This window comes from Saccostrea echinata, unplaced genomic scaffold (assembly GCF_033153115.1).
Source record: "Saccostrea echinata isolate AGI-Se365-2 ecotype Australia unplaced genomic scaffold, CSIRO_AGI_Sech_v1 ptg000029l, whole genome shotgun sequence".
Lineage (NCBI taxonomy): Eukaryota > Metazoa > Mollusca > Bivalvia > Ostreida > Ostreidae > Saccostrea > Saccostrea echinata.
Window position 1 is genome coordinate 33,509,288 of NW_026889778.1, and position 144,179 is coordinate 33,653,466.

Below are 144,179 nucleotides of genomic sequence, written 5' to 3' on the forward strand. Positions count from 1 at the left end.
CTTACATTTTGGTGTAAAATTGGTACCCCTATTGTCAAGTAACCTTTTTGTGGCCTGACCTTGACATGAGATTTGCAGTTTAAAATCTCCACAATACGGGGATACTTGCAATTCAATTTGAGAAAATAAAGTTTTGCTGTTTTTTTTTTTAATTTATTTAACAAAATATTTTGTGAAATAATCTTTCATAAAACTTCTATATTAAAGTTTGAACCACATACATCCATTCTAGCCCTAGGGAATAAGTAGTGAATAGACATATGAAAATTATTGCACATTAATTACCTGGGGTAATCTGATAATCCTTATAATGAAAAAAAAAATTCACAAGTTTTTTTTTTTACCCTTAGCACTGCTATACATTCTTGATATATTCTTGCTATAAAAGTTACTGCATGCCCAACATTTTTTTAAAGAGAAAAATTTCATTTAATTCTTTCAGACTTCTTAAATTTAGAGAAATAGTACACAAAAAAGTTTGATTCATGTGAAATTTGAGCAAAGGATATAAATGATTGGACTTCCTTTCATGGTCGCTACTTCATCTGTAACCCCAGTACAGTTACAACCCTGATTTTCAACAGCCACCAGCATCATATTAGTGTCCTTAATCCAGACCACTGCATAACTCCTGTCAAAATGAACAAATAGAATGCTAGCTGCTGAAAAACAACAAGTATTAACTTCTTAAGAACACCATACATCTAAACTTAAGTTCTGGGTCGGATAAAATGCAGCCTTTGATTATGCAAGACTTTATAGTGTACAGATCATAACTAATGCACCTCAAATAGTGAATGTAAGATTGGGGGCTGAATTAAACAAGTTTAAGGTCAACTTGATGCTTTCAGACCTGGCTTGTTTATCTCTTTTGTGGTTTCTCAGCATTTCAGATGAACTTTGCCAGTAAGAGTTAAATTCTCAGATCTGTCATTTGTCAGTAAGCTGAAGTTTGACTTTTCTCAGTGAGATTTATATGACTGACAATGTCCAAAAAAAGTAAAGAGCAAACAATAAAAATTAATAGCTTTCACTACTATAAATAATCTGCCATTAAGTAGATCCTGAATTTAGCTATCATTAAAGTGTTTGCTAGACAATAAGAACAATTAATCTTTATATTTTAATTGAAGCTAGAACAGCTGACGATGAGAACATTAACATATGAATTAAGTATAAGGATTCCAATGTTTGCCATTACCATATTTTTGTCAACTAAAAAAGTAAAAGCATTTTTCACATTTATCCATAAAATATACCAGTATAGAGAAACCATAAAAGTAAATAGGTTTGGGCTTCTAACTCATTTTCCTTTGAATTAATATCGCTCATCTCACCTGGTACAGTTGGAGGGAGAACAACCTCTGATGACGCCATCAAGGACAAACCCTTCACCTGTTCTTTTATTACGCTTCCTGAACACTCTGAAGTTGGCTCGATAAGCTCTTTTAGTCATATGACAAGGCACTAACTGGATATCTTGAGGTTCTTTGCGACAATAAAACTTCAGAGCAAATTCCTTAAAATTTGGGTCCATGCTTTCGAATGTTATATTCGGCCCCAGAAACATGCACGTATTATCAGCAACCGGGGCAGCTGGACAGAGATAATAGAGAATCATTTCACACAAAATCATATTAACAATTTTATATGTGAAGTATTCATAATGTCCTGTTATTTTTACTTAAATAAAATGCATTATGCAAACCATGTATTATGCTCAGATTAATCACATTATGTTTCAGGGAAGTCACACTGCTTTTAATCATTGATACATGTACACATAGGAGTAGACAATTTAAACTGATATACATGCTTATCTATAGTCCGAAATATCTGACGTTTTCCTGGCTTTTTTTTTTTTTTTTTTTTTTTTTTTTACAATTTTGATATTTTACATGCCAGGAAAACGTCAGAACCGGCGCCATTACAAAAACTGGAAATTTCGCCTTCTCCAACCGAAGTTGATTTTCAATACTTGCAAATTGAATTAAATGCCAAACTCACAATTTATCGATAGCACAATGCTTCCAGTACTCACCAATATCAATGAAAAGAAAACATAACTCCGCATTTCGATACAGGACTTGCAAGATTTTAAAATGCACAAAATGAAAACAAATCTCGACAGTCAGATAAAATGTTTTCATCTGATTGTATATTTAATAAATGAACCATAAAAACGATGTTGGTGAGTACTAAAAGTATTGTACCATTCATTTAATAAGTTGCGAGTTTGACATTTAGTTCAGTTCGCAAGTATCGAAAATCAACCCGAGAATGCTGCCTCCGGTTGGAGCCGGCGAATTCCCAGTTTTCGTAATGGCACTGGTTCTGACGTTTTCCTGGCACATAAAATATCAAAATCAGAAAAAAACCAGGAAAACGTCAGATATTTCGGACTAGCTTATCTATTACAGATGTTTTGGATATATCTGATTATCACATAGTACTTATACATGTAATTACCAAATGTTTTGGATATATCACATAGTACTTATCAATACCTGATGTTTTGGATATATATTGCACAGTACTTATAATTATCGTATGTTTTGGATATTTATCACATAATACTTATAATTACCTGATGCTTTTTCAGAATAAAACCAGCCACTCAGTCCAATCTGGGACACAGTCCTGTAAGAGCATAGTATTAGTACCTCATTCTTTTAAACTTAGAAATAACATTCTTGCTTAATTTAAATTAATAAATCAAACTGCATTTCTTAAAAGAAAATTTGATATAGTAATTTGACATAGTTTTTAGCTCACCTGAGCCAAAGGCTCAAGTGAGGTTTTCTGATTACTTTTTGTCCGGCGTCCGTCTGTAAACTTTTAACATTTTCGACTTCTTCTCAAGAACCAATGGGCCAATTTCAACCAAACTTGCCACAAAGTATCCTTGGGTGAAGAGGATTCAAGTATATTCAAATGAAGGGCCACGCCCTCTTTCAAGGGGAGATAATAAAGAATTAGTGAAAAATTAATAGCATCTTTTAAAAATCTTCTTCTCAAGAACCACAGGGCCCAGAAAGATGAAACTCATGTGAAAGCATCCTCAGGTAGTGTAAATTCAAGTTTGTTCAAATCATGACCCCCAAAGGTAGGGCGGGGCCACAATGGAGGATCAAAGTTTCACATAGAAATATATAGGAAAAATCTTTTAAAAATCTTCTGATGAAGAACAGCAAAGCCATGATGAGTCATATTTATATGGAAGCATCCTCAGGTAGTGTAGATTCAAGTTTGTTCAAATCATGATCCCCGGGGGTAGGGTGGGGCCACAATGGACGATCAAAGTTTCACATAGAAATATATAGGAAAAATCTTTAAAAAAATCTTCTTCTGAAGAACAGCAAAGCCATGATGAGTCATATTTATATGGAAGCATCCTCAGATAGTGTAGATTCAAGTTTGTTCAAATCATGACCCCCGGGGTAGGGTGGGGCCACAATGGAGGATCTAAGTTTCACATAGAAATATATAGGAAAAATCTTTAAAAATCTTCTTCTGAAGAATAGCAAAGCCATGATGAGTCATATTTATATGGAAGCATTCTCAGGTAGTGTAGATTCTATTTTTATCAAATCATGACCCCCGGGTTCTGAAGAATAGCAAAAGCCATGATGAGTCATATTTATATGGAAGCATTCTCAGGTAGTAAAGATTCTATTTTTATCAAATCATGACTCCCGGGGGTTGGGTGGGGCCACAATGGACGATCAAAATTTTACATAGGAAAAATTTAAAAAGTCAGGAACAGCAAAACCCTGATTGATCATATTTATGTGGAAGCATCCTCAGGTAGTGTATATTCTATTTTGTTCAAATCATGACCCCTGGGGGTAGGGTGGGCCACAATGGAGAATCAAAGTCTTAAATAGAAATATATAGGAAAATATCTTCTTCTGAAGAACTGCAAAGCCATGATTAGACATTTCGATATGGAAGCTTCCTAAGGTAGTGTAGATTCAAGTTTGTTAAAATAATGACCCCCAGGAATAGGGTTGGGCCACAATGGGGGATTGAAAATTTTACATAAGAACATATTGGAAAATATCTTCTTCTCAAGAACTGAAAATCATGTTTAGTCATTTTGATATGGAAGCATCCTCAGGTAGTTTAAATTCAATTTTGTTCAAATGATGACCCTTGGGGGTAGGGTGGGGCGCAATGGCGAATCAAAAGTTTTACATAAGAATATATAGAAAAAATATTTCTTCTGAAGAACAGAAAAGCTATGTTTAGTCATATTGATATGGAAGCATCCTCAGGTAGTGTAGATTCAAGTTTGTTCAAATGATGACCCCTGGGATAGGGCAGGGCCACAATGGGGGATCAGATTTTTACAAAGGAATATATGGGCATTTTTTTTTTTTTTTTAAAATCTTCTCAAGTACAACAAAGCCATTTGTTATATTGACATGGAAGCATCATCAGGTAGTTTAAAATTCAAGCCCCCCCTGTAATCTTTTCAATACTAAACTGATTTGTGCTTTTGCCTAGCCAATGTGCTCTGGTGAGCGATGTGGCCCATGGGCCTCTTGTTCATTATCATCATCAATGCACTGGTATGCAGGTGGAGTATCTTAATATCTATATTTTTTGTACTTACATTATAATTTCCATAAATGACCAAAGTAGAATATTCACAAGTTTCTTTAATGGCTGAAAAATTCAAAGTAATGTACATAATTAACCTTTCTCATCAGAAACACGAATTAAACTACATGCATACATATCTGAAACTATGTAGGTTTTTTTTTGCAACTAGTTCTTTAATAATAAGTCCTGCAAGACATTGTATTCAAGGACAAATTTGCCCTCCCTCAATCTGACTTATAATTAATTTATTGTAAAATTCATTTGCTTGATAAACTAGAATTAAATTCTGAAAAGAATTCTGATTCAAAATAATTGATTTCATTTGAATATACAAGGTCAAAAGAACACAAATTTTAAAGAATAAATTTATTTCCCATATTTCTTTTTTTTTTTCACTATATAAATTCAAGAAATATCCATAATATTTTCCTTTGTAAAACTTACAGTGCAAGTTAGCTTATTTTGGACACTAAACCAGGATAATACTGATTAAAATACAGTAAAACTTGTTTAGTACAAACATGGATATATAGCGAATTTATGACAATTAAGTGAAGTTTTTGCAATCCCCTGCAAAATTCTTAACAATTCCTTGTAAAATTTTATGGATATAACGATCGAACTCGGATATAGCAAATTTTCGGATATAGCGAACTGATTTTGAGTCTCCTAGAAAGTTAAAAATAACGAAATTTACATCTTTTATAAGGAAATTTTCAAAGATCTAAATTTTCAAAATATTGAACTGACATTAATTTTGTTAGTATTTATATCTGAAACTCAATTCATTTGAAAACTACTGAACAAGGTAAATTTTTGTTTTTTATACTTCCTTTGATAATTTGGTAGTCATATTTGAATGAAAAAATCTATATTGGGAATTCCCTATATGCATATTTTATGGAATTCATTATATGGATATAACGAATTACAGATATAGCAAAGTAAATTTGCAGGTTCCCAGAACACTGCTTAAATCGAGTTTTACTGTACAGGAATTAAGCTGATATGCTACCTTACAATCCATGTTTATTGAGGAAAATATCAGTTTAGATGAAAGTCTGAAAGGTGTATGCTGTATGCTTATGACTTCCACACTCTGTTCTATTACAAGTAACAGCATTTTATGTTTAAAACATAGGTGAGCAGCATATTGAAATAAATTGAACAGTGTGGGGCAAATGACTGAGCATCAGCCTTGCATGTTCACCTTCAAATTCAGACTCACTGTTATGTTGACCTTGTTTTATCATGAAGCATCTCACTTTCAGTGAAGGGCAGAGGAGGGAAGCCCTGTCTGTAGACCATACTATTTCAAAGAAGTTAAACATTTTCCTTTTAGCACTATAAAAATCAGAATAGCTGAGCTTTTGCATACTTTGAAAGGTTTATCATATTTCATGAGTGTAGCAGAACTAGACTGGTCCTCAGTTTGTTCTTAAAATGAATATGAGTGTAGCAGAACTAAACTGGTCCTCAGTTGTACTTACACTGAATATGAGTGTAGCAGAACTAGACTCGTCCTCAGTTTCTTCATCATAATTTTCCTTACACTCTGCTTGAAAATCTGTGTAGCTCTCCCTGAAGAAAGCATGGCATTAGTAAATGGTAAAATAAAATTAAAAAAAAAAATTATACTACAAAAAAATGTGTCTGATGTGTCAAAAATTGACCCAGATAAAAAAAAGTAGGTCAAGGTCAAATATTTTAGTGCAGTGCACCTCTTCTTAATTTCATTTTCCATGTTCCAAGATTGAAATCCTTATGTCAAAGGGTTTTCAAAATATGGCCTGGGTAATATGAAGAGGATTGATCTTAACAAAATGGATGAAAAAAATGGCAGAGTGCACCCTGTCTCACCTTATCATTTTCAAAGATTTGAAGTCTCAATGTCAAAGGGTTCTCTTGTTATGGCCTCAACAATATTTGGATAAAGAAGAAAGCAAAAAAAAAAAAAAAAAAACAATGTCCCCCCCTCCCCCAATCCAAAGTGGGAAACATAAAAATCCTGGCAGAATGAAATGTATATACTTTAAAACCTAGACATTGCTCAATCTTATCCCATCTTTTCTTTGAATACAAGTGAAGACATATTGCAATTGTTTGATCAACTTTCCATGAAATAAATTCAAAACAAATTATCATTCTTTTTAAGATTATATATCACAATATTTATATTCCCTCACCTGATAAAAACTCCATCTGCAATTAGCTTAGCCATTAACCCCATATCATTTGTTGTATCTCCAAGAAACTTTGAAACCTGAAACAAGCAGAATTAAAAAAAGAACCCATTATGTGTTCTATTTCCATAGCTACTCTTTGTTTAAGTTGAAAGCCCTAATGCATCTTCCCTTAAATCATAGGGCAATAATTTAGACAATCTTTAATTTTAAGTAATCTTGGATATTTTAAAATCTTTTTGCTTTTTTTCCTGCCCCAGCACTGGTATTTAAGCAAATATGCATACTAGAAAGAACACATATCCCAAGATGGCAAAACGCTTGACAGATTTCAAATTCAATATATATATACATATATATATATATATATATATTTAAGGAATGAATTTTATAGCTACCCATTTTATACTGTATAAACTGGGTTGGGGCAGTTTATGCTTTATAAACCGCGAAGCTATTTATAAAAAAGATTAAACTGTTCCAACCCAGTTTATACCGTATAAATTGGGTAGCTATAAAATTCATTCCTTATAATTCAACTTTCATTCATTTGGTGTAAGAAAAAAAGATGATTGTCCTTAAAAAATGACTTCAATTTGTACAAAATTTGAATGTAACGTCAGGCGGATCGATATATTTTGACGCAAGTCATTGTGACGTAGGCAACCCATTTCATACAATATAAAGTAAATTTTTTATCCAATCAAATACAGCGTCACAACCAGAATCAAATTATATTAGGGATGTCAAATATGTCAATAGTTGATAATCGGTTACTTGGACAATTTTCCAATCGAGTGCCTGGGGTACCCAGGTACTCAGTAAAAATGTAAATACAAGTGTATTAATTTTCGTTTTTTGATAAATATATGTACTTAAAGAATGAATTTAATAGCTACCCAATATATACGGTATAAAGCGGGTTGGGGCAGTTTACAATTTATAAACCACGAAGCGGTTTATAAAAAAGTGTAAACTGTTCCAACCCACTTTATACTGAATAAATTTGGTAGCTATTAATTTCATTCCTTATAATTTAATTTCATTCATTTAGTGTAAGAAAAAAGACGATTGCCCTAAAAAAAAGACTTCAAATTGTACAAAATTGAAATGTAACGTCAGGCGGATCGATACTTTTTGATGTAATTCATTGTGACGTAGGCAACCCAATTTATACGATATAAAGTAAATTTTTTATCCAATCAAATACCGCGTTATAACCAGAATTAAATTATTTTGAAATAAGAAAAAAATATTCATCCAAGTAACCAAGTGCCAGTTTTAGTATTCCATACTTGGATGTTCGATCCAGTACCCGGTTAACTGAGTACTCCTTGACATCCCTAATATATTTGTTTGACAAATTGTATGGAAACTTATATAATTTAATTGGGACACAATTTCCCTAAAAAATCATTAAACAATGAACTGAGAGCAGATATAATGACATTCTTACCCCATCCATTCCATACAAAATATATCCATTTTCATCCAAAAGGTAGCAGGTTAATGGCTACAACATAAAATACAAGAGGATAATAGTCCAAAAAGCTCAACAGTCACGTTGTTTTTCTGATTGATGTATATGTAGGTGAAAGAAGACCCTTGAAGTATTTACCAAAATTTTGATTCTACTGACCCAGTGGTTCTAGAGAAGATTTTTAAAGACCCCACTCTATAAATTTCATAATTTTTAAAAATTAATTTACATGATAAGGGGGCCTTGCTTTTTCCCCTTCATTTGTACAAATGAACTTGAATCCCAAGCTTTACTAAGGATGCTCAGTAGCAAGTTTGATTTGAATTAGCTCCATGGTTCAATAAAATTAAATCTGTGAAAAGTTTACACAGACAGGACAAACAATCAAACTCCAATCAGTAAAGCTCAGCCACTTACACCTTTGCTCAGGTGAGTTAATAATCATACAAGTCAACTGTATACTTAACACCAGGAAACCCTATTTTGAACATTTTTACTCATTTTCAATCAAAGAGTGAATTAAAAATTGCTCCAATTCATCAGAGTGCCTATAACTTATGTACAGTAAATGTGAATATTTATACACGAGTTGTTAATTACTTTGTACATTTTCGCTACAGAATCTATCCAGGCTAACAAGATGAAGAAGAAAGCATACCCATAGATATTCACATGAAAAACACTCTGGACTTCGGCAGTCATTAAAAAAGAGATGTTTTTTAAGGATGTCTGTGAAGGAAGTGAAATTCTGCAGCATTCCAGCCACAGCAACATTAGCATCATTTACATACACTGGTATGGTGGACAGAATTGTCAGGTCAGATTCACCTTCACCTACAATGTTAAGGATTCATTACATTAGATTTACCCTCGACTACAACATTCCATGGATTAAAAATCCACTGCAATCTTAACCAGGTGTGTTTGTTACCAAAGATGGAGTCAATATGATATATACATGTACATACTGTACTCTTCATTGAGGGGTATGGAGAATGTAAAGTCTATTTTCTTTTCCTCTTTATTCATGATGGCCTGTCTGTAATATAGCTCCTGTACTGTTTCTGTTCTGTTCCCCATCCAATATCTAATATATAATATATCATTATCTAATATCCAATATATAATATATCAATATCTAACATCCAATATTTAATATATAATATATCAATATCTAACATCCAATATCTAATATATAATATATCAATACCTAATATCCAATATCTAATATATAATATATCAATATCTCATATCCAATATCTAATATATCAATATCTAATATCCAATATCTAATGACAAACAACAATCAAATCACTTAGCAACTTAACAAGAGATGCATGGGCCACAACACTCACCTGACTCAGTGTCAGCTTTACACATTGTGAATATCTCCTTTGGTACAGGTAAATGTCAATATATTTTAAGAAAAGACTTTATTCCAAGGTTGTGGCCTCACCCTAGACCCAGCATCATGGTTTGAACAAACTCTACGTTCATAAGGTTTTTTGCAAATCAAAATGATTGATTATGGTCCTGCTGTTCTTAAGAGGTGATTTTCCTTATAAATTTCCAAATAAAACTTCTGACCCTTTATTGTGATTTAGTCCTAGTCTCAGGGGCAATATTAGTTATCCAGGCCCAATCAAGGGTGTATGGGGATTTACCCCAGGTTGTATTCCATACACCCTGAGGAATACAATCCGGGGTAAATCCCCATACACCCTTGATTGGAGCTGGATAACGAATTTATTTCCTATGTAAAAAACAAATTCTTTGTAAACAAGTCCTATCAACTGTGTTTCAAGCTATCAATAAGATTTACTATGTCCTACAACGCATCATGACTTCATGTTATTTGCTTTTTATCAAAGAGAGAAAATGCATTGTGACTTCATGTTTTTTACCCCCGGCTCAAGTTGGGTGTACGGAAATTTACACCCGACTTTTTAACCAATCAAAGCTCGTGTTATAAGCTACATAGGAAATAATGATTTCAATATTATAAAAGAAAGCTTTTACACATTTGGCCCCGTTTTTCTTGAAATTTTTTTTTTTAAAGATCACAACAAATGATCTCTTAAATAGCTCTCCTTGAAAGAAGGTGTGGCTCTTCATTTGAGGAAATTTAAATCCCCTTCATTGCTTTGTGAAAAACTCTGTTCCCTTTCCCATCCAGCATCTCATCTTCTGAAATCAATATCGTATTTTTAGATCCTTCAAAATATTCCCTATATATTTCAATGTTCAATATTTGACCCCCAAATATAACCTTGTCCTAGCCCAAGGAGCCAAGATTTCAACTAATTTGAATCTATATCCACTAAAAAAGCTTTCCTCTAAGCTCCATCTTTGCTGCCAATGACATACTTGAAAAGGATTTTCACTATTTTCTAATTAACTCTCTATAAAATTTGAATAAAATTGCATCCCCTTCATCCAAGAATGCTTTGTGTCATGTTTTGATTCAAATTGGTTCAATGGCTCTTGGATAAGAAGTAAAAAGATCTGCAAATATTACAGACAACATATGACAGATAAACTTTGATCAGAAAAGTTAACTTGAGCCTTTGGTTCAGGTTAGCTACTGTACAACAATTTTTTCTGTGTTCCTTTATTAATACCACTGGATATATACAGTCTGAACTATTTATCATGCATTAAACACAGTCTTTTTTCACAGTCTACAATAAAATGCTTACGGGCTAATTTGGGGTGACTTAGTTACCACAAAGTCAGTTAAACCACCTCTGGTTGCAAAAAACAGTAATTCGACACCCATTCTGAAATCAAACATTGCAATGACATCAACAAAGTCAAAAAGTAATTCAAGAACTAATAATGATATTCATTATAAATCCAAATAAAAAATGATCTCAACAAACTTGGGTAAATGATCCAAGACTTCGAATTGGTTGCACAAAATTTGTTGCTATGTCTTGTAAAGAGTCTAAAACTAGTAATAGTTCACTTTTCCTCTTGAGAGATAGAAAAGTTGTGCAAGGTGCACAGTCTTGCAAAATATTGTGCTAATTAATGGTTGTGTGTACTTCCTTACACTGCTTTCAACTCCAGCAGTAATGCAGTGTTGGAAGAAATTTGTGGTGAAATACAGTACAGCTCACGAGTATCTTCCGGAAAACACCGGCCACGGTGGACCCTTGGTCCACGCTTTTGCGTGGACTTTGAAAAATGTCGGTGTCTTTGATGTTTCGTTTTCAGCGCTAAGCTGGCACACGGTGCGACACGGTGGGACACAGTGCGTGTGCTCCGTGGAACATCGTGCTGGTTAATCAACGTTAAGTGGTTTGAAATGACTTTAAAATAATTCACTGATGATTTTAGAATAAAAATCATTGAAATGCATATCATCCGCAGCGTGCATTTTCCTACTTTCGATATTATACTGACATGTCAATGAATTTAACGAAGATGGAATTTTACCATGCAGTCAGCAATCTTGTGTTATTTGGAAGATATCTTCTTAAAGATTATTTTGTTTGTAAAACAAAAGCTAAATCTAAATTTAAAAAAACAAGAGGCCCAAGGGCCTTAATGGTCACCTGAGTACAATACAACAATTTAGAGGATCCATAGAGTATTAAAATGAAATGAAAGGTGAAGCTTTGTTGCCCAAAAGCAAGAAAAATAGGGTGATCAGGATCAACAAAATAATTAGTCTACTATTCATTAACAGTTCATAAATTAGGTTCAAATCTGTTCCCCATTTATCACTATCACCATACAGTATATTAACAAGCTATCAGTGCTTTTGTACTATTTTAATTCCTTGTTGTAATCTCTTACATTGGCCTCTCTTGGTCTTTGATGAACATTTAATAAGACAAGTTATTTTTGTCTCATTTTCATTTATCTATTACTTACAAGTCCACATGATCATTAAAACTATGAAAATACTTTTTGTATTATACAATAAAAATTCTTGCATAATTCTCTTATTCTATTAATTTTTCAAGTACATTATTTACAATGATTAATTATCAAAAGTAAATGGCAAAGGGGAATAACTCCTCTCAGTAGAATGCAAATTAATTGAGCCCTGGCTAGGACCAGAACACTTGACCAAATGGTCCAGATGTTCAAAAATCTGGTAAAAATACCCTTCCTTATTACAACTTTTACACTTTTTGCCTCTGATATGCCCAAGTGCAGAGAAGATTTTTAAAGAAATAATGCATTTTCACTACAGATTCACTATATTATCAATAGAGCCCCTCCCCCCCCCCCCCCCTTCACCACCGAGAAACACCAGAGCCTTTCACCCTGGGACCAGAAGTTTCAAGTTTGCTCATCATAAGTAATCACTTTGTTTAACTGCTTAACATTAAGGAGCAGACAGGATTATTTAATAGAATTAATGCATTTTCACTACATTATCAACAGCCCCACCCTTATACCAGCACATCTGACCCAGGGGTCATGCAATTCACTACTCTGGAAGAAGCACTCTTGCTCATCATAACTATATACTTAGCTTCTTTGCTTTTTAACCAGAAGCAGAAAAGAATATTTTCAAAGAAATTTTGATTTTTCACTATATAATCAATAGAGCCCCCCCCCCCCCCCCCACCTTTTGACCAGAACCCTTGACCCTGGGGCCATGAAATTCACAATTTTAGAAGAGGCATCCTTGCATATCATAACAATGTACTTAGATTGTTTAAATAGTACCCAGGGGCAGAGAAGAAGATTTTCAAAGAAATAATTCACCTTCACTGTAGGAGCTATATAGCCCCACCCTAGCACAAGAACCCCTGTCCCTGGGGCCATGAATTTCACAATTTTGGAAGAGGTGTCCTTGCTTATCATAACAATGTACTTAGTTTGTTTAAATAATACCCAGAAGCAGAGAAGAAGATTTTTAAAGCATTAATGCACTTTCACTATATAATAAATAGAGCCCCACCCTAGCATCAGAACCAGGGACCATGAAATTCACAATTTTGGCAGAGTTACTCTTGCTTATCATAACTATGTATTTAATTTGTTTCAATAATACCCAGGAGTAGAGAAGAAGATTTTCAAAGAAATAATGCACTTTCACTATATGATCTATATAGCCCCCCCCCCCCCCAACCACCAGAACCCCTTACCCTGGGGCTATGAATTTCACAATTTTGGTAGAGTCACTCTTGCTTATCATAACTATGTATTTCATTTGTTTCAATAATACCAAGGAGTAGAGAAGAAGATTTTTAAAGAAATAATGCACTTTCACTATATGATCTACATAACCCCCCCCCCCCCCCCCCCAGCACCAGAACCCCTTACCCTGGGGCTATGAATTTCACAATTTTGGTAGAGTCACTCTTGCTTATCATAACTATGTATTTAATTTGTTTCAATAATACCCAGGAGTAGAGAAGAAGGTTTTTAAAGAAATAATGCACTTTCACTATATGATCTATATAGCCCCGCCCTAGCACCAGAACCCCTGACCCTGGGGCCATGAATTTCACAATTTTGGTAGAGGGCTCAATGCTTATTACAATCATGTCAACAGTTTGACTGCTTGATGTCCAGGAGTAAAGAAGAAGATTTTTAAAGATTGCATTAATTTTGATGGTTTTAGCCCCACCCCTCAGGCCCCAGGGGGGCAGGGACCATGAAATTCACAAATTTTGTTCTCCTTCACACATAGATGCCATATGCAAAAATTGGCTGAAATTGGTTCAGCGGTTTCAGAGAAGAAGCTGAAAATGTTCAAATGTTAACACACGACGGACGACGACGGACGAAAACAGATAGCAATAGGTCACCTGAGTGACTCAGGTGACCTAAAAATAGGAAAGAAATATTCTGCATTTGTACTATGCTCAGGAAATCCATGTGGAATTGTCAATTGATTATCTTATCCATCGTACTTTTTTAAAATTATAAATTACTGTAGAAACTGGTGTGTATATGTAAATAATTACTATATCAAAATACAACACAGAAAATATATTGTTTAATTTAATTTAAATTGGATGAAAAAAAATAGTTATGAAAAGATTGACTGAAATTTCCGTCCTGTAATGGAACCCATATTGAGATGAGACCCGATGTAGTCTCTGTGTAATGAGTAAATCTCTGCCCAGCCCATCAAAAAATATGAAATGTTGATATTCAGGTATTGAAGATGCCCATTTTTTCATCTGTGTCTGTTTGTAATTGTTCAGAATTATGTGTAAAATATAAACCTTAATATTTAACTTGCATTTTGTGTACAGATCGAAGCATTATGGGCACAACATTTTTCATAAAACTTGTCGCCAAGAATAATCACAATATGTAAACGATAAGATGTAAAACGTTATAATTATGCTCAACAATTGTCAATCACGTCGATAATGGAAAAAATTTCCAATGATACTATTCAATGAAAACGATATTTCTGCAAAATGTTTTATGTTAAACAATGATGTAAAAAGCCAAACAGTTTTCTTCCGTAACGTGTATGAAAAAAAAGTCTGCTATAATTGTTAATAGGTTCACTGCCCAACTAAGCATATGCATAGGAGATATGAAAATCTAGATTGAAGATTTTATATTTTACTAGTACCTAGCGGAGATTTTTCAAAGCATTAAATAAAAGGAAGCATACTGTATATGTGCTCTCCCTACATGTAATAACAGCCCCCCCCCCTTTCCATAATGAGTTTTATGGATAATTTCTACATGGACATGTTAAAAAAAAAAGAACAATATTTACATATGCCTATTTATTGTGCTTTTTTAAGGATTTATTCTAATCCTTTTCAAAAATAGCATTTTAATGATAAATAAAATCAACGAAAGAGAGACAATTTTACGACATGGAGAGTTATTTCTTTTTTCTTCATTTCACCAGTAAGTTATGTTACAGTATATAACGACTTTATATAATCTAGATACAGTTGAATAATATTCGAATAATGTTCGTTTGTAACTGTAACTTTTTTTTTTAAAAAAATATGTTGCTGTACTAAAAATTCTATAAACAATTAAATAAATTAATAGTTGTTTATTTTTCAAGTTCCAATTAACTTCCTGACATGTGTAAGTTTCGAAGCCCGTTGAGGTGTATAGTATACACTCGTCTAGAGTTTCAACATGTGAATAATGTCCCAAGGGCCACAGCAACTGAATGTCCCAATATATTTTTCTTCTGAACAGGTGTGAAATATATTAGCCAAGGAGCGACTCCATACATACACGAGAAGATTCTGCAATTCGTCGATATCCGGTATTTGATTGACAGGTAGAGCACGTGGATTCCGTGTGTGATGCGTTGAACTTGTACCTAAATTGCACCGATTCTATTTTGTTTCGATTAATAAAAACTGGAGGTGAACTATAATTTCTTTAAAAAAAATAAGAGAGATACATTATATGTATATGAGAAGAAAAAAAAAGAACAGAAGGATGAACCTGAAAGTAAAATCTCTCTCTCTCTCTCTTGTATCTTAACATTATAAAATATGGAATTCAAATAATTTTTAATTATTACGTAAAAAGTGAATAGTATATAATTTGTAAAAGAATTTTTAGAATGCTGCATTGGCTGTTCAAGCGATTTTTTTTACTTTTCGTACTGATCGTAGAAGATTAAGTAGTAATAAAAAAAAAATACCCAGATAGAAATACTGACACTTTACATATTCGACAGAAATAAACGTTCAAACATTGAATTTTTTACATTTATGTCTCTTAATTCAAGTTTAATCAATGGATGCATACAACTGCTTTATTTTCATGTGAATTAGCCGATTGTACGACTACCAAACTGCGTATAAGATTTTTTACTGAATGCTATGTGTTTTGCTTTAAATTTTTTTCTTGCATGTACATGTACTTTTTCTTCCTCACATGTAGCAACTTAGTATCTTCATTGATCATGATTGATAAGTGGTCTACACTTTTTATTTTATTTCTGCAAAATAAGACTTTATTCATATACCATATGAATATCATAATATACTGACTCAACATTTTTTTTTTCACTATTATTATTTACGATGTAGTGATCAGATGATGCTTAATTAGTTATCCGACATCATAGGTACTATTTGTAAATGCCTTTACTGTCAATACCTTTAATACCATATTATTTCACAGAGAAAAAAACAACTAAAATTATCGATCTGTATCTATGTCTGGCATTGAATAATTATTAAGTTCAAAGACAATGTACTTGTACTTGGATTTGTACCTGCGCACTTATAGCTTACGTCAGAAATATATTAATTTGCACAATCGACATGTAGTTGTTTTGGTTTTCAAATGAATATGAAATATGAATTCAACAGAAATTAAAATAAATTTATTCAATTGATATATACATGTATACCGTCAACGGTGAACAAAAGTCTACACTGAACGCCGCAGTTATGTCACGACCTTACATGTATGATAGTGAGCTGTTTGAATTAAATAATTTTTCATTTACTTTTTCTTTCTAGCAATTAAACCAACATACCTATGATTTCAATTCTAAAATTAATTTTATAAACAAACCATTTTTTTCCGAAATTTTCTTGCACGGTGGAACACGGAGGGCCACCCGATGAAACGATGAAAAGGTAATGTCCACGGTGCGTCTTTGGTGTAATCGCAATATACGCACACGGTGGAACTCCATGTACACAGGGTATTTTCCACCGTGTGTTTTCCACGGTGGGGTGGAAAAAACTCGTGAGCTGTACTGTATGCTATTGCTTGCAATGGTAAGAATTCTAGTTTTAGTCTACTTTTGTATCGTGTTTTATTGAAATCAGATCAAAGCTGTGGAAGGAGAGGCCTTTTAAAAGATTTTCACAAATCATTATATTTATAGCCATAACCATGGCAACACCATTCAAAGAAATTAAAAACAGATAAAAAGAATAGCATGTCTTGTAGTCTACTTTTTTAATATTGGATCAAAACATCAGAAGTAACATTTCAAAAAATCGTTTATAGAATATATAGAATAACAGAGAGTAAGAAGAACATATCAAAGACACTTTTCTTCAGGTCTACCACAAGCAGAGCTCAAACTTGTATTTTTACAGCAATCTGGATAACAATTTAACACTTAGTAAAGACATATTGATTTCATGAAATTTTTCTCCTATTTCTGTAAATTTCAGAAAGTACTTGATAAATATTTGTCTTACTTGTCATAGAACTTCTTATAATCATGTCCATAGGAGTACTCACTGTAAAAATAAAACAGATTCATATAGGACTCAAGGGAAGTAACTGATAAAAGTGCATGATACCTTATAACAGTGAAGATTTTGACTGATGGTACAGCATTGTATCTACATTGTTTGTCTAGTCTATATCATGGTCTTATCACCGCTTACCCTTCAGTCTGATTTTTCCAACACCCAACCCCCTGGAAAAACAAATTCCAGGGGGTTCATACCCCCCTCCCCCTGACTCCACCTACCCCCTCTATAGCTCTATGCATGCTTTCAATATTGAGTGGTAAAATTTTCATTCACTGAAATATTCAAAATTTAGTGATAAAACTATTACTGTTTTAGCCATAAACCATCCTTTATAATGGCAAAACTGAAACTCTTTAAATACTTTGTGATATTATAAGTGTTAATGAACTTATTTTTTAGCTGCAATTCACCTTTTTTTACAGGTGTACCAACTGGCAATATCTTGATTGTATATCTTAAATCTAAATGAATTCAAAATGACTAAGTCTGAGAAAATGAAAAAAAACTCTGTAAAATAAAAAATAAATGTCCAATCATGATGAAAATATCAGGTGCACATCCTTATATAGAGAGTAATGAGTGTACAAATTTTCAGACAAATCCATGCAGTAGTCTCCAAGAAAATATCCGGACAAAATCATGTCTACAGACAGACAGACATGCCGATTCCAACATACCCCCCCCCCCCCAAACTTTGTTTGCAGGGTGTATAAATATCACTGTTGGTGAAAGCATTTAAATTCCTCTATCATCAAATTCTGTTGGCATAATATCATTTAATTATGACCTGAAGAGATGAGGTATGTTCTGACCATTGTTATAAATCTATAATCACAGTCAAACATATTTACTGTCACGGATAATACAGATTTTGAGATATGATTATATGTTTCCTGTGAATACACTTTTTCTTGTCTGTCTTACCTCCCTGTCTGCAGGGCATTAGCGATTTTAAATCTGTAGTCCGATTGATCAGCGATTTTATACTTCATCATATCATGGTGAATCAGAAGGTCACTGTATAAAATGCTGTCCTGGTCTTGACCTACAATTATTGAATAAACATGCAAGGGATTTACTAAACACAGCTGTAATTAACCAAGTATTTTCATACAGCATATGTCAAGAATTTTTGCTGATTGGTTCAATTATAGCAGGCTGTGTACTGTCAAGACATGCTCACACATCTGGGAAAACTTTGTGTAAAATAGAAATATATCCAAAAACAATAGAAGATACAAGTTTACAACTTGAGCCTTTGCAATGCAAGAATTTAGAACTTGATCTTTATATCAATTTGTTTTGACTTCGAAAATAACGCATATTAGTGCATGTGCACTGAACTTATTTAAAGACTGAAACAGCATTGTCCACACTATAGTTGAACTTTGGTATCTAAAATCATCAAGATTATGAGATTTGGCTGTATTTGATAAAAAAAAAAAATCTCTTTCTCTTTATGAATAGTGATTTTTTTTTCAATGTGCATCTGGTCTTTCACTGAAATGATAGTAACTAAATATTACCTAGTATTTTTTCTTTTACCCAGCCCCTTAAATTGCCTTTCTTTGGGCCTAGCTCATAAAATAGATAAACATGCAGGTACCTTTTACACATTTGAATATTTCATATTACAAACAGAAGTCTACACTTTACCTTGACAAATATATGATGTCTTCATCTCATGTAATTCTAGCTACAACTGAAAACCAAAATTTTAACACCCCCCCCCCCCCCCCCCCAAAAAAAAACATCCTTTCCAACAAATTTTTCATCTGCCTAGACATAGAGATTTCAACATACAGCACATAACAATGTCTAACTGATGAATTAAGCCCTATTCTTACATTTGCCTTTCCCGTCCACACATTTATAGAGGTCAAGTATCTTCAGTTTTCTGTCCAGACCTGTAGCTTGTAAACTCTCATTGTTCCCACAGTAACGCCTGGAACCAAAAAAAAAATTTTGTGATGCTGATTTCTTTTGTATTAAATCTTTACTGTGGAATTAAATTCTTGATAAAACATCAAGTATGCATATTGTACAAGTGGGTTGGTCAGTTTATGTAACTGTAATAGTTATTTAATACTTTAATTTCCAAAAATTGCAATTTAAAAAAACATTATTCCAATCCCTTCATTCAAACTAAAAAATATTTTGAATAAAAAAAAATTCCCCATTACACAGTACATTTCAAATGAATTAACAATTTACATTAACTTACCAAGGTGCAAATTCATATTCTTTTTGTTTATTTCCAACTGCAATTACAAATTATTATTTTTATTAGATGACATTAGTGACAGAATCTCAAGTCAGCAAAGCTGAGTCCAAACTTTGCTAACGTGACTTACGTCTATACAATCAGTGTCAAGTTTTCATCAAATATTTATCTCCCTTATCACTGACAGAGAGTGGATATGTCTGAGGAATTCTTCTTGTGATTCGAAATACTCAGATGTGACAAATTTCTGGATTCTTAAAAACATGGAAATGCATGCATTCACGCTTGGAATCAAATTTTTGTTGTAGAAGACTGTCATTATGCCTTGACTCATTATAATGAACATTTACAACTCTCTCTTTGAAGATGGTTTATAAAATTTACACATTTCTATGTTCATTTTATGCTTTCTTTAGTTTTAAAAACAATTATTCCAGCTGCCAAAAATCTCATGTCTGAGCAATTCTTCAAAGCCAAATTGATTAAACTTGAAGACCTTTTCACAAAATAAATTTGTGATCCAATATTTTCTTTGAGGTACATCTTGTTTTAGATTTTGAGAGGTCCAACTCTTAGTTTGAAAATATCATGGGAGAAGGGAAATCATTTAAAGTTTTGTTTTGTGTCAGATGAGCTCGATAATAAATAATTATTCAAGATCTTTGTCACTATTTATACACTAGACTTGCATGATAAAAATGTATATCTACTCACCTTTAGCACAGACACTGTCAAATTTCTTAAGCATGAGTTTGGTACTATATGATGGCAAGGCAAGGGCGATTCTGTTGGGGGAAAAACACAAAAAAATTAGATAGCCTAGGCATTGTATTCCATATAAAATATGGCAATTTAACAACCTGACCATGAATTGACATATCTAAACTCAGGATTTGGATTTATGACAATAAAGCTAAGGTCCATTTTTACATCAGCACCTCCTATGACACCAACACTTTACTAATAACATCTGACTTCTGTATAGACACAGCAGTACTTACTTGAAAGGAGTTCCCTTTATGGAGGCAGTATAATATAAATGATCAACAACTTCCACTCTGTTCTACAATGACAAAATACACCATAGTGTCAAGTTTTATCTCAATAATCTACAATTTTCATGTATTACCAATTATGACACATCAGAATTTTTGTCTCCAACACAGTTAATCTAAACACATTCCATTAAGATCACATTAATCTGGTAATTTAAGAACATCAAATGCATATATATTAAATCAGTTAAGTACTAAATTGAATGCAGTTGGCACACACATAAATTACTTTGATTTGCCTGAAGCATATTGAAATAATGAATAACAGAATGCTTCTTTCTGCTCAGTAACCACTCTGTCATAAAGTGTGTGAGTACCACTTACCATTCTGTCATAAAGTATGTGAGTACCACTTACCATTCTGTCATAAGGTGTGTGAGCACCACTTACCATTCTGTCATAAGTTGTGTGAGCACCACTTACCATTCTGTCATAAGTTGTGTGAGTACCACTTACCATTCTGTCATAAAGTGTGTGAGTACAACTTACCATTCTGTCATAAAGTGTTCGAGTACAACTTACCATTCTGTCATAAAGTGTGCGAGTACAACTTACCATTCTGTCATAAAGTGTGTGAGTACAACTTACCATTCTGCCATAAGGTGTGTGAGTATCATTTACCATTCTGTCATAAGGTGTGTGAGTACCACTTACCATTCTGTCATTGGGTGTGTTAGTACCACTTACCATTCTGTCATAAGGTGTGCGAGTGCCACTTACCATTTTGTCATTGGTGTGAGTACCACTTACCATTCTGTCATAAGGTGTGTGAGTACCACTTACCATTCTGTCATAAGGTGTACAAGTGCCACTTACCATTCTGTCATTGGGTGTGTTAGTACAACTTACCATCCTGTCATAAGGCACTTTCACTTTAAGGCGGATAGGTTTCCTTCTGTTTGAGGCACTTAGTAGTTTTTGTCGAAACTGAAACCATTTTAAAGAACACTTAAAATAGGCAATTTGAAAGATCTTTAACATTGTTTGATAAAAAGTTAATCCTTTAAGGAAACTTACAGATATGACTGTAAAAATTTGAAACATGCACATGTATTGAGATGTCATTTGGTATTTGTTGTGGTTATATGATTGCTTAAATGATCTCATAATCCTATGTGTACAATAAACCACAAAAAAGTCTTTTTGACCCCAGAAGGACATCCATATTGGGGCTATAAGGGACTTCATTGATAAATTTGTATAGAGCTAGGTCAGGGTCTGATATATTTAATCAGCAATCCTAATATCCCTTTTGGTGACTGGCTTATGGCCAGATATGTTGTCAAAGAAGATTTTTATTCCTTATATGGTATTGGATAATAAATGGTCTATTATATATTGGTCCACCCTATTCGAAACATGATTATGCATGACACTGACTTGTAACAAAGAAATTTTGGCTCTTTTGGCATTTATAAATAAGACACACAGAACTCTTTGACCAGACTTATTTCTATGCACATTTTGAGAAATTACTTTCAACTTTTATAACCGAAAACAAATTACTGCCATTGGCAAAAAACATAATTCTGAATTTCTTTACCCAAGTACAATCTAACAGCCATGGCCCATGAGACAATTTTCAAAAGATATATGGAACTGATGTCTTGTCAGCAGGTTAGGTGGAGGGTGATATGAACTAAATCATGTACACTAGTAGTATATGGTTTTATATAGTATTCCTCTCGACCAATGAGATTTCAAGATGTTTATCAGAGACAGGATAAACTATGATGACAATCTTTCTAGGTGGAGGCAATTCTGGTTTCTTATGAAAAAAAATAGGGGACAGATTTATTTAGCAAAACTTTCACCAAGATTTAATCATTCTTGTAAGATATGGATAAAAGGGCTGAGGAATTTGTGTGATTATAATTCTGTAGTATTGTCCATTGTACTCCTAGCATTATAAATATTTTCAATTTTCATAGCAAGGACCCTTTTATCACATAAATTCACCAAAAAAATGTGTTACTAGATCGCATTAAAAAACATTTAAACATATCTTATGAATGCATATGATGGTGTTGGTCTAAATGAACACAACACATAGGATTATGAGTCATCATCATTTTTTATATACATCAAAAAGAAAAAAAAAACTGTTTGACATCACAACAAAATTGTATCAAACAATTATGAATATTTCAATTGTCACATAAGTTGTGAAAATGAAAAGAAAAGATATTTCACAAATATACATTTATCTATCAACACTATTTAGTTCACCATTAGACTAGTTTAAAAAAAAAAGATACTAACACAAAAGATTACGTACAGTCAATAAAAAATTTACAGTAAACATCTATTCTATAGTCCTTCATAAAATTTCATTAATATCAATTTTAGCTTTTCAGTACTGAAAACAAAATTGAATGATCATTTGTATAAATAACTATAAATCTGAGATACAGCTCCATAGATAGGGTAAAAATTAAATTCATAAAACAAACAATTATCACGTAAATACTATAATTATCTAATACTTTACACTTTCCACATAATACAGAGTGAGGGATCTTGATGAGGCATTTACCATAAAAAGAGAAAACACAGACCTTTATTTAGAAGTCTAAATGAACCTTAAGATTCTGCATCCCTCTGCTCATTCATATAAAATTTTGCTTTAATGCTTATGATTTTTTCAGAAAGAAATCTAATTTATAATTAAAATGCACACAATTTCAGCACACTTTGCATGGCATAATTTGACAGAAATGGTCTGTTAATTTGACAATTTAATAAAGGAATAAAAGTCATTTATACCTGTAGAGTTATCTCTCTTATCAGAGTATCAATGAACCTTAAGTGTTTCCAAAAGTCTTTAACTTAGACTATCTGCTGATCTCTGCCATCAGCTCATACATTCACCTCTGTCATTGGCTCGCATAAATCACAGTGATAAACACGAGAAATAGTGCATTTGTTTTAACTCAATATAATTAAAGGCTTGTTCTAATGTTTGTCTTTTAAGGTAGATATTTACGAAGTAGATCTGAATTTAAATTAATTCTTAGAATATCATTTCTTTACTTTCTGTCAAAATTACTAGTAATTTAATTTGAATTAATCCTTAGAATACAATTTTTTGTTACTCTCTGTCAAAATTTTGATGCAAACCCATTGCAGTGTCTAAAGAGGAACAAAAGACAACTGCAATGGAGAGTGCATGACTATCTGCTAGCATCATCAAAGTTTCTTTCTGTTGTCCAGATGTGGGAATTAAAATCTTGGCTTTAAAGTCACTAATACATTTCAGGAAGCCACTAGAGACAGCACTGCAAGACACCATATCTAACCCCCACCTGCAACTTACCTTCATATACTAGGTATAAGCATGCATAAAGTGTTTTTTTTCATTAAAATTTTTAGATTGATAATGTACTTTTTAAATTGGTTACTTTCTCTCGACAACCCCCCTTATTCTGTAATGTTATTCTAGAAATGTACAAGTGTAAAATAAGGGCACCTACTTTATGTAAATCAGTGTGATTGACAGCATACTCCATCTCTGTTATATCAATGGTGTTGTAAAAGGGACGAAACTCTTTTTTATGTTCTGATGTTTCATTCTGTACAGTAGAGAGAATAACATTACGTACAATCTTTAATTTTAATTAAGTATATTATTTTAAACCTCATAAAAAAAAAAAAACAAAAAAAAAAACAAAAAAAAATGTAGCAAAGGAGGATTTGTGTTATGTTTGTTTGAAATTAGTCTAGTAGTTTTGGTGAAGTTAACATATTAACGTGAAAAGTTTACAGATGCCACACTCCAAAGTTAAGAACATACAGTACACTTCAATCACAAAGCTCAGTTTGAGCCTTTGGCTCAGATGAGCTTAAAATCAGATACACTGATCTTAATAAGTCCTTGACCAAAGCAAGCTTGAAATTAATTAAAAAAACACAGCTAAAACTTTGATAGCAAATATTGCAAAAATATAGAAACTTGAACCTTTACCACAGGTTAAAATTAATCTTCAGTAGGAAGTTCTCAAAAATTCATATACAGTCAAATCTGTTTTAGTGACCAATTATATTTAGTGACTTCCTGTCAAATGCGATCATTAAATTTCCTCCCAAGAATTTTCCATAATATTTTACCTGCATTCAGTAACTCTCTGCCTAATGCGACATGCAACCGTTATTTTCCAACCTAAAGCAGTTCAAGACCCTAAATTAAGCAACTTTCAGGTCTGCTTTCAATAACAAAAGTTATAAAGTGCTTAGTATTTGTACCATCCCTCCAATTTGCAGAGAGATACTTTAAATGGAATATTTCACAATGTGGGACTTAGTTTCAAATAGAATGTATTACAATAATAAACATATTAAAAGTAGTAATATTACAGATTATAACTTTGAAATGCTTTGGAAAACAAGAGGCCCAGTGGCCACATCGCTCACCTGATTGATATATCCTTTGTATTCCTTTGTATGACCCCCTGTTATGGCCCCTCTATTTTCCTGGGGATCATGATTTGTACAAATTTGAATCTACATTACCTGAAGATGCTTCCATTTAAATATGACTAATCATGGCTTTGCCGTTCTTGAGAAGAAGATTTTTAAAGATGTTCCCTATATATTCTTATGTAAAAATTTGACCGCCCATTGTGGCCCCACCCGACCCCCGGGGGTCATGATTGGAACAGACTTAAATCTACACTACCTGAGGATGCTTCCATATAAGTATGACCCATCATGGGTTTGCTGTTCTTAAGAAGAAGATTTTTAAAGATTTTTCCTATGTATTACTATGTAAAACTTTGATCGCCTTCTTCACCCGGGGGTCATGATTTGAACAAACTTGAATCTACACTACCTGAGGATGCTTCCATGTAAGTTTCATATTTTCAAGCACAGTGGTTTTTGAGAAGAAGATTTTTAAATGATGTCATTAATTTTTCATGAATTCATAATTATTTCCCCTTGGAAGAAGGCGTGGCCCTTCATTTGAAAAAACTTAAATCCCCTTTACCCAAGAATACTTTGTGGCAAGTTTAGTTGAAATAGGCCCAGTGGTTCTTGAGAAGAAGATGAAAATGTGAAAAGTTTACAACAACGACGATGACAACGATGACTACAACAGACAATGGACAAATTTCAATCAGAAAAGCTCACTTGAGCCTTTGGCTCAGGTGAGCTAAAAATGTAAATTTGTGAACATTGTGCATTAAAAAAACTAGAAATATGTCCATAGGACATGAATGCCCCGCCGAGGGTATATTAGTAATGCAACATGAAAATTTGTATTAGTGTATGAAATTTGATGAGAATATCTTGAATAGTTTCTTTAAAATTGAAATTGAAACTAAAAAGTTGGATATAGATGATAAATTCTCGTCAAATTATGTATAAGTGCATAAACTTACATAAATATATCTTAAATGGTTTCTTTAAAATTAAGCAAAATGCAAATCTAAGAAAAGTGAAGTCATGGTCACAGGAAAGTTCAAGGTCAAATGTTTTTGATGCAGTTGAATTCTTCTCACAAATACGTATCAGCATATTTAAGTTTGATAAAAAATATTTTGAATGGTTTATTTAAAACTGAGCTAAACATTAATTTAAAATAAATGAAGTTAAGGTCAAAAGAAAGGTCAAGGTCAAAAAATGTTGGTGCAGTCGAAAAGGTTACATCAGTATGTATTAGCATATGAAGTTTCATAAAAATATTATGAATGTTTTCATATTTCAGCTCAGGTGAGCTAAAAATGATTCAAAACTATGATAGAGAACAAAGAACAGAAAAATGAGTACATGTTAGTTAGCATTTCTATTTAGTATTTAATATGCATGTACTTTGAACATAAGTAGAATATGGTTCCCTGCAATAAGAGACCCCTGTCATATGTGATCATTTTATAATTTTATAATTTTCCTTGATATGTTGCTTGATGCAGGTTTGACTGTAAATACATAGTTAAGTATACATAAATATCTACCTTTTTATGTTCCTCCCTATGGCCATATTTTATCTGAAATGACATTGACCATATCAATACAAATACATGTACTATACTAAAATATATAATTATACAGAGTAATCAAGATACTGACAGAACTGGCAGGAAAAATTAGCCTGTTCAGTACATAATTTTTGGATTTTTACTTACATCAGACAGTAAATGTAATTACTTATTTACAGTTTTAAATGTCTTTGTCTGAGATAAACCTACAAATAAGGAAATAGCTTTATATCTTCGTAAAGTCATTTGCTGATGTGACAGAACTGCCTTCTCGCTGTGTCTAGTAATATACTGGGCAGGGCTTGCAGAATTAAATTTCAAGTAATTGAACAAAAATGTTGTTGTATATATCTTTTTTTTTTTAATCGAACCAAGGATCAAGTTAAAATGAAAATAGATAAATATTGCATATACATGCAGCTGAGGGTAACATTGAAAGTTTTCACCCCAAGTAAACTATTGTCAACCAAGGCTGTACATCATTAAACCTAGGTTTTCTTGGGGTGAAAATTTTCCACGTTATCCTCAACTACACAGAGTATTCATTATAATTATAATACTAAATGTTTAATACAAATAAAGGTGAAGCATGCGTACATAGATTCCTTGCAGTTAATAATTTATTAGAATATCAGTAATCACTCATCGTCAAGCAATGTTGACTGTTGCTAATTAAGTTCTATTGCACTGGAGGGCCTGGTTTCATCATTCAGAGGTTAAGCAGGGCTCGAAATAATTGATGGCCCACTGGTCTGGGGCCAGTAAATTTTCAATCTGGGCTAGTACATTGTAGAGGGCAAGTGTCCTTTGGGCCAGTGTTTTTTTTATGCATAACAAGATTCATTCATGGTTGGGCTAGTTAACTTGACAGGGTTATGCTTCCAAGTTCTGTCATTTCTTGTTGTTAAGTTGTACTATTAAGTAACACAATATAAACAAACTATTACTATTATTATTATGGTTTTGGGTCCGTCTTTTTAAATCTGCTGGCCCAGTGGACAGTGAAAGTACTGAGTTGACCAGTAAAAATTTAAGGTGATAGCCCGAGTGACCAGTGAAAAAAAAAAATTATTTCTAACCCTGGGTTAAGTGTTTTTTTTTAAACAAATTATGTTTTTCAAAGAAACAAAAAACTATGCATGGTATCTCCCGATTCCCGCCTACATTTCACATTCAACCATTTAATTCAATATTGATGACAATTTGGCCATAAAATCTTTGTTTAATACAAAGAACAGTTCAATGGTAATTGATTAATTATTTTAATTCCAGTGCTAAATAGTAAAATATCCCTAATTCTAGCTCTTGAAATAAGGGGGGTAGACAATATTTTCCACTGAAATCGGGCTATAAAACATCACCATATTCTGAAATAGTCTTGGATATGAATAAATGTTTCTTAAATCTTTTTCTTATGTTTTATGCATATAAAATTAAGCATATATATTAGTAAAATATAATGTTTCAGTTGTAAAGCACGTACTTGGAAATTGCTGAAAAAATAAGCATTTTTGTCAATTTTTGTATATAAACATATGTTCCCCCCGTGAAACACAAAAAGCTTTGGTATGAATTTGTGAAATGACAGTCCATATTACCTGTAAAAAGGAATTTTTGTTTCACCGGGGGGGGGGGGGGGGGGGGGGGGGGGGGGGGGGGGAAGATGTTTTAAAAATATTTTCCGTTGATTTCTATAGTGAAAAACACGAGTTTTACCAAAATTTTAGAGTTATCTCTCGATGTTTTCCCGAAGAAGTAATGTTTTATGAAAATCAATATAAATATCAATATAAATATTCAAAATCATTCGAATATCTTAACTTTTGAAAATTGACTTGGAGGTAGGCGGGAGAACAATACTATCGTTCGCAGTTCTTCATTTAATTGACATGAAAGTATAATACGAGGAATAACTGTCTGGATTATTTCTTTTTTTGATGTAACAGTTTGTTCAGGTTGTAATTTTAATTAACACATGAGCAAACTGTTTGATCACATCACAAAACCAAACAAGAGGCCCATGGGCCACATGGCTCACCTGAGCACTTCGGCTAGAGAAAAGGAGAAATCAGTTCAGTATTGAAAAGTTTAAATACCTATACAAGTGGCCCCTTAGGGGGGCAGGGGAGGGGTCATAATTTAAACAAACTTGAATCTACACTACTTGAGGATGCTTCCATGACTGCTGATCATGGCTTTGCTGTTCTTGAGAGGATTTTAAAAGATGCATTCCTTTGTAAAACTTTGATCGCCCACTGTAGTCCCACCCTACCTCATGATTTGAACAAACTTGAATCTACACTACCTGAGGACGCTTCAGATCCATATAAATATGACTAATCAATGGCTTTGCTTTTCTTGAGAAGAAGCTTTTTAAAGATTTTTCTGATATAATCTGGAGAAAAAATTTGATCAGCTATTTTAGCCTTGCCCTTCCCCCGGTGGATCATGACTTGAACAAATTGAATACGTATTTGCTATTTAATAAAGCTTTCACATAAGTTTCATCTTTTCTGGCCCTGTTATTATTGAGAAGATTTTTAAAAGATGTCATTAAATTTTCACTCTTATTTATCTCCCCTTGAAAGAGAATGTGGCCCTTCATTTGAACAAACTTAAATACCCTTCACCCAAGGATGCTTTTTGCCAAGTTTGGTTGAAATTGGCCCAGTGGTTCCTGAGAAGAAGTAGAAAATGTGAAAAGTTTACAGATGGTAGACGACAGACTGACACCTGACACTCTTTGATCAGAAAAGCTCACTTGGCTCAGGTGAGCTAAAAACTTTGTATGTAATTATCTGTAACAATGTCTTTATCTGTAGTAATACTATATATGCAACTCAATCAATGTAAGACTTATATACTTAGGAATTGTTCTACTAGAAGCTTGAACTTGTTCATCCTAAAAATACAGGTCACATGCTGCATCCAAATCAGGATTGATACCTTAGTGTCATCCTCTTCAATATTTTTTAAATTATAGCTACTGGAGAATACATTTTCTAAAAGATAAGCCTAAGTGTTTTACTTACATCATTCTTACTACATTGTACTTCTGCAATCTTAGCATAAATATTCCATAATAGTATTTTTAAAATTAAAATTCTTGACCCAAACTTTCTTGCTGCAATCTCTTATAAAGAACCATACCCTTCTTCATCCTTAAGAAGCTATTAGTTGATCAAAATTCCAAATCCTTCTTGTAACCTCAATGAAGATTGAGGCTATGCATACACTAATGAAATTTTTGCCTACCACTTAAAAAGTAAGAGGAGTCTCAATGATTTTCAAAAGATATCTCACCATATTTTTGCTATTTTTTTTAAAATTATCTCCGCTTGACCAGCATAAAGGCAGATTGACTCAACTAAGATCAGAGAATGAGCTAAAATATATCTTATGAGATGAAGCTGATCAAATCAAGAAGTAAAACATTACTGTTTTCTGGTACATGGGTTTCATATTGGGATGAAACAGCACATATCCATGGTGGGTATACATAAAGGCATAAGCATTTGCTCCCAGTTTGTCTTTAGGCACTAGGTCTTTGATTTCTTGGATTGGTACATCTGTCCCCATCACACCAAGCAAACTTCCTTTACTTGTCTGAGGAAATGATACATAGTCATTATTTTAGGTTGACAACAGAGTTTACTTTATCACTGCGCTTTGTAGGTTATACTACATAAATGTACCTCAATTTCACAAGCCAAAAAAAAATGAATACACTGAAAAACTGTTATCAAATTACAAATTTTCACTATCATCTTTTGGAGAAATAAGAATGTTACTGTTATACTATTTTTCAGACATTCTGCAGAACACAAATACCATTTCCTACTTGATTTACAAAATTTATACAACAAGAGGCCCACAGGTCTTATAGGTCACCTGAGTATCATGCAACAACTTTGCCACAATTAAAATGGATTCGTGTTTTAAACCAGAGGCCATGAAATTCACTATTTCGAAAGAGGCACATTGCTCATCATAACTTTGCATTTAGTAAGCTTACTTAATACCCAGAAAGAGAGCAGAGGATTATCAAAAAATTAATGCATTTTCACTATGTAATCATTAGAGCCCTGCCCTAACACCAGAACCCTGACCCAGGGGCCATAAAATTCACAATTTTGGAAGAGACACCCTTACATATCATAACTATACTCTTAGTTCATCGGCTTAATACCCAGGAGAAAAGGAGAAGGTTGTCAAAGAATTATTGCTTTTTTGCTATGTAATCATTAAAGCCCCGCCCTAAAATCAGAACCCCTGACCAGGAGCCATGAAATTCACAATATAGGAAGAGGCACCCTTACTCATCATAGCTATGCATTCAGTCTGTTTGCCCTGGATCAGAGAAGATTTTTAAAGAAATAATGCATTTTCACTATATATTCAACAGAGCCCTGCCCTAACACCAGAACCCCTGACCCTTCGGGCCATGAAATTCACAATTTTGGAAGAGGCACCTTTCATCATCATAACTATGTATTTATTTTGTTTTCATGATATCCAAGAGCAGAAAAGAAGCTTTTTATAAAGAAATAATGCATTATCACAACATATTCAACAGCCCTGCCCTAGCACCAGAACCCCGACCCTGGGGTCATGAATTTCACAATTTAGGTAGAGGGCTCAATGCTTATTACATTCATGCCAACATTTTGCCTGCTTAACGTCCAGGAGTAAAGAAGAAGATTTTTAAAGATTGCATAAATTTTGATGGTTTTAGTCCCATCCCTCAGGTCCCAGGGGGGTAGGGGTCATGGATTTCACAATTTTTACTCCCCTTCACACATAGATGCTATATGCCAAATTTGTTTTAAATTGGTTCAGTGGTTCCAGAGAAGAAGCTGAAAATGTTCAAATGTTAACACACAACAGATGACGAATGACAAACGCCGACGGATGAAAACAGACAGCAATAGGTCACCTGAGTAAACTCAGGTGGCCTAAAAATACTGATCAAACATCCTTCATCAACCCCAGATATATATATGTATCAGCAAATTTGACAATCCAAAAACATTAAATTTACATGTGGGTGAAACATGTCTGAACTCTGTTCTTCTAATGGACAGACTGGAATTAAGATTTTTTTTTAAAATTGTATATGGTCAATGTGAAACCTTTTTCCAAATATTGTAAAGTTTTCACTGTTATTTGAAATTTTCCTGAAAATTCCTTAAATGGGTCATCCTTGAAAAACCTTGAGCTATAATGATGACAATCCATCACAGACAAATTAACTTCAAATCATTCAATACCCCAAGGTCAAGGTGTTATTTTATCTTTAATATGTACCAAAACAAGGTTAACGACCAGTCTCATCAGGTGTGGTAATTAATTCCAAAAGACGCAAGATTGATCATGTTTAATCAAAAGACAGACAGAAGATGCAGGCGGAGTGTACAGCCAAGACTTCAAGTTATAATTACTACTATACAACAACATTTTACAGAAAGTGATTTTCTCTGCTAGTTCATTTAACTGCATGATCAGGGAAAAAAATTGTGTAAATATTGCGGAGTGTCATAGAGACAAATTTTTCCTGTCATTTTTTTTTTTTTTTTTTTACAGATGGTCTAGCTTTTACTTACTGATGTATTGCTGGTGTCAAACACTGGCATAGACACAGAAGTGACCAATCCAACTCCCTGTAAGAATTAAAAACTTACAATATATTGCAGGAAGAATGATAGTAAACACAAAAAACAATAGATCCTATATGAACTAAATGAATAATATACAAACATATATATAAATTTACTTTAAACATTTAACTTCATAATTTACATTGCTGATATACAGTTACATAGATGTACAAAAAATTACCAGGGTTTATAATAGTCTGTCCCAAATGAGCGCTTTAACCATATTTCAAAAGAAATTAATTTTGATTTGTTTTCAAATAAAATTTCATTAAACATTAAAGTTTCATCATTTCCAAATCATCTTTAGCCAGACTGCATATCTACTACTTGAAAGAAACACATATGACACAATTTTCCAAAGTTTATTGAAACGTAGGCTACACTGTAAATTTTGGTCATTGACAGCATGAAAGAAAGTTGTCATTATTTCCAGAGATTATCCGAGTATGACGTACATGCACTGCATCATTTATACATAATTGACAGCAATTAAGCAATAGAAAATCATGAATAATGTTGGATCCCTATATTCGAAGTGGCAACCATTTTTTCAATGTTAAATCGCCATTGAAATTTGAATTCCTTACCATGTTAATATACTAGTTGAGCTCAAGGGTTCCTATTTAAACAGACGGTTTTAATCCAACCTGACAAGTTTAAGAACCCAGATATTTATAAGTATTTTGAGATACATGTGTAATGCAAGTGATGACTTTGGTATCATTGGACAGACTATAAATACTTACTAATATGCATGTAATATGTGCTATTATAATATAACATGATAATAGAAATTAGTAATTAATCAGTAATTATAGGTAAATAGTTGAAGTTTAATTAAATATAATACCTAATGCAAAGTATACATAAATGTGACCTATTGGTATGTGTGACATTTTTCATGATATACCTTTCTTAAATTCTGAGACACCTCCGTAGAATAATCAGCATATACTGGGGTCCACTTAGGGATTCTGGGAAGACTTCCCTCCTTACTGGCTATCCCCATTGGCCGACTCAACACACGTAGATAATACTGAAACAGTATAGCCACAGTTAAGGCACATTAAAAACAAAATTTCCATGATGGATTACATGTACTTTATGGTATTACATTTTGGCTGTGTATTCTCTTTAGCACCTTTCATGGAAAGCAGCTTCTGCTAAATGAAGTCCATACTAAATTTCTTTTGATATTTATTCATATAAAGCACATCTGAAGACACAAAATCAAATCAATGCTAACTTGTTGAAAAATCAATTTCCACGAAATATCATACACATGCCAAATAAATACAATTAAAGTATGTTTGTCCAATAGGGATTTGACTGCAACTCAGTGGTTATTAGTGCATTGACAATTCTATTCATATTTCAAAAGGTAATCTATTCGATGTCCACATACCATGATTATTTATTCAGCCCCTTACTTCAGAACCTACAGTATAGGTTAAAAAAATTGCAAGTTTTATGAAAGACAGTTAAAAACTGATAGGAATTTGGAAATCAATGTTTAAAGACAGACAGATGGAATATTATTGACAATTTATTTTTGACTAGAAGAGCTCAAAAAGAATAATGCATGTGTAGGTTACAGTAATAAACATACTTGTAGACTATCATTTCTTTTTATTGAATTCAAAAATAAAAACATCTAAAAAGCAAAATTTTTCATTTTTTTTTTATTTGAAGTACATTTAAAGTCAAATTTCCATTTTGCATATAAAATCTGCTTACTCTTGAGTTCAAGAGATAACTGTATTAACATTTTCAATAAAAGTCGTATGTTCTCTATCAATCTCAGTAGTTTACAAGCAGTAATTACTTTGTCATGGATTTTGTGACTGCATTGTGATACAGATATTTTTTGCTATATTGGCAACTTCATAAAAGAAAAAATAAATTCCTTCCTGATCACCACACTCTCTTTGGATCTGACAAATAATTCTCATCAGGTTTGTGCCTTTGAGGAAGAAACCACAGAGACACAAGAAAGAGACCAACAAATGACATACAAAGTTGTAATCAGAAATTCCTTTTGCCGGCCTACATGGTTGTTAGCTTACAGACACAATTTGTTTTAGAGAGTAAAATCAGACTTTGCTGAAAATGAACTGACAGTTCTGGCATCAAGTTCATCTAATTTGAGAAAATTCTTATAAAAATCCACTATAGTATCACTACAAACTTAGGGTATACTTTCTATTTATTTTAATTGTTTGTGGAGTTAAGTATTACTTTTTCTCAGGATTTACAATTTTAATGAAATATCACTTTTTTCCTGAAGTTCTAATTATCTATGAGAGCTTTGAGTTTGAGAGTATAATGAAAAACTTACCATGTACAAGAGTTTATCCAGAAGTAATCTTTAATAGGATTAGTCATAAGCAAAATTTTATAAACAATTTTGACTTGCCCAAAAATTTCATTTAGATCGGTTAACGTAAGAAGGTTGTTTGTAATGTTTGTGGATACTCCTTAACTTTAAAAACAAAAATGTCAGTTTATAAAAACTTTATTCTATTACCTTATTTATTTATATTTTCTTTTAATTTCTATTTGAAATGCTTAATAAAATCTGTGAGCCAATGCTCACTAGTAATACCCCCACTCTGATGTGAATATACACTCTCATGAATCCCACCATATAGCATGCCTAAACAAAGAGTGTGCTAAAATTTCAAGCATCTGGGATGACTAGTTGTTGAGAAAACTGCGATGGAAATTTCGTATGGACAGACGCAGGGATAAATAGGAAGTAGATATCGAATTCGTACAAAAATAAATCCCACCATATGGCATGCCTAGACAAAAATTGTTGTAAAATTTCAAGCATCTGCAATAAGAGAAAACAAATCATTTGCTGAGAAAACTGCGACACACAGACAGACAGACACACAAGGCTGGGTAAAAAAGTTTACCCCCCTCCCCTTGGAGCAGGGGTAAAATTAATGTGACTTACAACAGAAGGTGATGAATGTTATCTTTCCCTTGAAAATTAATCAATATGAACAAATATTTTAAAAATACAGTCAGACCCCGTTATCTCGAACTCACCGTGAGTGAGAAAAAACTTTGAGATATCCGAGGATTCTAGATATCCAGAGTAAAATACTTAAAAAATGAGTAGTTGGGACTTCCAAATCACTTCAACATATCCATGGAATTGCAGATATCAGTGTTCGAGATACCGAAGTTCAACTGTAGATAAAACGACACATAAAATGTGTTGCTGAAAGGATTGAGACTAAGCTGAGAAAGTCTGAGGATTTTTATATATGCTGACCTTACACATGACTTTTTTTAATGATCCAGGTAGAAATATCAGAATTAAGAAATGCTTGATAATTAATTTTCTACCTATTGCATTTTCTCGAAAATTGATATATAATACAAGTAAACTATGAACTTGATAATAAGCCTCATTTCACAAAATCCAATGCCTTGAAATAGAAGTTGTCCATGAACAAATTTACAGATAACCTTTGTAAATGTAATATTTGTAAAATATAAAGTTAACGTTAACATGCATAAACACTTATGTTAGATTTTGTCTATGGTCAAACAATGTTACAAACATCTTAATGAAGTTACTTTTAGTAAATAGTTTTCCTTTCACCCACAAATCAACTCTCTCAAACAGATTTAAAAATGCTTTTTAATAATCCTCATTGCCATCTTGCATTAAAGCCTCTCCATAATAAGATATTGCAAGGACAGGATTTATTCATTTTTCTGAAAGTGACCTTGAACTTGTACGAGTGACTTTGGATCAATGTCAAGATACACCCTTAGATCATAAGTAATCTTTGTGTAAAATATAATTTTCCAATAATTATCTATTAGAAAGTAATGGACCATACACAATTAAACAATTTCTGCAGTGGCCTTTAGCTTGCTCAAATGATCTTGAGTAAAGGCCATGACACTCACCCTCAGGTAATGCGTAATCATTTTAATATGGACTTCCAATTCCAATGTTTCTTCATTATAAAGTTATAGTCCAGACATGATTGCATGCATGAGTCCAGACATAATTACAGACTGATGGACAGATAGACAGAATAGGCAATTTCTATATGTGCCCACCCCCAGAGGAGGCAATTTTCATAGACACCCACCCCACCCCCTCCAAAACATTAATTCAGGGGGTACAATTACTACCTATTTAGCATCAATTCCCAATAAACTAATTGTCATATACAAGAATGTTGAATGAAAAGTTTTATCTGTTTCATCTATGAAAGTATGGTGGGCATAAAAAGTCAGGATTTCATCAAGAACATGATCCCTACACAATTTCACCTAAGTTCTAGTCATGGTGATTCCAACTTTGTTGACAGTATGTGAGCATGGTGTATAGGATCAGAATCTTATTCCTAGCCATTAAGTCTCAAATGAATTCAGAAGTGAAACAAGGATGGGTGCTGAATTACTTCAATTCTTGTGCATCATTTTTATCATGCAGCAAATGTTAATACTAAAACAGCTTGTTTGAAACTGGATAATTCGATCTACAGCAGTCAAATATAGTATATAGTGTAAAAGGTTAAATTAAATACCTGAACACTCTCCTGTACATCTGCTAGTGTCGAGATGTGGGTGTAGTATCCTATACAAACAACAATGAACAAATACAATTCAACATAAAATTGTACTTGTAATATAGATACATAATGCTGTCTGAAATTCATTTTATTTTTAATTCGCATAAAAATTCAAAACTTATGGGAGTTATAGGGAAAAGAAATTTTAAATTTAACAAAAATTTTATATTATAAATGAGTATTTATTCATATACAAGAATCAATATTCTGTGAATATTTAATGTAACCCTAGATACGCTAATTCAGGAGATAATTAATAAAAAAAAATTTCTTCTTGATGCTCACAAAGACGTGCTCTTGTTGGATAAATACATTTTATATGAAGTGTTCCCTGAACGACAGTATCCAAGGTTATTAAACTCTAATCTTGTTTGCCAGATGCTGCCCTTCAAGGCCTAATATTTTCAAATCCTAATTGAAATGGTGAGGGGGCATTGTGTACCCTTCATTGTATGACTGTGGGGGTTTCTTACTTAATTCCATTCCTACCCTCATTTGTCAGCTAAGGCCCCTATTCATACCAGAAGTATCCAGTACCATGTATAGAGTGGGGAGGGGGGGGGGAGTAGGGGAATATGTTGTAATACAGTTTTAACCCTTACTGGAGTTGGGGTAAGATTTTTGACAACTTTATATATCTTTACCATTATTTGGGGTATGGGGTATGTTGAGTAATTCTTACCCTTATTGGCACAGGCCATCCACTTGGCATACCTATTCTCCTTCACTTCTCGTCCGACCAAAAAAGAGAACAGTCTCACCTTCAAATCAATATTTAAGGTTGTTAAATGTTTAAAAGATAAGTGGCATGACAGTGCAATAATTTTCCCTAGAAATTAGCTTCATTCTTTTTTCTTTAGAAGCTTCTGGTGTCTATAAAGTGTCATAACATAAATCTCGAGGTGTTTCTATAGACGTAATTTCAGAGCATACATTCAGTTTATGAAACATGGCTTTTTGGTTAACTATACATCCCATTATTTTCTATTCTGTAAGCATGCTATTGGTGCTTTACTTGGCATCTGTCTAGGCTCCTGGCAGCCATATATTGCATGACAACATCAATAATGAATATCTAGCACCCCTCTATTTGTTTCATTTATCTATAGTTGCCAAATTTTCATCCCAAATGGCAAATAATTTAGAGTTGCGAAATTCATTGATGAAGAGATATTTCTATAAATGGATTTTTTCCCCTCTCCACTCTTCTGATGTCAGCCTGTATTCTTTGACTTGGCTAAACATTTTCCAGACCAAGAAGTAATGACCTTCTCTGGGGAATAATTCTACACACCCCATCATCAAAACACTCTTTATGAATCAAACCATAGCAGACTGCTTCTTCTCAAAAAAATTCATGATAATTATGATTTTCATAGTTATTTCCCAGAGGAAATCACAACTCTGCATTTTGAGAGACTAATAAATGACTGAGACCATAAAAATTTGTACTTTTGCCTCGAGACCCATTCTATCCACTCACAGTTTTATTGGGCCAATTATGCTTGTCAAAGATTTCTCTGTATGTTTCTGCTGGTCCATCCGTGATCAGCATAATGGCTTTATTACATAGGGTCTTGGCATCATTATTTTCCTGTAGGTAAAATATTTCACGGAAACAAAATGAACAACACAAAATCTTCTGTAAATAATATTGGGTATTTCCTTTCAAACTGATTTTACCTACACAGAACCTGATCAAACATTAATTAGCAACAAATTCTCAGTATTATTGAGCATTGTATGGATTAAAAAAAAAATCATTTTAAGTCAGTTTCTTACATTATATATATGTAATAGAAACATTTTTGCATGTCAATACCTATAACTTTGATCAGTGTAAAAAAAAAGACTGTTGCTTGAAATTATTCACTTACAAAGAGCTTAAATGCCTCCTCAAGTGCCAGATTTAGCTCCCCTTTTTGTTTCATCTCTAACTCCCTGAAGAGTTTGACAGCTCTTTGTTTGTTCTGTATATTGGCCTGCATCAGTGTCCCATTAAAACAGCTGTCCAGGTACTCGGGCTTGTCAGAATACTGAAGACATTACAGAATACACTCCTTTAAGCTTCACAATATTTTCTTTCTACTTAAAAATTCACAAGTATGAACATGATAAACAGTTCTAAATTACAAATGTTTTTAAAATTTACACAGCATATTCACATCCTTTCTTCCTTTTAACAAATAAAAAAAAAAAGAAGAAGAATTTTCTATTCCTGCTCTTTAAAAAGCTTCACCCTTTCTCTTAAATTACTTTGGAGGTCATGACAGACACCAATCATTAACATACCCTGATAATGTTGAAGTGGTCGTCATCACTGAGAGTTTCCAGAAGTTTCTGTATGGTTTTTCCTGTTATGATTCTTCGCCGGCCCTTCATACTTCCACTGGTGTCCACCAATATTACGATATTTTTAGAAGAGCTGGCTGCCTTAATATACCTTCAAAATTGAAACAATGTCATCAAATTGGCAAGGATGTACATGGATGCATGGATAACTACCAAACTTAATGTTATTCAATGGTTTTCTAAACAACTATAAAATTGTGTGCTGTTGACATCATTTTTCCTATGAACTCATATTTTGGAGATTCTCCAAAAAACAAAACAAAACAAAACAAAACAAAAAAAAAACTTTCTCTTTCTGGATTTTTTTTTTTTCATTTTCTTGGTAATATACAATCAAACCTTGTTATCTCAAACTTAAAAAAAAATTAATATAGGATGATTTGAAATACTGAGGTTAAAAAACACAAAAAGTTGTTGAAACTTGCAACTCACATTGACAAGTCCAAGGTATTTGAGATATCAATTTTTGAAATACCAAAGAGTTCAACTGTAATATACTAATTCAATCTTCATAATGACAACAGCATTATTTCAACAGATTGGCAAACATGACAATATCAAACAACAGGCCCTTGGGTCTTGGCAATCATGCACCTAATTGTCATTATAGTTTCGCAGTAGCTAGCAATTGCCAATTCTTCCTCCTGCACCTGGAACTCTGAAACTCATATGATATATGACTTATATCATAAATATGACTTTTACAATTTGGTGAGGACTCTCATGTTCAACTATCATATTCATGACTCAGCTAGGATTTTTACTATATGGTCAAATAAGCCCCATCCTGAAGCCAGAGCTTTGCAGGGGGCACAAATTTCACAATCTGGTAAAAGGCAAATACCTTACTGCCATCATTATACATTTTGATTACTATATGATCAAGAATGAAAAAATAAAATTTTCAAGGGTTCACTGTAAAATAAATTTTCATTCAATATTGGACCTAGTAAACCAAACACCCGGACCCAGAAAAGATTGCATTTCACATTTTTGGAAGAGGGCTTGCTGTTCATTATCATCATGCTTGCCTATGAAGAAACTTTTCAAATACATAAATATTTTTTTAGGATAAGGCCATCCTTGGGTCTAAACCCTGGACCCGGGGGAACATAAATTTTACATTTTTATGAAAATTAACTGTTCATTTTCATATTGCAAAAAGTTTGCTTGCTGGATGTATACAGGAAGAATTTTGAAGACTGCATGCATGACTTTGGTGATTTTGGACCCATCCCTCAGGCCCCTTGAAGGTTAGGACCATGGATTTTACAAATTTTTTGTTTAAAGCTAAATAAGTTGACGTTACTTCAGCCACTTCACAGAAAAAACTAAAAATGTTTGAATGTTTATGAATGATGCACAATGCAAATAGATGGTCGGGAACCCAGAGCAAAAGGTCACCTAATTGACTCATGTGACCTTAAATTACACCAAGACAGTACAAAGACTTAATTTAACAAATGTGGGGAAAAACAACTAATTTTACCAGCTCCTGACCCTACAGTCGTACATATCTACACTATCCTCCTCATTCCTGATAGGCCATTTTATACCTACAAAAGATGAGAATTAAGATACATGAAGAACAGGACAGCATTACCTCTATGAACAGTGAATGATCTACAGTGAAAGGGCCATAAACTTAATAATTACAGACAGTAGGGAAAAAAGAGAACTAATAAATTATTTATCATTTAATTCAAATAAACAGTTTCTTTATTCTCTTGTTCATGAAAAATGACTAATTTTCCTAGACTTTCTACATGTACCTAGTAAGTAATAACACTTCTGTAAAGTTTTCCTCACCTGTAATTACAAGCTGTAGCCTGTAAAATCTGATCTAAAGCAATCCTACCTGGGTAAATCCTCAGGAAACCATCTGCATTACAAAAGTACTGCCACCTTAGGTCCGAAAACGCCTTCCTGTTTTCTTTAAATATTGAATCCAACTTCTTTGACCACTTGATGCCATTCAGGATCACTGGGGCTGATCAATAAAGAAAAAAATATATAATAAAAATAATAAACTAGATTTTGCTATAATTAAGACACTAAACCCCCACACAAATGACCACCTCTAAAAATTTTTAATGTACTTTGTCCAGTACTCTTTTTTTTGTGTCTAAGTAACTGGTGAAAAAGACGCAATAGTATACACTCGTATCTAGAGAGACGTGTATCAAACTGATCATAAAATGCCCAGGAGGTGAGCATGTAGCCCAGGGGCCTTTTTAAGTAGCATTTCATGTAATTGATTCATTACAGGGCTCTAATTGGCAACTAATTTAGTTGCCATGGTGCCTAAAAAGTTTGACTAGCGCCAAAAATTTCTCTACAAGACGACTATTTTAAATTGACTTGTCGATCCTCAAATTCTGGAACTATAAACATTTTCAACATTTTTTTTTCTTAAGATACAGAATGAAATTTCAAAGTGGAGGAAATCATTTTTTAGCAATGGACATGTGTTTTCAATGTTCACCTAGCTTGTTTGTTTTTACAGTGCACAAGAACAAAATTTTGTGTCACGACAGTGCACACAGAGCTCAGGTAAACCAGATTAGACAATAGATACCCCAGGTATATTTTGACTCCAGAAAGTTGACAATTGGGAAATGCAGGAAATCGGACTGGTGATGTGGTCCATTGTTTTCAAATTCAATTCTCACGCTTAAAAATACTGTCAACACGATAGTATTAGGTTGGAATTGTACAGACGAGCATAAAATGAGCCTTTGACTCAGGTGAGCTATAAAAGAATTTGAAAAATTGTACATTTTCTTTGTTTCCTTTATCATTTTCTTTAAAATGATCATAGAAAACATGCACACACTTTTTTTTAACTTTTGAACTGAGGCACTCTGGCTACAGTGGTCCATTTTTCTTTCCAGTAGTTGATTGCTAAGCTCTATTTTGAAATACGAGATTTCCATCCTTTAACCAGAAACACAAGCTTGTGTTTTTATGAAATAATTCTAAAACGCCACCATCACATTATAAATTGTTAGTGGTTTTGTTGCAGGATCACATTTTTCAATCAAAATGATTACAAAAATCCAATACATTGGTAAAGGGCTTTAGAGAAAGCAATTCATCAAAAATGTCATCACTTATAAACCTTCACACTCCGATATAACACTACTGCTCTCACTAGTGTGACCTATTTGTTATAGTCTCATGAAAAAGTACAAATCCTATTATACATGTTAGAAAAAGTACAAATCCTATTATACATGTTTAGTTACCACATGAGGTTTTATGGATAATAACTATGATCTCTTTTTTTCATGACCACTATTTGTGAAAATCCAGTCCACTGAACTAGTTTGAAGCTAGATGTACATTCTTATAAATTCAAAGCAGAAAAAAATTTGATCATGCATAAAACAGATTCCTGTGCTCACCCTGATCATAAACATTGGTTGGCACATGAATGGTGCTGTAATTAGGATTGACCTTGACCTCATTAAACAGGTGATCACTAGTTAAGTTGATCATTGCATATATATCTGAACTCATGGCCATGGGAATATTCTTCAGATCTTCCTGACTCAGAACTTTTTTGTTGTTAACATACTCCAGCTGAAATAAAGAAGAACAGCCACCTTTGAAGATTTCAGAACTGAAACTGTTGAACAACAATTGAATATCATGCAATCAATCTGAAAATTTATTCTAAAACATATATAGTAAAACTCGGTTATAGCGAAGTCGTGGGAACCTTTGAATTTAATTCGCTATATCCGTAATTCGTTATATCCGTATTGTGAATTCGTATTAGTATATATAGCAAATTTGCAATATACACGTTTTCCTTCAAGTATTACTACCGAATATGTTATGGAAGCAATTATTACAAAACAGACCTTGGATAACTAAGGTTTTATCATGAATTGAATATTATATACAAATACTTACCGAAAATAAAGTCAGTTCAATATATCAAATTTAGAGACCTTTGAAAATTCATTATAAACGATGATTATTTCATTATTTTTAACCTCTACGGGACTCATAATCAGTTTGCTATATCCGTAAATTCGTTATATCAGAGTTTGTTATAACGGTAAAATTTTACAAGGAATTGTTAAGAATTTTGCCGGGGACCCAGAAAAACTTCACTATATCCGTGTTCAAACTAAACGAGTTTCACTGTACATGTATACCTGTAAATAAAACACAAATCTTTAATTTCATCATTTACTTCAAATCAATGTGTATGTTGCTCTAAGAAAATAATTTTTACAATGAATTTTTTTTATATCATTTTTCCCAAAGTTAATTTACACAGTAATTTTTTTTTTGTTCTTTCTATAAAAGACAGGGATATTAACAGCAGGCTGTCCATCATTGTGTCTTAAAACTATAGCTCCCAGATGATATCTCTGGGTATATCTTCCTATAACTCATACAAGAACTCTGATGACTTTGAGGTCAAAAAGTTAAAGGTCAAGTTCAGACATTCATATATTGCATACAATGGTTCCCAGATGATAATTTCTGTTGTCTTTGATCTTCTGCAATGAAACTTAAGGCAAGGACTTTAACTTAGGAAAAGCCCTATTGATTTTTAGGCCAAAACGAGGGCAGATCAAGGTCAGAAATTCATTATATGGTATGAAATACTGTATATAACTAAAATACAACCCCTGTTTATGGCAAAAACATGAACCCTTTTGATTTTTAGGTGAAAGGGTCAAAGAACACAAACTTGTACATGTATATTGTTGTTTTGGATAAAATTAGATAAACTTTTATCCTTAAGTGAGGGACATTAATCCTTTGAATTAGGTTACTTTTTTTTACTTAGTTCAAATAAAATACCATTCATTTAGGAAAATGGTGCAAATGTATAATACAGAAAAAAGATCCCAGTAAGAATTATCATAATATCAATCTAACCATATTTATATCTAATGTATTAGCTGGACTCCTTGTAAATTGAGAAGCTGAATTTTACAGGACTCTTCAAACACACACAAAACTGCAATTATGCTGACAAAAATATGATGCAACATCAACTGATAAATGATAATTTACAAGTGATCACTTCATCATATAGTGCCTGCTCCCTATCACAAATGCAGCCCTCAGTGCCATTGATTTTGTCATTTAAGGAAATCTAATGTCTGGCACAAATCATGGGAAAATGCCATATTGTGGTAATTTTGGTCTGCAAATCTGCATCTGATAGGTTTAATAGGGATAGCTCTTAAACAAATAGTGTGAAGGGATCAGTGCAACTGACCAGGCATTGATATGGACGCAAAATCCATTAGTACAACCCATCCAAGTTTCTGCTTTACAGAAATGAGAAAATGTCAACCATTGTGAATGTGTTTTCCTTGATTCACTTAGTAATTTGGGGACAGGAATACACATTACTCTGGGTTTTACTGTTATATATTATATATCACTCAGAATCATCATGCTCATACTCTAATTAAAAAGTCTTATCTTTAAACAAAAGCTCAACCTACTAGCTGCTCTTTAGTAAAAAACAAACAAACAAACATGTCCTTAATCATACCTGCAAATTTTTCCTATATTCATGGTCCTTCTTGGCATTTTCTGCAGCAATCACCAGTTTCTGTTTTTTATTTAATGAAAAAAATCAACTTAAAAGTAATTAAATAATTTTTTTCTTCAAATTTGACTTTTTTTTTACCTTGATCAACTGTAGTTATATTCATTTTTGTTGTTGTTGTTGACATGCACTTTGAAAAATATATAATTTGTGAACTTGTCTTAATTCAGAACCATCATCAGATAAGTAATTATACTATACCTCAACAGCCTTGACCTTTGACTCTAGAAGTTCCTCTATCTCCCTGGCGAACTTATCTACCAGATCCTGGGGATTCAAGTTCTTAGGCACTGTCAGGTGTTTTCGGGCCTTAAAAAAATGTATCATAATCTATTTAAAAAAATTTAATTTATAACAATTCACTGCTTACTCATTTTAATTCAATGTTAAATGGCAATCTACAATTTAGTAAAATTAGCTCAGCCTACAACTAAAAAAACCCCACACTTTATAATGACTAAATGTGCATCTGTTCTCCTTCAAAGTTTTTTTTTACTGTTGTAAAGAATAATGTCTGAAGTAATTATAACTAGAAATCTGACCAGTCAGCAAGGGCCCGCCGAGGGGTAGAAATATAATGGTGCAAATTAGGGGATGAGAATTTTACTTGATTACAAAAATTTAAAAATATATAAAGAAGAATAAGCAACAGCAACTGCTAAATATCCAACAACCTGTAAATAGCATCCTTGTATTTATATAAGGCAGTTAAAAACATCATATCTATAATAACTCAATTAAATGTATTTTTAAAGAAGAATGAAGCATGTGTTTTCTAAAATACCAGCCTTCAGTGAATGCAAATATCACCCAGGCTTGACCTTAACTTCAAAACAAACATCAGTTGCAGACAAAGGTGTAATTAATCTTAAAGTGACAGAAACATAACCCTCTAAAATTTTCTGTGACCAGCAAGATAACCAATCCCAGGGGATGAATTATACTGCTCTCTCAACCTTTTCTTCTAAGTTTACAATAAGAACTTTTTCAGCAATGATAGAATGAGGTTATTATCCGATTACCTGTTAAAATAAATAGTATTCTTGAATTTACATACAGTTCCTGAAACGTTCTACTTTCCCATTTTTCCGTTCGCTCACCGTTCGTTCACCGTTCACTCTCCGTTCACAGTTTTGCGTTCACCGTTCACAGTTTTGCCTTCACCGTTCACCGTGCGCTCGCGTTCACCGTTCACAAAGCATTCAGCGTTCACTCTTTGTTCCGTTCACTTTGCGTTCACCATGCATTCAGCGTTCACCTATCGTTCATTTTTCATTGTCATTGGGAACTCCAAGTGAAAGGACTTATCTTTTTGTAGGTTAGGAGTTACAGGTTTTTTAATTTAATAACTAACATATCGTGTTTGAAGAATCATTATTTCATGGGGAAAAATATCTATGATATATATTTTTATTATTCTAACTTAGCTGTTAGGTTATTTATTAAATTACTCTTGAAAATAAATGTTGTTATAAGCACATTCTGTACCTATGTAGAACGATGCTGAAATATTTAACTAAGGGCAATGTGCAAATACTTCAAGCACTGCAACATTTTGTTGTTTTTGTTGAAGACGACAAATCGTTAATGGAGATATAATTATCCAAGTCAAATAATTACGCAGCAAAATTACGAAAATATTTATTTCAAACATTTTTTTTTTCAATTACTACAGAAAATATGATAGAAGTAGTTCTGAGAGTTATACATAGTACTGCGGATATCGTGTTAATTTATTATCTTTGGAGTGAATTAAATTGTTAGTGTGGTTAAAGGAAATATTTATTTAAAATGTAATGCACTACAGAATTTTCTCTACTATAATATGTAAAGTCTATAGTTATAGAGAAAAAAATCTTTCTTCACCGTAACTTTATATGTTTGCCATTCGATATAATTAATACCCCCCCCCCCTTTTCCCCCTAAATCAGTTACTTAGTCAGTATTGTATTTCAAGAATATTTTAATTAACATTTAAAAAAAAAAGTTAAGGTCTTTTTTAGAACAAACATTTCAGTCTCAAAACAAACATGCATCTAAAAAAGTCACAAAACAATAGTAGTTCAAAATGTACACGTGTCGGTGGTGGTATTTGGAATTGGCAGAGAGTTTGTTTCAAATTCAAGTGTTAATGCCCAATGTATTTCATTCAATTATTATTCAAATGTTGGAATCGAATCTAGAAATGATAAAAATAAATGTTATAACTTGTTGGAAATACTCGCACTTCGTCTTCGATGTGATGAAACTTTCACATCTGCACAGTGTCGAATGATTTTGATTGACAGGACAAGCATGTGGACTTCGAGTGAACTTGAAGCAGGAAAATAAAAACGAGTATGACTGTCAAACAAATGGATATGATTTGTTGATAAAAAAAAAGAAGTTACTTTCACTGTCTGATATATTTAGAAAAAAATTTCAGAGTTTTTGTTTGATATAGGTACAAACATTTAGTGAAGCCTGAAATGGGGGGGGGGGGGGGGCTAAAACGGAATATTTCTCTTTCTCTCTCTCTCATTTTTCTGTTTAATAAAAACTATAACAGCATATTACTTGAATATCAAGTTCTGAAAATTGAATTTATAACAAATAATATGAATATGTATCTTTGTATTATCTTGTCTGAGTATAATCACGGCCATCTTGGTAGTACCCCCTCAACTATCAACTGAAAATGTATGGCTGTGCCCCCCCCCCCCCCCCCCAACCGAATTTCCTTCCTACGGGCCTGAATAAATCATCATGAAAAATAGAAATGACATATAATATATTATTGTATTAAAAATTTAAAATACGAGCGTATAAATGCTCTCAATACACTCAAATCCTTGCGGGGCCCTAATGATGGTGCACGGATCAAAGTATCTAAATACAGTGTGTTCAAACTCAAAGTATGGTTAGAATTTTTTCACTTAATGTCTAAAACATGTAAACCATGATTATTTTACAATCAAAAGTCAATTTCCTCAAAGCAGTTAATCATCATCTCTTGATCCTCTTCATTTATAAGATATAACCTGTTCACAAAAATCAATCTTATTACATAGAAGAACTCACATTTTCTTACCAAAAAGTGAAAAGTGAAATATGAACAGGACAATTAATGTTTTGACAAGTGATTTTGTCTATTTCTGCATTGTTAGCTATAACCACAGAAATCTGGTGTGGATCAAAGTGAGAACAGAAGTGGAAGGAAATGAAGAGAGAAGAGGTGGATCATTACATAATGCACTGTATTTTACATGGAAGATAGGGGTGGATCAAAGTGAGAACCGAAGTGGAAGGAAATGAAGACAGAAGAGGTGGATCATTACATAATGCACTGTATTTTACATGGAAGATAGGGGTGGATCAAAGTGAGAACAGAAGTGGAAGGAAATGAAGACAGAAGAAGTGGATCATAATACTGCAGAAGTCAGAGTCTGAAATAATCACATTCCTCTAATATTAATTCCTCTCAAGAAGATGTTTCTACCTGACTACACAAGATTTCAAACATTTCAACTGAAAAAGTCACCGTCCTGTGATATCACTTATTTTCGTGGGGGTTTAATTTTCGTTGTTTTCGAAGTATGAGGAGACCCACAAAATCATGTTCACCACGAAATGCAAAATTTCATATACATAACGACTCAACAATTCTTCATACACGAAATCAAATCCCCACGAACCCATATTTTTTCTCAAACCATGAAAATTTGACCCTACAAAAATATGTGATTTTACAGTATGTTTTATTCAAGGTGGCTATATATATATCATGCAATGTAACATCATACTTGGAGGGAAAGTGTGGGAAGGGAGGTGGGGGTGGGGGTTGTTTCTGCAAAGTGTGACAATGCATGTAATAATACACACTTATATTTTAAATAATTTGACATTTAGAGTTAGTACTCCTTTACTATCAAATTTCACAATTAATTCTTGCCTTAATGAGATTGTGAAATCATTATAAACTATACTGACACTGTTATTAATCTCATGACAATCCTCAGAGTGAGCTGATTTAAATGTCACCAGTGTTTTAAATCACCAGAAGATTCCACTATTACAATGCAGAATTGTGATTAATCTCCGGTATAAATGTCAAATCCTCGACATGCTGGGTATTCCTACACAGCTATTTCTAAAACCAATATACCACAAAATCAACACAAATAAAAGACAGTTTCTCAATCTATACAAACTATTTTGCGTAAGCACAGCTTAAATTATTAAATGGTAAGAATGTGTGAATAACTACTTTCTGTGGTGGCCCAGCTCTAATTGTGTCTCTGGACAAGTCCTAAATTAGGACAATATCATTTTAATGATAGATTAACGTTTTATCTAGTCCAGATGGTTCTTCGTTCATTTTGTAGAATCCAAAGTACATCCATACCCGGAAATGAGCGTTGTTACCCGGGTATGAATACGATGTCTGTTCATCTGCGCATTACGATACACAAATAAGGTAATAGACAAATCACGGCTGAAATATTCAGCTTAAAAACTATTACGCTTGTAAAATAAAATAAATAACCCGATTAATCAGAATAAAAATTTTGTAATCGAGCACTTGGATTATGCCAGCAATTGAATGATTTTCGATTATAATCGATGATTGGAACACCACTAGTTAAATGAGCAACATACATCTAAAGGAAGATCTAATTTCATGATAGTTTTATGCAGTTAAGAGTCATCTATCCTTTTAAATTGATATAAAATGAAAAAAATGGAAATCTATAGTAAATGACACAATATGAAATATGATAAATGTATTCTAAACATTTTATTAAACCAAGATAAAGTAATTATAAACATTATTGCATGTATTTCCCCAAGGGATGAAAACAAAAGTGCAGATTTCAATTGCTAATACTTCATCATCTTTGAACATTTTTCTGGGAGAAATATGGCAGGTACACTATGCTGAAAATGAACTAAATATATTCAATATGAACACCTTAAAATGTTAAAAATTTCTCAAAGTCCAGAACACATTTTTCATTAGTGTTTATAGCTTCCTTAAGGACTAATGACCCTCTGCTCTAAATTTCACAATTTTTTTTAAACTTCCTGTTTTCGAAAATTATTGATTTTTGACCTTGTGACCTTCACCTGAAAGTGTCACTAATTTCCAAAAATTTTCACATTGGTTTATATAACTTTTGAATGGATGAAAATAAGGCATTCATATTTGACAATTAAGTGCATTATCTGTGTCAACAACTTTCCAAATGTGCTATGATATTTGACCCTGTGACCTTGACCTTCAAGTTTGACCTAATTTTCAAAAAAATTTTCATTGCTGCTAACTTTAGAAGGAGAGAAGATAGGGCATTCATGTTACAAGGGCATTACCTGTGACTAAACCTTTCCAAATGTACTACGATTTTTAACCCATGACCTTGAAGTTTGACTTAATTTTCTAAAATTTCAACATTGCTGATAAATTTTGTTTGAGAGAAGATGGGGCATTTATGTTATGTGCTTTACCTCTTTCAAAAACCTTTCCGAATATACTCTGATTTAACCTACAGTCTTTTTCAAATTTTTTTTTTTTACATTGGTTAGAACTTTTGAATTAGAAGACAGGACCTTCATATTTTTCATGTAAATTATCTATGACGACATCTCTGAGAAAGGTATACCAATTTTTGACCTCATGACTTTGATTTGTAAGTTTGCAGGAGACACAAACAAGACATTTTTAAAAATATGCCACAAAATCATTGCATCCAAACCACTAAGACACCGAAAACAGGGAACCACAAAATTCTTTGAATTTGCTTGTTTTCATGTATTTTCTCTACTTATACATAAGTAAGCAATTTTCTGTTCATCAATACTTTAGTTTTTTTTATAAAACTTTTTTTTCCAGAGGTAAAAAGCTCAGGTATCCATGGCACAGCATAATAGGATGCCAGTAATCCAGGCACTTTACCTTCTTTATATGTTTTTAAAGAATTTATAGCTTTATTCACCTATGCTCTACTTAATATCTGGACAATTTTTAGGGACACTTTTTAAATATGCTTGAATATAATGAGGCACCACTGTATATGAAATTACTTGCACCTTTCTCTGACATAATTTTCTCAATGTCCAAAAAACGTTTTTTATTTGTGTATAATGGACTCTTACATAACAATCTAAAGCATCTTTAGCTCCAAATTTTAATAGATGTTTCAGTTCTCCATTTTCAGTGTGATATTAATCTTTGATTGCTATTCACTTAACAAAGAATTTAATAGCTAACTTCACATTTCATTGAATACTATTCTTTTACTGACAATCATTGTTTTAAAACACTAGACAATGCAGCCAAATTTGTCAATTCCTTGTAGACTAAATACAGGCAGAAGATTAAATCACAATACACGAAAGTAACGTGCATTTTTCAGTAATGGAGAGAGAGACTACTAGATTCTACTAAACAATACTACTCTGGGGACACAATCAAGCCTGGTACAATAGAATCTGGAAAAAAGGCCGAAACCTGAGAGTTTTATTGATTTAAATTCACTACATTCCTAGGGCTAAAATTTCTGCATTTAACTATTGCTATTGATAATACATGAATCCTACACAATTGCTAATTTTCTGATGGATTTAATCCGCATGCTGGTAAAATTAGACAACACGTATCAGTCTTTTTCTTAAAAAAGAAAAAATCCTTTTCCGGTATCATCACTGGTACAGACGGATGTCGGATTTATAATTAACAAAAATTAGTTCACTTTTATCCGAGATATTGAGCTGTTTTATCCTCGTGTCTGTTTTGTGCCAAAAGAGTTGTTATCAGTGAAATCTCATTAGTTCTTATCGAAGGATCTTGAAGATGTACGGGGAATTCTTTCCGTCACTTGTACATGCAAAAGTGTACTTCTTTAGCAGTTTCAAGTCTTTCAAAGATAGGAGACCTTTGAGAAGTCGATCAACCTCTAAACTATACAGTCATCTTGTCGCGACGATAAAACAGATTCCTATCATATGCATTCTCTGATTGTACTAAAATATGTCAGTTACCTAGAATAATCTCAGTCATATTAAGCTTAAAAGTGTGAATAATCTTGACCTTTAGATCAAGTTACCTAAAAATTTCTTTTTCCAGCAATAATTCACTTAACTCAGACATGTTAATCAAATCTGCAGTTTTCAGTAATTCAAACGATTTATGTTGACGTCGGTAATTTGAGCTTTTCATCAACAACTTCGTGTTAGCAATAAATTGGCTTAATTTTCTAATGTACATTTGATAACTTTATGATATGATTTTTGCATAATTTATTCACATAAAAACCTTAAAGACACTGATTACAGATAATTTAATGTAACTTGCAATCCTCATCATCATCAAAAATTAAAAAAAAAAAAAAAAAAAAAAAAAAAAAAAAAAAAATTTAGCATAATTCAACCCATAAGTGTCATTTTTGGAAGTTGATCATTCTGTAATCTGTATTTTGAAACTGAAATCTGTGACAAATATGGAATCTCTGTAATCGTAAACAGCTCTGTTAAATAAATGAAGTTTGTGGATGGAGAAATCCTTTTTGTGCCAAATTGAATTGTCTCAATGGGACAGTTGATAATTTGACAACAGCTAGACTCCTACGTTCCATAGATATTTCCTCTAGTAACAGTTTAAAAATAAATGTAAATAAAATCTGCAGGTGAAAAAAACTATCCAAGATTTGAATATCACATAAATATGTAATGCTGATTTATTTACTCTTGATCTTTAAAACTTTGCAAATGATCAAGTGGCCACAAATTTTAAAGGTTTCTTTCTCTATCCATCTTCCACTTATATGAAGTCTCTACTTTCCACTTATAAATTGATGAAGTCTATATGTAAATCTTTCACTTATAAAATGATGAGGTCTATATGTAAATCTTCCACTTATAAAATGATGAAGTCAATCTGTATGTAAATCTTCCACTTATAAATTGATGAGGTCTATATGTAAATCTTCCACTTATAAAATGATGAGGTCTATATATGTAAATCTTCCACTTACAAAATGATGAGGTCTATATGTTAATCTTCCACTTATAAATTGATGAAGTCTATATGAAAATCTTCCACTTATAAATTGATGAAGTCTGTATGTAAATCTTCCACTTATAAAATGATGAGGTCTATATGTTAATCTTCCTCCTATAAATTGATGGTCTATAAGTAAATCTTCCACTTATAAATTGATGAAGTCTATATGTAAATCTTCCACTTATAAATTGATGAAGTCTATATGTAAATCTTCCAGTTATATATTGATGAAGTCTATATGTAAATCTTCCACTTATAAATTGATGAAGTCTGCATGAATGTAAACCGTCCACTTACAAAATGATGAGGTCTATATGTAAATCTTCCACTTATAAATTGATGAAGTCTATATGTAAATCTTCCACTTATAAATTGATGAAGTCTGAGACTATATGTAAATCTTCCACTTACAAACTGATGAAGTCTTCACATAAATCTTCGACTTATAAGATGTTGAAGTCTCTATGTATATATGAATATACGTTAAAAGTTTCATATCAAAATTTAAAAATTTAAGCAGATCATATCATTAAATCTTGATTTTTGACCAACCAACCCTATAGCTAACAAACAAACAACAAATACTCAAGTTTTTACGATGCATTAAAGTGATTATATTGAAAGGCAGTCAGTCAGATAGATATATACTGTTGATTGTTACACAACAGCTGTTTATGTTGGGCTAAAATAATCAGAAATTTGCATATGGAACTAAAACGTAATTACATGAAACAATAAACTTACCATGTCAGAATAAGTGTTGTAATTGGTCAAGTTCTGGGTCAGCATTTTTACTTCCTCACCAAATGCATTAGCTTTATCTTTCATGCTACAACAGAAAACAACTGATTTTGAAATGATTTTAGTAAAAAATGTCAAAAAAACATTGCAAACTGATAAGACAAAATTGTCACCTTGATAATTATAACACTGTATATGCATATATGTAAGAGAAAGGGAGAAAATGCATTTAGAACAGACAAGGATTTGAACCCCAGCCCTTTGAACTCAAGACAGGTACCGGTGCTCTACTAAGCTAGATCTACCACCAAGTTTTGCCCACCACAGTGCAGGAACACATTGACCAGGGTTGTAATAAATAACTACTCACCCACTAGTAAATGCTAGTAATTTTGTCAATGGGTGACCACCTCTTGAGAAAGTAATCACCCACATGGCAAGTAAGAAATCTATCAGAACTTTTCCAGAACCTGACCATGCTTTGATTCTACAATTAAATGCACTTTCATTTTCATAGTTTCCGACCTACAAAATGTTTTCAATACTTCAAATTGCTTTTACGTTATAACTTTGCGAGGTCTCAAAACAAGGAAAACATAAAATTTCATGCAATTTCATTCATAAATCACATTCATAAATCACTCATGTTGTCAAAATCATCAAGGAAATGAAAGACTATTGACAGCAAATACCTACAGTAAAAACTGTTGAATTTCGGCATCTCAGCCCAGATATCTGGAATACCATGGATATGTTGAAGTGATTTTCAAGTCCCAACCTCATATTCTTTTAGTATTTTACCCTTGATATCTCGAAACCTCAGAGGTGACTCGAAGTTTTTCCTCGGTCCCATAGAGTTTGACTGTATTTTTCTGAGATTAGAATGCATAAAGATCAAGAATTTTTTTCTTACAAAGTGGAAAGAAATTGTGGGCCCCAAAATATCAATTTGGGCTAGTTAAACTTGTAAAGTTGGGGGCCACATGGCCCCTAAAGTTTTAAATGTTATTTGCAACACTGTCGGTCACAGAAATAAAGTGTTTTAAGAAATTAATAAAGTATTTAAAGACGGTATCGAGCAATGTTTATTTGTTATTTAGGGTGCAAATCTAAATCAATGTAGATTCCTGATCACATTATGTGCACATTGGCTTAAAAATGGAAGACATCAAAGCTATATATAGAATGGCACGTTATTCTTACGGATTGTAGTTTACCTCTGTTTTTCATTCCGGAGACTATAGAGTCAAGATATACCCCAAAAGGAGATATCATCATTTACAAAAGCAATCACTGATTGGTCTAACGATATCAATAAACTCCAATCACAACTTGAGAAAAAATCCAGACTTTTGATAGCACCATAGGCCAAAGATTTGTGAGGAAAGTAGTTGATCAGAAACTCTTGGCTTAATAACTGTGAAGATGCTCAAGCAGTGTTGAGAGGAAATCTCAATCTTCAAGTGTGAGAGTCATTTCTAACAGAAAATATGCATGTCACATAAAATGTGAAAGTCTGCAGGCAAATCTAGCAAGAAGAAATGTGATTAAAGAATAAATGTATCCACTACAGAAGTATTTTATACCATTGTATGTAGTAGTAACCCCTTTTTTGTAATATCTCTATACAAAGAATCAGAGATGAATGAGACCTGTGTATAATACAGATCATTCAGCACATAATAGGACCCATATTAAAGCCCTGTCCAATCTATCAGGGGTCAACAGACTGACTGTCATGCTGGTGGAAGAGATTAACTGCATACTTTAATTACTGAAATACTTGTAGATTGACTGTTACATTAAAATTTTTTCTAATTAAAAGTGCATATTTATGTCAACTCCACGAGCTTCCACTTTTTCTAGAAAACTGCATGCCAATGTAACACGTTAGACCAAAACAAAGAACTGGAAGCAGACTGCTTTATCGCTGTCAATTTTAAATTTTTTTTTGCAAAAAACAAGACAATTCCCTACACAAATGGCAGACACAGCGGAGTTCTCCAATAGTCTGATGCATTACCATTTTTAACATCAAAACAACAATTAAATCGTAATCTTTGTTCTCTGTTTGAAATGGGCTGTCATTTTTACATTCTGTGGTGCCATTTCTCCTGATCAGAGCAGCTCCTGGGGTTCATCTAATATGCCTTCGACAGATAATTGAATAATATCATTTACTCTTGCATTTTAACATACAGTGAATCAAATAAAACCACTGAATAACAATTGTCAATCATCTTTTTGGAATGCATTTACATTTTTTTTAAAAATCACACAATGTGACAAGAAAGAAGTGTATTAGTACATACTAGTATATATCAGTTTACATAATATACAATTTGTAACAATTAACTAATAAAGTGCAGTAAGTCTCTGTTTATATAGTAAGTACCAATTGAAAAAAATATTTTGAAGTGATCCCCCATCCACCTCCCAAAAAATAAAAAAAGAACCCCATGGGTCATATTGCTCACCTTAGTCCACTTGGATCCAAGTTTTAAAGGTCTTTTTTCTATATATTTCCAAATATACTTATATATTTAATGTGGCCCCACCCTTCCACTGGGATCATGATTTGAAAAAAAAGAGGCCCATGGGCCACAACACTCACCTAAGTGACTTTGCCCCTGCTGTTCTTCACCAGATTTCCCCCCTTGTAATACTTGTAGCCCCAACCTACCCTGGGGGGGGGGGGGGGGGGGTCATGATTGGAACAATTAAGAACCTACTCTACCTCAGGATGCTTCCACATAAGTTTCATCTTTTCTGGCCCAGTGGTTCTTGAGAAGATTTTAATTTTTTATTGGCCCCATCCTATTTTTGTCTTTTCTTGATTAACTCCCCTTGTAAGGGGACTTGGTCCTTCATTTTAACAATTTAATCTTCCCTTCACCCAAGGATGCTTTATAGCAACTTTGGTTAAAATTGGTGCATTGGTTCTTGAGAAGATGTTAAAAATGTTAAAAGTTTACAGACGTCCAGACAAACAGATGGACAGACAGACAGATGGACGACAGACAACAGGTGATCAGAAAAGCTCACTTGAGCTTACAGCTCAGATAAGCTGAAAAATTTAATTTACACAACATATTTATGGCGGGCATTAAATCAGCTCATTCTTTTACTTCTCAGTGGCTAACATATGAAATTCAGCATCACCTGTCATGTTCACCTCTCTTGTACGTTCCTTCATTTTTCTATTAAAAAATTAGGCAAGTACTTTTTTTTTTTCAAATTCTGATTAATTTCCTAATGTTTCATATCTTTTTTAAGATGATATAAGCATAAAAAAATTGAATATTCCCAATGGACATTTATCAGAGGGTCCAGTGAGCTGCCTATTTGAAGTCTTTATAAATCTTGACATATTACATTTATAGCATGCTAACCTCACGACTGCATTGCTTTGGTTGTAATAGCCGTGACAACTTGTTAAATGTATCTTTTACATGCTTTAATCAATTATCATTTTTCTGCTAGTAAGTGATAATATTTACTAATTTGTCATGCAATTCCTCTTCAATAAAAGGCAATATAGTATATAGATTAATGTTTATCAAAGGTCTAAAATAATATGAACAGAGAACGAGAAATCAAGGCCATCACACACAACTTTAGAGATAATTATGTACAACATGCACAGTATTACACAGCAAAAACATATTCACCATGCAATTTTAGATGAAAACATTGTTTGACATTTTTGGAATTTATACATTTAGAATAATTTATGGCCATGGATCAACATAGCTGAAATAATATTGGAGTTAGTTCGGTTAATGGTATGTATACTTCAATTTTAGGTCATCAAGGAAATTTTGCAGGTATACGTATAACTATATATCTGATCTATGCCTGGTGTAACATATGTGAATCAAAACATTTCTGGGAAAAATGTACTAATTTCATTTAGACTGATATTGTTAGCTAGAAATCAATTCAATATGTTTAGAAAGTATGCACATGTATATACACATCATATTAATTTTATCTCCTGTAATAACAAGTGTATCCAAGGTTTGTTCTAACTTGCACTGGTTCCTCCTATATAAAATTGTATAGGGTATATAATACCTTGTTCTTTGCTTTATAATTATCATCAATAAATTTAGAAAATATTGCCAGTGTTGAGCTACTAAGTCCCTAGCAACTGCCAAGGTGGAGAACAAGATACAGTTAAAGTAGTATTTAATTAAGCAACACAATACTACAAGTTATAGTACCACCCAGGTTATTGCTGCACATTTTAGTCATACTAGACAAAACCTTAGTCTTCTGACAAAGACAGAAAATTATGTCCATAGGATATGAATGCTCCACCCAGGGTTCATTTGAAATGCAACTTGAAAATTTGTATTCCTGTATGAAGTTTAAAAAAAATATCTTGACAAGATTCTTTCAAACTGAGTTTTATAAAAACAAGAGGCCCAAGGGGCTTATCAGTCACCTGAGTATAAAACAACAATTCATAGAAGATCCATAGAGTATAAAATAAACTGATGGAAGGAGCTTTTGTAAATCTTTGATCATCCATTGTGGCCCCACCCAATCCCTAGAGTCCAGAGTCATGATTTGAACAAACTTGAATCTATACTACCTTATGTTTCCATGTAAATATAACCAATCATGGATTTGCTGTTCCTGAGAAAAAGATTCTAAAAGATTTTTCCTATATATTTCTATGCAAAACTTTGATCATCCATTGTGGCCCCACCCTACTCCCGGGGGTCATGATTTGAACAAACTTGAGTCTACACTACCTGAGGATGCTTCCATACAAATATGACTCATCACGACTTTGCTGTTCTTGAGAAGAAGATTTTTAAAGATTTTTCCTATATATTTCTATGTTAACTTTGATCATCCATTGTGCCCTGCCCTACCCCCCCCCCCCCCCCCCCCCGGGGTCATGATTTGAACAAACATGAATCTACACTACCTGAGGATGCTTCCATATAAATATGACCAATCAGGGCTTAGCTGTTCCTGAGAAGAAGATTTTTAAAGAATTTTCCTATATATCTCTATGTAAAACATTGATCATCCATTGTGGCCCCAACCTACCACCCGGGGGTCATGATTTGAACAAACTTGAGTCTACACTACCTGAGGATGCTTCCATATAAATATGACTCATCACGACTTTGCTGTTCTTGAGAAGAAGATTTTTAAAGATTTTTCCTATATATTTCTATGTAAACTTTGATCATCCATTGTGGCCCCGCCCTACCCCCGGGGGTCATGATTTGAACAAACTTGAATCTACACTACCTGAGGATGCTTCCATATAAATATGAACAATCAGGGCTAATAGCTGTTCCTGAGAAGAAGATTTTTAAAGATTTTTCCTATATGTCTCTATGTAAAACTTTGATTGTCCATTGTGGCCCCACCCTACCCCTGGGGGTCATGATTTTAACAAACTTGAGTCTACACTACCTGATGATGTTTTCATATAAGTTTCATCTTACCTGGTCCAGTGGTTCTTGAGAAGAAGATTTTTAAAAATACCATTAATTTTTCACTAATTCTTAATTATCTCCCCTTGGAAGAAGGCATGGCCCTTCATTTGAACAAACTTGAATCATCTTTACCCAAGGATAGTTTGTGGCAAGTTTGGTGGAAATTGGCCCAGTGGTTCTTGAGAAGAAGTCAAAAATGTGAAAAGTTTACGCACGGCCGCACGACGACGGACAAAAATAGATTGCAATAGGTCACCTGAGTGACTCAGGTGACCTAATAAAAAGTAAAGAAAAAGATCATTGGGAAGGTCAAAGGAAAAACTTGATAAATTGTCACCAAATAATGTATTAGTGCATAAGCTTACATAAAAATATCTAGAAAAGTTTCTTTGAAACTGCACAAATTTGAGAAAAGTGAGGTCATGGTCAAAGGCAAAAAAAGTTGATGCAATTAATATTGCATATTATCAAAAATTAAATAGCTCTTATCAATATGTATCAGCATATGAAGTTTGATTAAAATATCATGAATAGTTCCTTTGAAATTTAAGCTAGTAAACACATACTTAAGTCAAAGGAAAGATCAAGGTAAAAAAAGTTATTGAAGTTGAATATTTCTCAAAAGTATGTATCAGCATATAAGGTTTATAAAAATATCTTGATTAGTTTCTTTGAAACAGAACCACTAATGCAAGAAAAGCCAAGGCTAAAGGTAAGGTATCAAAAAATGTTGATGCAATTGAATAGCTCTTCTCTATATTTATCAGCATTTGAAGTTTGACAAAAACATCTTGATTGGTTTCTTTAAAAGTGAGTTAAACACAGTGTGATGGAAGGACGGAAAGACAGAAGGAGGGAAGGATGGAAGATGGACATCTAAACGCAGTGTGACAGAAGGACAGACAACAGATACGACAAATGCTATATATGTATGACCATATTCACGTTAGGGCATAAAATAATTAATCCACACTTGATTATCACAAACCTTTTCTTACACATGAATACCATGTACTTACGTACATAATTCAAAATGATTCCAACTGATTTTTACCTCTCATTTAAAAGTAAATGTTAACTAGTGGGTATTGTTTTTTTTAACAAAAAAAACACATGTCTCCCCTTCTTTACCAACATTAACGAGTGCAAATATATGATCAGGGTCAAAAATAATAATGCAGTGCATCTCAACTCAAATTCTGTGTACAAAATTTCAAGTCTTCATATCAAACGCATCTCAAGTAATGGTCTGGTTGTGTTTTTCTTAATTTGACCTTGAAGAAAGTGGTCAAGGTCAAATATTTTGATGCAGTACATTTAGTTTCAATGTTGTCTTTCCTTGTTCCAAGTTTGAAATCCTAATGTCAAAAAGTTCTCAAGTTATGACCTAGACTATATTTTCATGTAATCGATTGACCTTGACTTTATTAATAGGTCAAGGTGAAAAAATGTTGCCATTCACCCTTCCTCTATACCACCTCTCCATGTTCCAAGTTTGAAGCCTTAATGTCAGGGTTCTCAAGTTATGGTCTAGTCATGTTTTCTCTATTTGACCTTGAAGAAAGGGGTCAAGGTCAAAATTTTGAAGCGTTGCATCTTGTAACAATGTCTTCTTTTTGTGTTACAAGTTTGAAGTCCTAATATCAAAGGGTACTCAAGCTAAGGCCTGGACTCTATTTTGATGTAAAAGATTGACCTTGACATTATAATAATTGGATCAAGGTCAAAAATTTTGGTGGCATGCATCCTTTCTTCATACCACTTCTGCATGTTCCATGTCTGAAGTCTTTATAACAAAGGATTCTTAAGTAATGGTCTAATCAAGTTTTTTCCCTATTTGACCTTGAGAAAGAAAAGAGGTAAAGGTCAAAAATTTTGGTGTGTTGCATCTTGTATCAATGTCTTCTTTCTATGTTACAAGTTTGAAGTCTTAATATCAAAGGGTACTCAAGCTATGGCTTGGACTCTATTTTGATGTAAAAGATTGACCTTGACCTTATAATAATTGAATCAAGGTCAAAAATTTTGGTGGCATGCATCCCTCCTTTATACCACCTCTGCATGTTCCAAGTTTGAAGACTTAATGTCAAAAGGTTCTCAAGTTATGGTCAGATCGTGTTTTTTCCCTATTTGACCTTGAAGGCAGAAAGGGGTCAAGGTCAAAATTCTAATGCAGTGCATTTTGTCTCAAGGTCTTCTTCCTATGTTACAAGTTTGAAGTCCTAATATCAAAGGGATCTCAAGTTATGGGCTAAACTCTATTTTGATGTAAAAGATTGACCTTGACCTTATAAATAGGTCAAGGTCAAAAATGTTGGTGGCGTGCACTCCTTCTCAATGTCATCTATCTATGTTCCAAGTTTGAAGTCTTAATGTCAAAGGGTATTAAAGTTACGGCCTGGACAAAATTTGGATGAAGAAGAAGAAGAAAATCGACAAAAACAATATGTCTCCCCTGGAAGGGGAGACATAATTCTGAAGTCTAACAATTATAACATACCTCGATCCCTTTAAAGTTCTGGGACAGGTTATTCACATTGATAATTTTGTATTTAATACAAAAGGTAGTAAATGAAGATACTTTTGTTAAATTAAATCCTATGTAAATGGGAGCATCATCTGAGCAGGGAAGAGACACCTGTGGATGCAATATTTCTCTATTAAAATATACAAACTGGAAGATATACATAACAGAGGATGACAAGACTGAGCAAGGTATAAAGTCACATACAACAAATCATAATTCAACAGACATTACATGTATGCTTATAATTATTCCCTCTAGCTCAATGACAATTACTGTAGCTATAGCACTTAGATAGTCTCTGCCTTTAACTGATGATTGGGCATTAGATTTATAGGGACATATTAGGTATAACATCAAACCATATAGGTATTACAGATAAACGGGGAATAGCTATTGACTTAATCCCTTGTTGAACAACATAATTATAAAAATTTTAAAAGATGGGATAATTAATGTCATAATATTATTAATAACATGTCACCTAATTACACTCTAATGGCTTACAAATTAATACCATTACTATACAAATGCTCTGGGCATTGGTGGACTTTTATATTGGGACACTGCTACAGTCACCAAGAATGTCCATTGGTGGTGGTTACAAGTCCTGTAAATTCATTTACCATTCATGCAAGTATATACATTGTACATAATAGTGGCACTGAACATTGCATTCCAACTTATCAGGAAAAATGAAACTTAAATAACATTCTTGGCTGGCTCAATTCTATCATTAAACATTATACATTTATTCACAGGGTTTGAGGACATGTGTTTTGTCAAACCAAAGACCCAACTGTTTGCCTGTGGCTATTAGGCCCACGGCAAACAGTTCAGTTTGAGAGTTGGGCAAATGCATTCTACCCAAGAACAGTCAATAAATATTTTGCTAAACCTTTTACATTTTATTATGGTTTATCTCATGCTGGCTTCAATGTTTGCAATGAATTTGTCTAAATATTAATGAAAATTTTGTTGACACTTACTGCGTATTTAACTCTGTCAATTTTGTAACAGTTGAACATCAATGAATGCAAATAAGATATTATAGCAAATCCTGCCTACAATGACGAATATGGCATGACGTAAAAAAAAATGTCAAAGCACTCCAACATCTTATGGACCCATAGACCCGCGAGTCTAACATATCTCATTTCAAGGGTTCAACATTTTAAGGGCCAGACTAATATATCTCTAACATTATTATTTTTTTTTTTGCCACTCATTAAACATTGGAATTAAATGACTTTTTTCCCTTCAAGACACCACATAACACTATAATACCATTTACATTAATCTAATACCCTTTATATTAATATAATACCCTTTATATTAATCCATACAGTAATGTATACAATAGAAGACTGCTTCAAGTCATTCTACCTGTGTATACTGGTATCTATATAAAGCATTGGTGACTTGAGTTTCTGAGAGAGCTATGTCTAGCAGTTCAACAGTGACAAATGAGCAATTTTCACTTCAAAGCTATGTATTAAAAAGCAATCTGTGGTTGAGGTTACTCCTATATCAATATTATAATCACCCTAATAATATACTTATTACAATGTATAAGGCTTATAAAATCACCTAGTCATATGGAGACTTTTTGTTTAAACAAAAAAATATACATGAACACATAGAATACGTATAAAAATACAAATGCAACTATTTTCTTCAGTTATGAAACAATATTTATAGGAAAAAAAACTCTGTCAAAAACCATGTTGACCAAAAAAAAAAACCACTTGCTGACTATTTATAAATGATGACACATCGCTCACCTGAGCACTGTGGCTAGAAAAAAAAAGCAAAAATCAGTTTAGTATTGAAAAGCTTAAATGCATAAGTGGTCCCTACCTACCCCTAAAAGGGAGAGAGAGGGGGGGGGGGTGATTTGAACAAAATAGAATCTATACTAACTAAGGATTCTTACGTATTTTTTGACTAACTGTGACTTTTTTCCAACAAGTTTGAACTTTCATTGTGGCCCCACCATACCCCTGTGGGTCATGATTTGAACAAAATTGAATCTACACTATCTGAGGATGCTTCCATATAAATATGACCAACCATGGCTTTGCTGTTCTTGAGAAGAAGATTTTTAAAGATTTTTCCTATATATTCCTATGTAAAACTGATCATCCATTGTGGGTCCACCCTACCCCACGGGGGTCATGGTTTGAACAAACTTGAATCTAGACCACCTGCAGAAGCTTCAGAATCCATATAAATATGACCAATTGTAGCTTTGCTGTTCCTGAGAAGAATATTTTTTAAAGATTTTTCCTATATACTCTTATGTCAAACTTTGATCGTCCATTGTGGCCCCATCCTACCCTTGGGGGTCATGATTTGAACAAACTTGAATCTACACTACCTGACAATGATTTCACATAAGTTTCATCTTTCCTTGGCTATTGGTTCTTGAGAAGAAGATTTTTCCATGATGCCATTAATTTTTCCCTATTTCATAATTATCACCCCTTGGAGGAGGGCGTGGCCCTTTATTTGAACAAACTTGAATCCCGTTCACCCAAGGATACTCTGTGCCAAGTTTGGTTGAAATTGGCCCAGTAGTTCTGGAGAAGAAGATGAAATTGTGAAAAGTTTACAATGCCAACGACAACAATAGACAACGGACAAATTTCGATCAGAAAAGCTCATTTGAGCCTTTGGCTCAGGTGAGCTAAAAAATACCTTAAAAAGTTCTACAACTCAACGGATTATGCAGAATTGGGTTCCAACAATTTCTGTGCAAGTGTTCTTAATGCATGCCTCAATGGGAAAGCTAAATAATTAGTTCTTGGTTGGAATCTTCTTTAAAGTACACTACAGTAAAACTAGTTTAGCACAAACACAAATATAGCAAATTACGGATATACGTAGTGCAATTTTTGGAAACCCCGGCAAAATCCTTAACAATTCCTTGTACATTTTTACGGATATAATAAATGCAGATAAAGCAAATTTTTGCATATAGCGAATTGATTTTGTATCCCCAAAAGGTTAAAAAAAACCCAAAATTTACATCTTTTAATTATAGCAAACTTTCAAAGATCTTAATTTTTAAAATATTGAACTTTCACTATTTTTGTAAGTATTTTAAATTTGAGATTCACTTCATCTGAAAATTTTTGAACTCCAAGATAATTTTTGGATTTAATACTTCCCAAAATACATTTGGTAGTCATATTTGAAGGAAAAACATCTATATTGCAAATTCGCTATATATACTTAAATGAATTTGTTATACGATTATAACAAATAATGGATATAGTGAAGTAATTTTGCTGGTCCCCAAGACTTTGCTATAACCGAGTTTTGCTGTATATTGTTTATAAATATTCTATCCAAGCCTTTCAATGCTTTGTGTTTAAAACTGCTCTGTCTAGGTTGATTACATATCAACTTTACTTAAGAACTCAATCACTTATAATACAGTCTTTTCAGTATCCCTCCTTCATTATTTTACTGGAGAAGCAATTGGGAATGGTTTTAATATCCTCTTCTAACAGACATAAATGTATGATATACCTGTTTTTACTTTCCAGATCATTCCATGCTTCTGAGAGAACAATAAAATACTTATTTATATATCTGGTTATGGTTAATCATATTGTTAATGATCATAATTTGATAATGGGATACAAGAAGTTTACGTGCAGGAATTGGGACTTGTAAAATCAAATGCAAAACTGCCATTCAATGCATCTAGGTCTATCTATCTACCAGTGAGCTATTGGTAACCACAGACTATAATCAAGAGTAGATTATTTCCAATTTGGATAAAATTTAACCACGCATTCTAACTGGTATCTGTTTACCAGCTTTCTGATAATAATTACACAGTCAGATCCATGCATTTTTCCCCATTTTTTAGTAGCAAGTATGTCTCAGCTTACCCTTCATTTGTATGTATCATTACCCTACAGACTTTATCATATTCAAAATTAGTGTGGTTGGCTGCACTTTCATTAAAATTACAGATATCATAAATATACAATTTCCCAGTCTTCTAACTAGTCTGAATTCAATACATTAATTTCTAGAGTCAATAACTGTATGAAAATCATCAAATTAATTTAATTAATTAAAAACCAATTTAATTGACAGTAACATAAAACATGAAAGTTTTAACCAAAAAATGTATCTGGTTATACAATTAAGTCATTCAATGAATTTCATGTAAAATATTTATGCTGACTAATAAAAAAAAAATCCTTGACAGTTTGTCGATGAAAAGCTTGAAATTTGCTAATTTATTATCATTCTGCATTTTATACTCATCACAAGATATCTGAATGGATGTATTGGAAATTATGAAAGCTGAGACCTCATCCTATTGATCGAGATATACAGAGAAAAGACTAGCAAAGTCTTCTAAAATTCCTAAGGGATATGTAACATAAAACAAGTCTCAACTAGTACCATGTCAAACTAAACATTAATGATTAATTAGTGTGTATTGCGTTTCACTATTTTGTTTCATGGTAGAATGCATGGAATATAAATCATGGTCTCATTTCTATGCACAATGCATGCAAATTGACAAAAGTCTTATACACATGTATAAATGTGTATAAGTTCATTTATCTTTACTCAATTATTAATACTGTATACAAGGTAATTTTCGCCCCGTGTTATTTGTTCCCTTTCACACATGCAAACAATTTTGCCCCATTTTAAATTTGCCCACTCATAGTTCTGTTAAAGAAATTATACTGTTTTCTTTAAATTCACCCATCTATGAGTGAGGCGAAAGGAGCAAAAATAAAACAGTGGTGAAAATTTCCCTGCATACAGTATATCAAATATTTCATATCAAGACTCTGATATCCAGCAGTTTGTTGTAACTTGATATTTTCAAAGTTCACTGAATGACAAATGCATCATTCATGATGACTGTTTTATGTTCTGAGAAAGTCCCCCCCCCCCCCCCCCCCAAAAAAAAAAAATGAGATATTGGATAATGATGAACAAGACAAAATACTACAAAGCAATATACAGCCTTAAAAGGCAGGCCTTTCAAAATCTGCTGGTGCCCAGTACTTTTACCTGGCTGAAATCATGATTGTACTGGCAAAATATTCGATAAAATATTCAATTGAGAAAAATTCAGTTACATATTCGATTAAAATCACTTCCACAGGGTATCTCCTACTTTTCTATAAGTACACCATCTGTTTCTTTTTGAAAACCCTGAAAAGGGATTCATTTATTTCATCTATAAAGCAAACAGATATATGCGAAAATTAGAATTTAGCAAAGCAGGCAAATGTCACTTTTCCTATTTTATTACTCAAGGGAAATTAGGGAAAGCAACTTTAACCATTACTTCACATAAATGTCAAAAAAGATATCAATATATAGTTATATTGATAAAATTTCAAAATTTCAAAAATCCCAATGTGATAAGATTAATAATACATTGTTGTTGCATGGAGATTTCTTTGTTGAATGTACAAGTCTGATATCTAAATTATAAAACTTCAGGTTGTCAGGAAACAATTGTTCATATATCTAAAGCCTAATCAGTAAATTTAATACAAATGCATAGTCAAACCTTGTTATCTCGAACTCGATGGGACTGAGAAAATACTTTGAGATATCCAAAGATTCGAGACGTCCAGGGTAAAATACTTCAAAAATAAGCATTATCCCTGGTATTCTAGATATCAGTGTTTGAGATATCAAAGTTCAACTGTACATGATTTCCTTTCACTTACCTATCCAAAGGTATTTTTAATGGCAAAGTAGGTATAGGTTCCATGCTAGACACAGCACTGGTGTACATCAGCATGATAAATCCAAAGACCACCAAACAAGGAATCATTTCCCTCATCATCGCTGTCATCGTATCACACACTCCTTGTCAATGCCGGCATTAAAAAGAATCACTCCCAGAGAATAAATTATGGATTGCTCTCGCTGCTCCTTTAAGGAGAAAAAAAATTTATCCCATTCTAAATTGTCCAATCATTGTGAGCTGTGACATTTCACTTTCAATAAAATCATGCAAAAAATGTAGCACTTGGTATTTAATAGCCAAGCTATCTTCTAGCTGACAGATGTCTGAAATTCCAGTATTAATATTTCATATTCAACATCCACCTGATAATGATAATTGCCTACACTTCTTAGGTGGCCAGTATCTTTGTTTCATAATTTGCTATATCCAATGACAACAGGACTTATTAATCTATAGCTCATTGACACCACACAAACTCATCACTCAACACTATTCACAAAACAAGTAACATTTTTCAACCATGCATGCCCATGCAGAATTCTCCAAGCGCTTGAATCCAAAAGATCAAATACTTCTTCATTAAAAATTGATGAAGAGCAGCTCCACTGTGACTCTGGTCACTGCACCAGTGGTTCTCCGTTGATGAGATTCAGTATTTAATCCAGCTGACCGATGTCGTGTGAGGAAGATATGCTGTAGGTATAACTCCAAAACACATCTGTATCCATCAATGGCACTTCCACACAATGTAGTACTCACAGCATCAGTTTCAATGGAACCATTATTAAATTGTCCGTGGGTTCAGCTGTCAATATTGGATTTTAATCAATGTTCTAAGCAGCCTAACAAAAACTTGGCAGTTACTCCAATTCCACCGTGAAATGGTTTGCAGACGTATTAGAACAATAGGACCAGATTGTGTATAATAGGTAGGCTATTACATCAATACCAAAAAAAACCCCATTTCAAACAATGCTATCATTAAAATTCTAGTATTTGCTTTTAAGAGAGTTTGATAAACAAGGATTCCTGATACAGGATGTATAACAATATTCTCCAATCTGAGTATCCAATAATCACTTCTACAGCAAATAGATCGTGACAGTTTACAGAAAAACACTTTTCATTTCAGTCAATGCAAATTGTTCTAGCCTATTCCTGCTTCTAAAACATTAACACTGGTAGAGAAGTTTTCCAATACTTTTTAGTGTAAAGATTGTACAGATACAAAATGATAGTTCAATCTCTGTACCTGATCCATCGATAAGTTACGGTAAAAAAAAAAGCAATGACTCATTAACACAGAAAGACTGCAAATGAGCAAAAGGTGTGGTTTTGCTGCCCGCCACCTTTCTATAACCAATTAACAGTGGAACGTTTTTGCACTAAACTTTCCTTTTTTAAGATCGCTTAACCTATAATAAACTTACTTCACCTATAATAAACATTGTCACATGCGGCTGGCCTCTGCTCTCAATGGCTCTAATTGACTTTCCGTTAATGAATTCGCATCACTTCCTCTCAGATTGTGCCGAAGCCTGGCATGTTTTTCCGTTCCAGCTTTCTTCCTTTCAGGATGTCAAAGCTAATCTTGCCTACGACCTGGGAACCATCGTAGGAACGTGGGCTTTGATTCTGTAGATTGTTACAGAAACACATTAAGCATCCAACCTCTCTCTCAATTAAACTTGTAATAACAAGTAGGATGTTATACGAGTTTTACTTCCCATTCTACAAATACAATCCTGGACTGAATCAATGGAGCAAGTTTTTAGCCTTTAACAGATATATTGGTTTAATTGTTCCTACTTCTGTGTAACTCCCTATATTGATTCTACAGGTTTAAGGTAAACTTAATAGCAATCAATGGGTTTGTTTTAATCAGATTCATTAGCATCCTTTAAACTGACAACCATTATCAAATTGCCCTTCACCTTTTTATCAAAAGAAAAAAGAAATAAATTGAATGTGTATATAACTGAAATGCAGAGTTTATGCAACAGTATTCTTAATAATGCATGTAAATGAAGACAATTTACAAACTTTGACACAAATTTTACCTACATGTCTAAATAAGTTTACGTTGACCAAATTTCTGTACAATTTAACCTTGTCGCCAAACCAATTTAACTTATATGCAATGTGCATTGCTAGTGACAGACAGTCCAGTGACAAAAGACATGTAGCTGGTTACAATGTATACACTAAAAAAAGTTAATGAAGCTAGGTGAAATGGGTGTATGACTATACAAGCTGCCAAACAAATTGATTGATAATAAAATATATAAAACTGACCATTGCTTTTTCATATTTATTTCAACTTATCTTCATTTTTAGGCTTTATGCTATATATGTATATGCAACATTCATCATGCCATCAGTATGGCCTAGTAACTGAGGACCTTGGGCTAGTAACTTTGTTACTGCCGCTAGCCCCTGGGCTAGTAACCAATTTTTGAAAATGTACACCCCCGATAAATCCCCAAGTCTAGTTTTTTTTCTACGTGATCTAAAGATTTTCCTAATTTAAGCATGTTATGAGAAAACAAATTCCTATCATTAGTTGAGAGGTAATACCACTCAAACACATTTGTATTAAAGCGATATTCTACTCCATGTAAACTGTACTCGTCTTTATCAAAGTGAAACTATGGAAACAGTTATATCTAGAATGCTACAGGAAAACAATGATAGGATGCCATATATGTACCATATCAATATGTGCTTGGAAATAATATATTATTCAAAACAAGCATGCAAATAGCCTTTACTTAGGAAGTGTAATTATAGCTCTGTCGTAAATATTTGCCTCAATCAATATTAATTCTATTGCTTGGTGAAACAAAGACTATATGCTGCTTTACAGATTGTGTAATGTGTTTACTCATGTCTCCATAATCTAATGGACAATGGATCATCAACACATATAGTAACCTCTCATTCCATTATGGATCAGCAGATCAAATTTTATCCAAAAAAAAAAAATTCAGTCAGTTTTTGTTTCAATATCCAGAGGCAATATTAATCAGGAATCCCACACACTCTCTATTTTGCCATTATTTTCTACTCTTGAAGTTGATCCAGTTTATTTTAATCAACAATCTCAATTTCACTATGAAATCACTTGATATTGCATTTGTTTCCCATACAATCTCATTTATAACAGTATCATATGAAAACATCATCTCTAACTGTACGGGTGCCCCCCAAAAAAGGCTTATAAAGCTTACCCGAGTCACCTGGCCCTGCTGTTTTTCAATTTTTTTTTGTTTTTTTCCCCAGAAAAAAAATTTAAGATTTATCTACTCTTTATTCCAATAAAAAAATTTAAACTCATATTGTGGTCTAAACAAAACTTCAAGAGGTTATGATATAACCTAAGTTGAATCAACATATTGGGATGTTTCAATATCAACAGGATTAACATGGCTCTGCTGTCCCCCCTAGATAAGATTTGTAAAGTTTTTTTGTTACCACTAATATGAAAAATTTGATACATACAGACTCTAGACACCTTTTGATCAGAAAAGCTCATTTAATGAGCCTTTAACTCAGGTGAGCTAAACCACAAACTAACTGGTATTCAGTTATCAATTACCGGTAAGTTAATTTTTTCTAATACTTTTGTAATACATAAGAAGACTAAATTAAAAAAAAAAATTTAAAAAATCCACTCAATGAAAATTATAGCCAAAGTATACAAGCATTCACAGAGGAAAAGCTCCCTATCTGCCTTCTTTGATCTTTTGGTACTTGTAGTTTCCACTTGTTGTTAAGGGCAGCCAAACAGAGGTCAACCATGTTTGTATGAGCAAGTAATAGGTCCAGAGAACTTCTGGGGGCCCTCCATAATCAAGTTACTGAAATCAAACAGTCAATCAATCAGATTAGTATTGATCAGGGAGGAATATAACAAACATTTTAATACACAGAATAAAGAGAGAATCAATAAAAATCCTCTGCCATTATTGTATGCACACCTTGCATGGAAAAAGAGACACTTTATACTAAAATTGTGAATAATAAATGACATCTTCCTATCAATAATAGGGTATATCTGAATCAGCATATTGGAAATGCCAGAATTCATGGTTTCACACTGCACTGGTTAGAATTGACAGCTATATTACAGTCTATTGTGGCAAATGCAAACTGCAGCAAAAAGCCATTTTAATTCAGTTTGATAACTTGAAGCACATCAATTACATGAAAAAAGCTAAGGGCTTTCAAACCTGCATGGCTCTAGAATTAAAATAAACATTTATTTCCAGCAACAATTCTATAGACAGCACCAAAAACAATAACTGAAGAATTTATATAGCAATTTTGTCACTGTCTTATAACTGACTGCCCATAGTTAATGGTACACTTTACTTTCATACAAGTTATTTCCATGATATCCAATAATCAGTTACATTGTAACTTACTAATTACTTTCATGCTCTAATGATTTAAACATCAATAAATCTCCAATGGGACCTGGAAAAATCTTTGAGGATGTTTCTGGAATGTTATTATACAAGAATATCAATAGCCTTGACCTAAAAAAAAATGCAAACTTCTATCAAATTCCAAATTAAAATAGCACCTCCCCCCACCTACATTAAATACTCCAGGAGATTTCCAACACATCATTTGTAATATGATTTTCTAAAGGAGCTTTAGCTGACAAAGCTCACAAGTGATAATTTTCCATTAACATCTTATATAATTTATTTAAATTTACAAGAATTAAGTCAACTGGAAGGAAAAATAGTACAAACTAGTTTCCTTTTAGAATTAAAGCAGCAGTAAAAGTTGGCCTGTATTAAGACAGACAAATTAAATGCATCTTTAATCAGCATGGAAATGTTACCAATATTTATAGACAAAGAATCAATTCTGGTGTACTCGTCGACCGAGTTGAAAGGGAACAGTGCATCAAGAACTGTTGTGATAATCACATTTTCTCTCTTCATAAAATCCTTTTTCTCCTATATTTCCAAATCAGCAGTCAAGGTGATTTATATTGAATGCTCTGAAAGATCACATTATGGACCTAATTCAAAACAATTTATTTCTTTATTTATACAGACTAAATTAACAATATGACTACAATATCAAATCAAAATTTGAGTTTCAATGAAATTTTTGTCAGACCTTAATCAGTTTGAAGATCTATTTGACTAATGTAAATAATTACATTATTTTCTCTAATGTAGCATAACTATCTTGTCATGTACTTGAACTTGAAGGTTAATTAGTAATGTAATGCTATATCAGACATATAATGCACCTCACTTATATGTTCAGTATCTGTAAAAATTTCTTAATGATGTGGCACATGTATAACTATATGGGACATTTTTGACTATTCAAATATAACTGTAAGAGTCAATTCTTTCTATAAGAAAGAATAGTCAAATATGAACTCTCTCACATATACATCTTTCCACCATGCAGATGGAGTCACCACACACATGCTCCCTGATATAAAGAGGACAACACTGCTTACACGGCATTCCTGCATCAAATTTTAGTTTAAAGGAAACATTATTATAGCAAGTTTAACTGGTGTAATATAAAGTCAAAGTGAGAAATGTAGCAGATCTGGAGTCAGACAGTCTTAAATCAGAATTTCTGGTCTCCAGATACTAATGCAAGTAAAAAAGCAGCTGCTCATCCATTTTGTTACTGCTCTTAATAAGGTTATGAGAGTTGGAATCTAGTCTAAATTTTGTTTGCATATTACCGAATCCAACAATTAGAAGAGGCGCCCATGGGCCATATTGCTTACCTGAGCACATTAGCTAGGAACTAGAAATATGTCCATAGGACATGAATGCCCCTCCGAGGGTATATTAGTAATGCAACATTTTAACACAAATTGAGAAAAGTGAAGTCAAGGACAAAGGAAAGGTCAAGGTGAAAAAATATTGATGCAGTTGAATAGCTCTCATCAGTATGTATCAGCATATGAAGTTTGAAACTAATTTAAGAAAAGTGAGGTCAAAGGAAAGGTCAAGGTGAAAAATATTGATGCAGTTGAATAGCTCTCATCAGTATGTATCAGCATATGAAGTTTGTTAAAAATATCTTGAATTGTTTCATTAAAACTGAGCTAAACACTAATTTAAGAAAAGTGAGGTCAAGGTCAAAGGAAAGGTCAAGGTTAGCTGCAATAATGTAACCCTCTCCAATTTTTTTTTAATCTGATATTTTCAGGAGAGGGCTACAATTCCACTGCATCTCCATAATGGTGCAAATATATTTTTTAGATACGGGCGACTGCAGGCAAAAAAAATTGTTTTTGCATTTAACTTACTTCCAATAAGACGGAATTTTTATTCACTATCAATATCATAGCCCTTTATGAGCAAAAACCAAGTAAAATAAATCTGCCTGTTTACCAGTCGTTCTCCTCAGAAGCCATGACAGTTCTCGCGTGATGTACAGAGACGTGCGCTTGTAATTTATTAGAATCACTTGATGAAGTAAATGTCAGTGTTGATAAATGTTTGTGTTGTATGATATCACTAAACATCAATAAATAAAAGCATTCCATGTGATATTTTTTTCATAAACAGTGATATTTATGCTTATAATGAGGGAAATCCTACACAATCCGCTCCCCTAGATTCTGAATTCTCATTGATTGTCCCAAAATAAAAATCGATCAAGGTCAGTAAACATGGCGGATAAATTCAAGTTGTGATGTTGACAACACGAAAAATAACCGATATACGGATTGTTCTGTATATATATTTGGATCAATTCATGTCTTGCATAACTACATTTTATGAGATCAGGTAAGATATGTTAATAAAATACCCAATTACTGATAATTTGAGCCGAAATCTGTGCGATAGTGAATCACATCCGCACTTGCACCATTACAGAGATCCTAAGGAGTTGTAGCCCTCTCCCAAAAAAAAAAAAAATCGGAGAGGGCTACATTATTGCAGCTAGGTCAAGGTGAAAAATATTGATGCAGTTGAATAGCTCTCATCAGTATGTATCAGCATATGAAGTTTGTTAAAAATATCTTGAATTGTTTCATTAAAACTGAGCTAAACACTAATTTAAGAAAAGTGAGGTCAAGGTCAAAAGAAAGGTCAAGGTCAAAAAATGTTGATGCAGTTGAATAGCTTACATCAGTATGTATCAACATATGAAGTTTGATTACACTATCTTGAATGGTATCTTTAAAACTGTGCTAAACACTAATGTAAGAAAAGTGAGGTCAAGGTCAAAAGAAAGGTCAAGGTCAAAAATTGTTGATGCAATTGAATAGCTTACATCAGTATGTATCAACATATGAAGTTTGATTACACTATCTTGAATGGTATCTTTAAAACTGTGCTAAACACTAATGTAAGAAAAGTGAGGTCGAGGTCAAAAGAAAGGTCAAGGTCAAAAAATGTTGATGCAGTTGAATAGCTTACATCAGTATGTATCAACATATGAAGTTTGATTACACTATCTTGAATGGTATCTTTAAAACTGAGCTAAACACTAATGTAAGAAAAGCGAGGTCAAGGTCAGAGGAAAGGTCAAGGTAAAAAAATGTTGATGCAGTTGCATAGCCCTCATCAATATCTATCAGCATATGAAGTTTGATAAAAATATGTTGGATAGTTTCTTTGAAACTGAGCTTTGAACAGAGCTAAACACAAAGTCTGATGGAAGGACAGATGGAAGGACAGAAGGACAGAATGACGGAAATGACAAACACTATATGCCCTGGCCATATTCATGGCGGGGCATAAAATCACATATCAGCTCAGTATTGAAAAGTTTAAATGGGGGGGGGGGGGGGACTTGAATTTTAAACTATCTGAGGATGCTTCCATACCAATATAACAAATGGCTTTGCTGTTCTTGAGCAGCAGATTTTTAAAGATTTTTTCCTACATATTCCTTTGTAAAACTTTGTTCCCCTTTGTGACCCCCCTATCCCGGGGATGGGGGGGGGGGGGGTCATCATTTGAACAAACTTGAATCTACATTACCTGAGGATGCTTCCATATCAATATGACTAATCATGGCATTGTTGTTCTTGAGAAGAAGATTTTACAAGTTTTTTCCCTATATATTCCTATGTAAACTTTGACCTCCATTGTGGCGCCACCCTACCCCAAGGGGTCATCATTTGAACAAACTGAATCTACAATATGTAAAGATGGTTTCCTAAAAGTTTCAACTTTTTTGGCCCAGTGGTTCTTGAGAAGAAGATTTTTAAAACATGCCACCAAATTTTCACTATTTCTAAATCATACTCCCTTGAATGAGGGCATGGCCCTTCATTTGAATAAATTTGAATTCCCTGCATCCAAGGATACTTTGTGGCAGATTTGGTTGAAATTGGCCCAGTGGTTCTGGAGAAGAAGTCAAAAATGTGAAAGTTTACAGACAGACAGACTACAGACAAAATGAGACCAGAAAAGCTTACTTGAGCTTTCAGCTCAGGTGAGCTATAAACCAAGCCTGCATTCATTCATCAACCTTTTAAAATTTATAAACAAGATGACATACCCATGCATCTCAAATATTTGTTTGCATGCAGACTAGTTATGGTTTCCATGATACCAAACTGCAGAAATGGCACCAGATAGATCAATTTTTCCTTCCCTGGAAGATGGAAAAAAAACCATTATTAAAATATGCAAATAACTGTCAATGGGGTTCACAAGTAATTCCCTATAAAGCCTTTGACAGGGAATGAGTAAGACAGAGAATACAACATTGTACAATACTACAGACTAGATCATATGGAAAGATGATTTTTATTCTGACAAGGACAGATATTCTGTTTGATATTCCTGCGCATAACGGACATATTGAATTAATGTCACGATAAGGAAAGATGTATCGGAATCCGTCTCTGAATTTATGCTCTGTTTTCTTTTGTTTGTGTTTGTTTGTTTGTTGTTGTTTTTTTGGGACTCACTTTTCCATATTCTGCTTTGTTCTTGCAATTTTGGACTCACTTTTCCATATTCTGCAAAAACTAAAAAGGAGGCAATAGAATACAATCTTGAAATCAAGTTTATATCATTATTCATTGAGTCATCTTCCTCTTTCTCAGACTGTCCCCAAAATTACAAAACATATGCTTGTTCAAAAATGATTTAAATAAATGCTTAATTGAATAAACAAACTCAAATAGGTGTTTCTAGGCTACTAACTTCTAAAAACTTTACTTTAATTCTATTTAGAACAAACATACCATATACATAACATACAATTTCTAAGGTTAAAAAGAAGTAAATGCAATAATGGTTTTTTCCTGCCCTCAAAATCAAATAAATTTATGAATGATCTATTTTCTAGCTTGAGCATTAATGTTTGTAGATATAATTTAAAAACATTAGGTCATCTTTGAAATAATGTTTGTTTGCCCACTCCAACACAGGATAAAAAAAAATGGGCTGGTAGGTAGGCAGGTTTCTTTGTTCAGAATTTTTCAAAAAATTTTGAAGGTATGAATAAAATTAAAATAGTTGTTGACAGAATAAGAAAATTTCAGAATGAATTCAAACAAGAGGACCATGGGCAACAACACTCACCTGAGTCAATATGGCCCTGCTTTTCTTCATCAGCAGTTTTTTGCTATGGCCAAAAAAAATAATAGAAAAAGAAAAAGAATTTCCGGAATTTCATCATTCTGACACCGTAATCAGTTTCCGTGTTAACACAAAACAATCATTTCATGAAATTCTTTTTTAAATATGGACTTTCGTAAAATACAACTTGAGTTGTGCATAAAAAGACATGAAATTTAATTTTAAAAGACAATATTGACCTGTGACATGTTTAATTTGATCTTGTATTAGTTCATATTCAAAAAATGTTGTCAGAAAAAAATAAAATAAAAATATAAAATAAAATAATTTTCCTACCTACCTACCCTATTTTTTTCAGGCTGGTAGCAGGAAACAAGACTATTATTTTTTTTGGCCTATTGTATATTCCTGTGTAAAACTTTGATCCCTATTTTGACCCCACCCTAAAACCAGATGTCATGATTTTTAAAGAAATAGCCCCACCCTATAACTCAGGGTTATGATTTGAGCAAACGTGAATCTACACTACCTCGAGATTTTTCCATATCAATGTGACTAAACACGGCTTTGCTGTTCTTAAGAAAAAAGATTTTTGAAGATTTTTGAAGATTTTTCCCTATATATTTCTATGTAAAATTTTGATCCCCACTGTGACCCACCTAACCCCTGGGGTCATGATTTGAACAAACTTGAATCTACACTACCTGAGAATGCTTCCATATCAATATGACTAAACATGGCTTTGTTGTTCTTCAGAAGAAGGTTTTTGAAGATTTTTTGTTATATATTCCTATGTAAAACTTCAATCCCCCATTGTGGCCCCCTCCTACCCTCAGGGCTCATGATTTGAACAAATTTGAGTCTACACTATGTAAACAAGGTTTCATATAAATTCAACTTTTTTGGCCCAGTGGTTTTGAGAAGAAGATTTATAAAAATTACCACCAAATTTTCACTAATTCTTAATTATGTCCTCTTAATTATGTCCTCTTGAAAGAGGGTGTTGCCCTTCATTTGAACAATCTTGAATCCCCATCACCCAAAGATTTAATTTAAATGTGGCAAGTTTGGTTGAAATTGGCCCGGTGGTTCTGGAAAAGAAGTTGAAAATGTGAAAAGTTCACAGATGGACAGATGGACATCGGACAAAATGTGATCAGAAAAACTCACTAGAGCTTTCAGATCAGGTAAGCTAAAAAAAAATATTGCTTTTTGGAGGTTTAAAAAGTTCTGAGTGGGGTCATTTTTAGCAAGTTGGTGGGATCGAAAGGGCAAACAGTTATAGAATTTTTTTTAAAGATGGCCTTATAAGGAAGTCACAATAATTTCATGAGTGCGGTTCCTGTATGTATCATATATGGAAGTCATGAATTTATTTTTTTTTACTTTAATAATTTAAATGTATATAAATACACATTTTGACAAACTGGTGATGCTATTTCAGCTTATTGACTAAGTATGATAAATCAACAATTATTTTACCTTTTTATATGGAGATTGTATTAAAATGCTTTGCCTGCTACTCAGGCCTATTCATTTTTACATAAAATTTACTGTATTTCAATTAATAAACAAGTTAAATTCATGACCATTCCATAACCATTGATTAAAATCCAGGACATAATGAGGTCCAATAACATGTTCACAGGATCTTCATGAATATTCATGCAAAATTCATGAATTTTATAATGAACTACAATTCTTCATTAAATAAATCAATATTCTAATAGTGTCCTTATATACTTAACATACATTTTTTACATTTAATACCAGTTTTAATATGAGTTATTTTTATTTGGTAAAAGCTCAACTGAACTGATATTTTGTTGGATTTTTTTTTTATCTTGATTCTTATATCATACTTTTTTAAACACTGACCTGCCAGAGGGATTTCATTTGGATGTCCAGGACCCTGGAATATGATTTCCCATTTTCTGGCAAAACCTGTTGTGTGACATGCTGGTATATTTTTTGCTGATGAAAAAAATACTGTGCTTTAAAGCAGTAACGTACATTTATAACAGAAATGTTTATACATGTACATAAAGTATTAAAAAATTAGTGACTGTACCATAAATTAGGATCAATAATTAAAGTGGAAACATATTTTTTCTAGTCCATAATTGCATATATAATATTCACTCAGTGTACTTTTCTTTATGAAATTCATTGGAAATCTACAACATTCAATACCCTATAACACAGGTGAAACTTTGTCACTGTGCACTAGAATATACTGTAGAAACTAGCTACTACATGTACATGCATTTTCAGTACTCTAGCACCAAAATGTATATTGTTTTGGCTAAATTTGTAAAAATATAACAATTGTACATTTAAAAATTAATTTGTCATTTTTTTCCCCTCGCAATATTCATTTGCGTTATTTAACTTTAGTGCTGAAGTAAAGAAATATTACCAGAGTAGTCTTAAGTGCACCAGCTTCTGGGTTACTCTAGCAAAATACTCCGTCTAGAAATGCCCTAGCTGCCTCTCAGCCTGTATTGTATATCGTTTCTAACTTACAATTATCTGGCTTGTTTCTAAACATTAAACAACTTATTAATCCATCTAAGCACTAGTCAGGTCCAATACAATCAGTATATTTATTTAGCTACATAGCTTGAATTACCTACTGCAGATGAAGTAGATTTATTTAGCTATTTCAATGCAACTTTTGACAATTTTGCTTTTTATTCAAAACAGACAAAAAATTGCAAGTATATGACTAATATTTGTACTAGGGAGTTTTAAAAAAGCAATCAAGGGAAAAGATAGGTTAAACATTGCATGCTGCTTTTGAAGACTTTTAATCATAAGTTTGTGTACCAGGTAACTGTCCACCACCTTGTGTGTGGTGAGGCATGGATTAAGTATGATTACTTCACATTGTGTTGAATTATTATATTAATCAATTATCATTTTTGGCCTATCCAGAATTGGTCTTCTTAGTTATATTTCATTCAACAAGTAACTGTTCAGTCACAAATTAACTTTTGTATAATATAGCCCCAAAACTTTCAAGAACTTTGATTGCGATTGTGTAGAGAGAGGCACATCTTCAAGATTTTTTCATGAATATTGTTTTCAGATCAGTTAATTCAAAGTTGAAAATTATCACTGCATCAAAGTTCGATTTTCTGCACATCCTGAAAAAAAAAATATTAATTTAAGAAATAAGTAAGATTTACACGATTTATTAGCTAAGTAAAGCTACCAAGTAGGTAAACAAAGCTTTCAAGATAATCCAAGCTATATGTAGCTAGATCTACTACTTGTGATTTTACCAGACCTGTTAGTATTATATTACATGTATATAATATATGTGTTACGTAGTGAACAAAAAATTCTCAAAAATACACTTCATAACCAGGGACCTATGTGTACAATTGTACGGTTCCTCGCTATATCAGGTCTGGGCGGCCTCCGTTTTTGGAGGATAGCTAAATTCAATATGGTGGCCGAAATTTTTACCATATATGGAAACCGCGTTGCATTGTGGGATAGTTTATCCTCCGATTTCAGAGGATAACACAGGTAATTTTCAAACACCTCGTGCCTACCTTTAATCAAAAAGTGCAAGCACCAGAGTACATGCAAATAAAAGTTCAAACATTAAACTATCGATTGTATGTGGCGATTTGAGATTCTATGTCTAGATATTTTGCAATTTATTTTCAAAGTTAGCACTTTTTGCGCTCCACTAATACTGAATAATTCTTGTTATTTTGTTTTATTTTTTATGATTTTTGTCTATTTAGACAAATAAAATATGACTTTAATGTTTCTTTTATATTTTTTTTTAATTCAAAAAAAAGGAAACAAAAAAGGAAACGCATTTTAAGCGTATTTGAAATGCAAAATATACTCTGCCTTATAATTTAAGCAAATAAAAGTATAAATGGATTGAATGAATTATTATAAAAATAGATAAATAAATTGAATAGCATAAGTAAATAAAATAAATAATTTGACATGTTTACTAAGAAATTAACATATATTCATACAGCCATGTGTATACATAAACAAATAAAATATTACAAAGTGATGTGCTTAAGAATTATTAAATGAAAGAAATAATAAATTATTAAACTTACTTTTTCAAAAAAAATTGTTTATCAAAATTTCTAAACTGCTTATCACATAATTACGGTACTGGAAAATCAGCTGGTTATAATTAACCTCAGTCACAGGCCGGTAAGTACAATATTTGTTTTTCAAGCTGTATACCGAATAACTGATTGACGGCAATTACAAAAATATAGTTATATTGATTTAATATCTGGAATTATCCATCATCATATGAAATTGTACCTTTTATTTGTTTTATTTCGAAATCAGCGTACGGTTCATAAATGCAAGAGTTGCTGTTATTTGTTTGGTTAAGAGTTAACTGCCCTTAGTTTTGAAAATTCCGGTAGGTGGCAAGACTGCTATCCTCTGTTTTCAGAGGATAAAATCTATCCTCCAAAAACAGAGGCCGCCTAGACCTGTATATGTTACTTTGCATATTCTAAACAGCTAAATGTGTCTCGGACGGGTCAAGCCTAATTTCGATGGAGATTCGGCTCGGCTAGATATTTGGTCTGACGCCTCCACGCGTCAGACCAAATATTTAGCCGAGCCGAATCTCCATCGAGATTAGGGACCTGGGTCAAGCCCTCACCACTTAGACACGTTTAAATTGTTTACTCCATAACTGCTTGGAACCCCCCCCCCTTTTTTTTTAGTTAAGAACTTATATAATATACAGACTTGAGTTGGGAGGGGTTCAATAACTATCGATATAGCCTACCATCGGGAGTCTGTATGCACAAACACATTACTTTTTACACCAGTCGTCTTATCAACAGTTGCGTTTCCCTCCGTCATGCTGGAAAGTCACGTGCTATATCACATGACCAAATCAGCCTGTGCGCTGCATGTGGAGCAAGATGCGTGTTTTGACTTTGCGAAAATTTTATGACATATTTAATTAAAATAAATTATATATCATTTGATTTAGAAGTAAATACAAAATCGATTGGAAATAAAGGACTTTCGTTTTGAGCTTAGTTTATTCATAAATCAGAAGGACTGGAAACAACTTCTAGTAACTGAACTGCTTCCTCTCCCTAGATAACAAAATACTATATATATGCATGCAAAATAATTCAGAGAACTCTGAATTTTACAAGAAGTACAATTTATTTCTATGTATTATGTATTTCTTGAGAAAAAAACCCAGTAATTTAAGGATTTCAATAATAAAACCCTCTCTTCTACCCAGGGCGGAGTTACATGTAGATTCGTCACGGTGGGAGGGGGGGGGGTAGGAGAAAGGGAGCTCGATGGAAGGCGAAAGAAGGAAGTGGATAGCAATAATTTATTAACTTGCATGACGATGGCTGCTTGTGGCGTAAGCGAGCAAACCACCTAAATATTATATTGTTTTACATATATCCACAGGCGCGGATCCAGGAATTTTTTTCCAAATGGGGGGTCCACCCAAGTCCACCCCTCCCCCCCCCCCAAAAAAAAAACACGCAAAATGCATTTCCCAAACACCTTTTTCGTGGTGGTGGTGGGATCCACCTTTTCTATATCCGCGCATGATCCGGTTATTTATGACAGTCGTCAATTTTTATTTTATTTTTACCACTTCATTTTCATGACGTCACAATGAAATCAACAAAAGATGACATCACAGATAGTACGTCTCATTATGACGTCACAATGTTAGCTGGTTATGCGAACTAGTGATAAAAATTGGAAAATGTTGCGCGATCTGTTTTTCATGGTGGTAAATAATCTTTCATGGATATATGAAGTAACTATCACATTAACAATTATAATTCCCCTCTCTGTTCAATACTTGTGGTAAGTATGGCTATTTGAAGATGTGGGCAAGTGCAATATATCTATTATATATTTGAATGTTAGAGTTTTGTTTTTTCAAAAAAAAAAATTATTCAGTCAAAGACAGATAATCATGCTGCTTTTGACAGGAAATTTATATTAGTATTAATATTTTAATTTCTCTATTTTCAGCGTTGAACCGCCATTAACATGGGCCCAGTACATTCTAGCAACTCTTCTAGGATACATGGGGTTCTTCATGGAGCCGAGGTGTCAATTCCTGGGACCATATTTTAGATATGTAAGCTTAAAAGTCTGTCTAATAACCAACTAATATTTTTCTAAGACTTTGGTATCAGCATTATCAAACTGTACATTACAAGTTACGTAACATTTAGCCATTCTCGAATGCATGCATCATTAAGTACAGCAAAATCAACAGCAGAAATGAAGCTGGCCAGGTCAATAAATGTTGAATATCCTTATTAGATTTTAACTAAATGATGTTTATTTTCATTGTATACTACACCTCCCTGCCTTCAGAAGTTAAGTCTACATATACATGTATTAATTAGTTAATAGCTTGCCGACATGTTTAATTTATACATGTAGAAAAAGAAATAAGAAAGAAAGTTAAGTCCTTTCCCAAACGTGATAGTGGTGGGGTCCACGTTTTTTAGGGGGTGTTCAAATTCATTTTTATCTGTATAACTCTACAAATTCCAAAGGGTTCGGGCCCCCGACCCCCTCTATATCCGCGCACGCCCCACTCCTGCCCATGTCCCGGTTCCTACGGACTTGATAGAATAAATATCCCATTCTTTTTTATAATATAGAATAAATTGAAATCCGCAAGTCTTATTATCTGTTGATGAAACTGGATACTTTTCTTAAGAAAGGAATTATTTTCTTGATTATACGCGGATTAATTTATTTGCTCACGTCAGGCAAGCAAGGAAAGCTAATACTTATGTTTTCTTTTTTCAGCGTGTGTACAAATATGTAGTCATTCGAGTAATGAAGTTAATTTGGAAAATCTTCTTGAAAAAGTAAGTTTTACGAAGCACCTTCTTTCGATAAGCAGACCAAGTGATTTTATTTATTTATTTATTCTATAACTCATTTATTTATTTATTAACTCATTTATTTATTTCAGACAAACAAACCAGTACCGACACAACAAGCTCGTGTTTGCAGTGTTTTTGGAGTTCCTATCCTTCCTTGTTACGTTGGTTTTACCCGTGTATAAAATCTATTTTTGGTGAGTGTCAATTTACAGGCCCGTAGGAAGCAATTTCAGTTGGGGGAGGGGGGGGGGCACAGCCATACATTTTCAGTTGGAGGGGCACTATCAACTACCAAAAATTCTTGACAAGCAAAAAAAAAAAAAAAAAAAAAAAAAAAGGTCATCAGACGTTTTTTTTATTGAGGGGGCACAAGCATATGGTACCTATGTTTTCTATAGTAATCTATATATCGGCAAAATTATTGAGGGGCACGCCCCCCCCCCCGGTTCCTACGGCCATGATTTACTAGAACTACTAGTGTTTGAAAACTAATATTTTTTAGGGAGGGAGGGGTTGATAATAAATAATTATTTCACCTCATTGTGGTTTCCGTTGATACATGTTTTTAAATTTTTGATCAGTCACTCTGTAATCTATACTTCTTATTAAATTATATATATAATTTAAGCCTTCAGATGCGTTATTCAATATTTGAAATGCTGAAAAATGTACTTGTTAGCCAAACATATATGTTTTGTACTGATAATCCTCTAAAACTCACAAAAAGATCATGTTATTCAATGAAATGAAAATTCACGGATTATAACTTCTATTTCACCAACTTTGCAATCCTCGCACGTAAACTGATATGTAAACCTCACAGAAATGCATGAATCACATGTCCACATATATGCAATATGCTTTTTTAAAATAATTATATTTTTGTGATATTTTGTAGTGAGGAAATTCAGGCTGGAGTACTCCAAAATTTCCTGCACTACTTCGGGTTTGTCAAGCCCAGAAGGTGTCCAGATTTGGTCATTTCTGATGTGAGTATCTTACAAAAGATAAATCTATTATTGATATTAGAGTACCTTTTGCTAAGACACGATGAATTCCCGATATGGGAACTTCCATGGGTAACAATTGAGCCCCGCGTTATTAACAGACCTATTTTTGTATTCGTAGCAGAATTCATTCAAATTTCTACATGAAAAGAAGAAGTCTCTTGCTGTGGCCTTCAATTAAACATTTAGATATATCAAAGACGTTTTAGCAATTAACAATATTCATTTTCATTCCTACGGTGATTCGATATATCCCTTTGAACTCGAAATAAAAGATACCACAGAGTCGGACACATCTGTTTCATTTTTGGATATTTTACCTGAAAAAGACATTAAAAACATGGTTACAATAAAACTTTAAGATAAATGCGATGACTTAAAAATTTCTATTGTTAACTTCCCTTATTTATGTAGCAATATATCCTTATCACATGCATATGGGGTTTATGTCTCCCAGTACGAGCAATTTCTAAAACAAGGCAAGCAATTGACAAACAAGTTGATGAAACAAGGATATCAATAGTCTCGTTTAAAGTCAAAATTTTGCAAATTCTATGGTCAATGACCTTATCAGCAAACACAATCTATCAGTAAGTCGAATGCAGACTGACGTTTTTCATACAAATTGTTAGGCTATTATTTACACACTGAATTGTCTACGGACTATTTCGTTTGACCGATCGTGAGAAGGGGCACATGGCGGGTGTGACCGATCGACAGAGGATGCTTACTCTTCCATGGCACCTGATCCCACCTCTGATGTTTTTAGAGGTCCGTGTTTGCTCTGCTCCCGATTTGTATTGTTTCAATGGACTTTGAGCTGGACTACTGTGCGTTATCCATATTTCAAAGGGAAAACAAATGCAGTGCACCGGTACCCTGTTCATGAGTAAATCTGATCTAATTTGGACTTTTTTGTGGAAATCTTAATTATTTTTCCCTGTTATCTGTGGTCCATATATTACTATATTTGTAAAAGACTTTTTTGTCAGTTGCGAATGCAATTTGTATAGTCTTAAATGTTTGGCTATCAACATCTTTATAAGCATTTCAATTCGCCTGACCACTCTATCCTTTCAGTAAGGGTTAGAATTTTGGAGGAAAAAAAACATCCAATTAAGTTCATTCTGTGGACAAAGAGAAGAATGCTGAATCATGAAACTATAAGCACTGCATTTCCGTATAGTTATAACGATCACATAAATAATGAAGGGAATCTTTCAAGCCCACATTGTGCCAGAGTGAATGTGATGAGACTTTTTAGCACTACACCTGGACGTAGGCGTAGTCATGGGCATAGATCATACAATAGACGAAATAAATGATGTCTCATTTGATTCACCTCAACCTTAAGTCAATAAACAATTAGGTCTTCATTACATTTGCACTAAACTTTGCTCAGTCCATTCTTGGATTCTTCAACTGCAGAATATGTTGCCCAGCACTGGCTCTTTAAGTCACCACGTGTGACTGAAGACAATACTATTATTCAACACGTCGGTTCCTTAAACTTAAAAGTTTAGTCTCACGCCATCATATTTTTTAGGGCCTTCCAACAATCTGTTGGAATTTCGATGGGTACTAATTGTGCAGACTTGCGTTTAAATTCCTATGAAGCAAAATTTATTCAAAAACCTTTACGTGAGAAGAAGAAAAACACTAGTCTTGCTGTGGCTTTCATCTCGACATTTAGATATATCGACGACGTATTATCAATTAACAGTAGTTACTTCCATTTACATGTTGACTCGATATATTCCAGTGAGCTCGAAATGAAAGACACAACAGAGTCTGTCACAACGGTTTGGACGTTTTACTGACTATACACGATGAGGGCCAACTAACAACTTCAGCTTTTCAATCGTCAACTTTCTTTATTTATGTACATGTAGATATACATGTATTCAACTATCACTTGCATATGGTGTTTATGTCCCTAACTTATAATTCGATTCTCAAGGGCATGTTCTGAGTACGATCAATTTTTTTTGAACCGAGGCAGACTATTGACCAATAAGTTGTACTACAGGTATTTCAACAACCTCGTTTAAAGTCAGCATTTCGTAAATTCTATGGTCGTTATATTGACCTTGTTAGCAAATACAACCTATCATTGAGTCGTATTTTGACTGACATATTTCAACCAATACTTAGGCCTTTGTTTTCATACTTTTGACTACCGAATTATTCCGTCGACCCGATAAATACATAGGGCTCACGCCGGGAATGACCGGTCAACAGGGAAGGCTTACTTCTCCTATGGACCTGATCCCACTTCTGCAATTTCCAGGGGTCTGTTTTCGTTATCTTTACCTACAGTATTTCATTACAGTATCACTACAAAAGATATAAATGGTGTTCGCTCATGATTGTGTCTAATCAGTGTCCTAAATGCAAAGAAATAAATAGCTTTCACAGATATGTTTCTCATCTGTCTAATTTTTAGATGTTAATTACTTGTTGATATTAGTTTGCTTATAGATAGTTCAGAAGGTTAGATTTTCAGCTTTTACATTGCTAATCATAACATTGATTCGTTGTTGCTTTTTTATTTTTTTTTTATTTCATTGCTTTTCTCGGCTATATATAAAACTGGTATGGCTTTCCATGATTACTGCTGCTTTAGACATTACTTTATTTTCCCAACCGTAATTCTTTTACGTGCGTCATTTTATTTTTCTGGGCGTAGCTAATTTGCATTTTTCATCTGAAATTCATGCTTATTTCCGCTCGGTTTCCATTTGGTTTAGACTCAGATTACATATTATGAGATAAACGGAGCCCAGTAGTATAGTCCTCTGGGTACGCTCTTTCCCCCTTGTTCCAGGCGGAATTTCCAGGACAGGTCCGTAGGAACCTGGAAAGTGGGGTGGATGCTTCAAATATATACGTACCGGTAATTTTGCCAGTCTATGCTTAACAATATAACAAAGGTAATTTAGAGATGTGCCCCTTCAATTTTTTGAAAGTATATAATATATACAATAGAATCAAAGCTAATTTGCTGTTGTGTCCCCCTAAAAAATAATGTCTGATGACCTTTTCTTTTTTTTTCTTTTTATATATTTTTTTTGTTTTGTTTGCAAGTCAAAATTGCTATTAGCCCCCCCTCCCCCCTCCCCAATGATATTGCTTCCTATGATGTCTTTTAAATCTTTTATGATATTAAGTCTTAAATTTTTTATGCAAAATTAATAAATCTCAAAATTTTTGTAAAGGATTTTATTACGAAATATGCATGCAAGATCGTGTTAAAATTTTAGCCCTGACCTTTTCTAGTTTCGGATCATACACTCGTCCAAAGGACTCTAAAATGTTGCATGTCATTGATTGGTTGATTGATCGCGATCGTTTATTGTTTAAGGCCGAGATGTCAATATTTCAGCCATATTTCGGCGGTACAGGGTAAATGCATCTGTGTTTATTCTCAAGATGGATTTAATGAAAACTTTGAACAAAAATTACATATAGACAGGTATGTACATGTAGCACCGTTTTTCAGTGTTTGTGCAGGCTCTTACATATAGGAACCGGGGTAAGGGTGGGTGGGTAGGCATGCTCTACCCCGATAATTTTGCAGATATAAAATACTGTACATGTACGTGTGGGGGAAAATTAATTTAAGGAGATGCCCTTTCTATAATTACGTCTGATGACCCCCCCCCTTTTTTTTTGCTTGTCAAGGATTTTTTGTTTGGAAGTGCCACCCCCCCCCCCCCCAATTGAAAATGTTTGGATGTGTCCCCCTCTCCGACTGAAATTGCTCCCTACAGGCCTAATATGTTTAGAAAAAATAATTGGCAAAATACATAAAAAAGGAAAATCGACCAAACTCGCTAAAACTTTTTTTTTCGGAAAGGGGGGGGGGGTAGGTTCCAATTTTCCAGACTCTGTCGATTCTGTCGAGGCAAGCTTCAAAGGAGATCATCTGCTCTTTTTGTGTCCACCTTCCACCAATTTTTCCTCCTTGTTTACATTAATGCTTTTCGTCTTCTCCCAGGTGATTCGCCGATATGTATACTTAACATTCCCAAGATGGGGTCTGAAGACATTTCTTTGGTGGAGAAATCGTTCACAACTGACGATCCAGGAAACCGAGGACTGAGGGGGAGCTTGGAGTTGTGGGTAATTGAGGGTAAAAATGAATGTAAGTAGGTAAATGGTTTATTATAGTGACATGTACATGTTGTATTACATAAAATCATTAGTTCTGAATTCAAACACAGAACAACAGCCTTTTTCTATCTATCACACCAAACAAACTTCTCTACATGGTATGTATGTAAAGGCTGAGTGCAGGTATTTATCACAAATATATACATACTATGAACTAGATTTCCTACAAAAAAAATGAAATGGATATTTTTTTTATCTAGCCATAAGGGGTGGATCAAGGATTTCCAGTTGGGAAGCAAAGCATGTGAGTATCGATTTTTCATGTGATGTCTGATAGTCTAATTGTGAAATTGAATTAGGCAACTGCATTAAAATTAACTTGTACGTGTAGATATTATATCTACATATTATTATTTTTTTTATTGTTTTTTTTTTTTTGGTAGGAGAGGGAGGGGTTGCTCCTCCTTCATCCACCAAGGTCCTTATCAACATTTTGCTCACGACACCATTTTTTTCAATTACTTAATTCTAACTTTAAATGAACAACCATCCCCTAGAAAATGATTGATTATTTCATTTATATACATTGTATTATATTGATTAATATGAAAAGTACCTCACTCTGGTAATTTTTAAAGATACTCTTAATTTGAAATCATAGTACCATCAGGTCAGCATATATTACTATTAGAGATTGTTCTATCTGACGTATCCGTGTAAGTATCCGTATCCGTATACGTATCGAGGTGAGAGAGGCATCTCGATCCCGATGTCTAAATTATTTACTATAATTTCCATCGTTATTTGTTTGGTTTTAAAGCAGCCCCATTCATTTAAGAATAGTATATGGTATTTTTTCTAATAAAAAAATGTATTAAGCTGCTGTAAAAGTTTGTTATTTCGCTGGAAAATTTAAAAAAAAATAGATAATGAAATTCAATAAATTTGTATTTGTTTTCATTATATTGTTTAAAACTTTAATTGCAATTTTGTTTAAAAACATTTATCGGGATCCCCCTCTCTCCCTCTTAACATCAGGACATTTTATTGATTGATTCTGTAATTTACATTAGATGACATAAAAGTTAACCCCCTCACTCACACACTATAAATGCAAAAGACGTTGATATCCACACAATCAATAAAACCGTGTAGCAGTTTTTAAAGAGAATTTGCTTCCAGACCCTTACCAGTATATGCTTGAAAACGCCAGTCCCCCCCCCCCCCCCAAGAACACACGCAAACTTTCATAGCGTCTGTTGACTTTCTTCATTCTTTTTTTTTTCAATGAACTATTTGACAAATACCTGTATGTCTCCCCTTCCCCTCCCCAGTTGAAATTGCTACTTTCGGGCCTATTCTCATACGGCTTGATTTTGTTTTATATTTTGTCCTTTCAGCAGTAATAACTTGAAAAGACTTCATGGCGACAAAAATAGGTAATGAAATGAAAATTCAATTGTTAAATTTGATTTTTCTTTTTAGTTCTCTTGTTGTCTTACATGTGTATGATAATTCATGGTTTGATATAGAACTAAAATAGGGTATTCATTATGAATCTTAACTCTCTTTTTATAAGAAAGAAAAGAACATTAGACTAAAAAATGCCAAAACAATAGATTTATCTACATGTATTTCTTCTATGCTACCTTGTCCATCCAGCTGATTTTTATTTATTTATATTTTTATTTTTATTTATTTATTTATTTATGCATTTTGGCCCAGATTGGTACAAGTGTGAGTCAATTCAACACGCAGTTCATAGAATTGAATAGAAGAGGCTGCTTCAACGTATAGCAGAAAAATAAAATAAAAACACAGAATAAAGGATAAAATTTGTACGAAACATATAATTGATAAAATATCAGCATTTTTTCAGAGTTTTGATCCCGCTTGTACACAAAGAATTACAGTCATCTTAATTTCAATAAATAAATCATTTAAGTAAACTTTAGTCAACATGTATATAAAGTAATGTATGAGACATAAAAAATTTTCTCCGTTTATCTCCTTCTATCGACAATTGTTAATTCATCCCCGACAAAAACACGTGACAAAAACTGCGTGTAATTACATCACTTTCGGAAATAGTATATAGTCCTTTCTCAAGCTCTCTGGAATTTCGGATACGGCTATCACATAACAATTTAGGGAATTTAGAGTCTTCAAACCACCCCAGAATTGCCAGTTTTCCAAAGCTTTTCTGCAGAACTATGTCCCTCAAATATAATCAAATGATATACCGAATGTTGATAATGATAAAAAGAAAATGAGGATGGAAATTTTCAGTGACCCCCCCCCCCCATACACACACAGAGTATGCAGTATGGTCACCTTTTTATTGTCAAAGTTTTGATAAGGTGACTTGTCATTTTTTAGTTTCTCCCTGCCTCTGCCCAGCTTCCCCCTTCTCCACTTTGTTAATCAATTTTAAGTGTCTGCTTGATGTAGACAAACTTATACTGATCTAGAATATTTGATCTCTGACACCTCGTACAGTTAAACTTTGTTAACTCAAACCCTTGGATATATCGAAGTTTTAATTGGTCCAATCAAGTTTGAGATAACGAGCGTTGACTGTATGCATTATGGGGAATACGTCTTGTACTGGTAAAGGTTACTTCTAGAATGAAACAATAATGTATCCTGATATTGTGTGTGTGTGTGTGTGTGTGTGTGTGTGTGTGTGTGTGTGTGAGAGAGAGAGAGAGAGAGAGAGAGAGAGAGAAGTCCCTTTTTGAACCTTTTTTTTTATTTGTTAGCAATTTAATAAAAATATACGTTTTTTTTTTTACTAATTTTATTTTTTTAAAATCCTTCCATAAAATGATAGGTGTGAACAGCAACTTGATACTTTTCATTAGAAATATTACTATATATCTTATTTTCTAATGAATGAGGTTAAAATCAAACAAGAAACAATGAAAATGTTACCCAACGGTTAAATCATCGGGATCGAGATACTTCGATACGTATACGGATACGGATACGTATACGGATACGTCAGATAGAACAATCTCTATTAGAGATTGTTCTATCTGACGTATCCGTTTACGTATCCGTATCCGTATACGTATCGAAGTATGAGAGGCATCTCGATCCCGATGATTTAACCGTTGAGTAACATTTCCATCGTTTCTTGTTTGATTTTTTAACCTCATTCATTGGAAAATAAGATATATAGTAATATTTCTAATGAAACGTATCAAGTTGCTGTTCACACCTATCATTTTATGGAAGGATTTAAAAAAAATAAAATTAGTAAAAAAAAATACGTATATTTTTATTAAATTGTTTAAAAATAAAAAAAAAGGTTCAAAAAGGGATTTCTCTCTCTCTCTCTCTCTCTCTCTCTCTCTCTCTCTCTCTCTCTCACACACACACACACACACACACACACACACACAATATCAGGATATATTATTGTTTCATTCTAGAAGTAACCTTTACCAGTACAAGACATCATCCCCATAATGCATACAGTCAGCGCTCGTTATCTTATGCAACTTGATTGGACCAATTAAAACTTCGATATATCCAAGGGTTTGAGTTAACAAAGTTTAACTGTACGGGGTGTCAGAGATCAAACATTCTAGATGAGTATAAGTTTGTCTACATCAAGCAGACACTTAAAATTGATTAACAAAGTGGAGAAGGGGGAAGCTGGGCCGAGGCAGGGAGAAACTAAAATATGACAAGTCACCTTATCAAAAATTTGACAATAAAAAGGTGACTATACTGCATACTCTATGTGCTATGTGTGTGTGTGGGGGGGGGGGGGGGGTCACTGAAAATTTCCATCCTCATTTTCTTTTTTATCAGTATAAATATTCTGTATATCATTTGATTATATTTGATGGACATAGTTCTCCAGAAAAGCTTTGGAAAACTGGCAATTCTGGGGTGGTTTGAAGACTCTAAATTACCTAAATTGTTAGGTGATAGCCTTATCCGAAATTCCAGAGAGCTTGAGAAAGGACTACGATTTCCGAAAGTGATGCAGTTACACGCAGTTTTTGTCGGGGATGAATTAACAATTGTCGATAAAAGGAGATAAACGGAGAAATTTTTTTATGTCTTATACATTACTTTATATACATGTTGACCGAAGTTTACTTAATTGATTTATTGAAATTAGGATGACTGTAATTCTTTGTGTACAAGCGGGATCAAAACTCTGAAAAAATGTTGATATTTTATCAATTTCATGTTTTGTATAAATTTTATCCTTTATTCTGTGTGGGTTTTTTTTATTTCTCTGCTACGTTGAAGCAGCCTCTTCTATTCAATTCTATGAACTGCGTGTTGAATTGACTCACACTTGTCCCAGTCTGGGCCAAAATGCATAAATAAATAAATATATAAAAATATAAATGAATAAAAATCAGCAGGATGGACAAGGTAGCATAGAAGAAATAGATAAATCTATTGTTTTGGCATTATTTAGTCTAATGTTCTTTTCTTTCTTATAAAAAGAGAGTTAAGATAATGAATACCCTATATTAGTTCTATATCAAACCATGAATTATAATACACATGTACGACAACAAGAGAACTAAAAAGAAAAATCAAATTTAACAATTGAATTTTCATTTCATTACCTATTTTTGTCGCCATGAAGTCTTTTCAAGTTATTATTGCTGAAAGGACAAAATATAAAACAAAATCAAGAATAGACCCGAAAGTAGCAATTTCAACTGGGGAGGGGAAGGGGAGACATACAGGTATTTGTCAAATAGTTCATTGAAAAAAAAAGAATGAAGAAAGTCAACAGACGATATGAAAGTTTGTGTGTGCATGTTCGGGGGGGGGGGGGGGGGGGGGGAGGAGGCTGGTATTTTTAACCATATGCTGGTAAGGGTCTGGAAGCAGATTCTCTTTAGAAAATTGCTAAACGGTTTTATTGATTGTGTGGATATCAACGTCTTTTGCATTCAGTGTGTGAGTGAGGGGGTTAACTTTTATGTCATCTAATGTAAATTACAGAATCAATCAATGAAATGTCCTGATGTTAAGAGGGAGAGAGGGGGATCCCGATAAATGTTTTTAAACAAAATTACAATTAAAGTTTTAAACAATATAATGAAAACAAATACAAATTTATTGAATTTCATTATCCATTTTTTTAAAAATTTTCCAGCGAAATAACAAACTTTTACAGCAGCTTAATACATTTTTTTTTATTAGAAAAAATACCATATGCTATTCTTAAATGAATGGGGCTGCTTTAAAACCAAACAAATTACGATGGAAATTATAGTAAATAGTTTAGACATCGGGATCGAGATGCCTCTCTGAGCTCGATACGTATACGGATACGGATACTTATACGGATACGTCAGATAGAACAATCTCTATTACCAGGGGGTTGAATAGAAATAAAATGATTAAAATCCCTATGCTATTCAAAGAAAACTTTACAAAAATTACCAAACTTATTTTAGCTGATATTTCCTCAAACTTTGTTTAAGAGGAGGAGTACAGGAACAAATCAGGAACCAAAATGTACAAGTATAGGTTTCTGATCAAATATATGCATTATAAGAGTCGCACACAGGTCCTTCTATCATTAGGGCTCTTCAACGAGGCCTACAGGGAATGAGAAAATACTAGTGAATTTCAAACTACGTTGCGTGTGTCAAAGATCTAGATATTTTGAAATAAAGGTTCGTTTTGAATACAACACACGGTACAAGCATAGGGATTCAACATCACATCACTTTACTGTCTGCTATCTGCAAATATATAGATTTCATTGACTAATAATAAACATCTTACATGTGATTAAAAATTTGATTTAAGTTTTAGTCTGCTTCATGATCTTGGGACCAGAATTGGAAATAAAAATTTCCAAGAATAGCGGAAATCTTTATTTTGTCAAATTTACAATGAAGTATAATTTAATTTACAACTTTAATTAAGTCTCAGGCCCGCATATCTTTTTTTCTATATGCCCCAGCTTCCAAAAATAATCTGACAAGCAAAAAAAAAAACAACAAAAAACAAAAAAAAAAAAACAAAACAAAAAAAACAAAAACAAACAAACAAAAAACAAAACAAAACAAAACAAAAACCAAACAAACAACAACAACAAAAAACACAAAAAAACCTAAACTGACCAAAAGTGTGTGTGTGTGTGGGGGGGGGGGGGGGCTTCCCAAGAAGAAAAAAACCTGACAAGAAAAAAAAGAAAAAGAAAAGCTAATCATGGAATTTTTCAGTAGTCGACCTTACAACATCAAAAAGTGGGGGACCAGCATCTAAAGGAAAATTTACTATAATAAAATACTAACTATACTCAGAAAAAAGTCCCCCCCCCCTCGCTTTCTATGGGCCTGATTGCGTAAGAAATGTGATAATTCAACATTGCGAACACGGAACTACTTTAATGTTATGATCTCATTCGTGCGCATGCTTATTTCATACTTCCTCTCCACGTTGAGAAGTAGACTAGACACCGGCGATTAGTTGTTGTACCATTTGGAATATTTAAATCGTAAAAATGGTTTTAGATATTGAACTCTTTAGGGCAGATAAAGGAGGAAATCCTGACAAAATCAAAGAAAACCAAGCCAAGCGTTTTAAAGATGTTACTTTGGTGGATAAAGTAGTTGAAAATGACACCCAGTGGAGAAAAAGTAAGCTTAACCTGCCAGGGAAATTATGCCTCTAAATATTTGTTGAAATTAAAATTTGTCGGCCGTTTTGCCTAGATGTAGTAAGGTACAGGATGTGAAAATATATACAGAAACTTAGGTATTTATTGATGATGCAAATTTGTTGATGGATGATGCAACTTGCAAGAAATAATATGACTCGAAATTCCTCTGTTTTTGGCTTATTAAAGGCCCAATCACTGAATTCCTTGGGTTTTTTTTTACATATCATCTGAAGTTGTTAGAATAATCTTACTGTGTTTTGGGACACAGTGTCATGCTAAACTAGATTTGTAAGACTATATATATATATTAAGTTTTAGCAATGGAATGTTCAACAGTGTATGTACTTAAATAACATGAAGAATCTTTATAAATATATTTTGAATTAAACATCTGTCACAAATTCGGATGAGAATGCTTAATTTGCATTAACATATTATAGTTTTCATGACATTATTATGACTTCTGTTCTGTATTTACCAGTTTAATCGGACTCAGAAATTGGAGTTACTGTAAGTAAGAAAGGATCGCAAATTGGAGTCCACATATGGGCACACAAATAAAAAAAAAATTACTGTTCTTATGGCAGAATTAAATTGGGTCTATAAAAACTGCTCAAGCAAAGTGTGTCTGATCATGTAAAATAGAACTCCCTATAAGTATTAACTATCACTTGTTTGATGAATAAACATAGTTGTACATTGTTTACTTCTTTGCAATATCTTCTGCAGAAGAAACTCGCTAGAAAAACTTAACAACCCTAAAAGTCTAGACTCAAACTTTTGTAAATTGTGTATCCTAATTTGATCATTTCTGAACCAACGTCCTTTGATTTTCAGAAAGGTTTAGAGCTGACTTGCTGAATAAACAGAAGAATCTCTGTAGCAAAGTTATAGGCGAGAAAATGAAGGTGGGTAAGGCTTTAGAAGTACTGATAATTGAGGATTTCTTTATAAAATCTTTAAATAAAGAAAACCCCAGCCATTAGCGTTAAATGAACTATTTTAAGGTATGTCACTCGTGAAATTTCTTATATCAAGGATTTTTTGAGAAGTATATTTTGGATAAGTACTCATATAGTATGACTCAATATCGCAGAGAAAATGGGGTGTCAGTGTGCATCTAACTGAGCTACGGTACAATGAAGTTGACTTTTTTGCACTTAAATTGTAACTCTTTGGTTAATCACTTTAACCGTTATCATATTTTATCAGATGTAACCATGGCAATAAACATAATCTTAATTTACGTAAAATAGTTTGAATAATATTTATCATTGAACAATTCATGCAAATTAATGGGCATGAATTATTGTGTGACCTTTTTGCACTAAAAAAGTCTCATATTTGGGGTAATAAAAATCTAAATAGGCAATAGAATATTTTCTTGTATCAAACTTTTTACGACTTAAGTGCTGGTCGGTCAAAAGTATCGAGTAGTTTAAAATAATGAAAGAAAAAGTTGGGGTCAGTGATGTAAATTTTGAAATATTGGTCAAAATATGCGATTTTCTGGCAAAAAACTGTTTAAATTTTTTCTTGACTTCTTTAATATATCTTCATTTCTTGGCAAAATTTGTTGAGCAAAGGTGTAAATTTTGTTATAAAAATATAAATTTAGACCTATATTTAATATTCCAGGCATATCATAACGGAATATATTCTCTGAGTAAAAGTATGTAAGGCTAAAGTTCCAAGATATTAAATATAATAAATGTGTAGATTTGCAGAAATTTCTGTTAAATATCCTTCCACCACAAGAAATAGTCCCTTATAAATCTTGTTTTTTAATGAATTTTTGAGCAGTTTTTTAATTGAATGTTGAACATTTTACATTGCTTAATTTAAATATGTTATAAAGATTGAATTGTAATAAATAGTTTTTAAGTTAGAGGTTCTGACTGAACTTTTCTAAAAAGCTGACGAGTGACATACCTTAATACAAATCTTTTTCTTTCTTTTATGTTTATCAATGCATTGCAGAAAAACACTTTTGTTGACAATTTGAATGTTGATATAATTTTTATTATAAAATAACATAAATAATAAGAATGATAGCAACATTATGCAAGGGTGGTGGTGGTGGTGGTGGTGGTTGGGGGGGTTAGGGGGTGGTAGTGTTATAAAAAAAATGGCAGAGACATTTACCTTGCTTACTGAATCATTCTTTTGCCCTGTAAACCAGTTGCAACGCATTTTCACTGAGCGTAAATGCATGTTTTATTCTTAATGCCTCTTCATTTTTAATTAAATTCCCCCAGGCTACAATTTAATGTGCCTGCAAAATAAGAACTTCATTAACTCCATGTAATATTAATCTATTTTGAGATTTGTGTTCTTTACAAATTTTTGCATTATGTCATTTTCAATTAAAGACCATTGAAATAAGGAAAATTTATACAAGTAGTGGCAATGTCTCCACAATTGGGAATGTCAACGTGAGAAGATCTATACTAGGAATCAATGTTGTTGTATCTAAATCAACTTTAACAAAAAAGTTACGAGAAAACTTCATTGTCAAAAGATTAAAAAACATCAAAAACCAATATTTTAATTTTTGACATTACTCATTTTTCTCAACTCATGCTGGTATTATAATATAATCTGGAATTGACAACCTTGAAGACTTGTCTCACAAGTTTACAGTTTATGAATTCATATGATGAAGATTCAACCTTGTGATATATCATTACTTATAATATGTTTTTAAAGGCAAAACAGCCACAGGGTGATGACAAAACAGTGCCTGATAATATCAAAGAAAACTTAGAAGAGTTCACCAAAGAGCAAATTCAGGTTAGTGTCATTAGTTAATATTTTATTCCGGAAAATGGAAAGAAATATAGGTCCATAACTACACCCTCTTCATACCTTTTCAAGGTTTATCATTATTCTACACTCATTAAGTATAATATACAAATTGCAGAAAAGAATAAAAAAGGGAAAACTATCTATGCAAGATTATTTTAAGAGTTGTGGAAATTTTAAAAATTATTATCAGACATTTATCTGACAGAGGGGTGGAAAAGTTTTTTCACTGCAATATGTTACCTTATTTTGTACAGAAGGAAGAATAACAGCACTTTAATGCTCTTTATTGTTTTTGACAGTTTTCCATCTCAAACTTTTCTTTCCTTACACTTAGACAACCTTTAACAAATTAAATCAGCCATGTGGCCATCTCTGTTGTATAGGTGACCTCCCGATCCCAATCTTTTAAAATTTACATAATGCCTGATTTTTTTTTTTTCAAATGGTCATGTGGACTGACATTTTCTGTTCAGACATTTTTTTAACTGGCCTTGTAGACAACTCCGTTTTTAAAACTCATCATATGAATGATGGAATGGATCTATTATATTTTAAATTACAGATAAAAAAATGTATAATAAAAATTATACAGATGTTTAAATTAAAAATGATTAGTTCAGATATACTGGAATTGATTAAAGACTGAAAACTAAATTTTCCTAATAACAGTATAGCTGACGTTGAAATTAAATACCTTACATATACAATACAATGTGATTTAAAATTGTTTTTAAAGGAATCATTTCATTTTCATCACAGGATCTGACTGTAGTACAAATAAAAGAACTCAAAAATCTGATTGATGAACAGATGAAAGTAAATGATGCCGAATTAATCAAGCATGAACAGGAGAGAAATGAAGCACTTAAAGAAGTAGGCAACCTTGTTCACGAGAGCTGCATCATCAGCAATGATGAGGTAGGATGACTTATATATAGGTACAGTGTATGGATATTGCTCAGAAAGAGGCAGTTAAAATTTTCCAGAATTGTTATTATTATACCTTAAAAGATTTCTTAAATTGTTATTAGCTGAAAATAGTATTAGTTTTTTACTGAGCAGCAGACCAGTTTTCTTTAACACTACTAGTTGTAACTTGAATTTTAAACTGAATGTTTGGCAATGACTGACTTATGTAGATTTGTCCTAAAGATTCAAAATTCAAAGCTGGAGAGTTCAGCAGCAGCTTTTTCTGAAATAATAAAAAAAAACTTGGTACATTTTTCAGTTTTGCATTGTGCTTTCATTTTATAAAGTTATTATGGTTATTTGGTAATGATGATGAAAGAATTGTTGTTTGATTATTTTGTAACAGTTACAATTATTACACCAATTATTACGGCATACGTGTATGTCAGAAAAGCAAAATATGTAAATTTTAGACTTGTTAACTCTAAAAATTGATGATGATGGGTTTTTTTTTCTAATTAATTCAAGTACATGTATATGTATATGAATACCTGTCATTTGTCCAAAGCAAATTTTTCTTTTCTTGTTTTGACACAATAGAGTTTAGAGATGATGTACTGTAGAAAATTGATCTGAATTCTTGCTTTGTCAGGAAGAGAATGGAGTAGAAAGAACATTTGGAGACTGCGAGTCCAGAAAGAAATATTCACACGTAGACTTAGTGGTCATGGTAGATGGGGTAGACACTGACCGGGGCTCAGTGACCTCTGGTGGAAGAGGATACTACCTAAAGGTGATCAAAGAGGCACTTTAATTGTCCCAGGCTTTCGCGGAAGCATGGGGACATTAAATCTCGTCTATCCGTCAATCTGTCACAAAATCTTTAACTTTGGTCATAACTATTGAATGAGAGAAGATAAGGCTTTCATATTTCATATGTGCATTACCTGTGAAAAGACCTTTCCAAATATACAATAAATTTTGACACCGTGACCTTTAAGTTTGATCTACTTTTGAAAATTTTAATTTATGTTTTTGTTTTTGTTTCAGGGACCATTGGTGTTTTTAGAACAGGCTCTCATTAACCTAGCCATGCAGACATTGCATGTGAAGGGTTACATCCCTTTGTACACACCATTCTTCATGAGGAAGGAAGTGATGCAGGAAGTGGCCCAGCTTTCACAGTTTGATGATGAGCTCTATAAGGTAGGTAGCTGGCTGGTATTTTAAATTGTGTATTTTAATGACAGCAAAGCAAGCTATTAATAACAAATACATGCATAATTTTTTGCATAAAATTATTAAATCAATTTCAAAGTACAAACAAGAAAAAAGAAGTATTGAAGGATGTGGACTTCTTTACTTTAGATCCTCACATTGTGATCAGTGATGTTTATCACTAGGTTAAAACTGCATTCACATTGGTTTTTTTTTCAGTTTTAAGCTAAACTGAGCCAAATTAAAAAAGTAAAAAGAAATGATAATAAGAAAAACAAACTGCAATCTCCTATTCACAACACTGGTAAATAAAGATACAAATTTGAACACTTTCAGGTAATAGGGAAGGGCAGTGAGAAGTCAGATGATAGTACTTTAGATGAGAAGTACCTGATTGCCACCTCAGAGCAGCCAATCGCTGCCTACCATAGAGACGAGTGGATCCCTACAGAGAGTCTCCCCATCAAGTACCTCGGCTACTCAACCTGCTTCAGACAGGAAGTTGGATCACATGGGAGGGATACCAGGGGAATTTTCAGGGTCCACCAGTTTGAAAAGGTGTAATTGAAATTTCCTATTAATGTTTTAGTTTGTAGTTTCTCTTTTTAAGTGTTGAATTCTCTAATATTAAATTTGGTTAATGTTTCAAAAGCTGAAATACTGTATATTTTGAAATAAATGCATGCATAGATTTTCCATAAATTGACAAAACTTTTAATTTCATAGGTACTTATCTATAAAAATCCTCTATTAAACTGAAAATAAAACCCTGACATTTTTATTAAATTTATTGAATTTTCCTTAATTAGGTAGAACAGTTTGTGCTGACATCACCCTTTGAAAACAAGTCCTGGGAAATGTTTGAAGAGATGATCCTGAATGCAGAGGAGTTCAATCAGTTACTTGGCATTCCATATAGAATAGTCAATATTGTGTCAGGTATGGCATTCCATACAGAATAGTCAATATTGTGTCAGGTATGGCACGCCATAAAGAATAGTCAATATTGTGTCAGGTATGACATTCCATACAGAATAGTCAATATTGTGTCAGGTATGACGTTCCATATAGAATAGTCAATATTGTGTCAGGTATGGCACTCCATATAGAATAGTCAATATTGTGTCAGGTATGGCATTCCATACAGAATAGTCAATATTGTGTCAGGTGTGGCATTCCATACAGAATAGTCAGTATTGTGTCAGGTATGGCATTGGCATTCCATATAGAATAGTCAATATTGTGTCAGGTGTGGCATTCCATACACAATAGTCAGTATTGTGTCAGGTATGGCATTGGCATTCCATATAGAATAGTCAATATTGTGTCAGGTGTGGCATTCCATACAGAACAGTCAATATTTTGTCAGGTATGGCAACCCATACAGAATAATCAATATTGTGCCCAATGTGGCATTACAGAATAGTCAGTATTGTGTCAAGTATGGCATTCCATACAGAATAGTCAGTATTGTGCTCAGTATGGAATTCCATATAGAATAGTCAGTATTCTGTTCAGAATAGTCAATATTGTGTTAGTTATATAATCTTTGTCAACTGAGTAGAGAAGTCCGAAGAAAGTAATTGTTTTATCAAAATTTAATCTCCAAGTACCAAGTTACACAGTTTTGATAACCTGCAATGTTATCAAAATGACATTCTGTGAACTGAATTTCAAGTGAAACATTCAATATTTGGATTAAATCCGAAGTCAAAATTTAGCTCAACCAAGATGGAAGTCTTAGTTTTGTTTTGCATCTGTTTGTCAGAGAGCTTTTCATATCTTCAACATCTCTTAAACCATTGAACCAGTTTCACCAAAATTTGCCATAAAACAGATTCAAACATTCTTTTGTTGTTGAAAATTTGAAAAGTTTGATGTTACACAATAGAGTTCTTATTAACTATGTATTTAAGATGAAAAAAAATAGGTGAATCAGCAGAGGATTATGAACCATGGGCCTCCTGTTTGAATGCTGTAATTTTAATTGATAAGTAATAGTTTTCTTATTGATTATAAATTTTCAGGAGCATTAAATAATGCTGCAGCCAAGAAGCTGGATCTGGAGGCTTGGTTTCCGGCATCTGGAGCATTCCGTGAACTTGTCTCGTGTTCAAATTGTCTGGATTACCAGGCTCGTAGACTTAAAGTACGATATGGACAGACCAAAAAGATGAATCAGGAGGTAAAACATTAAAATTGTCCATTAGTTTCAATGGATTTGGATTAAATACTGTATACAGGGTTATTTTCGCCCCATTTTATTTTTGCCCTTTCACACTTGCAAACAATTTTGCCCCATTTTAAATTCGCCCACTCATAGTTTTGTTTAAGAAATTATACTGTATTCTTTGAATTCGCCCCGTTTTAAATTCGCCCAAATGAGGGTAGGGCAAAGGGGCGAAAATAAAACGGGGGCGAAAATTTCCCTGTATTCAGTAGTATCTTTAAATGTCCTATGCTTGCAATATCAGTCCTAGTGATTTTTCCCTATGGTATGTCTTATTTCAATGAGATTGAAAAATTTAAAAGTTGTTCCATTAGTATCATCTCGGAATTCCATGATTTTTTATAGATCAGAATGTATCTGTTTGGATTTTATTAAAATTCAGGGAATAAGAAAAAGTGATGCTTCAGAATTTTAGAATTGGCCTTAACAATTGAGAATTTATATTTACTAATTTGAATGTACACTGAGAGAATCAGCCATGCTCTCTGACATAATGACAACCAAATAAGGACAGAAAGAAATAGTTCAGAGATCACATGAGATACCATGGAGTTAGGACATTAAAAAACCCTCAGATTTTACTGGTATGGGAATTATTGACAAAGCATTGGCAAATATCAAAATACATTTGGCAGTTTTTCCTCGTTTAGGCTGATTATGTCCACATGCTGAATGCCACTATGTGTGCCACCACCAGAACAATATGTGCCATTCTAGAAAATTACCAAGAAGAGGATGGGGTGGTGATACCAGATGCCCTCAGGCAATTCATGCCTCCAGGTAGGATTATTGAGTAAATTATTGAGTTTTTTTTTATTAGAAGACAGGTTCTTTGATATATGAAGGAAGAATGTTGAAACTGTCATGCATAATCAACAGATTTCTATTCAGTATTGAATGATAATATTGTGAAGCTTTTAATCCTAGGGATGTTCATACATATGAATAATGTTCTAATCCACATTATTAAACCTTTGGGATTTATGCCATGTGAAGTAAATGCTGATGTTTTAGTTCTTTTCCCTTTGAACATTTTTAAGTTATTTTTTATGCCCCAATAATTGAAGATTCAGGGCATATATTTTAGGTCTGTCTGCTTGTCTGTTTATCTGTTTGTCTATTTGTCAGCAAAAACTTTGAACTCTTGAGCTTGACCTTGGAGTTAAACCTACCTTTGCAAAATTTTACCAAACTTTAACCTTGGCCATAACTTTTGAACAGTTTGTGCTAGGGCTTTTATATTTCCCATGTTTATTCCATAATCCAGACCTTTCTTTGGGTCCCAACATTGTTAGCTCTACTGGTCAGAGACCAGAAGAGCTTATGCGATAGTAAGGTGTCCGTCTGTGTGTCTGTCTGTCCGTCCGTCTGTAAACAATTTTTCAAAACGCTACTCCTCCTACGGTTTTGGTCTGATTCCAACATAACTTTGCACATAAGTAGACTACACTAAGATACATAATTCTGTATATCGGTTTTTGATTTCAATGAACGATGTTGCCATGGTTACTAAAAATAGAAATTCTGTTAAAAACCTTCAAAACGCTACTCCTCCTACAGTTTTGATCTGATTTTAATATAACTTGGCACACAAGTAGACTATACTAAGATACATAATTCTGTGTATCGGTTTTTGATTTAAATGAATGGTGTTGCCATGGTTACTATAAATAGGTATTTCTGTGAAAAACTTTCAAAACGCTACTCCTCCTACAGTTTTGATCCAATATCAGTATAACTTTGCAAACAAGTAGACTACACTAAGATACATAATTCTTTATATGGATTTTAGATTTTGATTTTTGTTGCCATAGTTACTAATAATAGAAATTTCCTTGAAATACCTTCAAAATACTACTCCTCCTACAGTTTTGGTCTGATTTTAGTATAACTTAGCACATAAATAGACTACACTAAGATACATAATTCTTTATACCAGTTTTTGATTTTGATGAACAGTTTTGCCATGGTTACTTAAAATAGAAATTTTCTTGAAATACTTTCAAAATGCTACTCCTCCTACAGTTTTAGTCTGATTGCAAGAAATCTTGCCACAAAAAGAGACTAAACCAAGGATCATTATTCTATGTATTGCTTTTTCAAAGTTTGAAGTCCAAGTGCTACTTTTATCTTCCTTTATAAGTACAACCAGTAGAGCTACAGTCTCGTCAGAGACTTCTGGTTTAACTTTTGAGCTTGGAGTTTGACTTACATTTCAAAAAAGTTAACCTTGGACTTGAGCTGCCATACAAGGACATCAGTGTTTCACAAACACATCTTGTTAAATTTATTTTCATTGTATTTTCACATACACACTTTACTGACATGATTAAAAACAACTGTGGAATATATATATATATATATATATATATATATATATATATATATATATATATATATATATATATATATATGTTTGTGTTATAATTATGATTTACAATTGCAGGATATGAAGTAAAAATTCCATTTGTGAAACCAGCACCCATTGACCAAGAAGAAAGCAAAAAAACAAAGAAACACAAAGACGCCCAGAAAAAGAAAGAGAAAAATGTGGCCGAGGGGGTGGAAAAGATGGATCTTAACAAATGAGTGTGTTAATTAATTAGAACTAATTTATTTCCCTTGACTATGTCTGTGATGGATTGTGCTGACAAATATGTGTCTACATCTGTTGAACTCATATCAGTATATAAATAAGAACTCTACAGATTATTTATATTCTGTAATGTGGTACATATATTGACTGTGGGCATTTCCCCCCAAAAAGCAGGATTTTATTTACATTGTTAGTAATATTTTTTGGCAGAATTGTGATTGAAGAAATATTCAAGTTACAAAAAAAAATGTATTGTTCAAGAGAAGTGCTATATGAATACTGTCCATTATTTAATTAATACTAAGGAAAAAGTTTCAGACACATTCACTGAAAGATACTAAAAATTATTGTAAGAGCTGTGTGCCATTTACAATGTAAATGTATGTAGTACAGAGAAGTACCAATACATTTGTAAAAGTTATTGAATTTTCTCTTGGATGTTTCTATAGATGACAAGACTTTATAGTCTTGCTTTATACTACTTAATATGACAAAAAAGAAAGTAATGAAATTGTAATGCTATTTTAAATGTGCTTGTAAAATGATGTATTGGTCAATTTTATGAAAGATAAAATAAATCTAGAGAGTCTTATATGCTTTTTTTTTAGCTCTTTTACAGTCTTAAAATGTTAAGATGCTGGTCATATGTAAAAATATTTCTTATAGACGATTGTGTGTTCCAAATTGATAAAATGAGCAATAAACCTGCTCTCCATTTTGTTGAAAGTTTTCATCTAATTAATAAAACACTTGTTTTTATACTCACAAGGTTAGTTTGAAATGGATTAGAGGAAATGATCACAGCTGATAGCGAAGAAAATTATACAAACAGCTTTTTGTTAATAAACTGGATGTTGTGCTTTTTAAAAATACCTTATACAGGATATTTTAGCATCAAATGATATATCTGGTTCCTATGAAATAGGAAAGGGAAATGTTTTTCAGATATTGTGTTCTGATTTGCTGAAATACCTATGAAATATGCCTGGATGAGTCATTTGGTACAAAATGTAATATTTTTTAAACACATTTTTATATTAATTTGCTATCTCTGGGTCATCATTCCATGATTTTTAAACGTTATAGTGCATTTTAACTAAACAAAATGAGCAAACATTTGTAAATTACTGCCCTGCTTCATTATTCTTTTTATATCACAGTGGCACTAGTATAGGATACATGTACCTGTCTTTTACAGAGATGAATCTAATTTTTGGGGGTTTGATCCTGGCATGGAGACTTTTTTTTTTTTTTTTGGAAAATGATCAAGTCGTTTGTCAGATTAATTTTATTTATAATGATTATTGCACTGAGAGAGCGAAGGCCATACTTTCTTCAACAACTGATATTTCATGCATTTGCATTTAACTGTACTCTATATTTATAATTAACTAAGTGAATTGATGCTATGGTATCATAAGCAAACTTTAAATATTACATTTTTTGACGAGGTTTTTGACTGGAATGTAACATTTTTTTACGTGTGTAACTTTCTTGTAGTCTGCAGATTAGAGCCAAATAGTCCATCTCCTTTGACAGAATCCTTTTCCATGCAAAATAAAAAAAAAAAAAAACTAGAAATATGTCCATAGAACATGAATTCCCCGCCGAGGGTATATTAGTAATGCAACTTGAAAATTTGTTTTAGTGTATGAAATTTGATGAGAATATCTTGAATAGTTTCTTTAAAATTGACATTGAAATCTAAAAAGTTGGATATAGATGATAAATTTTCGCCAAATTATGTTTATATCTTAAATGGTTTCTTTAAAATTAAGCAAAATGCAAATCTAAGAAAAGTGAGGACAAGGTCACAGGAAAGTTCAAGGTCAAATGTTTTTGATGCAGTTGAATACTTCTCACAAATACGTATCAGCATATTTAAGTTTGATAAAAATATTTTGAATGGTTTATTTAAAACTGAGCTCAACACTAATTTAAAATAAATGAAGTTAAGGTCAAAGGAAAGGTCAAGGTCAAAAAATGTTGATGCAGTTGAAAAGGTTACATCAGTATGTATAAGCATATGAAGTTTGATAAAAATATTATGAATGTTTTCTTTAAAACAGAGTTAAACACAAATTGAGAAAAGTGATGTCAAGGGTCAAAGGAAAGGTCAAGGTCAAAAAATATTGATGCAGTTGAATAGCTTACATCAGTATGGATTAGCATATGAAGTTTGATAACAATGTATTGAATGGTATCTTTAAAACTGAGCTAAACACTGATTTTAGAAAAGTTATGTCAAGGTCAAAGGAAAGGTCAAGGTACAAAAAATATTGATCCAGTTGAAAAGCTCTCATCAGTATGTTTCAGCATATGAAGTTGGATAAAAATATCTTGAATGATTTCAATAAAACTGAGCTAAACACTAATTTAAGAAAAGTGAGGTCAAGGTCAAAGGAATGGTCAATGTCAAAAAATGTTGATGCAGTTGAATAGCTTACATCAGTATGTATCAACATATGAAGTGTGATTACACTACCTTGAATGGTATCTTTAAAACTGAGCTAAACACTAATTTAAGAAAAGTGAGGTCAAGGTCAAATGAAAGGTCAAGGTCAAAAAATGTTGATGCAGTTGCTTAGCTCTCATCAATATCTATCAGCATATGAAGATTGATAAAAATATCTTGGATAGTTTCTTTGAAACTGAGCTTTGAACAGACTAAACGCAAAGTGTGACGGAAGGACGGAAGACGGACATGACAAACACTATATGCCCCGGCCATATTCATGGCGGGGCATAAAAATTTCTTTTTGATTCTGACTGGGTAAAGTTGACACAGTGCAAGCATTAGGAGTAACTGAATAATCAGAGAAAGATGTTGATACATGTAGAATCTGAGATTTCAAATCGGAGGATAGAGTTTTTCTTTTAAGTTGGAGAAGTATTGTGAAAGATCTTTGGGAAAATGATGATAAACTGGCAAGAACTTGTATATAATTATTATTTATGAATTTAATTAGATTGAATATCAATATTGTCCAACAAGTCATGCTTAAAATATGGCTGTTGGAAATATGTTTACATTTTTCACACATAAACCTACATTTGACCTGGTTTTTAAGACACCTGAAACCGTTTCTATACATAATTGATTCACAATATTGCACAATAGTGGGATTTAAAGTAAAAGAATGCATCGACAGTGCATAAGGACCTGCTCACATTGCCACATTTTGTGCTCAGTGGACCGTTTGGGACAACACGCAAATGTGGACATTATTTCCTGGATGATATAATTTTTTTAGGAAAAGATTAAAGGTTTGTAATTAATTTTGTAATTAATTTATTTGAAATTTTCGACTTTGATATTTGTTGATGGCCATCACTTTGACCAAATCCACGACACTTTGGATAATTGGCCAATGCCTTGCACTTGTTTCGCTTTAACAGTAACTACTAAGAACATGGCGTAACAAAAGGTAATGTACAAGAACTTGTCAGGAGCGCCTGATAGAATGAAATGAAAGAAATTCGACGGAAGAAAACAAAATACATAAATTTAATGCCAGTATTTACTGATAGAGTAAAATTTAATTTAAAGTATTTTATTTGATTAAAATACGCTTCGATGAAAAACTATATAAGCACATGAATTCAATGCTATAGTATTTATACTAATAAATAGAATGAAATGAAAGTATTGTAATTGATTAAAATACACTTCGACGAAAAACAAAATAAGCACATGAATTCAATACTAGCATATACTGATAGATAGAATGAAATGAAAATATTTTATTCGATTAAAATTCACTTCGACGAAAACACAAAATAAATGGATGAATTCAGTGCTAATATACAATGTATGTGGTATACTGAAAGACAGAATAAAATGAAAGTATCTTACTTCATTAAAAAACACTTTTCGAAAAAAAAAAAAAAATACTTGAATTCAATCCAGCAAATACATTATACCCCGTACACACGGAATTGGATCGAATTTAAAAATGAATTCGTGAAATATTACGTGTTTTCAATTCTGGTCACTGTTTACAAAACATTAAATGTACATATCGATGTTAAACAGGAAGAGGTGCGTTTTAAATAAAATGTTCCATAAATTCAATGAACGTTTTATTCCTCTCCAGTTTGGTTGAGACAAGGTGGTATTCGCCACACTATAGATGCATTGTCCCTGAAGGAGACATTTTCCACTCTTCTTGGGACTCAGCTTTACGAGGGCCGTTTAATAAATAATGCAAAAGGTCATCTAAAAATAGGAAAAGCATGTAAAGCAGATTCTCAATACTTTCAATACCTCAAAGTATTCCCTGTTAACATTTACACAAAAAGTCTTTTTACCCATGACCAAAAAACCTCAGCATACTCATCTGTAGGACGCTTTAAAGACACTGATGAATGGCACTTTCCATGATATACCTGATATTGTAAAATCTTCCTTTGATTACTTTCGTATGTTTTTGGAAGAAAAAGATCTCACAATGGCTGAGATCTAGCTAATATGGGGTATCCCCAAGCGCTGTAAACTTTCCTTTCTTCAAAATTTCAATTTCTCTATTCCTATTTGCAGCAGCGTTTTCATGTGCTGAAAAAATACTTCGGGGACCAGTATTTGGGCTTGCTTTGCAGGAAATCGGCTTAACTTTCCTGAGTGAAATTTTTACATAAAGGTTACCATTGATAGTCCTTCCTTTAGCTGTATTACATGTTTTACTGGACTTCTTGAATAAAAAGAAAATTAATAAAACATATATGGAACCCTTGCTTCTCTTTGCAATAATAGAACGACAGCTTTCTCTTTTATTCCACATTTTATTCTTGATCTTCCTTTTCGGCTCTAAAAAGTACGCCAATGTTTCGTCATCCATCACTCAAGTTTATCCAATCTTCATATTTTTGTAAAAATGCTTGTTTTCAAATAGACCATTGGCATATTTTACGTGTGTTTTCTCTTATGCATTTGTAAAGAAATAAGGCACCCATCTGACAGAATTATTGTTAGATTCATTTAATTTGTCAGAACTCTATAAACTGTTATGACGATGAAAAATTTCGTCTAAAGGAGATGGGTGAACATGACGAGCAATAAGCCTATAGTGTGACAAACATGAAGATGAAAAATTAAATTTCAATTATATCAAAATATTCCTTGATATTTCGTCTAAAATTAAAATATACTTTATGTAAAATCTCTATAATTTGCAAATATCCCCCAAAGATTGAAATTATTCGCCTGTGAAATATTAGACACACACAAAAGCGGACAAAAAGAGTCATTTTCTCATACTATAATACTATTTTTCGATATGAGTGGGTCTTCGCTCCACCTTTTTGAAAGTTAATCCTCAAAGTTTGTATAAAAATAAACATTTTTGGTTACCAAAAATATGGAGCAATGACCCACTATACCTTAAAAATATACTTTTATGACATAACATTCGCATCTTTTCGAGAAAAACTTGAAGTCCGTTAAGTCAAGGGTCATATCACAAACATGATTTAAATGCCATTATTCATCAGGACTTGTGTAGTCTAGTGGTTAGCGTGCTAGTCTCGAAAGAAAATAATACTCAGGATTTTTATTGCTAGGGTTCGAACCCCACGAATACCACATTAATTTTTTTTAAGTAAAAGAATAAATTTTGCCGAGAAAATTTTCCTCAGAAAAGTTTTGTTTATCATAATTTCATAAATTTCAATAATGAGAACTTTACTCTAAATATTGAATTCACAAATTGAACATGATTTTTATATATCTGAAGCTATAGGCTTTCTGCACGCTATGTTCGCCCATCTCCTTTTAGCAAAGTCTATCAACGGAAATTTGGCATTTTCAGATATCATGTTGCTCACAGTATCGATATTTTTTGGTGCCCCTACAGACCAGTTTGACTGCAATCTTTTAATTGTACTTTTTTTTTCTTTTAAATTTCCAAATCCATCTGAAAACTGTACAGCGTGAAAGACTAGTCTTTGCACATATCAAAATCATATCTTTAATATGGGTTATCCAGATATTTATGTAATGAAGCACAGTTTTCATATAAGCCCTCATTTTCATCTTGGCAGAGATAATTTCTAAACAATTTCCATGCTTACTTTAAAAGTGAATTCCTTTGCGACAACAATGGGAAGAAGCATGGGGTTTTCTGTGATTGGGAGTTCTTTAATAGCACTTTTCAACTGTTAAAAAATAAAATTAAATACTTATTATGATAAACTGTATGTTGCATTACTTATTGAATGACCCTCGTAGATTGACAAGCCTTTAGATATGAATATACAATATCTATTTTTTGGTTTGAAAAAAGATATTTATGGCTCCACTTGGATTCATACCACGTTAACTAAAATCAATCATCCATATCTAATATCTTAAATTGAAAGAATGGTCTTCTTTCAATCAGATTTCCTTCAAGAGCACCATATAATAGTGCATTAAATTGATATTTTATAGTATTATTAAATAGTATTATAGTAGTAACAAAATACTTCTCACTCCGTTAGTCCACAACATTTATTTTCTTTTGCATCAACATATATGTATATGTATATCGAGAATGAGACACTGAGGTCGCTCTGTTAATCATAGCTAGTTTTAAAAACTATTGCAGTCGTATACCTTTTTTCTTTGTTTTGCTGGACATTGTACATTGCATATGAGACTGAAAGGTCCAAAAGTGCTTTTGCAGTTTTGCCCACAACATTATCGCTTTACTGAATTCAATGCCCCTTATCTTCTGTCCGCATGGTATCATCATATTGAACGTAATCTTATAATCTGTGCAGTTGCCTCCTTCCCAAAACACCATTGAGTATATCAGCTTAATGTCAGAATGGATAAAGAGGTTATAAACATTCACAATTACAACAATTAATTTAATCTGTGTGTATCAGTAATTTACTTGATGTCCTCAGAGCAATTTGTATTCAAACGATGGCATATATACATGTATTAAGACATCCATTTGAAATATTTTCCATCTTCAACTGAATTCATTACATCAATGTGGACAATTCTTTCTGAGAGCAACTTACTTCTAAAATAGTGCTAACTTCTATTCAACATATCCATGATTCACATAATGATATCTTTGATTAATTTTTTTTTATCTCTTTAAAACGCTTGCATTAAATCTTCTAACCAAATCGTTATAAAATAATTTTAGATATCATTAATTGTATTACAGAGATCAACTAATTATTTACATATATATACCAAAAGTCTAAATTAATTTTTGCGGATATTAATTCTACTACGTTGCTGAGCTTAACAATTGATCAATTATTGATAAGAGCAATAACTGAATTAATGATATCTTCAATTGATTAATGATATCTTCATTTCTATGAGTTTATGTTCAGGTCAGACGATACGTTCCTCAAATATCTGTTATGTATATCTTCGTAAAGTATGAAAAATATTTAAAATTTTAATGACTTTCTGATTTGTAAACCAGTTTCTAATCGTATTTAAAAAATTCAAACACTAAAAAAATTGATATTGGCAAATTAAATTTTTTCCAAAAGGATTATGCAAGAAGAACTATCCATTGGTATCATGCACAAATGCCTGGTAAGGTACCTCAATTTTTTGTGAGTAAACATGTGAAAGTAGCAAAACTTGGAAAAAATTATATATTATTGAGGAACGTATAGTCTGTCCTTAAAAATAATTTGGCGCTCCATATTTCCCTGTAATGCGTGTAATTTTTTAGACAAGTTGATATCCCCCGTATTTATAAAGTGTTCCAAAGGAGATGGGCGAACATAGCGTGCAGAAAGCCTATAGCTTCAGAAATATAAAAATCATGTTCAATTTGTGAATTTAATATTTAGAGTAAAGTTCTCATTATTGAAATTTATGTAATTGTGATAAACAAAACTTTTCTGAGGAAAATTTTCTCGGCAAAATTTATTCTTTTACTTAAAAAAAATTAATGTGGTATTCGTGGGGTTCGAACCCTAGCAATAAAAATCCTGAGAATCATTTTCTTTCGAGACTAGCACGCTAACCACTAGATTACACAAGTCCTGACGTACAGTGGCATTTAAATCATGTTTGTGACCCTTGACTTAATGGACTTCAAGTATTTCTCGAAAAGATGCGAATGTTATGTCATAAAGTATATTTTTAAGGTATAGTGGGTCATTGCTCCATATTTTTGGTAAGCAAAAAATGTATATTTTTATGCAAACTTTGAGGATTAACTTTCAAAAAGGTGGAGCGAAGACCCACTCATATCGAAAAATAGTGTTATAGTATGTTTGTTTGTTTGTTTGTATGTTGTTTAACGTCCCTCTCGAGAATTTTTCACTCATATGGAGACGCCACCACTTGCCGGTGGAGAGCTGCAAATTTGTCCTATACTCGGCACTTACGGCCATTGAGCAGTGAGGGATCTTTTTCGTGCCAACACCTACTGCGACACGGGCCTCAGTTTATACGGTCTCATCCGAAGGACTGGTCTCCACGTCCCACAGTTGAATTCGAACCCGCGACGTAAGGATCAACTCCTTACGCCGCGACTCTAGAGCAGACGCTCTAACCACTGCGCCACGCGGGCGACTGTTATAGTATGCGAAAATGACTCTTTTTGCCCGCTTTAGTATGTGTCTAATATTTCACAGGCAAATAATTTCAAACTTTGAGGGATTTTTGCAAATTGTAGAGATTTTACATAAAGTATATTTTAATGTTAGACGAAATATCAAGGTAAATTTTGATATAATAGAAATTTAATTGTTCATCTTCATGTTTTTCACACTATAGGCTTATTGCTCGTCATGTTCACCCATCTCCTTTAACGTAGATATCAATATGATATTATAGGTATCGCTCATTTTTTTACGCTGCAGATTCAGGATGAAGTCAGTAATAATCATTGCAGTCTTGGTTGTGATATTGATTTTAATGCCTCCTTGTTGCGGACTACGAAACAAGAGATCACCAATTGCAACCACGACGCTGAGAACAACCCAGCTTTATAACCATCAGACGTCACCTTACAGCACCTTGACATCAAACATGTCTAGAGTTCCAACTACAGATGCGTCTCATTTTACAACTAAGGATCTTTTTCCACAAAATTCGCAGATCGTTGATGCTATGTAAGTTCTAAACGCAAATATTTCATAAGATTTAGACTTCAGAACACTGATACATGACAGAGTAATCTAGTACCTTTTTTTTAAATGACTAGACATGATTTTAATGCATTGTTATTAATCCCCTACCCGTGAAACCGGAGGGGACTACAGGTTTCCTTTGAGTCTGTCCGTCCGTCTGTCTGTCCCTCTGTCTGTCTGTCAGTTTGTCCCACTTGGTTTTCCGCACCTTTTTATGGATCAAGTTTGCATTTCGTCCCGCTTCGTTGATTTTTTTAATGGAATTATGGCATCTTCATGTTTTAACGGGAACCAGGTTACACTTGCCGGTAGGGGACTAGTATTGCTAATGCAATACTCTCAGAATGCTTGTTAGTCCCCTACCGGTGAAACCGGAGGGGACTATAGGTTTCCTCTGAGTCTGTCCGTCCGTCTGTCTGTCTGTCAGTCTGTCCCACTTGGTTTTCCGCACTTTTTTCCTAAACGCTTGCAGATATTGACTCATTTTTAGTATGTGAGTGTATCTTGATGAGTTACAGATCAAGTTTGCATTTCGTTCCGCGTCATTGATTTTTGACGGAATTACGGCCTTTTCAATTTTTAAGGGTTTTCCGCAATTTTCTTCTAAACGCTTTCAGATATTGAGCTGATTTTTGGTATGTGACTTTACCTTGATTAGTTATAGTTCAAGTTTGCACTTCGTCCCGCTTCATTGATTTTTGACGGAATTATGGCATTTTCAATTTCTAACGGGAACCAGATTACACTTGTCGGTAGGGGACTAGTATTGCTAATGCAATACTCTCAGAATGCTTGTTAGTCCCCTACCGGTGAAACCAGAGGGGACTATAGGTTTTTATTTTGGATAAGATATCGTTCTCTATTACTTGTATGTATAGTAGGTCAGTTTCGAGTTCTGTTCGATGACATTAATTTTTTGTTTTCTAATTTTACTGAACATCAATGGAAATCTCTTTTTAAGAAGTTTTGGATTCAACTCTGTGATATTGAGGGTTGGTACACTGTCGTTAATGTGCAGATAAAATTTGAAATTCATTGGATTTTTATCCTTTTTGACAGCTTTTAACCTTTTTAGGAAAAAATTCAATACAAACTCTGTTTTCCTGTAATTAGTCCCCTACCGGTGAAACCGGAGGGGACTATAGGTTTCCTCTGAGTCTGTCCGTCCGTCCGTTCGTCTGTCTAGCTGTCTATCCGTCTGTATGTCTGTCTCTCTGTCTGTCTGTCAGCCTGTCCTACTTGGTTTTCCGCAATTTTTTTTTAAACGCTTGCAGATATTGAACTGATTTTTGGTATGTGAGTGTATCTTGATGAGTTACAGATCAAGTTTACATTTCGTTCCGCTTCAATGATTTTTGACGAAATTATGACCTTTTTATGATTTTTGGTATGTGACTTTACCTTGACGATTTATAGATCAACTTTAAATTTCGTTCCGGAATTATGGCATCTTCATGTTTTAACGGGAACCAGGTTACACTTGCCGGTAGGGGACTAGTATTGCTAATGCAATACTCTCAGAATGCTTGTTAGTCCCCTACCGGTGAAACCGGAGGGGACTATAGGTTTCCTCTGAGTCTGTCCGTCCGTTTGTCTGTCTGTCTGTCCGTCTGTCCCTCTGTCTGTCAGTCTGTCCCACTTGGTTTTCCGCACTTTTCTTCTAAACGCTTGCAGATATTGAGCTGATTTTTGGTATGTAAGTGTATCTTAATGATTTACAGATCAAGTTCGATTTCGTTCCGCTTCATTGATTTTTGACGGAATTATGGTATTTTCAATTTCTAAGGGTTTTTCCGCAATTTTCTTCTAAACGCTTTCAGATATTGAGCTGATTTTTGGTATGTGACTTTACCTTGATTAGTTATAGATCAAGTTTGCATTTCGTCCCGCTTCATTGAATCTCAGAATGCTTGTTAGTCCCCTACCGGTAAAACCGGTGGGGACCATAGGTTTCCTCTGAGTCTGTCTGCCTGTCTGTCTGTCTGTCCGTCTGTCCCTCTGTCTGTCTGTCAGTCTGTCCCACTTGGTTTTCCGCACTTTTTTTCCTAAACGATTGCAGGTATTGAGCTGATTTTTGGTATGTGAGTGTATCTTGATGAGTTACAGATCAAGTTTGCATTTCGTCCCGCTTCATTGACTTTTGACGGAATTTTGGTATTTTCAATTCTTAACGGGAACCAGATTAATTACACTTGCCGGTAGGGGACTAGTATTGCTAATGCAATACTCTCAGAATGCTTGTTTATTTTGGATTTAACTTTTAGCTATTGCATTTCGTACACTTTACTGTATATACCAAGTTTACGTTATCTGTTTTGCCCTTTATTAACCGGAGTTTAAAAATGAAAGCCCTAGCAGCAACCGTTCAAAAGTGTTAGGCAAAGGTAAAGTTTTGAAGGTCAAACTCCAAGGTCAAGGTCATGATGTCAAAAATGTTGGTACCTAAGGAAATGTCTTGTCAAAATAAATACACTTGTGATATATGAAAGCCCTAGCACCTATACCAAGTTATGGCTAAGGTTAAAGTTTTCTTAAAAGTAGTTCAAACTCCAAGATTTGGTACCCAAAGAAAGGTCTGGACACATGGAATACACATGTGAAATATGAAAGCTCTAGCTTGAACCGTTCAAAAATTATCTTTAAGGTTAAAGTTTGGTAAATTTTTGCAAAAGTAAGCCAACCTCTAACGTCAAGATAAAGAGGTCAAATATGTTGGTACCTAAAGAAATGTCCCGTCACAAGGAATACACAGGTGAAACATTAAAACCCTAGCATCAGCCATTCAAAAGTTATGGCAATAAAATATGGAGATAACGAAGAGTATTCAAGCTCATAGTCCATTTAAACAATACAAATTGGGAGCAGAGCAAGCACGGACCTCCGGAAACATCAGAGGTGGGATCAGGTGCCATGGAGGAGTAAGCATCCCCTATCGACCGGTCACACCCGCCGTGTGCTCTTTGTCATGATCGGGTAAACGGAAAAGTCCGTAGAAATTTCAGTGCGTAAATAATGGCCTAACAATTAGTATGAAAAACGTCAGTCAGTATTTGACCTAATGATAGATTGTATTTGCTGTCAAGGTCATTGTATCGACCATAGAACTTGCGAAATGATGACTTCAAACGAGACTGTTGATATCCTTGTTTCATCAACTTGTTGGTTAATAGCTTTCCTCGTTTTAAAAATTAATCATACGTCGAGCATGCTTTAACTGGGAGACATAAGCCCCATATGCAGGTGATAAGGGTATATTGCTACATAAGTAAGGGAAGTTGACGATTGAAAAGTTGAAGTCATCATGTTTTATCATAAAGGTTTGTGGTTAGGAAACCATTAACGTCTTTTTCTAGTAAAATATCCAAATATGAAACAGATATGTCTGACTCTGTGGTGTCTTTTATTTTAAGTTCATTGGGATATATCGAATCGACATATGAAAGGAAGTAACTATTGTTAATTGATAATACGTCGTCAATATATCTAAATGACAAGTTGAAGGCCACGTCAAGCTTTTTCTTCTTCTCATGTAGAAGTTTTTGAATAAATTCTGCTTCATATGAATACAAAAACAGGTCCCCTTACAAAGGGGGGAAATTGGTACCCATGGGAAAGTTAAATGTTTTTACGGACAAACAGATTAACAAACAGAACAGCTAGACATACAGACGGACGGACAGACCAAAAACTATATCCTCCCGAATCTTCGATTACGAGGGCATAAAAATAAGCTACGATTCCATAAATATTATTTTTACTATTCTTCAAAAACATTGTACACGTATTACGATGTTAGCCGGATCATTACCACACAGGTAAAAATATAGATAAATTAAATTCTATTTATCCATTTTGTTGAGTTGATGTAAAATGTAAGTTTCGTACTCTCTCTCTCTCTCTCAATTGCTGATCTCATATACGTTGTAGCAGAGGAGGGAGATTAGTTTTAAGTATATGTCAACCTTCAGACTTTCTGTCCATCACAAATGTTGATCGTTTGAGAGGCACTACATAATTTATATATACCTGTATAATTTTGGATTTTGAGTGCACTATCTAGAAATTCCAAATTAATATAACTGGTTATGTTTATTTTAACCATGCTTTTCTATTTGCATTTGGCTAGGACTTCAACAAATGTAAACAATCAAGAAATGTATCATGGTTTGCTTACATTAAACTAAATTATATCTTTAAACAATTTTAAATGTTTTTTTTTTGTCAATAGATAGTGTATCCTCCCTCGAAGAATAATATTGTACTCCTCAGGTGGCTAAATCGTCGCATTGACTGAAAAAAGAGAGAAAAAACAGCAATACTTATATAATATTACGCAGCACTTCTACTGAATGTTACATATCTAAAGAAATAAATACATTGTAAAATCTTGATTTAAATTTTATATTTGCAGAATTCAAAAATTAGGAGAGGAAATTTTGAATCAGTATACATCCCCATTTGTGCGCTGTGCCATGGACCGTGTTATTAAAGGATACAGAAGTGTCTTCGAGAATGGGTGCAACACTGAAGAACTGCAGGTTAACAATTTGTATTATTTATAAAGAAAGCTTATTTAAGATATTTTCTCAAAGAGAAAGACTTTTTCAATACAAAGTACATAATTATATTTATTAAAAATGCTATAAGAGGATGATTATGACAGTTTTTTAAAGATGGAATTCTCATTCAACGCTGTTTAATTTTATTAAAATACTTTAAACAGTTAAACAAAAAAGTGCCCCTGAAGTGATTTATTTGATCATTTTAACATTCATTGATTATTCATTGATCTTTTAGAAAATCAGAGAGCAAATAGAAAACCATTGTGATGATGAGGCATGGTACTATTCGCTAACCTTAGAAAGAGCCAAGAAAACTGGAATACAAGTTTGTATGGATTGGATGGTCAAAGCTGATTTATGTTCAGAAATTGATGTATCTGACCAGCTGTTCTGTGATGATTTCTACGTTTTAACACTAAATTGTTCAATGACCCAAAATAGCACAGAGACCACCTCATCAATTCCTGCCTCATTCAACAGAGGAACCACCGAAAACAATGAAGGTGAGTTATCCTGAAATAGTCATCACTGGTGATAGTTCTGAGAGTTAAAAAAGAAAATAGTAAGTGATTATGGAATAGATATTTGACGACTGAAGGTTTGAAGTTGCCAGTTTGATTTCAACGAATTTTTGTTTTTGGAAAGATAATATAATTTTATTTTTGTAAATATATACTATATATTGACTTCTGTATGCTTTTTTGGCACGACACCTTGTTTTTCAGCAGTCTCCGTGGCTGGATTGGCTGGGGTAGCTCTCGGCTGTTTTATCTTTGGAATACTGATAACTCTGCTTGTGATGTTGATATTGTACAAACACCGTCAACTAATTAGGTAAATTCCGTATTTTCCCACGAAATTTCCTTGATTTAAAAATCTTAATTCTGAAAGCAAAGTCAGTAGATAATAAATTTCAAGTCAATATATCAAGTTTCTAACAGCTCAATTTGTTTCAGGACATGGACAACTGGAAAGAAAACCAATTTACTGTTTTAGAAAAAAAAAATCATTTCTTTATTTATTTTTCATTTAGAAAACGAGATCAAGCATCCATAAGTAGCACAAATTTCCCAAATTTGAGACGACCACTTCCTATTCCTAGAAATAAAAGCGATATCTACGATAAAATTGAGGAAGCTAACGAGATCCAACAGGCAAAATTAATGAGTGTTCTAAGTGTAAGTTCAAATAGACCTTGTCGATAGTATTGAGATGTCTGCAGATTTATGAAAAACGAATCCCCCTTAAAATTTTGTTTCATGAAATCATGTTAATACCGATGTATAAATATTCCAGCGATGCATATATGGAAGGCTGGCTGTTTTTCAGTCATGGATGAAACTTTTTACATATACATAGTTAAATAAAGCATTATGTTAGAATTATATAGAGACTTTTAAAGAATAGCATTTGACATTGCAGGCACAGGAAGATAACTATGACCACCTTAACGCTCGAAAATCTGTGAAAGAAAGTGTACAAGTTCGTTATACGACATCCGTGAAAAGGGAAAGCACTCCTAACGGATTTTACACTTTTGATCCACGAAAGTCGGTGGACGGAAGTGCAACACAAGAAATCACAAAGTACGGTAAACTCAGCCCCAGAGATGCAATCGATTCCCAAGGTACCGACAGCATGGGGTATTTATCCTCCAGCAAGTTGTCGCAGATTCGAGCCATGGAAGGCACCATTAAAGACAGTAATGATAACCTTACAGGGATTGCCAAAATAGATGAAGAAAGGGGATCAATTTGTAGCGAAAAGGAAAACGTTAGAGCAAACGGGGACCTCAGAGATGACATGGAGGAACCTGACTACAGAGATTCAGAGGAATGGTTCACCAGAGAAGTGGGGAATAAAGAAAAGCAAATTGACAATGAGGATGAAATGCAGAAAGACACAACCACTAAAACAAAGGAAGCAAGTGATGATATGGAGGAACCTACATATAGACGTTCTGGAGACTGGTTCCAAGATGAAATGAAATCTGAAGAAGAAGAAACCAAAATGAGTGATAATGAATCCACAAGCAGGGATTCAAATGAAAGGGTTACAGAGGAAGTGGAAAATGGAAATGCAGAAAAGAAAGAGTCGCCGGATATGGAAACACAAGACATGGAGGCAGGAGACTATTATATCCTGGAGACGACTGAGAGTCGCGCATGATAATTATTGTTTGGCCAGATTTTTAAGATTCTCAGTCTTCCACATTCATTTTACTTTCTTTTAAAACGAATACAATTACGTTGATCAATTTTTGATGTGAATTTAATTTTGTCAGATTGTATACGCCCCTCTTTTGATATTATATTTCATCAAAGTATATAGCAACACTGAATCGCAAGAAGATCTACTTGTTTGTATGAGATGTTTTTAAAAAAAGCGATATTGTATAGGTTAATTCTACTTTAATCCACTCATTACTTTCAAATAAAAGTACAATAAACAACAACACACTATTTGGACAAAGCAAGGACACGAAGCAGCTTTATTGTACGTTGTACATAAAACTTGTAAGATATGAAAATTCATAATTATATACATGTATATCGTATGTTGGATTGAATAAATATAGATAAAATTTAAATCTTTATCGTGGTCTACGTGTCGTCCTAAACTGGCATTTAAACAATTATTCATCTCTTATATGCCCTTGCTAACGAGACCGGTTCTAAAGAACCACGTGATATTAACCAGGTATTCGAATAAACATCTTGTAATCCCGAACAAGTAATTCATTATAACACCAAAGGGAAATTATTTCTGTCTAATTCGTTCCTCAAACGAAAGAAATCATATTTTTCTTCTCTTTTAAGGATGACCTTTACTCAGATGGCAAATAACCTCTCTAGAAAGTGATATATATTGAAGATAATGATAATGTACTAAATATATAAATATTCAGAGTTTCAACAATGAGTTTGTAAAATATGCCAGTCCGAATTTCCTCTGTCAAAATTTTTATTTAATATTACAAAAAAATCTGAATTTTTATAGCTTCAGTTTACTTATATTGCCAATATTCTGCTGATATCAATATTATATCAAAATTATCGTAATATTTTTGAGTTATGCTGTATGGAATAGCTGTTGTTCAGATGAAAAGTTTTTTTTATTGCATGCCTTCCAGTTATTTTAAAACATACATTGATGAGTTGCACAAAGATCATAACAATATGTCACGATTTGGTCGGCTGACCACAATAGGACAGACCTAAACAAAAGTTCCGCGCATCAAGAAATGTTACTTAACAATAAAATACTTTGTTAAAGAATTCTTATTATAATTATCTCTTCTTATGACCAGTTAAAGATATTGAATTTGTATTCTTTATAAGATTATAGAGTGTAAATCAACGCAAGTGTATAAAATTTCAGTAGTTGGAAATAAGAACTTTCAGAGAGAGAGAGAGAGAGAGAGAGATGAAAATTATAAAAATAGCATACCAATATAATATACTTTTAATTACAATTGAGTATCTGACAAGTTACATTGAATATTAACGCTTAAACAGATTCTTCTCCAGAATCAATTTCTGCAACAATATCAGCAGCATCGCACAGCGAAGATGTGAACACATCAGGTGCAGCCTGGAAACCATTGTGTCTTGCGAATGCAAGGTACCACACTACCGAACATACGTGTGCGCAACATTCAACTGTTCTTGAACCACCCTTGCACTCGCAATACCACCCGGTCACATTTTCCGTGGAATACTCAATCCAGATATTGTACAATTTTCTGGACGTATGTCGTGATTGTATACGGGCGTGTAGTAAATCCGATTCCTCACAAGACAGATCAATTTTATAGTCACCTTCCCCGAGGTGTTCATCTGAATATTTTTGGGCTTGTTTAATTTGGTACACCCCAAAAGTCTACATACGCAATTCATCTTCAGTTAACTTGGGAAAATCTGGTAATGCATGCTGTGCTTCTATATTAGTCCACTTTTTTTTTTTTTCATTTTTCTCTGAATTTTAAGTTTGAATTTTTTCTGATGCGTTCTTGAACAGAATTTTTGCTTTTTTCCAGAGCTGTTAATCTCATTTTACGTGCTAATTCGTCATCGTTTTGATCGTTGCTTTTTAAAGGCGGTCAAAATTTATTTATTTCTGCACACACGATTTGCACAAAATCCTTTATATTAGGTATTTGGCTATTAGGAATGACATTGGCAAGAAACTTCCATTTTTTAATTCGTCCGTTTGCAGCCTCTACTTCCCAACGGACTTTTGTCACTAAACGTGACATGTTAGCCTCTGCTGTATTGTGCTGTTTAGCGGACTTTTGAAGGAAGGCGGGCATTTTGGTTTGGAAACCAAGTTCATCAAGAAATTCAACGGCATCCCGATCTACAATTAATACGTCATTTTCTTTGAGAAAGCTCATTATGTTGCTCCTGTTTTTTTTTCATTATGGAGGCACCATAATTTTTGCTTTTGGACAAATAAGGACCCATAGCATCAACAATATAGCCTGTTGGAGGTGATAATAAAGGGTTTAACAAGGGGTCTGTTCTTGTGCATAGAGTATACTTGAAAATCTACTGTGTATTATTTATTTGCTCCCCTTTTTGCACGAATAACAACCATACTGCAATTTGACATGTAATGATCTAGGTTTTTATGAACTTTATTTTTGGGGTAGAGAACCGTTCGCGCTAGAGTACTTTCCACATATCTTTTAATTTACAAGTTGATGGGATTTTTAAAGAAAGATTTGGACTTTTTTATTGATTTTCTTTGGTTTGAATCAGGGCAGTTCCAGGACAACAAAACTACATTTCGTTTGAGAAACTCTCTTGTGCATTCTGAGTTACGACATGCTGCTACATCAAACATGCAACTCGTTTTATGGGGAAGACTAAACAAGCACACGTGGTACTAACATCTTATGAGCATGACGGAGTTTCTCATAGTTAACGCAAAGCCTTTTCAGAATCTATACTATCTCGGTCTGAAAACTCAATCACAATTCAGGGTATTTTTAGGGTGGTCTGTGAGGAATGTTGTAAAAAATGTTGAAAAAAAATGTGGAAGATACTTCAGCGGGGATGGTAGTAAGTTTTAAAAAGAAAAGACATTCTGTGAAAACTTAGTTCATAACATCCCTAATTGTATTTAGCCTGTTCTCATGTAGAAAGGGGAGCAACTAAGTGCCATAAGATCAATTATCAATCTCGAACATAAAATCTTTATTAAAAATGCTAAATTCCTTATATCTTTTCTGTACACCTTTGCTTAGTAGGAATATATTTATTTCCAAAACGTATATCAAATAAGTTCACATGAGCATGTTAGGTTAAAAAGTTTTTGGAGCTGTACATTAGTAACATGTGAGTAATGCGTATACAATGACATAAAATTAGATTCGTGATTAACATGTGTACATGCATAGTTTAATTTGTACATATAGATCAATTAAGTAATCTGACACTTTGTAGAGCAGAGCAGGTGTGGAACAATGTTTTTTATATTATTCTGACCAACCACAAACATGCATACTACACAGTATCCACGGCGTGTCTGGATTACCGTACACTAGATATTATTTAGTTCTAATCTATTCTTGTACATCTTTTTATAAGTTCTTGGTATTTATGTGAAACTCTTCAATTACGTACAAGTTCTCTGCAGCTTACATTGCCACAAAAATCTAAGCAAAAATGTTGAATGATTTTAACATTTGATATATTTTTTTTTCTGATTTTAATAATATCAAAACACACATATCGATCAAAAGCAACATCTTGTAAAAGTCTATAAAGCATGCGTATATGGTATTGCGATGCAATTGAGCAAAAAATATTTTCATACGAAGTTAAACTTATTGAAATGTTTGTTTTACTATCACTCAGACCACATACGTTAAATATAATTTTTTTTTTTTGCATGAAAGAAAGCACAGAGAATACCCATCTGAGTGTTTTATGAAAGGTCAGTATAAGTTCAGTTATCGGGAATTTATAAAGCCTAGATTTTATCACAAATACTTTTGAAACCATCGATTATGATAGTATCAGTACTCTCCTATGAATGTAAAGAAAAACAAGATGTGTTTGTGAAACACTGATGTTCAATATTGGAGCTCATGGCATAGGTTATAGTTTCTCAAATGCAAGTCAAAGCCCAGGGTCAAAAGGTCAAAACTATTGGTACCCAAAGAAACGTTTTGTCACAAAAGGAATACACCTGTGAAATATGAAAGTCCTAGCACAATGGTTCAAATTATGACGAAGGTCAAAGTTTTTAAAAAGTAAGTCAAACTTCAAGGTCAATGTCAAAGGGTCAAAATTTATGGTGCCTAAGGGAAGGTTTTACCACAATGAAATATGTGAAGATACGAACAGTATTCGAGCTCAAAAGTCCATTAAACATTACACAAATAGGAGCAGAGCAAACACAGACCTCTAAAACTTCAGAGGTGGGATAAGGTGCCATGGAGGAGTGAGCATCCCCTGCCGACCGGTCACACCCGCCATGTGCTCCTTGTCATGATCGGGAAATAACGGAAAAATCCGTCGACAATTCAGTGTGTAAATAATGACCTAACAAATAGTGTGAAAAATGTCAGTCAGCATTTGACTTAATGATAGATTGTATTTGCTGACAAGGTCATTGTATCGACCATAGAACTTACGAAATGATGACTTCAGACGAGACTGTTGATATTCTTGTTTCATCAACTTTTTTGTCAATAACTTACCTCGTTTTAGAAATTGTTCATACGTAGAGCATGCTCGGGCGTATCGAATCAACTGAGAGATATAAACCCCATATGCAGGTGATTAGGGTATATTGCTGCATAAGTAAGGGAAGTTGACGATTGAAAAGTTAAAGTCATCACGTTTATCATGTTAAGGAATACACGCGTAAAATATGAAAGCCCTTGCACCAACCATTTAAAAGTTATGGTCATGATGAAAGTTTTTTTCAAAAGTAGGTCAAACTCCAAGGTCAAGGAAAAAAAACTTCAAAACTGTTAGTACTCAAGGTAATTATATAAGGTCTTGTCACAAGAAATACAAGAGTTAAATATGAAAACCCTAGCACCAACTTCAAAAGTTATGGCCAAGATCAATGTTTTTCAAAAGTAAATCAAACTACAAGGTCGAAGGGTCAAAATTAATGGTGTCCAAGGGAAGGTCTTGTCATAAAGAATACACATGTGACGTATGGAAGCCTTAACACCAACCATTCAAAAGGTCAAAGTTTGGTTAACATTTTGCAAAAGTGGGTCAAACTCCAAGGTCAAGAGGTCAAACATGTTGGTATCCCCCAAAAAGGTCTTGTCATAAGGAATGCACATGTAAAATATGAAAGCCATAACTCCAACCAATGAAAAGTTATGGGCAAGGTTAAAGTTTTTGCGTACAAACAGACAGACAGACGGAGGGACGGACAGTGCAAAAACTATATGCTCCCGAATCTTCGATGACGGGGGCATAAAAACTACAACTGTGAAAATTTAAACTTGCAACACTTGGTTAGCCATTTATTGCAAGCATGTGTTTGCTAACATTGATTGATGTCAATATTGACCAATATTGTTCATTTTTTTTAAAATATGATAAATGCCTTAACATGACATTTTACAAGCTCTGGTGATCAAAGCAAGTATATGTGCCTAATAACGGACATGCATCTGTGCATTTACTTAAAATAAAAGTACTTCTTATTTTTGAATGATTAGAAAATTACAATACGAGCAAATCATAAATAACATAGAATATGTAAATGTCAGAATATTGATGGTAGACATAAAGAAAATCAGGAATTGAATGCCATGAACAAATGATCTTTCTGTACTTGCTAATTGGTCAAGTTTGAGTTATGATAGCCATTTGCTAATAGTACTTTAAATCTTTCTGACTTATATAATTATTGAGGAAGAAATGTTTAGTGCTACAAATGTAACATTATAGATTTGGCATGCTAAGTAAATATGAAATGTGTATCTCCTATTTTGATTGTTAAATATTGATGCACAAGGTTTCAAATAACGTTTTAGATTACCACTATTCTGAGTAAATATTAATACAAATGCTTACTTGTTTGCAATGGTAAAAACAATAAGATTGATTGACTGAATATTGGGTTCATTTAGAGTTTGGTACCGGTGTTTTTAAACTTCCAAAAGAATGTGAATCCTGGTTATCTTCAAATCAATAGCCAACACATGACAGTTATCTTTATTTAGCGATATCATGTATGTACTGTATATAGTTTGTTTTTATCCATCACTCAGAACTGAAACGTGCATCATGAAAATTCTTGTAGTAATTTTGTGGACATTAGTTAAAGACGGTAGGTTTCTAGCAAATTGTTTTAAAATCTTACTTATAGATCGCCCATAGTTCTCCTTGTTTCCTTGGGGGTGGGCTTGAGGTTTCATATGTAGCGGATTCCGCAACATCTTTTTTCCAATAAAGTCATAAATTAGAGAGATATTGAAACTTAGTTTAATTAGACATGGAATGTATTAAAACAATTATTCAGAAAATTTTACATTCTCATTTTTTTAAAGTCTGCACGTATTATCACAAGTACTTTTACACAACATGTTTTTTAACTTAAAAATTACCAGTCTGCTTACCATTGTTTTTTTCATTGTTTTTAATTAAATGCATGCCGATGTAATGAATAAATTAACCCTTTATTATCATAATAATAAAAAGATGGATATGAAAAAGACAAATGAAAATAATGTTTTTGATTAAATGCATGTTGATTTAATGATTTAACAAATAAAATTTATGATAATAATAAAAAGATTGATATGACAAAGAAAATGAAAATATTAATACCTTTTAAAGGTAAGTTATGTGTAAAAGTCTGTATTGAAGCTGCGACTTAAGCAATAGATGGCTTGGAAAAATCGGTTTCAATGGAGTTTTGAGCTTCATGCAAAGTCCAATGTTTTTAAAGAAATATTTTTTTGTTAAAAGGAGTCCTTGCAGATGTAAAATACCACGACTTCACCAGAAACAGCTTGTTGAAAGACATTTTACCTTCCAATGATCTGGACACCATTGAAGGACAGCAAACTCTAAAACAATGTGCTTCTCTGTGTGGTGAAGTGAAGTCTTGTCAGACGTTTTTCTATAAACCGCTTGATGGAAAATGTTTTCTGTACACATCCGCAATGCTGGATAACTCAAGTATCATTCCAGAAATGGGAGTAGGCGTCTATGATATGAAAGGTAATTTATCCTAAATCGTCTAAGAATTTTTAACAATTTGCTGTAAGTAACACTGGGTATAGAGTGTTACGGTTAAAGGTAATGAAATAAATTCGTTAATTTGATTGATTTTAGCTGGTCGCTGCGGCGTTAAGTACTTGTATATCTGACGTTGTCCTTTGGCCGGGAGGAAAGGGATGCTCCTCCTTAATCCACCAAGGTGCTTGTCAACAGTTTGCTCATGACACCATTTTTCCCCCATTATTTATCACTTTAAACGAACAACCCTGCAGATTACTAAATTTTCGCGACATCTTATTTACGCGATAGAGCTATATGGTATTTATCTGCGAGACAAAATTTCCGCAGGCAATGGTTATTGTTGTAGATATCCTTAACATTATAAATATACGCGAGAATAGAATTTTGGCGAGCAAACAGATTCGCGTACGTAATTAGGCGAAAATAAAGTTGATACTGAATATCTTATGATAACTTTTTTCCTGATGTGGCAGAGGCATACAGATGTCATTTTTGTTGCGAGTATATCACAATGACAGAGACGTGTACTCAGGTGAAATCCAGGAAGCAAAATACATTTAACCGTGAACAAAGCTGAGCTTACATAGCGGCTGGAAAAGGGCAGTCTTGAGAAGACTAATATGGCGGACAAGATAACTCTTTTCCTTTTAAGAATCGTGTTAAAGTTTAAAAAGGGCTGTCTCCAAATTTGTTAAAAGCAAAATAGTATGAGATATCTAAACGAACATCTACAATTGTGTGATTTTTATATTTGCTTTAAGCAACTTGTTGAAATGGTGTATTTTCGCTCTCCAAGCCTCATGAACAACTCGACATAAACAGCAAATATAAAGTCACACAATATACTAGTAGATATTCTTTATGTAATAGACATACCATTTACTTGTGTATAAAACATATATGATCTGTAATGGGTTCTGATTTTCTAAACACAGTTTTCTTTGCACTTTGAATATTTCACTTTCGAATTTCGAATTTTGTTGCTACCGATTATGCATTGAGTAAGAATGATGAATAAACAAAGTTATCTAAGTTATCCCCCTTTAACCATGGGGTGAATAAGTAAAGTCGCCCGTTGGAACATCTTCGCTAGCCAAGGGTTTCTGATACGCTACTCTCCTCATAAGCCCTTGGCATACGGTGTTAAAAAAGTTGGGATTTTTTTTTCTCAAGTTGTGATTGGAGTTGATCGACATCGTTCGACCAATCAGCAATTGTTTTTTGTAAATGACGATATTTGCGTTCGGTATATATCTTGACTCTTTAAAATGAAAAATGCAAGTAAAGAACGATCCGTAAGATAACAAGTCATTCTATGAAAAGTTATATGGTACCATCCAATATCTTAAGCTACGTGCAAAATATGTGATTAAGAATCTATACTGAAGATGTAGATTTAGCATTTTAACATGTTTAAATAACAAATTAACATAACTCAATACCTTCTTGTTAATTATTCTTTAAAAACGTTATTTTTTAATTTTTTTTTTTTTTATTTCTGTCGATGACGCAATCTGTGCGATCGTTATCACGTGACGAAAACACGTCTTTTGTCAGCGCCGTATGCCAAGGGTTTATGAGGCGAGTAGCGTATCAAGAAACCCTTGGCTAGCGAAGATGCCGTTGGGATCACTACATCAATAGGAAGACAAACTTTGTCATGTACAGCGAAAGTGCTTCCCTCGGATGGAATTTATCTATCACACTCATCTGATTCTGATTTTTTTCTAAGTACTAGCACAAAATTTCAGAATATTCTTTAACATCTAAGAAACTGATATCAGTTTTGACCAAAAAAAAACAAAAAAAAAACAAAACAAAAACAAAAACGAAACAAACAAACAAACAAAACAGAAAAAGAAAATCAAACATACAAAAACAAACAAAAAAGTAATTTTGTTTTTCTAGGATGCCCTATTCCCGATTTTACTTTGTTCAGAGAAGAACGTATTTGCTTTAAAGCCTTTTCAACAACAATTAAAACATCAGACCATGCAAGTGAAATTTGTGCACAGCAGGACGGAGAGCTGATAATTTTAGATACAGACCAGAAGATCAATTATGTGAAAAACTATATTCTCCAAAATTGTGAGTAAGAAACTATAGAAAACTACAATATGTTAAAATTGATAAAGCGGTGAATTGACTGACGTACATGTGTATTACAAAAATTCCAAAGTCACGTATAAATGGTATACCCATAATGATGTATATAAATCTGTATCAATTTGTCATTTCTAACATTTCTAAGATAGGATTTATCATTTTTAAAATTCTCTGCAACTGATGGGATTTAGTCTCACTAACATCCCAACAAAAGTTAAAATTTATCAAAATACATATTCAAACCTCAACAGTTTGATCTCGTTACCCTTAAAATAATAAGATTCATTATTGATAATTTACTTTACACCAATTAAGGCTTATCATTCTGAATATTCTACAACTCATAAGATTTATCATTGAAATACACTTAATTACTTGGAATTGATCATTGAAAAGACAATTTTTTTTTTCATATTTTCATTCATATTTATGTCTAACATTACCAAATACATGATAAGTTTTATCATATCACCTACATTTACTGTCGGAAATAAATATATAATGTGTTTATCATATCACTTTCAGTTAATGTGGGAAATATCGTTTACGCTTTAATCGGACTTAACAACTCTGGTGGCGACTGGAAATGGATCAATGGGGCACCCTTGATGTCCAGTGCCTTTGTCACTTACTCGATCAACAATTATGACGGAAATATGCACCCGTGTGGGAGTAGTTACTGTGGTGTTTTGACTGTGTCTCCTTCAGCAAACTTAAATATACATGACAGTTGTTGCCTTAATACACCATCTCTGTTTGTTTGTTCCACATCCAGTTTGAGTTAATATCTAAACGCTTTTGAACACATTGCAGTCACCACTTTATTACAGTTCCCAGTTGTTATTTTAATATTGATTAGTTAGTATACTATATATATTCCTTTCGGAAATATTTAGCTCCTTATTTAGTGGATTTTTTTATATACCTTTTCAGAATCAAAGAAAAAAAATCATTCGAATCAAATCAAATCTTCATCACCTTTATTAAGTATGTGAAGGTTATTACCGTTTACTACTATTTCCTGAAAATACAATAATTATATAAATAAAAGACATTCTATATTTTTGAGATTGCTAATGAGAATTTTGAACGGCATCACTTTCTTGTAAATTCATCAAATTGTGAAAAAAAATACGCAAGGAATTAGCCGAGAAAATTGAAAAAAATCTAATAAACCAAAGAAAAATGACATAACATGAAAAAAATCTCTACCTAATGACAATAGAAATCCAAATGAACATAAGTTAAATTATACTAAAAGAAATCGATTATAAACATATTTGAAAATTTGTTATGATTTTTATCTTGCTTTTTTGTATTTGATCTTAAAACAAGTACATATATAGGCATACTGATACAAATTAACAAACTTACTGATATACATAAAATAGAATACAAAAGAATTTTTAAAAAGATTTTTCCTAATTAAGCGCAGGTCAACGTAAAAAATCAGACAGAAATTGAAAAAAAATATTTTCTCGATGCGTTCAGTTTCATTGCATTTGAAAAAATGGAACTCATGATATTTTATTTCAAAATCAACGTTGTGTCCACTGGAGCGGGGCTTCAGACTTCGTAGCGTCATGCTACTCTCCTTAGATCTACATTTCATACAGTCTAAGGCGCCTTACCCATTTATTCAGAATGTATTCTGCTAAGATAACTTTCATTAAACTTTTCAATTTTGGCACTTTAATTCGATGTATTCATTATTTGAAACAAAAACCTTGGCCAAAGAAATTTCCCTAACAACCGATCAATTTTTCTTTGTGTCTTGACGAAATTTCAACAAATTTTAAGGCTTTTTACGAAATGTAAACGCAGTGATTTTTTTTAATTTAGTGCAATAAGAAAGATACATTTTTGAAGGGTTGTATCAATGTACTACAAAAAGAAATTACATTCTTAAATAATTTTGCCATAGAAACACGTTTCCCATTTTTGCTGATTCAGCGTTTTGATTGATTTTAGCAATACTCCAGTTGTTATTATTTATTTCACTAACTTGATGCAATTATCGACAACGAGTTAGTTATATTGTTATAAGAGTTAGTTATATTGCTACAAGAGGTAGTTATATTGCTATAAGAGTAAGTTATATTGCTACAAGAGTTAGTCATATTGCTATAAGAGTAAGTTATATTGTTATAAGAGTTAGTTATATTGCTATAAGAGTTAGTCTTATTGCTATAAGAGTTACTAGTAGTTGTTTTGTTATAACGAAATACTTTCCTTGTTATTACTAGAAGATATAGGAATGAAATAAAAGTAGTAATCCAAATAAAACCTGAACATTTATAACTAATTATTATGAAATCATGAATTGTCTTGCTGTCGCAATCATATTTTGTTAAGTAAAGCAACTCTAAGTAGAACACATTAATACGTTAGTTGCATGGTATTATCACTCTGTTTAAAACAATTCACAAGCAGGTACTACAATAAAGAACATCAATCAAATTCATAAGACAATGAACTAATATGCTGTTGTTCCTCTGACTATTTCTGATATATCGATTAAAATAAATAGTAGATATTTCCGATACTAGCTGGTATTCTTTTCACATAGAAATCAAACTTTCATTGTGAGAACTCCCATAAATCAATTGATATACGTATGCTGCCTGATTTTTACGTGGACCTGTTCTTAATAATAATATAATACTTTTGATACTTTTTAAAATACTTTTGGGAGATTTGCATGAAATATGCCGGTCTCCTAAATGGTTAAATATTTTCAGAAATATTTATTTCTATTTAATGGACTAAACGTACAATTTTTCTGATATTAAAAGTATTCTATGAAAAATGGCCTTCCAATCCATTCACCTATATAGTTAAAAGACTTTGAGTTTAATGATGGTCACTGTTTACATTTCCTCATCTGTTCATTTTCATGCATGTTTGAATAAAATATATATCTTCAAACTTCATGACTTTGTTTTCCCCTTTTTTATATATGGTAGTAGCACATCATCACATTTAATTGCAGACAGAAGTACAACATGATAAACTGCATGAGACGTAGCATACACTTCACGTGCTTGTAAAAATTACTTAAAAATTCAGATTCCCTACTCAACTAGAAAAACAAGCATCTTTTGCTCCAGATAGGTTACCTCTATACACGGAATTCTCCTCAAAATTACAGAAGTCATATCTGATTTTCATATATACGCTTTCATCTCCACGATATCAAAATATGAATTTTTTTGATTATGCATTCATAACATCGATTGATAAAACAGTGATGTCCTTGTGTTCCTGGGAGGGGATATTATTGGATTTGTCATTTGATAAAATAATGCAATTATCAGTATTTCTGCTTCATAACTGATCTTATTCGTATGTAAACTCCTGTCTACTTAATTGTTTAAGCCAGAGAGGAACATTGGCCACTAACGATATCCCGCCATTTCGTTGGTTTTATTATTTATTCACATCTCTCTATCTACAAGGAGTGTTTTGTCCAAAATTTTCATCAAAGAAAGCAGTGTTTTATCGCAAATGTGTTGTTTTCACTTTGAAATAACACATTTTTAAGGATATTAATATCATTCAATGGATTAATTTCAAAATTACAACGTTAGCCTGAAAATGTAATAAACTATGGTTTCAAAATGTAATAGAGTGTAATCTACGAAATATGCAGCAATAAGTAATTTCGATTCATTTATTTATAGGCAATTGACAACTAATGAAAACTAAAGGTGCTGTGAGCAGCAAGCACACAAAGTTATACCCCCGCTCCCACTTGAGTATTATGGCAAAGTCCATTTAGTTTTTGCGAAAGCCCAAAAATCTATCCGATCAAAACGTTAAATGGTAAATGCACAATGGTACTATGTACTAAGGATTCTGGGAAAATCTCATTAAATTTTTATTTAGGCGTTTAGGAGGAGTTGCGGATGAGATGGGGTGTCCCCAATAATATAAAAAGAATGGCAATGTCCATATTTTGCTAAGGGAAAGCCCAAATATTTGTCAGATCAAAACGTGAAATAGGATGTGCACAATCGCTTTATGAACTAAAGTTTCTGTGAACTTTCTGTGAAAGTCTCGTTTTAAAAATTGTATTCAGTGATATAAAAAGCATTGCAGATAAAGGATGGATACCCCTTATATTATAGAAAGAATAACAGTGTTCATATGTTGGTATGGGAAACACCAAAAATGTAAAATAGGTGAACAATGGCACTTTATAATAAAGAATCTGTTGAACTCTCATTAAGTTTAATTTATCAAGTTGTATAGGAGGAATTGGGCATAAGAGATGGGTTCCCCCAAGTGTAAAAGATGGGCTGAAGGACAGTCGGTGGTACAGAAAGACGGACACTCCAACACTGTAATAAGATTTAATGATGATGATACTAAAACATATCACTTTTATATGGTACAATTTTCATCACAACATTCATAATGTATTCAATATTTATATCAAACAGGTTGCCACGATTTCGTTGTATTAGCCAGATTCTCGTAATTTAAATTTAGATATCCTAATTTGGAATAAAGGAATGAACAATGATCGTCAATAGTTTGTATCACATTACGAGGTATTGTTGATATCCACCGATATGCATTTATAACTGAATTTCCCCTGTTAGTACAGGAGTCACACAATCGAACGGGGCCCTTCATAATCCGCATGAAGTAGTCCTTTACACTTTTTGTATATTTAATCTCCAAGAAATTATATATTTTTTGCACAATGGTTAATGGGTTTTGGCACAAGTTTTCATAGATAACACTCATTATTCTGTCTTTATGGCATTGTCGTATATCCTCAAACGCTAACAAATCTAGCGAAATACGACTGCACAAATTTTTAGCAGATACCGATAGATTACCTTCATTAACAAGCTGCGTAAACTGTGATTGCAATGTACCTCGTGGGTCTCGTACAAGGTGAATTATTTTTAGTGATGGAAGCCTTCCCAAAAGCTTTCCCGCCATTACAACGGACAGTCTTATTGTTTTTATAGTTCGTGTCCTAGATCCAATACATCTGTCGCGTAACAACCATATGCAATTTCGTACAATTTCAATTTTACTTGGTGTGGTATTTCTTGGGTTGATGCATCTATAATAATTGCCAAGTTCTGGGGTATGAATTGCGATGAATTGATCAGTTAAAGCCGTCATGTCAATGTGGCCAAAATTGCATGTAAACCAGTTGTAAAGTAATTCTGCATAGACGGTTTCAAGTTCCTCTATGGAAATCGTTCTGGAAATTTATAAATTAAAAAAATCATAGTTTATTACTCCTGCATTAATAAAATATAGACTATGTCCTCCAACTTATTGTTGGACACTAAATTAACTAATTTCATCAATTTTTTTGGCATATAAGAACATAACAGTTGAACAGAGTTCTTTAGCTTTTTCTGATGATATTAAACTGGGTTTTGGCCGTACACGTGTTTTTTGAATTCTCATAAATTATTAATCACTTTTCGAACTCTATGTCTTTGATAAGTGACTTTAAAAAAGTCTTTTTATCATTAAATTCCTCATCTGCATTGAGGAACTTGTAGAGTGTATAACAATAGAATATCGCTTAGATCCATTACAGAAAGACTTCAAATGATTACACATTTCCAACAGATAGATGAAATTTCTGAACAAGCAAGCATGAATCTTTTTTTTAATAACATATAACATGTTTATGCCGCGCATTATTCTGACCCAATCCACACTTTAAGTACCTTAATCAAATTAATCTTTCACCTAAAGGTTAGATATTTCAATTTTGCAATTTTCTTATTCATCCTTACTTTTGCTGATAAAAAGAAAATAGATTTGTGTTCCAAACATTTTTCCCGACAAAATAATCAAAGTCAAGAATCATCTTTATGGTGAACATAATGTATTGTCCAGAAAATGCATACTTCATAGAAGTGCATTAAAAGCAAAATAACAGAAATTATATTTTATTGTTTACTTCACTTATCAATTGTAAATAGAGCAAAATCATTATACTTAACAATATGTTTTATTTTGACAAATGCGAGCTAATATTAATTTGAACGTATAACCTACAGCATCGTACTGTTTTTAAATTATCAAAATTTTAAAAAAAAAACTATTCTTGGAATTTTAGACTTTAACAGATAAGTCGATGAATATTGATCTTACAAATTTAAATTTTAATTATATTCTAATTCAAGGCCAACCTTTTGATGGTTTTGTATATACCCTATCATTAGTGTGAGACAGTCAACAAAGGGCAAGTCGACAATCTAATTAAAATGAAACTTGTATTTTCGCTCCCCTACTATACGCTTCAATACAAGCGTAGCGAAAATACAAGTCTAATATTCTACTAATTAATATATATATATATATATATATATATATATATATATATATATATATATATATATATATATATATATATATATATATATATATATATATATATACACTTTATGAAAAATCCAATTTTTGGTACAGTAAAGTATTGATATATCCAATGAAAAAATCAAGAATCACAAGACTCGAATAATCATTTTAACTGTAAGGGCAGATGGCGCTTAAAGTTAAAATGATTATTCGAGTCTTGTGATTTTTGATTTTATCATTGGATATATATATATATATATATATATATATATATATATATATATATATATATATATATATATATATATATATATATAGAGAGAGAGAGAGAGAGAGAGAGAGAGAGAGAGAGAGAGAGAGAGAGAGAGAGATCACCTTCTCGTTCCATTTAGAAACTTTATTGCAGATTTCCGATTCACAGACTGTGTAATGCCATGTAATGGTTCGAACATGTAGAAGTCGCCATCAATATGGCGGACGAGATCAGCAGTTAGAGTAGATCCACTCCTCATATATGACACTATCAGCCGCATCGGCTTGTTGTCTTTGTAAGTGCCTTCATATAAATATACTCAGATTTTTATATCTTTAGGCAGAATGTGTTAGAGGAAACATAACAAAAGTTGTGAACTTCCCAGAGAATTTATTGAAAATAAGAATTCCTGATGTAGTACATGAAAAAAGCGTAAACATTTACAAGAATCAAAAAGAACCGGAGACACGTAAAGACCAGTGTTGTTATGTTATTTATTTATTCCTTGTTTAATTTTCTTTTTAAAAATTTCTTTTTTGAAATCAAACTAAAAACTAAACTATTTTTTGCATTCATATTAACAAAATACCTGAATAATAAGCAGGTCTTGTTTCTGATGAACAGCTCACACGTCCAAGTCGTAGTTTCCTGATTATGTTGACTAAAGCTCTTTCTTAAATCATAATGAATCCGATGAAAAATGAAAATAATAAAACTTGAACCTTTTTAAAAATCTTTATCCAGTCTAAAACAAAACATTGCACAAAACCGTGAGAAGGAGGGGTTTGATTTATTTTCCTACTACACTGTGCATGTTAAACGTCTTAAAAATTTCATTTTCTTAATGCTATAATCAAAATTTCTTTGAAATGCTAATTTCAACTCTTTTTTTTTTTTTTTTAGATCGATCACTGACCCTTTGCTTCAAACTTTTCAAACATCAATTAGTATTTATTTGGATAACTCCAAATCTTATTATGTTTCTTGAACATAAAAAAAAAAATTGTATTTCACAGGGACATAGCTGGTTACGGAGGAAAAATGATTGAGAAGCAAAATATGAGCCTGAAAAAAATTCTGACAATCAAAAAAAAAAAAAAAATTATTAAAAAAAATAAAACACAGAAACATACAAATAAACGATAACCTAACTCTATTTCAGGGAGGGTGTGTTGATGTTATTCTCTCTTTCGACAATTAATTAAGGAGAACGACCTCAATTTACATGGAAAATTTCATAACAGCAAAAGAGTATTTTCGTAAAAGGGATGGGGAGTGACATCCCCTCTAGTCCCCTCTGATATAGGTATCTGGTTCAAAATGAACTTAATTATGCTTTGACCTATTGCATGAAAGACAGAACATTTAGTAATACTTCTTTTACATGTCATTTTACTAACAATTTAAAAACAATGTCAAACTTTGTTTTACATAATCAGCAATTACAAAAAGCACTAATTAATGACTAACAGAAATTATCAAATTTAAAGGGCGCCCTCTCCCTTTCTCAAGAAAAAAGACAACTAGCAAAACTGAAATAACTGAACCCTATATATTTACAATTTTACGTGTTTAATTAGAATGTTAAAAAAGCAGTTTATATGAAACAATCCCGGGCCTCCATGATACACGCCCGGTCTGTGTTGTGTAGTCTGGCAAAGTGCGAACTTAATACCTGAAAGAATTATTTATCGCCATCTAATTACGGCTAAGTAGTTAATCGATCTGACAATGTTGTATTCTTTTTACATATAGTAACTATAATTGATCAAAAGAAACAAGTTGAAAGATAATAAAATAATAGAAAGGAAAAACTTCAAAACAGAATTAGAAAGGAAAAAGATGATGAGCTCTTATAAATATTAAAACTATACTTAGTCTAGAAGAATAGAATAGGCAGTAATAATCTAAGAAAGAAAATTGAATATAATTAGGGTTTTAAAAACTGAAAATGTGGATAAAGATAATATTGTTTAGAGAGAATACTCTTCTTTGTCAGAATTAGGAATTAGATCTGGTTTGCATTCATCTTGGTGAAATCATTTAGTTTGCTAATACCATTAAGGCAGAAAGACTTTAGCTTGTGCATCCAGAATGTTTCCTTGTTTTTTCTCTGAACATTATTCCATCTTTGGTCATGGTCAATAACCAATACTGTCATGTCCTCCCATTTGTGACTTTTGAGGTTGAAATGTTCCCAAGCTGGATCATTGACTTTCTAGGCCCTAAGTTTTGTATCGTGGCTATTGATTCTTCCCAGACCCCTCCTCTTCCCCTCCTCTTCCCCCTACATACCTGTTTTTGACAATCCTTGCACCTGATGCGTCATTTACAGTAGTATTTAACAGGACACAATCCCTTTTATTCTGCAGCTGAGGCTTGTAAAGGGGCTTTTTGTGTCAAATATGATATGTCCGATACAAAAAAGTTTTTAAATGATTAATGTTCCATTTGCATCTTCCTCTTTTAATAACTCAGCACTTACAAACAAAGCTTTTGAAAATGAAAAGAGGCCTAAGATTGAAAAGATCCAATATAAAAGTTCTTCAAAAAAAGAAATTATAAAGGACGTTTTTAATTCTTTAAGTTTTTTAAGTTTTGTGTGAGTTATTGTCAAGTGGGCATATTTTATGAAGCTAGCGCGCTTCATATAAAATATGCCTTCGGGCATGTCTGCAAGTCTGTGTGATCAATAATTCTCAAAAAACTTAAAAAACATTCCTTCTATTTACATTCCACATGTTTAAAAGCACCAAAAGAAAAAAAAAATCAATGTTTGAATATCTTGCTGTCCTATTTCGTTATATTATCATCAACGTCTCTGTAGCCTCGTTGTACGTCACATTTGCGCGAGTTTCTCTGTGTATTTCTACATGTGACTATACACAAAAATGACATTCAAATGAATTTCATAGTTGTTATAGTAAAAAAAATACACAACGAATGTAAATATAAGGGAATGGGTAAGACATAAATGCACTAAAAACATTCTGCATTAGACAACCGATTGGCAGAAATTGGTGAAACTATCTAAAATCAAAGTTGATTGATTTCTTAAATGCTGTGCATTCATTGTAGTGTTGATTAAAGCGAACGTGCAGATGTCTGTCTATTTACTCATAGTTCCTAGTTGTAAAATTCAGTCTTTATAGTTCCCACCTTTGGCTGACAAGGTATTCTGTACCTCACATGACCTGGCCTCACTTTTTTTTCATTCACAAACTAAGTATATTAAGAGAACTTTTTTCTATAGAGAATCTCTTTAAAAACATAAATGTACGACACTTTCGTAAATATGCAAATAAAAAGTCACAACTAGTGAATTTAAAAACATAAATGTACGACAATTTCGTAAATATGCAAATAAAAAGTCACAACTAGTGAAATTACATTTTACATGAAATATGTTTTTAGCCTATAGGAAGTAATCGGTTAACCAAGTGAAAATTTCGTGACCAAACTTAGATCTAGATTTCTTCTTTAACCACAACAAAATAGCTTCTTCATTTCTAAATCTTAAGGAGGTTGGATCCTGCCATCAAAAGTAATGGCAATTTTTTTATCAAATATATTTTTAGAATCTACACACATAGCTTAATTAAAAATCAAAACAAAAAATGGGGGTCAATGCGCTTCTTTTGGCGCTACAGAGCATTTAGTTTGACCTTTTTGCACTGTAAATACGTCTTACACATAAATGAATTTTTAAAGTTTTTCCTCCAATATTTTCTATTCACATAAATTATGGGAACAAACACAGTCTTGTTTCATCTTAAATAGACACATTAAAATTTGTGACAACAAAAAATTTTAAAATTACTTCACATGTTCAATTATTTGACCTTTTTGCACTCAAAGAATATCATTTTTCTGGCATTAAAAATTTAACAAGCAATAAAATCATCTGAAAGTAATGACACTTTACTGAATTTAAGAAGAATGATTAAAAGTATCTTATATATTCAGAAAAGAAAATTAAAAGTGGGGGTCTGTGATGTTAAATTTTAGATATTACAAAAATAGTGCTAATTTTAAGCTTGAATTAGAGCTAATGTTTTGGATTTTCAAAATATATTTGCTATATTTATCAAATATGATGATAGAATTCATGATAGTTTATTTAATATATAATTTAGGACCAGCATAAAACAGTTCACGGCACAGAATAACTCTGTGTGCAGGCTGCATGGAAAAATAAGAATCCAAACTTAATATACTTTAAATACGTCGAAAGAGAAAAAATTATCATTTTCTTCTAAAAAACCTTCCGTCACAAAATATAGTTCCTCACGTAAAGTTTTTGGTATGGAATTTAATCATGGAGTTTTAACTGAACATAGTTTAATTAGTATTGTAGAATCAAAATTTATTGTAAGAACTAAAACATTATGCAGAATTTTTGAAATATAGGTTAAGACAAATCAAAAGCGCAGGAGCGAACCTCGTTAATCTCATAAATTCTTTTTCTGCTTGGACTTGTAACCTGTATTATTACAAAGACAATTTAGAATGATTTTCAACACAGAGGTAATCAATTTACTGTTTTTGTTTGTCGGTTACTTTGTGAATAACTTAAACGTGTTGCAGAGATTTACTGATATGATCCTATAACTGCCAGTAACATATGTGCATCAATTATTATACTCCCCAAACGAAGTGTGGGAACATGTTGCTTTTACTTATTTTCTATTCATCTTCTTCCTGGACACTTATTTGTCAATTTTTATCCTCGGAAACTACTTATCCGATTTATTTGAATCTTTTTTAGATTAAAAGAAATGTAGTAAAGATGTACGAAACAAAGGTGCACATGTATGAATTTTCTTGTGCGTGTCATGACTGATAAAATTTAAATTAAAATAGCATAAATGTTCATAATTTTTTATGAAATTCAATATGCAGGTGTATTTTATGAGGTTTTCCAATTTGATATACTGTGGAATCACTCATTTTCATGATGATTTAATTTTTGTTGTTTGTATGGCATAAAGAATCCCACGAATTCATGTACTCCACCACGAATTTTGAACCCACGAAAAGAAGCAGTTTTACAATATAAGAAAATCCTTATAATATATGTGTTGGAATTGGATTGGCTGGAATTGTAAATGACTTTCTGAGCTTTCAAAGAAACAAGACGAAATTTACAATGTAGATATGCATACCATGTCTCTACATTATGATACTATCAAAAATGAATGCAAGAGCATGCATGCACGTGTTCTGAAATCTAAACGGTAAATACTTAAATATACAATTTTTTTTCAATAAAATACTTTGAAATTTTATACATACGTATATATTATGAGACAGTATAAAAAGGTATGCATGTATGTGAGAAATCTAGACAACATGTGCATGCAAATTAAATTGGATAAAAGTTATATGGCTATTAATTTCTTCATTTTCAAGAAAACAAGACGAAATCTTAAATGTAGGTAAGTTTTAAATGTCCCAGAATAGATTCTAGAATATGAATCCACTTGTGCTATTTTTTAATTATTTTTTTTTAAATTGCTTCAGCTCTAAGAATTTTTTTTTGAAATTTATGAGATACTGAAACTTAAGTGATTTTTTTTTAAATGCACGCATGCACGTGTACTGAAATTTAATTGGCCAAAACTCATAAGGATTTATCTGACAAGTGTTAGCTGCCTTGTTGGAAATGTGGTACTAAAAGGCCGTAGGAGAGATATTTGGGGAATATCTTGAAATATGTAAGGAAATAGTCTTATTTTTGGTAATGACAAATGCTTCTGAAAGAAAAAAAAAATGATTTCAACTACCATCTCCATCTCTTTCTTTCAATAATTCAGCACTAGAAAAGAACATTGAAGTGTGTTTAAATATTGCTTTATACATCTGGTATCATAGCTCTTCCAGACTAAATATAGAACACGGCAATGGCATCAATGGACTAAATACATTCTGGCCACAATTGACATTTGAGAGTAACTATCGGTGATAGATCACTTGGGTGTTTATCGTTATTTAGGGTTTATAAAATATACCGTGTAATATTTACTCAAAGTCATTATTCGTGAAATTTAATGTTTAAAGTTCATATTTCTAGTTTGAAAGCTATATTGTACTGATGACGATCTGACATAACTTTTTTTTATTAAAGAATTTCTTTTTTATAAAGAATTCTTCTTAAAAACATAAATGTATGAAATTGCCGTGACTCTGCAAAAGCCTAAATGTTCTCAATATTGTGATTTTAATCCCTCCTTTTAATGGGTCTATTGGACAATATGACTTCATAAACCCTCCATATCTTTCACATTGTTTCGAAGACATTTCATGCTGCATATTTCACGAAGAATTCGATATTTGGGGAAAATGGCTTTGAAAAAAAAATTGTTAAATGCACACCTTTTCCCGGACTTGAATGGCCAATAGACGTTAAATCTTCTTAAAATTTTGCTTTGTAACAAAATAAAAATAAATCTTTACCGTCTTCTTTTAAAAGAAATGTTGATGCTTTATATGTACTTTCTAATTTATGAAAATGGTAATAAATCAAATCCATTTTCTTTAGTAGTTTGCTGTAGAGCTAACGCAAAGGTTAATTTCTTTGTAGTGTGAGGCTTCCCAGTGATCTGAATGACTTAATCCTCAGTTGCATAATTGAAATGTTTAAATTTTTATAAACGATAGAATGAAATATCAAACACTTGTCCATTTCTGAACAATTCATTTTATTTTTCATGGTAAAAAACGTAATTTAGCCACATTTTATGTTTTACTTATAAGGGTATCAAATACACAGTAAATAAAAGGAGAATAAAAGAACTCTTTTTACATGAAGATTATATATTATGAAAGTTTTTATATCACTTTTAAAATACACATTTAAAACATTTATTGGATTATCTTTCATATTTAATTTTCATAAAGTTATCACAGACCAAAAAACGATATAAACTAAAAAGATAATTTAAATGTTAAATATAAAATTAAAGGAAAATAATCATATGTTTGACTTGACATACCTGAAAGTATCGTGTAGATATGAAAAAACGAAATAAGTCCAAGAAACACAAAAATATACCAAAATCTCGATATAAGACTTCGTAATGGCGACATGTCTACAACTGTCTGGTCTTATATTTACTCAAATAAGTTTATATAAGCTTTT

At 32.9% G+C, this 144,179-nt stretch overlaps 3 protein-coding genes across 4 annotated transcripts; 2 read left to right on the plus strand and 1 right to left on the minus strand.

Moving 5' to 3' along the window:
- Positions 1–483: 483 nt before the first annotated feature.
- LOC133195221 (voltage-dependent calcium channel subunit alpha-2/delta-3-like) lies at positions 484–67,707 on the minus strand. The gene is made up of 34 exons (XM_061331079.1): positions 67,426–67,707; positions 53,711–53,795; positions 45,130–45,237; positions 44,872–44,931; positions 42,746–42,923; positions 41,197–41,328; positions 40,828–40,894; positions 39,279–39,429; positions 38,864–39,022; positions 38,470–38,580; positions 37,669–37,747; positions 36,942–36,991; positions 33,290–33,415; positions 32,326–32,382; positions 30,161–30,328; positions 26,699–26,731; positions 24,221–24,319; positions 21,597–21,674; positions 20,694–20,755; positions 20,407–20,477; positions 19,693–19,729; positions 19,316–19,413; positions 18,393–18,513; positions 17,409–17,450; positions 10,971–11,051; positions 9,240–9,358; positions 8,930–9,105; positions 8,248–8,304; positions 6,795–6,871; positions 6,099–6,189; positions 4,619–4,671; positions 2,588–2,640; positions 1,338–1,596; positions 484–631 (listed from the first exon to the last, which is right to left on the minus strand). The coding sequence occupies exons 1-34, from the start codon at positions 67,551–67,553 to the stop codon at positions 484–486; spliced, it is 3,414 nt and encodes a 1,137-aa protein (XP_061187063.1). The 5' UTR covers positions 67,554–67,707.
- Positions 67,708–95,439: 27,732 nt separating this feature from the next.
- On the plus strand, positions 95,440–107,187 carry LOC133195851 (probable serine--tRNA ligase, cytoplasmic). The gene is made up of 11 exons (XM_061331811.1): positions 95,440–95,659; positions 96,520–96,590; positions 98,392–98,475; positions 99,250–99,408; positions 100,052–100,192; positions 100,450–100,605; positions 100,954–101,175; positions 101,427–101,556; positions 102,645–102,802; positions 103,498–103,627; positions 105,294–107,187. The coding sequence occupies exons 1-11, from the start codon at positions 95,524–95,526 to the stop codon at positions 105,434–105,436; spliced, it is 1,530 nt and encodes a 509-aa protein (XP_061187795.1). The 5' UTR covers positions 95,440–95,523; the 3' UTR covers positions 105,437–107,187.
- A 1,482-nt stretch (positions 107,188–108,669) lies between these two features.
- LOC133194745 (uncharacterized) lies at positions 108,670–121,694 on the plus strand. Of its 2 annotated transcripts, none has more exons than XM_061330649.1 (7): positions 108,670–108,710; positions 114,279–114,524; positions 118,954–119,080; positions 119,340–119,607; positions 119,830–119,938; positions 120,138–120,282; positions 120,527–121,694. In XM_061330649.1, the coding sequence occupies exons 2-7, from the start codon at positions 114,280–114,282 to the stop codon at positions 121,271–121,273; spliced, it is 1,641 nt and encodes a 546-aa protein (XP_061186633.1). In that variant the 5' UTR covers positions 108,670–108,710; position 114,279; the 3' UTR covers positions 121,274–121,694. The 2 variants fall into 2 exon arrangements, with proteins under 2 accessions (XP_061186633.1, XP_061186635.1); XM_061330651.1 differs by having other exon boundaries at positions 119,833–119,938.
- The last annotated feature ends 22,485 nt before the right edge of the window (positions 121,695–144,179 follow it).

Bases quoted from the DNA above. Each gene is read 5' to 3' on its own strand.
- LOC133195221 (XM_061331079.1), bottom strand. From the start codon at position 67,553: ATGACAGCGATGATGAGGGAAATGATTCCTTGTTTGGTGGTCTTTGGA. The intron at 44,932-45,129 runs GTATAGTATAAT...AATAAAAAACAG, and splicing joins CAAAGGTCAAGGCTGTTGAG to AAACTGGTGATTGCTGCAGA. The intron at 30,329-32,325 runs GTAAGTAAAAGC...TCATTTCCTCAG, and splicing joins TTGACACCAGCAATACATCA to ACAAGTAAAGGAAGTTTGCT.
- LOC133195851 (XM_061331811.1), top strand. From the start codon at position 95,524: ATGGTTTTAGATATTGAACTCTTTAGGGCAGATAAAGGAGGAAATCCT. The intron at 100,193-100,449 runs GTGATCAAAGAG...TTTTTGTTTCAG, and splicing joins GAAGAGGATACTACCTAAAG to GGACCATTGGTGTTTTTAGA. The intron at 101,557-102,644 runs GTATGGCATTCC...ATAAATTTTCAG, and splicing joins AATAGTCAATATTGTGTCAG to GAGCATTAAATAATGCTGCA.
- LOC133194745 (XM_061330649.1), top strand. From the start codon at position 114,280: ATGAAGTCAGTAATAATCATTGCAGTCTTGGTTGTGATATTGATTTTA. The intron at 119,608-119,829 runs GTGAGTTATCCT...CTTGTTTTTCAG, and splicing joins AACCACCGAAAACAATGAAG to CAGTCTCCGTGGCTGGATTG. The intron at 120,283-120,526 runs GTAAGTTCAAAT...TTGACATTGCAG, and splicing joins AATTAATGAGTGTTCTAAGT to GCACAGGAAGATAACTATGA.